Source organism: Pungitius pungitius, chromosome 18 (assembly GCF_949316345.1).
Source record: "Pungitius pungitius chromosome 18, fPunPun2.1, whole genome shotgun sequence".
NCBI classification, from domain to species: Eukaryota; Metazoa; Chordata; class Actinopteri; order Perciformes; family Gasterosteidae; genus Pungitius; species Pungitius pungitius.
The window spans coordinates 13,229,730-13,373,908 of NC_084917.1; the positions used below are offsets into that span (position 1 = coordinate 13,229,730).

General features: G+C 42.2%; 1 protein-coding gene across 1 annotated transcript; it reads left to right on the forward strand.

Annotated features, from left to right (window-relative positions):
• The first annotated feature begins 14,069 nt into the window (after window positions 1-14,069).
• LOC119226801 (leucine-rich repeat transmembrane neuronal protein 4) lies at window positions 14,070-100,021 on the forward strand. Its single transcript, XM_037485093.2, has 3 exons — window positions 14,070-14,900; window positions 22,675-24,236; window positions 99,056-100,021. The coding sequence occupies exons 1-3, from the start codon at window positions 14,897-14,899 to the stop codon at window positions 99,371-99,373; spliced, it is 1,884 nt and encodes a 627-aa protein (XP_037340990.2). The 5' UTR covers window positions 14,070-14,896; the 3' UTR covers window positions 99,374-100,021.
• The last annotated feature ends 44,158 nt before the right edge of the window (window positions 100,022-144,179 follow it).

Consider the following 144,179-nt stretch of genomic DNA (forward strand, 5'->3'; position numbering starts at 1 on the left):
CTTTGTACACATATTACACTTTTGATCATGGGTCAGAGGCCAAAAAACAGGCTAGTCAAGCCGTGTCCTGACTTTCTACCTTAGACTATTACGGTGTCACGGTGAGGTGGCGGAAGAAAGACCCAATCGCAGACTCAAGCAAAATATAAAGACTTTATTTAAATATTTATAAAACACTAAGGGAAAAACGTGGACCAGGAACACAAGCAAACAAAGACTTAGAACAGACAAGAGAAGGCAGTGTCTACGCTCTCTCCTCACTGTTAAAAATGTCTTTTGGCCTGTTTCTGTGGGGACAGGGTGCCGTCTCTCAAACTAACTGATGGAACACCAATAATTGTGAGGACTGTCCTTCTCCCAACTGATGCTTGCTCTTTCCAACTTTCCTGCAGCAGGCTACTTTTAATGTGCTTCCACCACGAGCCTCAGTGACGCTTCACTGCAGGTGTTTCCCCTCATGTCAAGGGAACTTGGGCGTCTGATGTCCTCCCGGCTCGCCACTGGATTTGGCTGGCGCACCCGTGTCCGAAGGCAAGGGGCCAGAAGATGATGTTTCCGGGCCAGCCGTTGGTTATTCCTTCCAGCAGTTGATTGGCTACTAGGCATCGGAAATACACATGAGCAATGGGCCAAATTGCCCCCGAGAAAAATCCTTTTGCCCCCGAGGAGAGGGGCAAAAAACGTCCCCATAATTTCCTCCAACAATAATTACAACTTGGTTAACTGGTCAAAAACTATTGTTAATTAGTTTAGTATAAACTCTTTCGTAGCGTTAAATGCTAATCGTGGCTAGTAATTAATGCTAATCATGATTAGCATTCCCCCTTCAATGTCAATTTTTAGAATTAGCTTAGACGCTAGCGTATCGGTCAAGATATTTGGCCAGTTTTTGCAAATTCACTAAAGACCCTAAAATTCATCGGATTGCTGTTTTTGTTTCCGTGGATCTGCTGTTAGCTATCTGCTAAGCTAACTTCCCAAAGCAAGAGCAGAATAACTATACTATATCAAGTTTGACAATCCAACAGTAGGGAGCCACAGACTGGTGTCCCTCTTCCTAAAAAATTGCGCTAAGCAATTGGGTCCTCTAAATACCCCAAAAGACGTACCCTTGGTACTTGTCTCATTTCTAAAACCTGACACAGGTGAAGCCAAGATGGCTATTGGCCAAAATTGTATTTTTCTCCTTGCCATAACATTAGAATATTTTAGCCAAATTCTCATATGATGTTAATAAAAAAGAGAGCCTCCACCCATCTAATGGATTTAATCTCAAACAATATATTTGATAGAAATGCTTGCATAATTCTACTGATAATCCCAGATCCCTGCTGTGGTGTGAAATGTAGGGAATAATGCTCTTATCCATACGATTAAGGTCAGCCTTTAGGCATTAACATGTTGCCAATGTGCAAAAGTGGGTATTTTAGAAGTTACACATTAAACATAATACCCGTTAAGTGGCTCATAAATCCCTATATTTTTCTGATAAGGAAACTTTCAACCTAAACATGAGTTAACTGGAAAGTTGGGCAATATCTTTGGTCCCCCTCTGTCATGGAGGTAGTTTACCCCCTGGTCTTATTGATGTAAAATGCTTCATTACCGAATGCTCACCGTGTTCTGCACCATGTGTGTTGTTGGTACATCTAAGGTGGGCTGTTTCTGTTAACCCTTACCTAAGCCCTAAACGGGTCACCACCATTGGGAGGTGATTATTCTCTAGCCTGGTTAATGGTCCTTTCTGACAGCACTTAATGGAAATTAATGACCAGCTGTAGCATGGCAAGCACACAAATAGGGCAGCTACTGCTTTTGCTGGAAGATCTATCCGCAAAGCAGCCGCAGTATGAATTTAGATAAATGGACACATAGATATATGCAGATAGATAGACGATCTTTGCAGTCTTTGCAGTCAGTGCAAATATGTCCCTACGCATGCCACATGTGATGAGATAGCAATACCTGCTAGAAGGATCAGCCTCCACCCCAAGTCTGTGAGAATCCCATTAATGTGCATTATTGTTGATTATTGATGTGTTGGAATGCTGTGATCCCTGCAACACGCATTGGCTCTACAGCTTCTTTACATGTCTCTAGTCTCAAAGACTATGACTTGCAGGTGGATACATCTTACTTACTAAGTCCATTGTCTGGAACCGTGAGTATACTGCGTGGTGTTGGAGGATTGGGTTGATTGCCTTATGATGAATTAACTAACTTTTTTTATTTGGATTGCGTCCGAATTTAAACAATTTCAAAATAGCTTAAAAAAATCGCAGTTTAGGCAAAGCAATGAAATGTGTCATTTTAGAAAATCTATCCACAACAGTTAAGACCGTGGTGTTACCTCTTGAAGCCGGGAGCCCTGTGACGAAGTCCATTGAAATGTCCGACCACAGTCTGGAAAGAATGGGTAGAGGTTGCAGCAGTCCCATGCGTGACCCGGAGGCTGTGTTGTTCCGAGCACAAATCGAACATGCCTCGATGTTCTCCCGGACCCCCGATTCCATGGATGGCTACCAGAACCGCTGAGAGATGGCAAACATGCTTCTTGTCTCCCGGATGGCAGGTGAGCAGCGGGGTGTGGGCCCACCGAATCACCTTTGGGCGCAATTCACACCCACACCCACGAGGAGGAGGTGCCCCACCATTTGCATGCTTCACCTCTTGTTTGGTCAGGAAAACCACTCCAACCACACAGTTCAGTGGAAGGATGGTTTCTGGTTCCTTGGCCACAGGTTTGGGGTCGTAGATACGCGACAGGGCATCTGGTTTGACATTCCGGGACCTCCTTGAGATGGTGGTAGCAGGTAGGAACGGAGGTCAGATCCGGGTACTGAGGCTTTGTGACCGTGTGAGCGGAAACAGTGTTTATTACAGTCGCGATGGGTCTATGTGGTTTCTCCCTCAAACACTTCCCTTCACAGTCTTAACCCCAACCCCGTGATTTTGCCCCTAGGCCAGTCTATGTGGGGGTTGTGGCAGACCAGCCATGGAAGTCCCAGTACTAGTGTGCTTGCCGGTGAATGAAACAGAAAACAGTTCCGTGTGATTGTTTATGGAGACTATGGAGAGAACTTGAAGCTGTGGGTCGGTTGTCTGACCGTGCATGCGGCTACTAGGTGGCCGAGCTCCCCACAGTAGAAGCACCTTCCCTCCCTTAAACGGTGCTGTCGTTCCTCCTGGGTAAGCCGAGTACCACCCAACTGCATAGGTTTATCTCCGCCAGGAGGAGAAAAAGGGCGCTGATCTGGTGGCAACCGGCCGGGAGCTCACCTGGGGAAGGCGAAGAAGTGCTGTGGGTGATCTGCAGACTGCTGGCGTCCTTCCTGGAGAGCCCTAATTCCCGAAGGCGGTTATCTGTTCGGAAAGTGAGGGCAAGGAGAGAGTCCAGGTCCGGAGGCAGATCCAGGGGCAGCAGTCGCTCTTGGATGGAGGCAGCCAACCCTTTCAGAAAGACTTCCTAAAGCGCCATGGAATTCCATCGGTCTGTAGGGAAGTGTCGAGATGAGAGTTCAAAATGCATGTCAGAGTCTATAAGGAATGCCTTACATTGTCCTAAATCTCCCGAATATCTCTTGGGGGATGCCAACTGGACCGGTGTGTGTTCTTGCTTTATTTGAATAGCTGCTTAGTGACATAATTTCATTCAAATATTTGTCAGTTTTCAAGTTATACTTTAGAAGTAGTAGCCAGTTATTTAAACAGGTTGACCAAAAGATGGGGGTTAAACAGTGTGGGGGATGATTAGGGGTATTTGCAAAACGGGTTTTCTTACTCGTCATGCAGTGAGATTTTTATTGATGTCTCACTATTTCGGTATACATTTATTTGACTAATAATCATGCCTCCCTTGGTTTCCTTTCATGACACATTCTCCATAGCACAGTTTGTCAACACTTTTGTTGCTTTTTTTCTCTTGGGTGCATTTACCTTGCCTTAGCAGTGTAAGGGTTATAGCGAACATGCGATTGATGAAGCATTCCCAAAGGTTTTACTTTTTTGCAGAGTAAGGAGAGGCCTAGTCAATGTGTAGAATTTGTGAATATTTTCTTTCCCATTTAGCGAGCGGTATGCTTACATTTGGAGCATGTTTTGTATGTTCGGTGTAATGGTATGCATGCTGGTGGGCATTAAAGTCAATATATGTTTAGTGTGTTCACACACGTCTGCTTTTAGAATTAAGGTTTTTTTCTGAGATAACAGCAGGTTCTTTATGTGTGCGTTTGTTGTGCTATTCCACAGAGGCTCAGCCATATTAGCAGTCGATACTCGAATGAAGCATCTGAAACCAATGCAATTTAGAGGCCTTGTATTTGCTGATGCAGCCCGGCTGTCAAAATCATCAGCATGGGCACACAAAAAGCATTGGTCTTTCTGCAAGGCACGTAAACACACACTGAGCACACGCACCACTGAAAGAAGGGTAAGAATTGAAAACCCTCTCTGTGTCAATTTCTCTCCCTTTTCTTTCCTTCTCTCTCTCTCTCTCTCTCTTTGGTTGTTTATTTTCTCCTGCCACTACCACCCCTCAATACTACACGCCACTCAGAGATGATCTTGTTTTCCTACACTTCCACGGCAGCACACCCAGTCAAGCTAGAATTTGTGAGGAAATCTGTCAGTTCAAAACCGCTCAGCTATGTTTTTGCAAATATTCTATTGCATTTGAGGGAAATAGCTGGGGTCGCTAAGCGCAACGCGACACGGCAGTAGCAAAGCGTGAAGGAAAAAACACGCTTTACTTCCAGCAAAACAATTGAATGTCAAGATATTATTCAAACCATGGCAGCATGTGAGTTCAAAGCATTTTTTGTTGGACCAGCCTTTATTAATGTACATGCCATTTTTCTTTTAATAGAAACATTTTTTAAATTAAAATGTATTTTGTTTTCCCATTGTTGTACCACAATGTGCCCCATGATCACCTGCACTCTGTGTTTTTTGGCCTACATTTCCCAAAACAGATTTGGATTACTTGATTTTAAAGCTATGAAGGAGTGATTAGTCGAACTCCATATAGTGGTTCCACCGGTGGGCTGATCCAAACTACCTGTTTGTATCAAGCCACACTGTCAATACCACACAGTGATTTGATCTCTGCCTCTGGGTCCTTTGATAATTACCCCGCGAGAGCATCAATAAGGATTTATTGGTCTTTGCCCTGTAGTGCACGAAACAGCCTGCCTTTAATCTTTGTGGGGCTGAGAGCCTTCGACTTCTTAGCAAAATCTGAAAAGGCCCATCGTTTTTTTATTCTTTACTAATCATTAAGGGAAATTAGCTTGAATGAGGGATGGGATAAGGGAGGATGCTGAAGGAAAGAATGTGAACAGTCCTCACAAAAGAGATGGTCGTTCTCCATAACAAATGAGACACACCTGATCACTAGAGGCCATGGACAAGACAGCCCTATCTGGATTGAGGTGAAAGTTTCTATAATGCTGAGTGGACATTTGAAGAGAAAAACAACAAATGTATTTGAATTGTGCAAATTTAAAATCAAATACTCTCTCGCCAAGCCACAAGTAATGAAACCTTATATTTGTGTGTTTTCAAAATGATTCTGTGCATTGGTGTTTAACCACGGTCACCCGTATGAAATAGCCCGAGACCATCTGCGATTTATGATTCGCTCTCTGCCTCTGGCAAGCCAGGCTGAATAATTTACATTGTGCTGAGGCTGACGTGCCCAGAATGAATGATTCTAAAAATAGAGAAATGAGGGGCTGCAAGCGGGACAAGGGGACGGAGTCAGACGAGCCACCACCCCTGTTGGTAAGTGATACGAGGTGGGTGTGTCAGGGGGAAAGTGAGTGGGTAGCACGCTGAGTAATTGCCAAAACATGCTGAGTCACATGGAAGTGCTCTTCAGAGCCTTTGTTAATCTGTGTGCCTCCAATGTGTCACCATGACACCATAAACCCAATGTGCCGGCATCCCTTTCCATTTCCTTTCCGGCATTAAGATTAGAGCTGCTCTGTGATCCACAAGTCAACTATAAATTAGGGGGAAAATTCAGATATTGTTTCTGGTAGTCAAAAGTCAAATAGTACTGTTCATTTACCTCAGATGAAAAAAGAAATGGTTTACATTTCATGTAAAATATCAAATGGATGGAGGGTTTGAATCAAGGCAAATGTGTGTCACTATTCTGGAGGACGATAACCTGCTCTTTAAAAAACAGAACCCCCGAAAAGCAGCCGGTCCAGACTCAGTCTCGCCCCACACCCTGAAGCATTGTACTGATCGGCTGTCTCCAGTGTTCACTGCCATCTTCAACACCTCCTTGGAGACATGCCATGTTCCAGCCTGCTTCAAGGCCTCCACCATCATCCCTGTTGCCAAGAAGCCCAGGATCACAGGACTGAATGACTACAGGCCCGTCGCCCTGACCTCTGTAGTCATGAAGTCTTTTGAACAGCTAGTCCTGTCCCACCTAAAGACCCTCATCGACCCCCTCCTGGACCCCCTGCAGTTCGCCTACAGAGCCAACAGGTCGGTAGACAATGCTGTCAACATGGCCCTCCACTTCAACCTCCAGCATCTGGAATCCTTAGGAACCTACGCCAGGATCCTGTTTGTGGACTTCCGCTCTGCCTTCAACACCATCATTCCGGTCTCTCCCATCTGTACGTGCCCGAATCCACCTGACAGTGGATCCCTGACTTCCTGTCCGACAGGAAGCAGCATGTGAAGCTGGTGAAACATGTCTGCCTCTCGGACCATCAGCACCTTGTCCGCTCAAGGCTGCATTCTTTCCCCTCTGCTTTTCTCCCTGTACACCACATGTGTCAAACTCATGGCCCGCGGGCTACATCCGGCCTGTGAATGAATTATCTTTGGCCCGCATGATCAAATCTATTTACTATTAGAGCTGGCCCGCCGATATATTTCACGCATCACCATAATACTACAAATCCCACAATGCACTCTCCGTGTGTCGTTGCGCATTCTCGGTCCCGCGAAAGCCTCACAGTCTGTATTACATACCACTTGTGTCAACTTTCAACTACCGCTCTCCTCAAAAAATGGCTAAACGAAAGGTGAAATTTTAACACATTAGTTTTCAAGACAGGTGGGAGGCAGGTCAGTCCGTGTACCTTTTGATCGTCCCTTTTACCGTAAAAACGGAAGTGGGCGGCCGTTTTCTCCTTATTCGTTTTTAACCAATAACGACATAACGGTGGTGGGCGGTTGTTTTCTCGTTCTTCGTTTAGAGCCAAAAAACAAGACAGACTGACGACTTTTTACTGCGTCAATCCCTTTTGGGGTTTTTCCCATAAAACGAAAATACGAAGCGTAGCCGCTAAACCGGAAGTACGTAGATTTTCACAGTAAGAATCGACGCAACCGTCTGCAATGACAGCGGTTGCCAGGGTAACATGAGGAGAAAAGGTCACTAACGGATATAAATAAATAATCCTGGTCCGACGGGATCTGTGAGCAGCAGTTGTTGACTACACTCGCTGCTCTTGGCTTTGATATTTATTGTCCACACATTGCTTTGCTTCAGTGAGCAGAGCTGAGATCGCAGAGTATCGTAACGTGTTCGCATCTCCACCAGTATGTGGCAGAATACGTGTATTAAAACCATAGATTTTATTATATTGAACTGTCCATGTTATTTGTCTAGGTTAGATATGTCGAACTCGCGGCCCACCGCCCGTGTCCAGCTGCCCGTCCAGTGCGGTCCACCACCGGAGTGCGTACGTCCCGCCGTCAGCAAACCGTTGGTGGGACCGCCAGCGCCCCCCACCCCCGTCAGCCGTTCGCGCCGATCCTCAGTGGCCCGCGTTCGGTTGAACTCGGCAGCATCCGGCCCGAACCTGAAATGAGTTTGACACCCCTGCTGTACACCAACAGCTGCATCTCCAGTCACCAGTTCATCAAGCTCCTGAGGTTTGAGGATGACAGCACCCTCATTGGACTGATCTCTGGTGGGGATGAGTCCGTCTACAAGTCTGACCACCTGGTGACGTGGTTCAGCCAGAACAACCTGGAGCTCAACGTGCTGAAGACAGTGGAGATGGTTGTGGACTTTAGGAAGTACGCAGCCCCACCTTCCCCCCTCACCCTGTGTAACTCCCCCGTCAACACTGTGGATTCCTTCCGTTTCCTGGGCTCCATCATCACCCAGGACCTCAAGTGGGAGCTGAACATCAGCTCCATCACCAAGAAGGCCTGTTCTTCGTTAGGCAGCTGAACTTCTACGCGACCATCATCGAGTCCATCCTCGATCCTTGCCAAGGACAAGGGCAGGTTGCAGCGTGTCATACACTCTGCAGAGAAGGTGATTGGCTAATGGGCTGCAATCGCTTCCAGGACTCTGAAGCGAGCTAGAAAGATTGTAGCCGACCCCTCTCACCCCGGACATAAGCTGTTTGTGCCCCTTCCATCCGGCAAGAGGCTGAGGTCCATCAGGACTAAGACCTCCCGCCACACTTACAGTTTCTTCCCGTCGGCAGTCGGGCTCATCAACAGAGCCCGGGTCCCCCACTGACTGACTCTTTACTTTTTTCATGAACATACACTTTGTCACTTTCTGTTAGCTGGTGCACTTTATCTTAATTTTAATTTTTATTTCTTGACTTAACTAACCCATAGCTTTAGTGTACTAACCCATAGCATAGATTTCACTATATTTTACTATATTTTCATCTTATTCCTGCACTGCAATAAAGGTTTCCTGATTCCTTATTCGTGTGTGTCCCTGTTTGTAAAAAAAAATGTCTGTTCCACCCGCGCCTTCTGGCTATGTAATAACCTTGGATGGCTCACAGGTGAATGCACTTTAACAAAGGTGCAGCCTCACCTCTCACAGCCCCTCCCAAAGGCCTCAAACTGCATGATGGGAAGAAAGCTAAAATTGTAGCAATGACCCTTTTTTTCATTGAAGCAGCATGTGTTCATTTAGCGAAGGTCACAAGTAAGGGAGCCATTAACATTGCCGGAATTATAGAAAATAATGAGATACGTTGTGATAATAGCCCGATGATATTGCTTCCACAGAAACAAAATACTTTTTCACTAACCGCATTAGGTATGTCCTTGAGAATTCTTTTCTTGTGTCTTTGAACACAAAAGTAAGCAGGCAAACAGCGATTGCATTCAGTGATAATCTTCAACTTCTGCCAATCAGTCAGGCTAATCACATTGAGGATTTAATAAAAGCGGACGACCACAGGAAGCACAAAGTTAAACTGAAACAGATAAGAAACTCCAGTGGCCTGTAATTGGACCTCATTGATCTGCTGGGTTCATAGATACTTATCATCTTACATTATGTAAATTATTCTGTCTCACAAGAGGATCAACAGACATCCCTTAAGTCTCATATAGGTTTGTAAAAAAGTATTCTGTATAAAGGTAATGTGGTAAACAAAATTCACATTAAGTAAGACTGTTTTTACCTATTAAATATTGCCAACATGAGATCAAATCAGCTATAAAAGTTCACAATTCCACCAACAATGAACTTAAAGTGATTTAACTACATAACAGCTTTCTGTTGTCATGCATGTGATTACATGACATTAAATAAAAAAATTGGATTTGCACATTCCCTGAACTAAACTGGAAACTATCTCCCACCCCATGGTTCACCCATGTGAGCTTATGTCCACAGAGACCCCACGGGCAGTTGACAGATGGCAAGGCATTGCCATACACAGATGCCCACCTCTTATCTCTGACATCTTTGCCAAGACAAAACACATGAAGGAGGCATAGAATCAAGTTGTTGATGGAACAAGAAAATAGGGAGAAACACTGAGGGAAGAAAGGCATGCTCTTACAAAACACTATGGAGAGATGAGGTGGTCCAATCAGCAGAAAATGCTCTTTAGTCATGTCATGTCAAGCCCAAACACAGAAAGCTAAGAATTATTGTGTATTTAGAATAGTGTTATCCCGTCATAGCGGATATAATCTTTGAAATAATTCCAATCTAAGAAAATGAATTAGCGTTTTCAATTCATTCAAGTAATAAATGTGCATTTTACTTTTGGCTGGATTTAGGCAACACTTTTTAGGGGATTTGGGAAAAAAAGGCATGAGATAGAGGCTTGTGTACAGCACACGCCATCAATTCTAGTATTGCAAAGACCTTCCATTTAAAATACTATGCTACATAAAAAATAAATGCTACAGAAATATGAAAAAGAAATTTGAGCTAATATTTACATGACGAGAAATGCTAAAGATCAACAAATCAAGTATAAACAGATTAAACAGCAATCCAATGAGTTCTACTCTAGGAGGAGCAGAGAAACACAGGTATTGTGACAATTGCGACTGATGTAGACCACGACACATTCTCCTGCTAGAATAAGAAACTACTCATTAAATAAGCAAACTCCAAACTGGATCATGCACACGCTGTAATCAGCCAAATCTATCGTTGGTTCCTTTAGGCTGCTATGTATTTAGAATACACAAAGCGGAGCCCTATGACTGTCTACAAGATGTCCCACTATGTAAATTAAGGAATATGGGCTAAAACGTTCAAACATAACCATCGGTCAAGTCGTTTTAAACCACACCGTCATCCCACTCCTCCCCTCTGCCTTCTATACAGATAGTGTGCTTTACCCTGTTTGTTTAACATGTTCCAAGCGCTTTGCATACGTCTGGTTTCAAGCATGTCTGAACCCAAACACCTTGGCCACAACCTGAGCGGCAGTGTGTAGAACACAGCCCTCCAGATTGGAACCCAGCTTGAGGTAAAGGTTAATGGAAGCGACCTGCAGAACGGAAAATTACAACTACCGCATCTGCTGCGGCAACCTTGGCATCACAACAGTAAATGGACTAGAAACACCTTTCTTCATGACTCCAAAATAAAAAATAACCAAAGGGGAAGAAAAAAAAAGTTGATTTGTAAGATGTAGTGTTGGCTGTATAAACTATTCCTGGTTGTTTGCTCGATGATTCACATTCATAAGCGAACTCAAAAACTCGGTGTCGGGTTGAAAATTGCCTTGAGGCAGGTTAAGATGATTCTTCCAAGCTTAAGATCAGAGAAAATGGAAAAAGAAAAGAACACGAGCGAACACGTCCCAGTCTAATGTGAACACGAGAAGGACACAGCCGAGCTGTCTCTCACCCAGGAGAAAGTCTGCATACATCATCTGTTATCAGAGTCACTTGACAGAACACATGCACCACTGAGGGCCACACATTTACCCACACAGGTTAGTCTGTTTTTCCGTCCATATTCTATCCAAGCTATTTTGGGGTCAATAACTTGCTCTTTGTACTATACCTTCATTCTTTTTTTTTAATTGTCTAGACGGGCCGAATGTCATTTACCTAAATGTGTCTGTTTTTTGATAGTAGCTCACTTTTCTTTGACTGCGAAAAATATGTATAGACCCAGTAGATGGGGTCAAATATTTCTTTTCAGCACATTCTTCACATTATATGTTGCACATTTTCAACTATATTTTGTTTGAGAAAGACGCAGTTCCTTATGTCAGTAACCAGGTAGAGTCGGCTTTATATTGTCCAAACAAAAAAAACAAATTTTATATGAGAGGAGAATGAAAGAGAATTTGCTTTTGAAGACGTCTAAATTCTTCTTCTCCCCCGTTGAATACAACTTACCTGACAGACACTTAAACACCACAAAGATTAGGGTAAAAAAGAAAGGTGAGGTTAAACTACACAGTTCTATTTCTTCAGGATAGAAATCCCCGCTGTGGGCTGGCACTGTCTCTGTCTCCATAACTTTACAGGATATTAATTGTTTTTAGCACCGTCAGCGGAATGGCCTCTGCTTGTTGAACCACATCCAGGAGTAAAGTCATCAGCCAAATTGCATTGGAGCTGAGGCTGAGCCACGGAGCAGGAAGATTGAAGGAACTTGTCTGAGAATCGTCTCAGACGATCTTTGAGCGGTGCAGTGAAAACAGGTAACCGAGCAGATAAATGGGGGGAAAGATTTGGTATCATGGAAATTTGCCGATGCAACAAGACAGGATTACTGCAAAAAGATGTGTTAGAGCTTAGAGATGTCTTTGACATTCATGTGACATGTATTACTGACGCTGATCTACAATGCTGATTACTATGCCTAGATATAATATACCACAAGATGAAGTGGAGAGGGCCATTTGGTGGCAGTCACCTACCAAGTGATTAGCTGGGAATAAGTTCAAGAGGTGCTGCAGGGTATAAACCTCCGTGCTAGCTTAAAGACCTGCAAGATATTTTCATTTAAATAGTCCGACCTTCTACATTGAAAGACGTATGACACCAAAAATGTTCTATTCAGCGAGGGCTCCAAGAATGTAGGTGGTTAATGTGGTATTCAGATACTTTACTGAAGTAAAAGTGCTATGATGGAAAACTGCTCCATTTATATTCTGTTTCTGCATCCCATTATATATTTCAGTAAAAGTGCAGTTAGAGCTACATGCGATACTGGTTTAGCAAATAAATACATTTTATTTTTTATTATTGGTGCATCAAAAGTGTTAAATAATCTCTTCAGATAGTGGTATTTAATGTTGTCATAGATTGTCAATATGACCTTTTACTTTTCCCCATGAGGTCTCAACTAAGTACATATATCACCAATAATGTAACTTGTTGAATAGAGCACAAGCAGCACAGGCACAAGCGGACTTCACACGCTATCAAGTGAAAAAAAGGCCTGGCAATAAAAAAAACAAGACCAAAAACAAACACTAGGAACACTTGGTAGAGACATAACACTCGGGGTAGGACCAAAGATAACCTGACATGGATGAGTGGGTAATTGGGACTTAAATACAGGTTGGGGTGATTGTAAACTAAACTCAGCTGTGGGGGGGGGAAGGAAAAAGGGTGAGAAACTAAACAAAGACAGGAAGTACAGCGGTTAAAAGAATAAAAACAGGAAGTCATTCTTTTCAGTCTCTTAGAGTCATCACAATATATATATATATATATATATATATATATATATGCAAAGGACAGAGGTAAGTGCTACTTTCAGTCCCCTATTTTTAGCTTTAGTAAACAGGGAAATGAAAGTAAGCATTCTCCAGATACAGATTTACTTGGTCCAAAAAGACACAAAGAGACACAATGAGCATTCGTATACAAAGATAGAATATAATAAACATTAGATCAAGTTAAAATAATGCAAAAATGGACAAACCCACGTGAAGTACTAGCACCATAATAAGATAAGATATGTTATGATAATATTATATTTTCCTGCATGGATGCCCGTAGAAGGCCAGATGTATTCCAATCGAAAAAGGAGGCTAAACAGATCAGTAACCCAGTGCAGATGCAATTCACATAAAATAATGCAGCTGCTTATTCCTTCCTTAAATACACTCAAGCTCTGAAAAGGCAGTAAGGGGCGACGAAGAGGGAGGCCACTGGTATTTAAGTGCAGTTTGCATTTCCATTGTAGGTTAGTGTGGAATGTTAAGTCAATTTCTGTTCACGACTGCTGCTTCCTTTCGTTCCTTTGAAACTGTTAAAAACTGGGAATCAGAAAAGCCTGGGCAATTCCGAAGATGCTGTCATCAGTCGCACACCATTTCAGGACCATGGACAGGGTCCTGCAGCTCTAACGGTCTCCAGCGTGAACCCTTCCAACACAACATATTGCATTCCAATCATTCTAACCACAAACGTAGTCACACGAGCCGGCCATCCGTCACCCAACCTGAATCGAAACCTTATTCTAACCTTGGGGCTAAAATTGATTCTCAACCCTTAAACAACCGTCAATGTGAAGGTCTAACGCTACAAAAGGGTCCTCACCAGTATAGAAGAGCACATACACGCATGCCCCAAAGCACACTTTCATAGTTAATTAATTAGGCATTATAAACAAATGCATCCTTGCGCATACCATAAATCCTGGATACTGGAAACACATAGAATACAATAATGAGGCATTCATTAAATAATCAAGTCGCTTGTGATGTTTGGTTTTCAGTTCCACCGTGATGACGGGGAGAGAGGGAGGGAGGGGTGAAGATCCATTTCTGTGTGAATGTGTGAATGGAGCCCCCTCCTCTAAAGAAGCCCTGCCACCCATAACATCCGACTCTCGACGTACCCTCGGATGAGTTCACCGGATGCGCTCTCGCCAGAAGAGGGCATTCGGATTCTGCCTGAAAAAAGTTGCGTTGACACGCGGACGTGATTAACCACGGCGTCATGCGCGCATTCCGAAAGATAGTGGCGGCGGGATCGAAAGCGGATTTAGACTCCAAGAGAAAAGATGGATTTTGGGATGTTTGATTGTTCCGCTTGACTCGTTTCACAGCAGGTTCGCAGAGACTTATAGCCGGTCGTTACTTTTACCCTCTGTGCGCCTTGCGCCGATCCGTCTTGAGCATCCTCGAGGGTAGATTCCAAGGGGCTCCACTTGGCTGAGGAATCTACGGGCGGCTTGACTCTTGGTGGAAAATAACATCTTGTTGTGTATTTTGTGCACCATGCAAAGCAATGCGCGAAGTTTTTCGCGACAGGCGTTTTGTGGAGTCTTCGTTTAAGACGGACACGGATCAATTGCACGCGGCTCCGTTATTGTCTACGCCTACTGCAGTGCTCCTTTTGGCTGGAACTTATAAAGAAAAACTGCGAAGACGTGGATAGGGAGTTTTGGAAACAGGATATTTCTTTTAATCTGGAGTTGGAGGTAAATTACATTCGCCCCGTTTCGGGTGCACTACTGCAGATGCAGAATCAAACCGGATAGCAAAAGCAGGTCCGTGAGAATAAAAAGGGAAGGTGCGCTTTGGAAGTCGGCGTCTGCGCGGAGAAACCGGGCTAGTGGATTAGGACCATACCTGTCTGTGGAGAGCGCGTCATGCGGACTCGAATGTCGCGCACAAGAAGCCATTAAAACCTGTAGGCTGGAGCTGACAGAGACGCGGACATGGGTGAGTTCTGTTTCGTTTTACCATATTTTACAGTTGATTATATATATATATATATATATTTATATATATATATATTATCCTGCTCTCTTCCTTTATCACGATGCACCACCACGGCGCATATGTCTTTTCCGATTGGAACCTGTGTTGAAATTTGCGAATCAAAAACCGGTCTTCTCATTTTCTAAATGCACTCTTGATACCCGTTTTTGTGCCTTTCGTGAAGTGGTTCGGGGAGATTGAAGGATGTGGCTGAAGCCAGTTAGTCGCAGAGCTGCAATCTCAGTTTTTTTTCCCCATCCATTTCTTGGCGGTATGGCTGAGTAGAGTCTGTACTTATATTTCTATTTTCTTCCACTAAAAGCCGTGCGCTCGAATATTTGGTTCAACAATCTCTAACGTTAGATGAGAAAATAAACCTGTGTGTCTAAATGAGAATGAGATCGACACCCCCCCCCCCCCCACACACACACACACACACACACACACTAGTTAGAGTCGCTGGCTCATTGGCGTGGACTGAAATACTAATCGAGGCACACGCTGGATGCAAGTCAACTTTCTAAAGCTTGGCCCTGCATCATTGATTTGGTCTTAAAGTGTGCGTTGTCCAGCTTCAGCCCGATGCTGACCCCTTCCCCGGAACTCTTAGGGCTGAAGGAACGGGAACAGTGAAGGTTTTTCTTGTACTTGGCGGACTGATTCTCCCGAGAGGGACACGCCACAATCCAGCAGAAAACTGCATGTCGATCCATCAATATACTCTGCGTCTGTGCGTGCATGTGCGTGCGTGTACACTCCACTCTTACAGCAAGGCATCTGGTTGTTTCCCTCTTTGCAAGTGTGCACGATGTTTTCCCATTATATTTGCAATTCGTTATAATGGGAATTAATCATTGTTTGCAACGTCCTCTGTTATTTACGTACCCCCCCCCCCCCCCAACCCCTCTGTCTCCGTCTTGGTATTTTGGTCTCTGTCATAGTAATTCAATGCCTTTTCTCAAGAAAAAAACAACACCAAAATCAAATCAGTCAAGCTTCTTCTTCATCCTTTTTATTAGTTTTGGTCTGATCTCAGTGTCTGGGGTTGCCCTAACTGGTGTACAGATGGCCAAGTTCACTGGTGGTGCTCTGCCATTAATTGCCAGGCCGCATGATGTATTGACCTACGGAGGGTTACTGCACCACATCAATATAAGCTACAACAGCGCAGAAAAGCTATACAGTGAGGGCCGGTGGGAGCATAGCCTTAATTTATGTGTGCTGCAAAGCAACCATATATTCCTAATCATCGAGGACTAGTTCATGGGCCGGTTCTAGTTCTTTCATTCAATACTATGTCAGTATGTCAGAATTGCCGTGCAGAGGTTTTGACTCGGAACACCAGGTGCACAGACCAGCCCCGAAAAACACAACTTTTGTCGGCTGCGTGCCTTCATGTTGTTGCCCACAATTATATCATGATTATGCTTTGGCGTAATCTCTGTCATCCGCGAGTGTAGCTGACTGTTATGCTCTTCATTAGCAGCATGCAATGCACTTATGTTTCATGAGCCATGTCGTTAGAGATCTGCCTTGCAGGAGTACAGTATGGTAGAGAGTATATTAAAAAATAAAACAATAAAAAAACACCACAGCCAGTGCTGTGCAAAATTTCAGGAGAAAATCAAAGGCTTGAATAACGCCCCACATTACATTACATGTCATTTAGCTGACACTTTTATCCAAAGCGACTTACATAGCATAATACAAAATGAAACAGGTGCATTGGTGCATTCTTTGCATTGGTGCAACAGTGGATTGTCCCGCGAGTTCACTGTACTCCGTGTTAGGGGAAGCAGATGACCTTCGGCTGGCCCTCTAGCATTCAACAGGTAGCATTGTTTAAATGCCATGCTGGAGCAGGTGAGGGGGAGGAGGTCAACAGGCCTTTTGAGGGAGATATGGGGGATTTTGTTATATACATTTTCTTATTAAAAAACAAACAAATCAATTGCCTGTAAGGGATCAATAATTTATAACCTGCTTCATACATGCTTATCCTGTTCAGGTTAGTGGCAGATGAATGTATGAGCTACATGCTGACACACTCTGGATAGGTTGGCCCGCATGTGTAATCTAATGTAATGTAATCTAATTGTCAGCTGTGTCAGGCAATGGCAGAGAGATACCAAACATTTATAGGAGGAGGTATTTTACAATTGTTACCGTAACCATAAAACAGCCTTCCAAGATGTGTCGAGTTAACCTTCCAAATATCTAATCTGATCATTCCAAAGACAGTGGCACATGGAGGAGAGAAGGTCCTCTGGCAAATGTAATGTTGGTGGATCCTTAGAGGTGTCCCTCAACAAGACATCTAACACCTATTGCGCCTCACGGCACCCCGCTGCTCCCAAATGTGTGGGATGGATTGATTATTATTTAGATGAAAAACTTCACAAACGTAAATCCAGGGCAATGCCAATTAATCTACTCTGTTTGATGTTTTGATAGCTCTTTTTTTGCCGGGGCTGTGCAGCCCAGTTAAGAACACAATCCCATCACTGTGGATAAATAGGGTCCAGAAGCACAACTTTTGTACGGACGTACGTAGATTTATTTTAAGCCCTAAACAGGAGGAAATCATTCTGCCTGGTTATTATTTATTTACCTGCAGGCTTATTTATTAATGTTGAGTACCAATTCGATTTTCATATTTTCCAATTGAGTTTACTCAAGATTGCTAGTATGCAATTACAGACGGGCGGATTGGGAGCTGTTTTTGTGCTACAATAGGCCAGTGAAATGCCAACATGTAAAAAATTGTCCTTGTTTCAAATATTATGTTCCATTTTGTATGTGGCCAAAGGTGAACATATAAGAACTCAGTTCTGACCTAGGAGGCCGCAGTTTGTGTCGCATGTGAAAAGAGAAGTCAATGTTGAGTTATCTGTCTTCCACACTTAGGCAAAGCCACTTCCATTTTTTTTTTCAAATCCAAACAACAATCATTTCTAAAACCGAACTAAATAGTTTGAAACCAAGATGGCAAAAACCAGAGTGTTCGTGACTACTTGTCCACTTCTATGGAAGTCTATGGTTCCAACTAACACAGCCTGTATCCACCACTGGAGTCCATGCATCGTATTCTCCTCCAATCCCAAGCATGCATGCTGTCCAGTCCAAGGCCTAGTTTCTGTTTCTTGAACTAGAAACTTGAACTCCTAAACATTATTTGGATATACACTTATACATTAGTGTTAACAGTTCAATAAATACCTAAACATTGAAAAAATATACTTTTATTGTTATGCTTCCTTAAATAAAACAAAATACCTTTTAAAAGCCTGTGAATTTGGGAATAGAGTGCTGATATTGCAACCTATTTTTTCTCTTTAACATCATTATATTATTTGAATAGCTCCATCCAAATCACTTTACAACATCTTGGTGGGCAGGGATTTGATATTCATGGAAAAGTGATTACAAACATTTTTATTAAAGGAATGAGAAAAACTCTTGCTGATAAACTGAGCTCAGCTGGCGGACATGCCATTACACCTGAAACAGGAATAAACACACAATAGGGCTCAGATTATAGCCATTTAAATAATATAACATCTTAGATAAGGTGAGATGGTTCAATTTACTTTAATATCAGAGTGGGGGAAAAATCCTTGATATACGATGTGATCGCCAACCTCCAAAAGCAGAGATTGTACTAATAAAAATGTTTCAAAAAGTTTGGCAGGTATAGCATTGTGATGTGTTTTCAAAGTAACTGTAATTAAAGGGGCCTACTGCAGTGGACCCAAAGCAGAGTTCAGATTGGGCGAGTTGCTTTCTCCACTGCAGCACAGTGAAGGATGAAGGTTGATTGGTCATATGTGGGTAGTGCACAGTATTCATGACAGCACTCCCTGCAATGCTTTTCCATATTCTACCATAATCAGTGCTGCAAATACAAGGCAGACACACCAGGACACACCACTTCCCAAACACGGTTGAAATGGGCCTTACTTGGCAGCCTTGCTATCATCTCAAAGATAATTGGAGCCTAATAGGATGGCTTCGGCTGGTAAGGGGACGTCCTTCCCCGCGTGTTCGGCTCCTGTCCAGCTTCTATGTGTAGTCAAGGCTGAGGCTGGTAGCCGCTTTGTCAATGACAGGCAGCAGATAGCAAGAAGCCACTTGTGTGCACTCAAAGTGCACCAGTTAGCGAGTCTGTTTGCCAAGTTATTAAGCTACATTTGGTTTTATTTTAGGTCAGCAGTAAAGTGCACTTACTGTCTCCGTGTGTGTTTTGTTAGAGAGGCAGGAAGCAGCTTTCTTCCGTGCTGAGGGCAGAGGGCCGTTTGCTACATAACTAAGCATTATGCACATACCTTGACTTAAACTTAAGCTGAGACTCGTCCATTCGCATCGTACCTAGATAAACTACAGCAGGTGACGAGAAGAAATTGAGAATTATGGACCCAAGTGCTTGTCCAGGTGGGATCTGATCAAAACAAGAAATGAAGGTGTTTGAAGGGTAAAACGGAGATCAGCAAGGGAACTGAAAGTGCTGTGGAGATTCAAACATGACATTACAGCAACGGCCCAGATGCCTTCCTAGTTCAAGGACTTGAACACATTTTCAAAAAAGACAGAGAGCAGAACAAGGACAAAATGATTCATTCGACTAGGTCCTGCATAAAAAGTGTAGTGGGGAGTTGTGCATCAAGTTAGATGTAAGGGAGACACAAACCCCCGGAGTGACAGCTCAAAGGGTGACTTGTGCGCCTTTTTTAATAAGATTAGAAGAGTAGTAGGGATGGAGATGGCTTACAGTGGCATTAGCGCAGGGGGCACTCATTAAACTGTGAACATTGTCAGACAGGGGGAGGGGTGCACTTTTGAGGGAGGCTCAATCTGAAAGATTTGGCGGTGTCATTGGTAATAAAGCAAGCAAGCCTAATAATGCACATGGGAATTAAAAGCAACAGGGGTCCCTTTCCGAGCCTCCTGGGACTCACGGCAACATTTAGAAAAAATTCATTCATGTTTAAAAGACCACACATTCCCCAGTCATAGCTTCAAATGCATTATTACACGTGGGCATTGTTCTATTTTGGCATTTGTCTGCTGTTTCTACCTTTGTTTGCCTTTGTGGCACAGAGTTGTTGGAAAATAAGTTGAAACTACAATCACATACCTGTAAAAACACAAAGAAATTCAGTTGCACTCAGATATACTGATTCTTGTGATTGCTGTCTTCATCCCTGGAACGTTCATGCAGGCAAATACATTTACAGTTGTTGGAATCCAAGATGAAGAATAGCGATTGTTGTATCTGCTGGTTTAATCAATAGCCAGCACAAATGATCTGTATACTTCCATAGCTCCCTCCATTCGTAAGAAATGATGAAAGGTTCCTCTGAAAAACAAACAGTAAGTGTGTCTCTCCCCCTCAGTCACACTCTCAGTCAATATCCATATGGGATCAGCAGATGCTTGGCAAGACGCTGAATGGCTATGTTAGCTAGCATATGCTCCATGATGCCTCTCAGCCACTTTATGTCAGGGAATTATTTCTGACAAATCCTGCAAAGATTAGGGAAATCTCTAGACAAAACCAAACAACGCTTATTACCTCAACTGTTATTCCATGTTTTTAGCTCAACCTAAATGCACCATATTCACTTTTGTGATAAATTCATCATGCGGCATGCAAACACATCATACATTTGTAATTAAAGTGTGCACCTCTTCGATTGTATTCATCTTCTATCACTGTGATAGTGGTAATAAGGTCCACACTTGATGATATCGCCTTGGGAAACACACATAAGTAGTGAATTCCTCCATACCACTCCCTCAAGGGGAAATCAATGTATCTTAATGACACATCATTAGTGGCTCTATAAAGGGGAACGATTTTAATGGAAACAACTCTACCTCACCTGAGTGAGGAGTGATGTCATAGAGAGCTACTAGTACCACACACACAAAAATATACATACTGACCTGACAAGTTCTTCTTTCCATGACTTTTGTGGACATTACGTAATTATAAGCTTAAACAGCTACATTTTTTCCCATACCTAACAACACCATAACTTGCATCAGAAAATTATATTACCTACCTTACAGTAAAGCAATTCATCCCCAAACGCTGGATGAGTCCTGACAGTCTTATCAGATCAATATTACCACAAGAGAGGTTACACGTGCCTACATGCACACACGCAGTTAAGAAAACTAAGTTACATCATGAAGAAGTAGTAGTTCTCCACCAGACACATTTTAGCATTTTGTTCTGCAGCACAGATGAGTTGTGTAATTCCATAGGGTTTATAATGATTTTTTAGTCTGATCCACTGGGAAGGAGAATCGATGATTCATGCTGAACCTGTACTGCTTTTGTTTTGGTTGTAGATGAAATGGCTGGAGTTTTGAATTGAAAGCGCCTCCGGGACTATATGCACAACCACCAGCTCTTGAATGTTAATGTGCTTTTTACACACTGCCTTTCAGAACTTATCTGCCATGGCCATTGGTGCAATGATGATTTATGGGATGACTAAATACAAACACAGATAAAGATACAACTGAGCAAAATGCAAGTTATCTTTGATGTCAGTCGGTGACATGTCAGTCAAGCATGGTCAAATTGCTATGTCACATTTTAGGTAAGGCCTTCACACAATATTCTAAAATACTTTGTTGATCAATAGAACCAACATGAATTAGAATAAAACAGCTACTGCTTTTAAATAGAAAACCTACATTAATGCAAATTTAAAAATCACGTCTAAACAGTTTTAAGTCACACTACGATCCTGATAATGATCAGGGTCATAATTAGAAACATCTCAGAAACCCTCAGTGTCCAAACAAGTCATGCTGTAGGCCTTTGTCTTGTTAAAATGAATATTTCCACCGTCATGTGGAACAAATTGGAAACAGACAAGCTGCTGTCAATTCCGACTACCGCTAGTCTTCTGACCATAAGATTCACCACTAGAGCTGACCATAATAAAGATTCCATTCTAATTGATTGCTAAAAGTAAAATTCTGTCCTGAAAATATAAAAACAATTGTGAAAAATAAGCACAACGTGCAGAATCTTACTTCCTTTCACCTCCTCATGAATAAATTAAATTATTCAAATGGCATGGAAGCCTTTGGGGTGTGTAAGTCACATCATTGAGTCATAAGATTTTCCAGATTTTAATTTCACACCAAAAAATAAGCTCTTGAGATGCACCTTGGTTAATAAGGATTCCAATTCCATTTGTATATACTGAAGCTAAGTGTTCGTCTTAATTAAATACAACTTCCTTTGCCCCAATCCTTATTGAAGTTGCACTGTGAAGTGTTGTAAAAATATCTATAGCAGGTAGATGGAAGGCATCATGATTCATGAATCACAAAAAAAAGACATTCTACTCCAGTTTTTCCCCTACCGTGTATTGGAGGGGGGGACCGGACGAACCAACATCCCCCCCAAGAAAGTCTGTTTTCACTGACGCGTGCACAAACACACAGGTGAACACACTCCCAACAGCGAACAGAGAGAAAAATGCCACTGTCTGTCCGAACCCCTGAGTCGACTTGACAAAACTGGTGTATTACCAAAAAAAAACAAATGCATTATTAGTAAGACATATTCAACAAAAGCTAATCGTCATCATAGTTTTCAGATGTATGTGCATAGTGTGAAAAGGTCTTTAAGTGTTACTGCAATCTGCTCATCTGCTTAACTTTTTTTCTCCTCTGCCCCATTTTCCTCTCCCTCTTCCCCTACCTATAGGCTCTGCTTTGCGGCGGCGCTGGCTAGTAGTCCAACTCCTAATGCAGGTGTGGCTGGCGGCAAATCCATCTGTGAGCGAGCGCCCATGCCCCAAGAGCTGTCGGTGTGATGGAAAAATTGTCTATTGTGAGTCTAGCGCCTTTCGCGATGTCCCCAAGAACCTCTCAGGAGGCTGTGAAGGCCTATCTTTACGGTACAACAGCCTCGCTAGTCTTCATGTAGGGCAGTTCCAAGGCCTCAGCCACCTCATCTGGCTCTACTTGGACCATAATTACATTGCCTCTGTGGATGGAATGGCCTTTCAAGGGGTTCGCAGGCTCAAAGAGCTGATATTGAGTTCCAACAAAATCACGTACCTACACAACACCACATTCCACCCTGTCCCCAATTTGCGTAACCTGGACCTGTCGTACAACAAGCTGCAAGCCTTGCAGCCTGGTCAGTTCCAAGGCCTACGGAAGCTTCTCAGCCTTCACATACGCTCAAATTCTCTAAAAACCATCCCAGTGCGTCTGTTCCAAGATTGCAGAAATCTTGAGTTCCTGGATTTTGGTTACAACCGCTTGCGCAGCATCTCTCGGAATGCATTTTCCGGCCTAGTCAAGTTGACTGAGCTGCATTTAGAGCATAACCAGTTCTCAAAGATCAATTTCTCCCACTTCCCTCGCCTCTACAATCTGCGGGCACTTTACTTGCAGTGGAATCGAATTCGCTCAATGAACCAGGGTCTAACCTGGATCTGGGCCTCCATCCAGAAACTGGATCTTTCTGGAAATGACCTGATGGAAGTTGATGCAGTTGTTTACCAATGCTTACCTAACCTTCAGACCCTCAATCTAGACTCCAACAAGCTGACCAATGTTTCCCAGGAGGTGGTTGATGCGTGGACCTCTTTGACTACAATAAGCTTCGCTGGGAATGTATGGGACTGTGGCCCTGCCATCTGTCCTCTGGTGGCCTGGCTGAGAAACTTCAGAGGGGCAAAGGAGACCACAATGATCTGCGCCTCCCCAAAGAAAGCCCAGGGCGAAAAAGTAATGGATGCTGTTGAAGCTTTTGGTGTCTGTCACTCAAATCAAGCGACAACGCTCACTGTGAGTATCCCTCCAACCCTCGCCAGAGTCCCCGTGCAGACTGAACGCCGGCCAGCCATCCTGGCTCTACCTACTGGTTCTGGAAAAAGAGGTGAGGGATCTATAAGGGGTCCCACATCTTCAGCTGTTACCCCACCTGCGGCCCTTCCCCCAGACCAAGACCTGGAGCCTGTGACGTTCCACAAGATTGTGGCTGGAAGCGTTGCCCTTTTTCTATCAGTTGCGATGATCCTGTTGGTAATCTACGTGTCTTGGAAGCGCTATCCTAGCAGCGTCAAGCAGCTGCAGGAGCATTCGACTGCAGCTCGCAAACGCCGCAAGAAAGCGAGAGAGACGGAGCGCACTCTGAGCTCTCCACTTCAGGAGTACTATGTGGACTACAAGCCCACCAACTCTGAGGCCATGGATGTCCTTGTGAATGGGACCGGACCGTGCACCTATACCATCTCAGGCTCCCGAGAATGCGAGGTATGACCCACACCACCGCCACTCCTCCTAAACAAAACTCTGTCCACAGCGCTGCGACCAGAGGTAATTATTTACACTGCTCCGAAAGATGATTAATCTGCCACTCGATTACTTAGCCTTACCGAGCAGGTTAGGTAAACCTTTCCGAAGCGGTTTAGCATCACTTTGCGTGTAATAAGAAATCAGATCTTTTTGCGGGGTTGTTTGTATATTTGCTTGAAACCTAATCTCTGCTGAGTTGATTGTGCTGCAAAACAAAAATGTAGACATACAGATAAACAAGTCCAATAGCATTTCCTATTATGCATCATTTTGGGCCATTGCAATGCTGTTTGTGATTACACATTCTTGCTTGTTGAGGTTGGTTTTGTTTTTGCTTTGGTATCAAAGGCTTTGTGTGTTTGCTCTATTACTGTTTAATCTTTGATGAGCAGTAGTTTGGAGGGACAATAGCTAAAAGTTGTTAGATTCACCTCTGTACTAGACGTGAAGGAAAACGGCAATTCTTGTCACTGAACAGAGCTTCCAACAGCTAATGACATAACATTTTTCTGAACATAGCTATGGCTTAAGACAGTTGGAAAATACATAACACCCATAGTCCCCCAACAGGACATTATTTTTCTAAGATGTTCTTCATTTTCACTCTGACTTCCTGGAAATGCCTTAATTGATTAGTCACTCAAGCTGAAATGCACACTATCGCTGGCCCTCCAGACTTTAGTTTACACAGGGGTAGAAAAAAAATACACACATACACACACACACACAACAAGTAGTGTTTCATAGTCCCAAAAGGAGTGGGATTCCTTTGAAATGTTTTGTACCCTAGCAAGTGAACTTCTTCAAAACATGAAGAACTGTGGAAATACTATTTTTCTCCTTTTGCTTTTAGCTGCTACACTCTTGTGTACCTGACATACTGTACTATTCTTGGTTAAACATTTTATTCTTCTGCTGAGATTATCCAGGTTTTCGAAACTATATTCATCCAAATATCCCAGAGGAATTTATTCATCATACATTTTATAACCAGAACACTAGCATCAGAAAGCAAAGGAAGGTGCCCACCCACATAATTAGGTAGCCCACCATCAGAAGTTGCAACCCAAGTGAAATAAGACATATTTTGGTTAGGCTTTCTACATTTTTACACATTACCTGCCCACTCATACTAAATCTAGTTCCAAGATCCTCTCAGCATTTCCATCGCATGGATTTCTGGCAGGCTGTCTCTAGAGGAATGGCTATGAATGCAAAGGTTTAAACAGCAATCGGCGGAGGAGGAATCTATCCCTTAAATTACTTTCTACAAATACAGATACTGTTACTGAGAGTATGGCTTCCCTGGAGGCAGTTGGCCTGGTAACATGTTATACTTGCAGTACTGTGAAGAGGAACCACCAATCACAGTTGCCATTTTGTTTCTATTTGCTGTGCCCTCTCCTATGTATGCTGTATTTTAGTGCATCATTTCAGCTTATGGTGCTGCTTTTGGTTTGATTTCCTTCTCATTTTAAATGGAACACTGATGTTAGATGGATGGAAGAGGGGAAAAAACAATGCTGCACTTAATTATCTTTGGCTTTGGTCAATGCTGTACAAGAAACCATTGATTTGAATTATGCGCTTATGACACACCTTCGGTGACTTCAACTCACTCAGCAGGATGCTGCCATGGAAATAAAATGTGTGTAAGGTTTCCAGATCAAAACATACACAGTACAATCTCACAATGTTGAATGAATAGAGGCTATGTGTAGAAAATAGCATAATTAATCATGAGAACATCACAAATGTCTCAAAACTAAGTATTCACTTTCTTAAAAATGAAGGTTCACAGAAAGTATATTTTTAAATATAATTATTACTAATTATTAATTAATTAATTACTAATCAAAAATTGTAGGATTAAGATTTAATTTTGATATTTGTTAGATGAATATAGTCGTAATTAATACATACTGTATATCAAAACTGTAATCAATATCGACCCTTTGTTTTTCACTATTATCCCCACAATGTATTACCAGTGTTTGGTACCTGGTCCTGCCACCATTCATGTTACAATTGACGGTTGAACGATGCCTTTGGGATCTGAAGGAACCAGCTGCAATGGGAAGGAGGAAATAGTGTCATCCTAGGTGAAGGCAAACAAAAGAAGTAAATTGGTAGCCTTCATCTCTGTCACAAGGGATAAAATGGCTGATTGTCATTCCCAACATTCATTTTCATTCCCGATGCCCCAATGGATTGGAATATTTTCACACTTATTTTGCTTATAAAGTTTAGTAAGTTGGTGCAAAACAGTAGCGATAAAGTAATTAAATGGAAATCATTAAGAGGAGAGTGAGTGAAGGTCTACACAAGTACAGTAAAAAATGAATTTTAATATACAGTATATTTGCTAACAAATCAGTTTCACATGTTATAAACCACACTTGAATCAAATAATCTCCACTGGTTTATTTAATTCTGATTTACTACATCCCTTGGCTTTGCCTCAGGATGGAATACGGCGCACACAAGTGATGTAAATCATTAACTGAACTATTTTCTTTTTACTCTATGAATATAGACACAAATAAAAAAAACTAATACAAGCATATATAAAGGAAAATTGAAGTACAATAGTAGCATGAGTTGCAATTGTGTGTGTGGCCCTTCCCCGCCTACTTTTCTACAAATTCTAATTAATTCAATACACGTGTAGGGGTTTTGTTACCGTCCATACTGTGCCATGTTGCCTTCTGGTCTTTTACAGCTACAGCCGCTATGCAAACGTTTAGAATCTTTGTGCAAACTGAAGCGAGGCAAGTGAAGACCCAGCTTCCTTTTCTCTCCCCGTGCTCTCCTCCATTTTGTGTCTTGAGATATATACTCGAGAATGCATTGCCCCTAGCCTTATCTGTCGCTCTGCCCCTAAAACGTTGTGGAGAGGGGACGGGACCTATCAGTCAGCGGACCCAAGTTCATCTCAGAATGTGCTCCGATCTTGTTCCTACATTGTGTTGCTCTTGTGTGGACATAAATCACTGTGTGAGAAGGGCCAGCACCTCACATCTCCGGCTGCGGCACGGGGCTTGTTCATCTCCTCTGAATGGGAATTGTTTTGTGTGTCACTCAAACCTTTTTTATGATTTGTATTTCGTGCTATCACTGTAACTCATCATAATTGTCCTTTATCAGTGACCAGGTCCTACCCTGACACGGATGCTTGGTCAGTAGCCTTTCTTGTGAATTGCCAATACTCATTTTCCTACCTCGTTCCAACCTTCCCAGAGTGTGGATTATTTGTATCACTTCATCCCCATCTTGGTTTGATCTTTTTCCTTTCTAGCGGTGCCCTTGTGGCCCGTGTATTTGAGCTGAACTTGAGGCTGTGCCACTCACGTCTCCTTTTCATGTATCAGAGCATCTCTTTTCCATTCAATGCATTTTTTCCTTTTTCCATCTTTGGATCCCACTGCAAGTTAACACTTGCCGCCCTTTTTGTAAAATTAGTCCTTTCTTCTTGCTCACGTTTTCTATTATCTCGCTCAACGTGTCTCGCAACTCATGTCATCATCTGTGGATCTCCACCAAGGTGAGGCAAGGCAAAAGTATTTGCACTCAAAGTGCTTCATGTAAAACCATCAAAACAATTAAAACCTTTTAAACATCAGGCAAAAACATTTAAATTAAAAAAATAAAGATATTAATACAAACTAGCTTCAAATAGAATACAAGTTGTGGTGCAGTTTATGAAATAGGGTTTAATGAATCCACTTCATCCTTCCATGCTCCAATTAAAAGCAGCAGCAAACAGAAGAGTTTTAAACCTTGACATTTGGAGCAGAATCACTGAGTGCAGCTTCTCCAAGTCTGGTTCTGACTCTGGGATCAGGAAGGAGACCCGTCCCAGACAACCTGAGGGGTTTGGATGGTTTGTACGGTAGCAGGTACCACTACCCAGCTGGATCTGCTCATTGGTTGAATCATGCCCCCTTTGGTGGTCTGATACTCGGTGACGGAGTGGCCAAAATCTTCCTTTTGGTAATTATGTTGGTGCTCAGCTGGTTCTGACTTCTACCCTAGAGTTCTATACCAAATTGACTCTGTAATGTATTGCTGACCTTTTCAAAAGTACAATCTCATCCACTTGGTATGATGTCAAACTGCATATAGCTGTCTTTGAATTAAATCACGTTGTGCAAATTTTTTCTAAAATTCTGACATCTGATGTAGAAATCAAGACCTTTTGCTACCTGCTCCTCCTAAATATATTGTCCTTTTTAGCAGTTTAGTCAAATCTTAAAATGCGGAGGCTTTTCTTCTTGAAGCAAATGTAACCTGCTAAAAGAAAGAATGAAATTACTCAAATCTTTTCACGTACCCGGTAACGTAACAAGTACTATCTGGAATTCATAGAACCCTAAAATAAATGCTAGATGAAACACTGGTATCTGTTGTGTTTAAACAAATTGTGGTTTGAAACAATTGGTTGACAGAAAATGTATTAACTACAAAACTACTTTTCACGAGCAAACACGCTGAATGATAAGCGTGATAATGCTTGGACACCTGCTGATTCCATGCTGGCAAAGCGTCTCGACAACGTTACCTTGCATGGCACTGGGTAACTAAACCATCTGCTGTAAGGTTGCACACAATGAAGGTGTTATGTAAAAAAACACTACTTGAAACCAAAAATATATTCCCTTTATGATTAAAACAAAGACTAAAATACATGTAAAGTGAAAATGAAAATGCGGCAAACCGCCCACCCCAAAACACCTTCAGATGACTTTTCTCATTCCTTGTACATTGAGATCACAGCAATTATTCCTAAGTACACCAAGGTTGCTTATCAGAAAAAAATAAACCGGTCATTGTGCATTGTTCACCCTGGAACCAACCTCAAATTGAGGCGTATACATATACTTATAAACTCTGATTGCTAACTCGATTTATATCCACTTTGAAGATTCTTTCCCCTCTGTATTTTCTGGCGGATTGGTTAAACAGTTATGATATGAGAAAGCATTGTGTGGGGTTTGTTGGATGCCTTCAATAGCATGCTTTCCTACTGGAATGTGGTGCTTCCGTGTCGGTCAAAAGCTGTGATGTAAGACTCTGAAATTAAAATATGCACACACAGTTATGCATGAATGTAAAAACGTTCACCATGCTGCTACTAACTCGACCTGTGTCGCTGCACAGTTGGAGCTGTTTCTGCAGGTATGAGGCATTTCCTTCTCCCTGCCGCTCTCCCTTCTTTCCACGGTGCAAGGTCATGGTGTCAGGTTGTTAATTGCTCCAACAAAAAAAAAAAAAAATCAACACAAACACCGGGAGGAGAGCCAAAGGCAAGCGAGCTATCTGTAATTCAGTGGGGAGGCTGAACTCCTGAATGCTAGTGTCTTCAGTCGACAATTAGCCGTGTGGGAGACTTCAAACATGCACTGCGCTTGAAAGAACATCTCTCTCATCCTTTTAATCCTGTCTGTTTCACACCCTGGTTCCACGCTGCTGCCTTCTGCACCGGCGTTTGATCCATCCTTAATGAGGGTGTTAGATCACCAATACGGCAATTACACTACCTTGGAAAAGAGGAATGACTCTTTTCTTTTTGCCCCAGTTTCCACCGTGCAACCATTAATGTCGAGCGTGGCGACGCGCTGCCTCTGTCTCGCTTTCACACAGGTGTTTGGCTGTTTTAACCGCCACAGAAGTTGTGCAGCACGGACACGGACATCTGGCTGCTGGTGGGAGCTTGCCCACCTGTATGATATGATAGAATGGTAAGGGAAACACTCTACTTGTTGTCAGCAAACATGAGAGATTAAAGCTGCAACTTAAAATGAGCTTTCTATATTATATTCTAACGTGAGAAGGATAATCACAAAAAATAAGTCAAGTCCCTCTGCGTCGTCTTCATATTAATTTCTGTGCAAGCAGGGATTGACAGCTACGTTATACAGTCTGTTTGCCTCTGATTGTTTTTCTTTTCCTTTGAGAGGAAAGACAGGAAAGTTGGAATCTGATAGATGATAAAGATGATGTTTTAGTAAAAAGCGCCTTTGCAGTTGCACTTGAGATTTTAGCATATTTCTATAAGAATAGGAATATTCATACTTGCATTTCACTTTGTAGGTTGCTTGTTTGTAATTTGAATTTCTGGGTAGCTGTGTTGAATCAAGGGAGACAAGGGTAGACATTGGTGTGGATCCAGGGCAATGGAGCACTCATTTTCCAGCATGCCTTATCATCACAACGTTCAAATATTGTGTATCAGTTGACCATAAGGAAGGATACGTCACTAGACATGCAACTTCAGCTAAGTACCTGCAGCAGAGCATCTGTTTCCAAGCCTGAAGTGACATCAAATAAAGACGTAAAGATCGACAAATTCGTGCCTGTGATTAGCTCCTTAATTTATATTTTTCATATTTCATTTTTTTAGAGCACTTCTGCTGAAGATGTGCAGCCTTGTTCAGTCTTACTAGATGATGTGCTATTTAATCATTTGACAAAGAGTCAAGTATAATTAGCCTGTCATCCTTGCATAACGGTGCTGTCAGATGAAATTAAAGCTTTCTAAAGTCATTTTTTTATATTTCTATTTAATACTTTACACCGAGGGCAGTAAGAAACTTACTTACAATTCAACACTGCATCTTTCAAGGAAATAAACTCTCAATTCCTTACTTCTTGGAAAAGACGTCCTAATTAAACAACTCCGGCAATTATGGGAAGAGTTTGAAGTGAGAGGGTTGAGGCCTTTTTCTCTGTGGGTGGAAAGTACAAAAAGACTTCGTGACCGTGTTTCCATAGCATTTCTGTTATCTAGTTTGCTTTTCCTATAACTGAAGAACAAAGAGGGTTATCCTTCCACTGACATGTATGTCTTTTTGCAATAGAATCTTTATATTTCATAAACCACTCAAAGAGGAGAGAAATAAATCATTGGAATCCTTTTGTGGAAAAATTCTTTCACTTACTCACCGGAAAATCCCCTCGGGTCACTGATACAATGTGTCCTCGGCACACCCTCTCAGCTTTTTCCACTTAACTGATTACACTTCTTCGGGATGTGAGAATGTGCGGATCGGTTCATGGACTTCCGTGGGACCGTAACTGTAGATGTCAGGGTCAACAGCCTTAAATACAATAAACCTGCTTTGAGAAAAGAGATCTAATCTTAATGGTTTGCATGGTGGCATCAATGTCATCTGTGACTGGCTTTTTCAGTATGATACAGTAATATACAAACAGAAATAACATGTGGTTAGAAATCGGACTTTTTGATAAAAAGGTAACAGGTAATAATCTAATAGTGTACAAGTTGAATAGAAAATCACCCTACTTTTTTTCATGATAATAAATGTCTTGTTCAGTATTTGGTTGTACTCTTGTGTCGCTTCTCGTCGCCAAAAACCAGATGTTGATGGACAACAAAGGAAAAATAGGGACTAATTCCGCTTTTTATACACTCTGTTGTTTTTGGCTCACCGTACAACGTCCCCGCATCACTTGGGCTGGACACCTGGAAAAATTTTTCAATAATTCAGCGTAATTCTTATGGATTGTATTAAAAAAATGCATTCTTAAGACTATCTGTAACTGTATAAGTCTTAGGACGGTGTCCCCATGTGTGCATATTGGTACTGACAGCAGTCACGTCACCCCGTTCAGCAGATTCAACAGGCGGAAGAGACAGACAGGCTCTGGGTTGAAGTGGAGTCAAACATGTAGGCGAGTGAACCTGGCAGAGAAGTACGTACATTGGAGTGGTGGACAGGTGGACAGGAGAAAACAGCTAGAAAGCCAGCACAAATCAGGCAGTCATCCAGACTCGACAGTTAGATTGGCAGGCGTCTGTCCACGAAGACACAGTCCTTTGTCCGCAGACAGCTGTCCGTCATCTGATCGTTGATGGCTCAAAGCTTCTTTTTTTTAAGTACGATAATAAGGCCCAGCAGATTGGCATGTTTTTCCCTCAGTGGTCACATCAAAACTACTATGCGCCAGCAATGCTGTGTGTGTGTTTCATAATTAAAGGGCACTTTTGATCAACGTTGTGTCAAACTGTGGGTTAATTATGCCACTTTGATTGGTAAACAATATAAAATGGAACAATTATAGTATAAATGCATTATCTGCGAGACTATTTCAACAACCCTGTGGAACAGACTCTTCAACACAAGCCCAGATGAGCACATCGTTTCCTGTCAACACTAGAGACATTTAAGTTGTTATTGTAAAGCTGAGTCAATTAGTAGATAATTGACTAGAGTTGATAGACAGAAATGTAATCAACAGCAATGAATGTGAAAGCAAAAGGCATATCATTAGGTTTTTAACTGTTGGGTGGGACCGTGCAACCATTTCTATGGTTTCAGTAATGTCTGACAATCATGTGTAGGCTTTATACATATTTATGTACACTATATATTTTGTTTTTCGTATAAGCGCCTGTATGCTGGCGAGGTGGCCGCTCCCTAACATTTCTACACGTTACACCAGTCCGACACGAGTCGTAGAGAGGCCAAGCAATCAGACGGCGTATTCCCCGACTGTGATGTGCTGCCAGCCTTTTATGCTTGGTGTGTAAAGAACTCACATGGAGCGGTGCGGGTGAGCGAAATATATTGATGTTGAAAATCGAAGCAACCTTTCGCGTGCCTTTCAAGTATGATCCTTCTCATGGCGCGTAGGTGTTGGACCTGCATGTGCACGCATCCTCTTCGCGCTCGCCTGCAAAAGCAAACTTCATCTCTCCCCGGCTAGGCTATTCTCGGTGTTCATTCCGACGTCTCCTATTGCTCTCAGCTATTTTTTTTTCTCGGCTGTGTGGAGCACATATTATTTTTAGTTAATTACCTGTCTCTGTCAACCTCCAGCGTCCCACGCTGTGGCCTCGCTGCATCGGCCCGGAGTTCAGGCTGTCTTCCACTGCGGGAAAATGCACACCTCCCATGATTGATGACTTCTATTCTCCCACAGCTTCACTTTAGTATTCCGGCCCCACATGTCCAAGCGGCGAGGAACATAATATAAACACTTGTCCTGCAGAATAAGTCCTAATGCATTTTTTTACACTTTTTTTTTGTTCTGACACAAACAGACACTTTTGGAAAGGAAAAGATAAGGGAGACAACCGTACTGTAGCTCTGGAATACACATGAGCAATATCTGCTATACCGTGCAACACCTTCTGTGTTACAAGTCATATATTTTGAAGGCCCTATTTCACTGTAAAATACAACAACCCCTCTTTTCTATTGAATTAGCCAGGTAATAAAAGCTTTGTATCGACAAAAGTGACAATGGATATGTTGGGGATGGATTGTGCCATGAAGCTAGAGAGACTACTTAGGCACCCGGACCCTCTCTGAATTCATCATTGGCTCTTGAAAATGTGAGGGAGAGGATCACATATAACGATGATCATAAAAAGAAGTGTAAAAATCCACCTGAGGCCTGTGTTTGTTATAAATTATGACATCCCTTCCAGGCTACGTCGTTGGCCATCTTTAAGAATACATAATCATAGTATTCAATTTTATTAACCACAGTCACATAATGACAGATTGTTTTCCAGGTCATTATTTTGATATTTCTCCTATGCGCCATAGTGGATACGGTTGAGATTCAAAGCAAAAGGCATATTTTTACGAAGTATCTTTTTGTAACACTTTACAAAACTAGTCTTTTGTAATTGACTGGTCTATCTAATTAAGACAATTAAAGCTCATACCATCAGTAAAAAAAATTGTCAGAAACGTTCTGACTCCTCAGGATGGAGCTGTCTGAAGGATTGAGGCTAGGGATATCGTCTCAGTTGTTTCAGTGTTGTATTTTTGGAGTTGGAAAGGAATACAAATTACTTGAACTTGCTTTCCTTATCGCTGCTTCGGTCTAGCATCTTGAGACCATATTAGCTGCTAATAGGCTGCTAAAGGAATAGTATTCTATTACAATCGCAGCATCTGTGAATGCCTACTATCCTCAGGCCACTGATCAAATTTTAGGTAATGTAGGTGCCAGGTTTTGAATAATTTGATATCCATTTTAGGGTGTCAAGCTGTTGTGTCGTGGTGTTTTACCCTGTTAGTGTTTGTTATGTGTTATTACTTGTTGTTATAAAGTTATAAGCATTATTCAATCTCAATACACGTGAGACAAGTAGCCCTGAGCTATAGGTGTAAAAATAAATTCTGCTAGCCTGAGCAATGGCAGTTGTGACTTATGCACCAGTGTGTGAAAAATTCATACTGTTAAAAAAATCTCATAATGGTATACAAGTTGAAACTGTACACCGTCCAGCCCTATGTGCTGTATAAAAAAAAGAAATGATCCATGAAGGATAATGAACGTCACATTGCCTCCTGTTACCCTCTTGATGACTCCTCCAGTGAATGATGGTTTGCTTTACAGGCTCTAAAATGGCATTTATTCTTTTTGACTCAAGACATTGCTTTTAAGCAAAAGAGCAAACTGAAAATCACTCGCAAAAGGAATCTCTTGCTTTCTGACTTTTGCTTATACGCTGTAGTATCGTAAAAATATATTCTGCCGCCTGCCCAAGAGAAACGCCATTGGTTACGGCATAACACTGGTGTAGACGATGCGTGAAAAATTCATACCGTAAGGAGACCGCTTCAACCGGTACAGCACCCAGGCCATTATCATCTATTTCAGCCACTATGCTATTCATACATTAACTGGTCTTGTTTGACATGTTTGTCCTGCACGACAAACCCATCAAGAGACAGCCACGTTCATATGTGAATGTTTCTGACATTCTGTCACTCATCTGCACTGACATGCAGCCTGTGAGGTATGATTCCTCGCTGCCGTTTTGCCACCGATTATAACCATTAACAAGCGGCCTGTTTGTGAATGGATGGGGTCACTACCCTCAGCGCTAAAAAAATCACCGGGGCGTATGATTTACTGGGTGCTCTCACCAAGCGGTAGAATTTTGCTTTTTGTAACGTGGAACAATTGAAACGAGACACATTGCAGAGTGCATCAGTCATTGGTTATAGAGCATTTAATCACCTCCACCAATCTCTCCTCCATTCTGATTAATTTAATTGCTCACCTCTGTGTGTCTGATTAGACAATGCTGCTTCATTGCTATGACATGAACATGTGCTTGTGTGTAAAGACCAGTAACATTTCAATATTTTTTTAAAACGTGAGCTCTCCACAAATTAGGCAAGGCAAGGCTTGAACAAGGCAATTCAGTGCTTCACATAAAACCATTAAAGCAGTTAAGAAATGAAAAGGATAAAACAAGACGTTAAAATATTTCAAATACCGTATTTTCGCGACTATAAAGGCGCACTGGATTATAAGGCGCACCTTCAATGAATCGGCTATTTTAGAACTATTTTCCTATATAGGGCGCATAGAATAGAAGATACTGCAGTAAAACGTTTGACTGGGGTTGCGTTATGGATCCACTAGATCGGGCTGTGCTATATAAAACTTTATTAAGCGTTCTGAAAACTCTTCACTCCCATGGTAACATTGTTCAAACGTTAATGTGGATATTAACAATATCTCTGAACCTCCAACTTTCGTTCTCGATTAATGAAAACATTCTTGACAAATGCTTTCGTCCATCAAATGCTTTCGTCCACCGAGAGGCAGCGGCTGGAACAGACCGCGGCCCCTCGCGGACCGCCAGCTCAATCCCGAGATCCAACTATGAGCTTTTTAACTACAGCAGCTGTAATATACGCTATTGGAGCTGAAATTACCACGGCTGCTGGCACCAGACTTTCCCTCCAATGGATCCTCGTTAACCAGTATGGATCAACCAATTCATCCATATATATGGCGCTCCGGATTATAAGGCGCAATGTCGTTTGAGAAAAAAATGATTTTAAGTGCGCCTTTTAGTCGCGAAAATAAGGTTGAATAACATCCAAGAATTCGGATTTGCAGAAACGGTCAATTAAAGGCAGCAGCAAAGAGAAAAAAAGTCTTTAATCTGGATTTAAAAGAGCCGTGGGACTCAGCAGACCTGCAGCTATGTGGAACTTGAGACAAGTAAAAACACTGTTACAGTAGTCAAGTCTACTGAAGATAAATAACCCAAACCAAAATAACCCACCTAGATTTCTAGCTCAGTTTATGGTTAACATCAGTGATTAAATCTCAGTGCTGACTTTCAATCCTTCATTACTTCTGTTTTATCTTAGTATAATTAAAAAAGAAAGTTTTGAAACATCCATCTGTCGATTTATTCAATGCATTTACCCAGCCGCTGTATTAGATTGTAGTCCCCTGGTGATATAGATTTGTGTGTCATCTGCATAACTATGATAACACTTGTTTTCCATAATCTGAGCCAATGGAAGCATCTAGCTGTTGAACAGAAGGGGTCCCAGTATTGAACCTTGGGGAACACCACATGTCATTTTCTTCAGCTCTTATGTGTAATTAGCTACAAAGCATTTTCGGTCTTTCAAGTATGATTCAAACCAGTTAATTTGTTTGCATAATTTTGACAGTGATTTGCCGCCATAACAGATCCTCTCAAGGTAGGATGAGAGAAGGGAGAGAGCAGAGCCTGTGACACCAAGTTCCTTAAGGGAGGAGATAAAGATCTACTGGTTCAGTGTGAGAGACTGGTCTGTTTCTTCAGGAGTGGGTTAACTCTTGCCTCCTTCAGATAATTGGGATAACAGCCACATAACAAAGCATTGTTAATGAGACAGGTGAGGAAAAGAAGGTCGGGAGCTAGATTGTAGAATATGTGATGGAATGAGGTTAAGAGGGCAGGTGGTCAGACGGGCAGAGGTTACTAGGGTAAGAATTTGGTTAGGAGACAAGGGGGGGGGGGGAGTGAATAAGGTGATGTCGGTGGGACACATTTAGTAGGAGGTGGGTTTAAGAAAGAAGAGCGAATATCAGCTATTTTATTTGTAAAATAGTTCAGTTTCCCAGAAGAAGGGTGGAGGGGGGAGAAGGACTGGGTGTTCCGAGGAGGTTGGAGAAGATAGAAGAGAGTTTTTTGGGGTTAGAAAATGAAGACTGAATTCTGGATTGGTAGAAAGAGCTTTTTCGCAGCAGAGATAGAGGCAGAGAGAGACAAAGAGAAGAGATTGAAACACATGCAGGTCATCAGGTTGTTTATATTTACGCCATTTCCTTTCTGATGCTCGCAGAGTGGCTCTCACGGCACGCACCAGAGGGGATTTGCCGGGCCTTTTTGTTCTAAGAGGACAGAGTTTTACAAGCAGTTGAGCTTTTTTTCCCTCATAAGGGTCAGTTCAGGGCAGTATTCAACATCGTGGCCAAGTGGAAATCGGTTAACAAATAAACGTTTTGGACCCACAACTGCACTGGTTTAACAGAGTGGTGGTTGTGTCTATTTGGTTATCCTTTCGAACTAAATCACCTGCAAAGAGGACCCATTACAGTGTAATACAGGGAATCAAAATAATCTTCAGAAAAGATTCCTCTGGTCCACTGACTTGGTCACCTTCATCGCCAACCGGTCTGACAACGCCTTCTCTTGGTTTAGAGCCTTGTATAGTACACAAGGTACTGAGGACAAACAATTGACACCTTTAACTGTATTTATCAAGTTGGCTTCAATGGAAACATGCTAGTTGAGCCAAGAAAAGGTTAGACAAAATGCAAGATAAGAGACATATGTGCAGGTGGACTGGAGTGATGAGGGATTTGAGGACAAAGAGAAATTGATAGTTGTAGTGGTGCAGAGCGCACACACTGTCTCTCTCAGCTCTCTTTGACCTGAGAGACACAGCCTGTTTGATTTAGTGCCAATCAGAGTTTTTAATGTCTGTGCGGCGCATCATAATTTATTAGGATTATCATAAACTTGCACTGGGAGTTGGAGAGGGGGCACTTGTTCCTCCCTCTCAGAATGAATTACTCGCTGTGAGCTGGAGTGTCAATCAGCCCAGAAATGGCGAGACCAGCCCCCCAGGCCTCACACATTTTCTTTTGTTTTTTTCCTATCCAACCTTTTCATGAGGCCCATCAAAGCCGGGACCCACAATGAATATTCATCCCATCATGTTCCACCTCAGATGGCAGCCAAGTATATAAGGTGAAGGAGAGCTAAAGGCAGGCTTGAATTGCATTCTGGACTGGAGTGTCTCTGTCATCAACAGCAAAGGTAGGGGCTTTTTTTAGGGACGGCTTTGAATTCATTATACTAGTGTAACACGTTTAGGGAGCTCATGTCTACCCTAAATGGATCGATTGGATTGCACCTGCCATCGCTATTTGAAAAAGTAGGGGTGCCTGTTCACAGCATGTCGCTGTAGCTTTTGGGAGCCTTTGGCCATTGTTGGCGAGGGCCCGGTTGGAAGCGCGTGCATTGTCAAAGAGGGGTCCTAACAAGTGCTCTTTGCGACATTGCCGAGGAACCAGCTCACCTCCAATTGACTCCAGCCAGGTAAGTTGCATTGTGGGTTGGGTAGGAGCCGTCGACTGAAGTCCATGAGTCAAGGCCTTTAAAGGCCAGCTGCTGACAACATGCAGAGCCTAGAAGCCCCGCCCCGTAATGGTGCACAGAGTTCTATCACTAATTTGTTCAACTATATTCATACTGAACCAAAACTGATACAAAATGTTACACTGCACGTCCTTGCAATACAGCAAGTGTAAAGAAGATCAAATGAATTGCTTTTGGAAACGCAAAAAACTATAGGCGAAATAAATATGTTCATCCTCCTTCCAAAATATATTAAAAGATGAATAAAAGAAATACACAGTTATGGACCAATTTAAAAAAATGTCAACTCTATCCCAGTATCTCCACTGCATATAATTCTAATATGGACTAAGTGAGCTTTCTGCTCCTTTTGGTGACAGCAGAGGTTTCGTCTTAATTTGCCCGCCGGGTGAAGAGGACACTTGTCTACTTGGCTGCGTCTGTCGAGATTGAAAAAGAAGCACATCTTCTGCTAAGCCTTGTCATTCCATTTTTATCACGGTAAAAGGTAAGAACCGTTGAAAGCAACGCTGATGTAATAGGGTGCTGAAAGTGTCATTGTGTCTCTTCAACATGATGGACTGATATTGAATTAATTTACTGTGGGCAAGAAATGAGTGAGTGGAAAGACAAACAAAAGGGAAGATGTAACTTCCTGAAAGATCCCTAGCTTTTTTCTGTTTTCCATTTTATTGTGTCAAAATATGAAGTGAATACTAGATAATCATTAATTTGGAGTTTTACCATAAGCACACTGCAAAAGTCTAAAATTGATTCAATTGTCACTCAAATGCAGACTGTCACAAAAAAGACTTAGTCAGAACAGTCAAAATCCCAAATGTCATGAAGGGAAGAAACAACGACACCATTCACCAACAGACTACAGGCTTCAAGCTGCAGGCTGCAGGCTGCACACTATGTACATGCAAATACCACAACATGCAATGATGAGACACAAAACTGACATGGCTTAAATGCACAGGGGAGGTGCAGGTGATTGGACACAGGTGGAAACAATCATCGACACTGCAGACAATCACAGGGGAAGACAGGACATGGCTGGAAGTGAACTTACCCCGGCGACACGAGAGACATGAAACTACAAAATAAAACAGGATCTATAAAGTTTTCTTTGGGGAAAATCTTTCAGTTGAGTCTAGAGATATGATATCAAGTATGTTCAAATGTTAGGTCCCCAAGAGAAAGCAAATATTTGCAAGAGTGCAATCTGAGTGGGTAGCATTGTGAAACCTTATTACAAGTAAAAAGGTCATCAACTATTTAAAAATTGACCTTTTATAAATAAAAGCATCTATATCCACATGGGGCTTACAATAAATTGAAAGCAACTGTCACCTAACATGTTGTGTTTCTTTTAATTTAATTTACAAAATGTACTGCGTGACGTTTGAATCCCATAGTGGTCTCCGTTGCTACAGACGAAACAGACATTCCAGTGAATGAATGGTAATTCTTTGGAACAATATATGTTCTGTCTTTTGGGATCTGGTTTAGAAGCTCAGTGGGAGTATAAGAGGCGGGCGGACTGGAAGCCTAATTAATCCCGCCTTCCTTAATTAGCCTCCCGCACCGTCCCTGACACACTCGCCATTCTTCAGAAGCTCCCCTTCCCTCATTCCTAAAATGTGCATTTTCTGTAGTTCTCCTGTTCAGTCCTATTCTGTCTGTTCCTTTGGAAGCATGACCGAACGGTGACAATATGGTACAAGGTGATAAACACGGCGCATGTTGCTGCAGAGGGCAGCTGAGGCAAAATTTACGGCAATCTGTACGGTGTTGCCCCGAGAGGCCACCAGACAAAAAAAGAAAGCCCAGCCGTAGGCGGCAGAGATTCCCTGCAGCCGCGTTGTGTTTTTTTTTTTTTTTTCAAGATACACGGGCCGTCTCACAATGCAGGTGGTCAGCCGCGTGCGACGGCCCCGAGCGCCCTCCTTTGCGTTCAGTAATCGCGGCAGTAATCTGCAAATGCCAGCGCGGGGCAAAGCTGCTGAATGCATCCCTCCAGATTGGCAGGGAAAACGGGCCAGGGCAGGAGCTACTGAGCACAAAGATGCTGACATTAACGGCATTCTGTGCCCGGAATAATGAGCCGGTTATTTCCACTTGTGGCCGTGGCCATTCAAAACAACTGCACTGTGTGAATACTGATCAAGACTAACTGTTGACATTTTCCCGTGCCACGCTGGCTCTTTAATGAGCTTCATGTTGAACTTATCAGGGTTGGCTTCATCTTTCTTGCGTGAATAGGGATATACTCCACTTCAAACGTAGAATTAATGTCGCAGAGAAGCACACTCTAATTTATAAGAAATTATTGTTATTAAAAAGTATGGGCCTGACTTATTTGCAGTGGAAATGAATATGTATATTATTTTAGTTCAGAACTTTCCCACTGTATTGCTGAATCTTTTTTTTTACTGCTATACATCTTAATTAACGGTGATCCCATTTTGCTGCTGTGTGGTGCCTTTAATGTGTAAAAAAAAAGCAGATATTTGCTTGTGCAAATTAATCAGGGGATACCATGTTATGTTATTTGTTTGTCTTCACATTAGTTTCCAAGATAATTGTGTTTTCCAGGTTCCAGATTTTCATTGTTAATGATATTTTCTTCCCCACAAGGGGTATCAAACAGCCCTGTTTGGCTCTGCTCTGAAAAAGACCAACTAAATGTGCAAAAAAATACTTACATTGAAGACACGCTCATTCTGCTAGGACTAATATATTTTTACATCTAGATAAAAATTGTGTTGAATGATAAATTACCAAAATATTTAAGCTGAAAAACAAATCCATTATCTTCATCCTAATGCGTTAAGTTGGATGGGGTTCGAGAGTGAACATGCATCTTTAGAGGCAGCCAGTAACCCACCTCTACTCCATCATGTATATAAAAAAATGATGAAAAATACGAGAGAACAGAAGGTGATAATTACCTGAGCCAAATCTGCCACACGGCCAATGGACCATAATTTGATAAATAACTGAAGGGATTTTCTTTTCTCCCCCACTTTTCAGCCAGGAAAAAAAAGAGTTATTCACATAACAAGGTCATCTTGCGTCCTTGCTGCATTTACGTACATGGAAGACTTGCTAGTTTTTTTTTTTTTTTTTACTTTTAACTCAACATCATAACAAATAGATTTTTTTTTTTAAACTTTCACATCTGACCTCTTGGTTCCACCGGGTTGAGGTGAAGCTGTCTTTTACACTCCAGGAGATGAAAAATCCCTTCTTTCCCTCTGTGCTCCCCTGTAATAATGTTTCAAATGTCAAGCCTTGCTCGTGATTGCCTTCCACCATATTAGATCAGGCTCTGGTGGCATTTTGCAGTGAACTCGATAAAAACACAAAAAAAAAGCCTCCTCGGGATTGTTTCAGATGGTATTTCTGAGGGGTTCCTTGAGGATACTTGTTTGGATTACGATAAAGACGTGAACACCTTCTCCTGTGTGCTGTAGCTTTGTGTAACTTCTTGTGCTCAGCTGCAGGGGAACCCTGGTGATCCCTTCTGAGAAGCTAACGTTTCCAGAAACACAAGATGGAGTTGTCGCCTTCCTGTAGACAACCAGTTGTGTGCAGCATCTTGGCGAGGTTCCTCTCCATATTCTTGCCCCTGGCCGTAATTTCAAGTTAATCCAAGGGTGTGGAGGTTCTAGACGTGGGTGCTTTCATGGTTCCGCGCTCTGAACTGGTGCACAGAGTGACTCATCGCTCAGACTTCAGTCCGCAGACATGACTGTCCCGGTCCCTAAGAGATCAGCATAAATCTGTTCAGTCTGTTCCCCTTTGACGTAAAAAAAAAATAATCTCCCCCACATTTATTGTATATTTGATGCCGTGATTACCCAGTCTTGCATCTACTCTAAGAGAATATGAGACTTTTCATGCTGAAAAAGGAAATATTTTGGCCTGTTAAGTGTGGCCCATTTCTTCAGTGTGTTTCCTTTTTTTTGGTTCTCCCAGCGTCTTTATTTCCATAACTCCCTCTCTCTCTTACCCAGGGCCTCCTCGGCATCATTTGCATGGCCTACTTTCCGTACGGGGTTTGGTTTAATACCCACAAGTAGACACTTGAGCAGTAAACACGTCCCTTGCCGTGACTACCAGCAGGCTTTCCTGAATGAACTTATCCACTTAGGGCTTTATCTGTATAATGCCCGCTATACCATGCTGGGACATGTTTAAGGATCTTCACTGAGCAATTGCAAACAGGGTCAAAAGAATTCACTTTCCTCTGAAAGACAGACACTTATTAAGATAATGAGATTAATTTAGTTCTTACCAGGGATATATAATCTGCACTAATCTCAGTTGTTTCCAGTCACGGTGTATAGTGAGAAGTCACAACAAGTCCTCTGTTGGATTGGAGTTACCTCATCCGAGATTAATGAAACCTTGCGTCAGAGAAGATTGTTTCAAAGAACAGGTTTACACTACATGACTGGAGCAGTATAACTAAATAGTGGAAGGCACATCCTGAAAATGGTGGTTATTGATGCTATTTACAGACCACAGTGACAGGAACACGCTGAAATTTGACTTGGAGTACTTGAAGGTGCCTGAACAGTCAGTGTGGCGCGATCACTTTCACCTGTCACGGTCCCTTTCAAATTGGGTTTCCGAGGTGCAACAGCTGAAAGTAGTAAAGAACTGACAGCTGTGCCTCTTTCACCTGAGAGGGAAGTCGTTCGTGCATGGCAATTACTTTCCTACTGTGCCCCTAACGAAGTTGAAATTCCTCAAAACAGATTTAAAAAAGTAGTGAGTTGAGTTGCAATGTTTTTTTTTTATGCCGCAACACCATCAAATGCATTCTAGATCAGTTGCTATGTATTCAGCATTTATTATCTGCCAGTGTGATTCTTTAGACATTTAAAATGTGGCTACAGACAAGGAATACTGGTGCATGCATAATAGGCCAGAAGTTTGCATTTTACAAAAGAGAGGGGTGTTGACTTATGTATTTTTACAGTTTTATAGAAGACCAAAATCTGATTATTCCTTCAGACTGAGTTGTGCATTGTTGAGCTATTGGATAAGGTATTATATATATATAATATATATATATATATATATAACATCAGTGACTGGCTTCACCTGTAACCTGAGCGATGTTCTCTGTCGGTTTTCTCCCAAAGGGTTCCCTACAGAGAAAGGAAAATAGTATCAAATGCATAAGTTCATTCCAAATATATCTCCACATTTCTATTTATTTCTTCTGTATTTGGGAGAGGAGGGGCGGAATATGTGGGCTCGGTGAGGATGGGGGATCTCGGAAAAGTGATCTCCCAATGCTTTTGCAACGCTTTCTGGGACACCAGAACCCCAGGAGGACGCTGTCTGCACACTATAAACAACTTCTCACAGTTTGAATGTTTTTTTCTTTTTCCTTCGGGAGGCAGACTGACACGGGGGTTTGTCTTCCCTAAGATGGGAGCGGTGAATTAAGAGGCGGGAACATGGACGAGAGCTCGAGAGTGGAGAAGCAGGGGTCATATATAATGGCTGACTGGTAGGGAATGAGAATTGTCTGTTTTTCATTGCGCCTGTCACAATCGGGGGCAAAGTCACCAGGATGGACAATGTTTCCATGACAACTGGGAATCTCCACCCCCTCTCCATTTCTGTTTTTTGCTAAACTGTTGGATGAGGTATTTAAGAAGCGCCGTTCCCCCTTGTTTTACACAGGTCGTTGATGAACACGTGTTACGTCTCTGTGGGTAAAGTCACACATCTTCTTCTATTTTCGTCGTCACATCGCTCTCCACATCTTTGTCTGCATGCTGCTGTTCAATCCCACTCGTATCAAGATGCGGCCTTTTGATCGCGACTCTGCTTGTTCTACATCAAACACCAGCGGTGAGAGTGAATTTAACAGTCTGTCGTGCTGTCGCTAATGCGTTTCATCTGTGTTTAACATCTCGGCAACAATCAGGTTGTCGTTGGCACTCTTGTTCTCTTTTGCTTGTGTTTTGGGAAGTGCTGAAAGACAAAAAAAAAAAAGGGAGAACGGAGCTCGCGGAGATAGCGCTTTGTCCAACAGAACGAAGAGTGCACAGGTTAAGTTCCCCAAGGCTGTCTGTCAAGATAACAAAAAAAAAAACCCACGGGTTTAGGACTGTTCCCGTGCTATCCGCGAAATCCCCGGGATGAAATGTATCAGCGCTGTGATCCAGGATAAGTCGTGCTGCATAGTGACAAACAGCAGGGACCCAGTTCATCCGAGTGGTTTAATAAGTGTCGCAAAAGCCAAAAAGGGAACATCCTAAACCCCATTCTCTGTTGTCATCACTGTTCATGAAAATAACAAATCCAGGCTGCGAGAAAACGCAGAAAGGATGAAATCGCTGTCGACGAATTGGTGTCTAAAGAATAGATAAACCACACAGCTGTCGTTTAGGGATTCAAAGATTCATCAAACTTCTTCCCTTCGCCTTGCTTTCAGTCTACTATTGAACACGACGACATAAGCAAATTACCGAGGCCGATATCCATCGGTTTTGGTTATCAAGCAGTAATGGATTACGCATGTCCTTGAAAACAATCAGCGCAGCGCTACGGACCTCATGTGTGTTTGGTGTTGGTAGCTTTGGACGAGTGGAGGGATGCGTGAAGGCATAGTGGAGGATTGTAAGTGTACTGTAGCTCTCAAATTTGAGAAAATATTCCTTAAATGGGTCAAAAAAAATACTTTAGCAGTTTCAAATCTAGACTTCTCTGCTTTAACAAAACACATATTTCTTTCAGTTGAATGGAGGTACAGAAACATTGTTCTAGTTTAGTGGAAAGCAGTTCGAAGCAGTTATTTCCCCACAAAAATGGAATTGTTCAATCTCAAGAAGGTTATATTAAAGGTTGCTTTAAGAATTTGTATCATTGAATTTGTGTTCTTCAGAAGTTTGAGGTAATACATTCTAAAATAACTTTCAAATAGCTCTGAAGTTTAAAAAACATTAAAAAAAAGTAACCAGGAATTTTAACAGCAGTGCATACCTACTGTCAATGATGTTCAAATAGAGATTTTTTTTAATTTATAATGATCTGATAATGATAAATGTAATGATTTGATTATCAATAGCAGCCTGTTTTTAGTAAACACTCATTGATGTTGAATAATTAATTATTTTTTTTTCAGTGTGCTGCTATCCCAAAAGATCAGATGGAACCAAATCTCACCTGCATTCGTAGGTACCACTGGAGGGAAGCAAGGAAATAGGTTTACTATTGTGATTTTGGTGAGCCAATACTGCAATTGTTTGACGAACTTCTACCCAGGTGGAGGTGGTTGGGTGTTAGAGATAGAACCACATATTAGGTGTTTTGTGGTTGGTATTGTTCCGGCATGGTTGGCTCACAATCAGACCTGTCGATGAAAGAAAAGGAGTTCAAGAAAAATGAGAGTCCACTGTTCGGTGTCATTCAGAGAGATGTGTACTGAGTGTCCATCTCTCATTTTGCTAGTTGTAGGTGAGATTTTTTGGGAAGTGTTTTATTCCCGGAGCAAATGCTGCATCTCCCGGTCCCATCCCGGCGTTGAGTAACACCCCATGGTACCGACAGACATACAGTAGCACTGTGTTGTTTTCATGATGTATTTACTGTGGTCAATGGGTAGAATCAAGGTCCAATTCACCTCCACTGAAATCATACTATTAGCTGTCTCAATAACACATTCTGGTAAATGGTAAATGAGCTTTTCTAGTCTTCTGACCACTCAAAGCGCTTTAACACTACATTCACCCATTCACACACTAATGACAGGACCTACCATACACAGTAGCACCTGCCCATCAGTAAACTAACATTCACACACCGTAGTCACAGCCAGAGGAGCAAAGTGTCTTGCTTGTGTGTATATACACACACTTTATATCGGTGCAAGGCATTGAGATGATCCTATATTCTACATATTGATTCCCATCCAAGCTGCAAATTCATAATCATCTGTGATCCAAATCTTGACCAAAGAGCCTCATTAAGATTCTGAGAAAGTACAGTTTTATAATTATGCAAATGTCATACTTTTAAGTCCATCTAAAAATGCAGTCCTGCAAATGTGATTTATTCATATTGAGTCAGAGGAAACACACAAAAGAAGACACTGTTTGTTTGACATTGGGGGACATGGTGCTGGTGAAACAGTGTTTTCAATTAAAGGCAGCTGTCTTTGCCAAGATATATCTTTTTCTTCTTTTTTTACTGTCACTATTTTGTTGGTTTCTTTTGTAATTCAAACAGATTCCTCCTCGAACAAATATTGTCTTATTGATTAAAACGATTTGTAACAGAACAGTCTAAATGTCATGACGAAAGTAAAAAAGTTTAAGCATTAACAAAAATCAATAAAAAGGTTCAGGGATGAATCACAAATAACTGTAAAAACATTGGATGAAGACAGATGTGTTTTCAGCAGCATTCACTATTGCTTGTACTCTGATTAAATCCACACAACCAATTCTTATTGGTTTCCCCATGGCGATGTGAAGAAAAACAACAAGGATGCAGTAATTGTGGTACTTTATTGGTATTCTCTCATTTGCTGGCAACATTTAAACTTGTTAAATAGTGAACACTTTGTATAAATTGAAGCTCTACTTTTTTGTAACGCTACACTGTCAAATCAATAAGACACAGTATCTGTGGCGACATCGGGAGACTAGTATCAACAAAGTTATAGACATGTCTGATAATTGCTTAGCAGTTTCAGACAATTGGGCAGCGTTGTGTGTAGTATATAGATCTTTGTGTTTGTGGATGCGGTACTGCCCAGAATACTGTTCTGGATTAAGATATTGGCACCATTTTGGCCTACTTGCTATATATTTAAACAAATCACTCTGACAATTCAAAATTCTTAAATCAGTTAGGCAATGGGTTCCTGGATTTTTTTAATAGCCATAAAATATTTGTTTTGTTATTAACCATACTATTTATTCCCAGATTTTTATATCCAAATATACTATTATATCAGGGCAGAAAGTTAGGAATTGTATCTATAATCAGACATTTGGCTCATTATTTTGTTCCTTCAAATGGCATACTATTTCCGGTCAACCTTTCATAGTTTTAATGCAACAACGTCATTAACTGAACTAATCTTCCTAAGCATAAATAGAGGCTTGAAGGGCCAGCAGCAGGTTTCCTGGGGCCTTCAGATATCTAGACGTCACATAACACATTTAAATATCATTCACGTCTCATGTAAACATGGTAAAAGTATTCCGTTCAAGTTCTGATCAAGTCGGTCTTTCAGGTGACTCCCGCGGTACCAGCCACGCTTGTTTTTCGTTTTTTAGCCGGGTTGTCAGTTCGAGGGGTCAGAGTTGAGAAAGAACTTTTAATCGGACGGTATCAAGGCCGTGGTCTCTCACTTCGGCCGTGATTCAAATACACTGGAAGTGTGCATTGATTTCCCCATCATGTAGGGACTATTCAGCAGCGCCAAATCCTCTCCTAGTCTCTCCCAATTAGCTTTCGGCCTGGGGAACACTGTCGATCCCCATCTGCCCACCTGCCTGTCAGTGGCTTCATTCCACCAGAAGGAGCGAGAGAGACAGGAAAAAGGAAGTAGGGTAGGAAATGAGCAAGAGAAGCAAGTAAGCAATGGATAATTCCTTGTTTGGCGGCCATTGGTGAGAAGGCTTGGCTGATCCGTCCACAGCCAAAGCCACAAGATGTGGTTTTGGAAGCGGAAGGACTCCCTGAGAGAGATACTGTTGTTCCGATGATAGACCGAGGCAAAACGCCCACTCACTCACTCCGCATCCATTTATCAATGAACGCGCACGACACGCTCTCTGTTCGGCCGAAACCAAAAGTAGGGATGTAGATTTCTTGTTTTCTACGTCTGCATTTGTGTCCATGGGGAAAACGCTATCACAGCGCCGCTCCAAAGGTCAGGGAAACTGGTTCAGAGAGTTGCCTGCCTGAGTCTCTCACTCCCTCAAAAGGCCTTGGCTTTTGAAGTTGGCAGAACCAGATGGACGCTCTGTATGATTGCCGCTGGTCATTCTCTTCTGCCTTCTTCTCCTCTTCCTTAAACCCCTTCCTGAAAAAGAAGATATTTCCCATGACCATATATCTTCACTGTATAACCTCCCCTCGTACCATTCCACAATTGCCAATTTGGTCTTCACTGCCTTGCCCACCTCCCATAGTCTGAATGGTGCTGAATTGTGTCTGGATGCTTCGGCTTCTGTATTACGAGGTTCCATTCTTGTTGGAAGCCTGTCCATGCACATTTGAATGAGAGTCCAAGCCGCTCTCCTCCCTCTCCTCACTCTCCTTGCTCATTGGTATTCCTCCCTACCCTTGTTTCCCCAGGGGTGTAATTACTGAAGTGGCTGGATTTGATATAGTTTTTGGTAAGCCTGCTGGGAGCTGCCCACTAGCGGGGATGAGGGGAAGCACTCGTTGCCCTTTCTTGAACTCATCGACCAGCCACTAAAACCACAAATTTGATGAGGAATAAAAGAAATGCATCCACACGTACATAGCTGTCGAGTCATTATTGGACGCCATCATCAACGCACACAAAAAGGCGCTTTAGAAAACACTAATATAAATGCATGCTCACACGGCGAGGCGTGTAGTCACACATTGTGGAATTGCAGCTGTCCGCCCCTGCGCGCAAACCGATAAAGTCGCCATTTGCCAGGCCGATAAATCCCCCCGCCCTCCCCCCAACTACATCCCATTATGGGTTGCGCTTTATTTTGCTGCTGGGGTTTTATCTGGGGGCAGCAGTAGCTGAATCCGCATATGCCAGGCCGTGGCACAGACAGTACTACCAGTGCATTAGTTCTCACATGAGGAATGTTTTTTTTTTCTCATGAAACTGCCCACCATTCTCCGGCCTGATGGAAAACCACTACGGGTGGAGCCACAGTGATCTAATCCGCAGCTGGGCCCGGAAAACGGCTGATATACTGGTGAGAGGGCAGGGAGACAGAGAGAGATTGAAGGAGCTGAATAGAAGAGATGTGGAATAAGAGCGGGGGGATTGAACCAGAATGAAAAGGATACACTCTGCAAAGGAGAAACAGCATGAGAGGATTCTCCATTAGAGAGTCCATATTTAGTGTGTGTGTGTGTGCATGCGTGGCTGTGTCTTGCCCGTCATCCTGGCAGGAAAACAACGCCTTGCGTGACCACGGGCGCGCCGGTGGGTCAACGCGGTTGGCTTGAGGGGGTAGATTGTGAGGAGCAAACATTGATAACAACAACTTAAGTAACAACGACGGCGGCAAAAACGGAGCTGCTCTCAGGAACGTGGGCATGACTCATCGGTGGGCTATAATGACCACAGATGGCCATTAGCAAGGTGTGAGGCGCACAGGCCCCCAGCGCTGCAGAGGTGCACGGTGTTCAGTTATGACAGGCTCTGACTTGATGCACTTCTAACGAACCCCCAGTTAAATGACACTTGTTGTGGGGGGATGCCAATCCCATTTGCAATAGTAATATTAAAATGATTGAAGACTAGACTTTACACCTATACTTTGGGTTTAAACTAATTACAATGAGCAATCGCTCATAGGTTCTTTTAACTCATGGATTTTGTATTTTCTTGTTGTTGGCATGCCATGATAATTATGCTAATTTCACACACGTTATTTTGTATTTCCTAACTGCCCTGTGGTTATAAAGAATCAGTTTCCATTGATAACACTAATTCATACAAACTGGGGAATATTGTGTTTTTTTTAAACGGATGCCATTTCTGTGGAATCTAGTTTTGGAGAAAGCAGAACCACGAACGTCTTTCCTTCCTGGCTCTGTGTGAATTTTGCATATGCCTTTGAACCTCATTCGCAAGCTTTCTTCTCCTTCCCCGCCCCCCCCATTTCACTTTGTGTGCTAGGAGGTTTCACTCAGCTCCCTCATGTTGTCATGGCGCCCTTGTTCCCTCTGTTCTTTCTGTGTCACCGTACGGAGGGGGAAGCTAAGTCTGCTGGGGAGTGGGTGCTCACACGCCCGGAGGAGTTTGGGTGGAGTGGGAGTTCGCCTCCTCCCTTATTGCCGGCAGTTTGTCCCATATCCCTCTCGCCCTCCGGCCATATCCTTCTTTATAAGCTCATTTAGATTTCCTGCCACGTTACATCGTGGCTAAGCTGAACAAATCCCTGTATTAGAGGCAGGGCTTGGAAATTTGGGTTTTATTATTAAAAAAGACAAGTCGTGAGGGAGTAGAGGGAAACTGATTGATAGATAGATCTAAAGCAGTATTGGCATTTTATTATTGGTTTTCTTCTACTCAAACACAAACCTAAAGAGCTGTGTATTTAACCAACTATACCATTGTAAGCTTAACCTTGAAATGCTTTTTTGAACTCATAACTAAAAAAGTGCCATCACCTTACAACCTGTTCTTTTGCCGCTCTGAACACCAATCCTCTGCCCGCCATTTACCGGTTATGTATTACTAATAGTGAGGGACCGCCAGAGCCCGCCTTTATATCAACTTATGGTATTGTTTATTTTTTGAAACTCATAAACCCTAAAGCTATCCAGCAATTGTGCATGCGCTTTCCCATGTTCAACTTGAAAAACGTAATCCAAACAGTTACATTCAAGTGTGCACATTGCATACATGAAGAAAATGGCTCAATTTAAGCAGTGGCAAGATGTGCTTTGATGTGTGGTCACATTTTAATAAATCTGCTAAATATGTAGATATTAAGCCAATTTAGAAAGCTGCCTATAGCACCATGTTCATTAAGTCACCAAACAATTGCAAAATAACTCTCATGTACCCTCCAGAATTGTTGAATCACTGTTTTGAAACGTTTTCCATTAGTGTCCAACAAGACAAACATTAGCTTGCACCTTTCAACAGGATCAATCACTTTTCATCTGCCACATCCTTTTTCTGAAGCTCAAAACGCCTTCGAGATAATCATTGCAAAGCAAGACAGTTTCCAACTTTGAATTTCTCTATCCTGTCCTCTCTCGTTTGTCAAAACAACAAAGCGAGATCCACGCGCCTTATAAGTTCTGGGCGTCCTTTGTGGTCCTTTGTGGTGCACGAGGCTGGCAGCTGAGCCGCTTTGCTTGACTCAGCAGGTATCCGTCTCCAACTCCTCCTCTCATTTGGGAGCTCGGACACGAAGCATGCATCCTCCTGTGGAGGGGCCAGTGTCATTTGTTCACATAAAAGCAAAGCAAGCTGACTGTAAATGAGCATGGGGGAGCAGACAGCGGGGGGGTGGGGGGGGGAGTTTAGGCAAACGCGTCTGCGTGAGGCAAGGAGCCAACAGCCTTCACACAGTCAGGGTATTATGGGATTCTCCGGATTTTTCATTTTCAACTTCGTGATTGACAGCTATCTACATTGATTGACAGGGAGGGAAGTAGTATCCCGCTGACGAGGGGCGGTGCACAGCTAATTGACTGTCTTCCAGATAGTTGATGGCTGGCTTCGTAAAAAAAGACGCGGCCCGCCATATTATATTTATCCTCTGCTGCTGGAATGATTTTAGATGAAATGCATGAACTCGGCCATATCTGAGAGTTTCTTTTCCCATACACATGTGCTTGCTGTGAGTCACCAGCGCCGCCACCCTGGGTGTGGGGATTTTTATTTTTTTTCCATTATGAACACTGTCTCCACGCTCCAAAGGCAGAAATTGGAATAAAATGGAGCCAAGGGGGTCTACTAAATAAAGCATTTTAGGAGTTTAATTATTGAACAAATAGAGATGTACTGTATACCTGCAAGCAAAACAGCGGGGCCTGATGGTCTTTTTGAAAACAGCAGCAGAATTATTCATGTATTAAATTATGTGTTTCAATTATTTGCTCCAGCGTACAGCGTAGGACTAGGAGTTTCATTTTTTTTTAACAAGATTATGATTGGTAAATAATAGATTTTGCACGCAGAACGTGTGCATGCACTGGAAGTAAAGACAGACGCTTATGAGAAGATGAGCAAAATGACAGTAAGTGAAAAGTGCCGTAGTTTGCAACGGAATAATTCACACACATGTGGATGATCTTTTACATTCAACAAATATAAAGGAGATCTTCATCTCAAACATTAATATATACACACTGAATTCCACGTTTCATAAGGGCATTCTGCAATTTTTCAAAATATTCCAAGGAGGAATGACACTTCAACAGTTCACAAGAATTTATATATATATATATATATAGATACATTATTTTGGTTTCTATATATACACACATGTGATCCACCTTGCAGGGAAATGTTTTGTGTGTTCCAGCACTATTTTTTTATAATGATGATCGATGATATATATTTTAAATGTCTTCTGCTTTGTTGTGTGTGGTATATTTCATTAATATATATATATATATATATATATATATATAGTCTAATTTTGCTAACAAATATTGCCTTTCACTTCTTCATGCAGAACTAAAAAATAAAGCTTTCCGAGTTAGATCTTGACTAAAACACAATTTCAATCCTCTTCAGCAATGCTGAGAAACAATATCTGATTTACAGCTAATATCCATTTTAATTTGCAGTAGATAGACACTGTCTGAGCTGAGGTCATCCTATTGATTTAATGTAAGCTGCCTCAATGTGGAAAATGCCTTTCATTGAATCCACACGAAGAGGCTCGCATTCAAAATTGATTTTGCGAGACGACACAGTCACTCTAATGTTTTTTCACCTCGACCATGGAATCTTAAGACAAATGAATGCATCTGATTTAACTGTTGCTGTTGAAGATGAATGGCTAAGGTGAAGACTAGATGAACCATAAAAAACGTCCTAATCAACTGTTATGCAAGCCACCTGTCATTGTAACTACCAGGCTGAGGGCCAGGAGGCTCTTTGCTAATGCACCAAACACACTCCTCTGCTGAAAAGGGAAAGTGGTTGGAAACACCATGCAATGTTCTCATCCAGGAGATGTCTGTGGAATTTATGTGTGCGCTTTGGTTGTACAGCTTGAAGTATGACAGAACTGAACTAGGTAGGTCGGTTGATAGAGGCCCTCACTGCAGGCCTGCCCCGTGGATGTGTGTGGGGCGTTGGTCCACAGCTGTGGCTCGTGCCTCGCCATTGACAAGCTGTCCACATTTCACTGTGATTTAGAGACCTTGCCCCAAAGAGCGGCTGTGAGTTATAACATTTCTCTCTACCCACCCTTCTGCACCCATCTTTCTTTTTGTTTTATAGGGGGTTCTTTGGTTTAGAGGATCATGCATGTAGACATATCTTGTTACCATATTCTTTAACTGTAGCACAAAGCCCAAAACTAATCAGCCATTAATGTATCTGTTGACACAACTATTAATCCATCCATTCAATTTTCAACCAACCAATCAATCCATCAATTTTACTTCAATGCTTTTTTTGTGTTCCATTTCAACCCCAATGCAACGAGGAACGGTTTAGGATTTGATTGAGATCCGTAAGTCTTTATTCTAGCTCTAATTTAAAACTACCAGCACTGTGTTCGTCCCACAGAGTAAAGGAAGAGAGAATCGGGCGTATGGTTGAGAGATGCTGTTTTTGTACAAAAATGATATCAAGTCAACATCATCGCATTTTATTGTTGCTTCAATCAATCTGGCCTTAAAAACTAATCCTACATTTTTGGAAGTTGTTCCAATCTGATGATGGGCAAACCTTTGAGAATTCTGTAATTAACAGTGTCTGGACTTCCTATTCTGTGTGCAACTGCTTGTTATCTGGAGTCATCTAGAGCCCGAAGTGTGAGTCAAGAGGCGATGTATTCAACGAAATAGGTGGTTTACATGCAAATTTTTAAACCAAATAAATCAATAAATCTTCATCAGAAGGCAGACATTGCTTCATTTGGCCCAAACAGCGGCGGGGGTTTGTTCCCACACTCTAAAAGAAAACACTAATCGGATAAATGTATTTTTCTACATAGGTTAAATGGACTTCTGAATTGAATTTTGCATCATCTTGACATTAGGGTGAACAGAAGTGTATCTCATTTTGACAAGTAGATTGGGATGGAAAGTTAATCGTTCCAATATACTGCAGAGATTAGTCATTGTAAAAGCTTTTCCCCCCATTTTCTTCACATCTAAGTCTATTCTCTGTGGTCTGAACCTACTTTATGAATGCACAGGTCTCCTATCAGCCAGAGTCCTTGATCAGATGTCCCACAAGACCAATTAGAAGTTGCTTTTCGTTACGCATGACTGAGACACAATTACATGAAATGAAAATGGACATCCCCTTGGACATAAAAGAAGCAGTTTATCAAAACTCTCAATTTGTACCAGCAAATTACCACGTAATTCTATCCCCCTGCTTCCAAAACAGATGCTCATGATGAATTCTGACAAACGCTTCGCTATTGAAAAGGGGGCAAAGCAAGAAGCCAGCTCAGAGTGCCTCATCGACGTGGACATCTCTGTCTGACAACAACAAATTAAGATCGGCCGCTCCGGATGCTAATTCAACAGTTTAGCACACAATTTCACATTCGAGGCAAAGCTTTACTCCCACCACAAAGCTGTCGCGCCGCTTTCCAGTGTCCCGCCTCTGCTTGCAAGTCGAGGTTCAGAGGTACACAGCAGTCGCCTCGCTGTGCCTCCCCCGCCGAGAGAAACGAAAAAACATTTAGTGTGTGTTACGTTTTAATCACCTACCCCGCGCTTTAAGACAGAGGTAAACAAATAAAAGCACATCTGAGAAAAGGAAGACTTCTATAATAGCTTGTAAATATTTCAGGGATTGTAATGAGCTCCTCTCTCCTCCGGGCTCGGCGGCGAGATGCGCCGACTCCCCCTCCAAATATGCACTGCTGGGATACTTGGAGGGAGGAGACGGGATGTGGGTTTGGGACGTTGCACTAATCCAAGTCTGTGCCACTTTACATCTTGATGAAAGCCGCCAGGAAACGGTGAAGCAAAGCAGCTTTTTGTAACATACGTGTCTGCTCTCTGTACCATCCAACTATTGTATTTGTGCTGTGAGAAAAAAGCATAATGTAAAGCATTAGATAACAAACAATGAGATGAGGTGCCCAATTATTTTTCCCCCTGTATCTAGGCAACAGAATAACCTCATAATATTTCCCTTCTAAAAATGATTATAATGATCTGTTAAGCTCCGGGGAACACCCCGTCGTACTTTAAAATGAAAATGCTCATGCAGATTTGCCCTTTTAAATGTGTGTCGATCCAGTCACACGTTTTGAAAGGCGAAGAAGTAAAGACTTGCTGGTGTGTTCCTGGTGCATCATCCGCTGAGCGCTGACTGTGTTTTATGGGTCTCCTTGAGGAGTGATGAAATGTTTACCAGTGGCTGAGAAGCAAACAGGGCAGAGGCAGTGGAGGGGGTGTGAGGGGGGGGTGATATGTGGGAGGACTGGCTCAACCACGGGATGGATGGGGAGGGAGAGGGGGAAGGTTTTGATGTCCCGACACAACCCCCGCAGAGATAAATCAAATGCATGTGCAAAGTTATAGAACGCTGACTTCTTCTTTATGTGTGCATCACGACCGCCTGTACCTTTCTGACACAGGAAGAGGCTTTCTTCTTTTGCTTTTTTGCAATTCATCCTGCTGTTGTTTTCTGCTCACCAGTTTTCAATTTGCAATGGTTTTCGGGCATCAGACTTACATAATCTTCTATTTCCCATGATGTCTGGCATTCAGCACTGATGCTTTGAAATCCAGTTGCCACAGAAACAGTGCTGGATTTTCACTGCTGGCAAAGAAATATATAATAACACAGCTTTGACTAACAATTGTTTTTAAAGGCACAAGAGGGCCATTAATTGTTTTGTGTTCTAATCATTCTGCAACTATTTTTTGATATGGTATGTCAGCTTTGTATACACATTTAATAAAATAGTAGAATTTTATTTACATTGGTCAGCTTGTTAGTCTTCTAATGAACCATATATGATGGGAAAGGGGTGCTGCCTCTTCCAGTAAACATTTTTTTTTCCTCACCTGGTCAATCATTAAAATGTCATCAGCCACCTCTTCCTTTCCCATCTTTTTTGACAAGTCATGGATCATAGAAAACTAAGGATGGCATACAAGCCCCTCTTGCATTATGTCGACTCTCTACTTTTACTCCACCATAGAGGCTTTTAAGTAGTTCAATTTGATGCATTGTGGAGTTGCTATGCAGAGAGATTTCAGCGTTCACTCCTCACTCGTTCATCTTTATTTATTTTTTGTCTCTCTCGCTACCGCAATCCCCTGGTGTGCATAGCATAATATTAACTGACAATACACCGTATCTGTTGCAATAAAAATGACAGCCCTGGCCAAGAGAGAGCTATTTGAGGTGCTGGGTGCTGTCGTAAACACGGCACTGCCCGTCTTACTTCCAACGTGTGCAGGAAAGAATATATATCTAAAATGATTTAATCAAGAGAATGTTGATTGACTGCATCTCTAAATCCCATCCCCCTGTCTGAAAGCCCATTCACCCTTTAAGTGATGGAGCATGAATAGTGTAAAGAAATGGTGCAGGTGCAGCTCCTGGTATGAGTAACGCTCATTTTTTAAATCATTGCTCTTGCAGTGAGATGAGTGTCCATGCTTATCTCATTTTTTTATAATATGTGACTACCAATTGCCTACATTTTGTAACGAGGCCTTTCATAGATAAGCATCAGGGAAATGATAGGCATTCATTTTGGAAGGCAACAAAAAGTTCATAATCTTAATTTTGGTCTTTCATAACAATATGTTGGAGATGCCATAGGATTAGAAAATGATGTAGGATCCAGATAAAAGTGACGTATGACCAGCCTACTAAGATATACAGTACTGTATTCCTGTCTTATAACTAGGAATCAACTATCTATGTATTCATCATTCATCCTTCATCCTGGTGGAGTTTTTTTCTTCTTCTCGTAGCCGGCCATTAGCTTCTGTACTTCACACTTGCTTTACGCTGACTAACTTTTTGAAGTACAGTATGTGCGCAAAATAAAACCAAAGACTAACAGAGCTTTAACAATGAGAATACTTTCTGTGAGATTTGTGCGTGCAGCCTGAAACCTAGATTTGCTCTTGATCCTCAGAAAGCAGTAAGTTGGCTACAGAGGGAGATGAGACACCGACTCTGGCTGATAGCTGCGCATGATGGATGTGGCTCACAGGTGACAATTCATGCTGTCAGCCCCAATGACAGTGCCATGCTTTATAGTGGCTGGTGAACTACTACCTGCAGCCCGGTATATCCTCTGCAGTTCGAAAATCACTTGTGCTCCAGTGATTCCGCAGAGTGATGCCTTTGAAAAGTGTTAACATAGAGGGGTAAAACAGGGTTTGAGGAGACTGTAACATCAGAGCCACACACTTACAGGCCTGCGCACACAATGTTGCTGGTGTTTAGGTTCATAATGTGACTGTAACACAGCTAACCCCTTTGCGACTTTGCCTGTTTTTTTGGCCTCTGTTCCGAAAATGGCACACCCTTGATAAAAAGTGTAATAACTGGGGCTACTTTGTGTATCTGCACAATGTATTTTCTGTGAGGATGAAGGTGATCCCCCGTGTTTTGATTTGTACAATTTAGTTTGCAAGAAATAAATCAATACAAAACACAAAAAATACATTTTGACAATCACCTGAAAAAAAACACTTACAGCCTATATTCAGACAAAACATGGAGATACAAGGCTAAAAATACATCACACAACAGTGTGTGGACAGTAATCATGGAACGTTTACTCTAGAGGAGGCTTGTAAAACCATTGGCACTGAAATTGCTTGTCATCTGCATAAAATGGCCACAGCACATATGTTGCCATAAAAAAAATGAATTCATTTCATAAATTTTGTTCAAAACCTCAAAGTTAAAGTTACCTGGAAATTGACTCTGGCTCAGTTCGGCTTCTATCTATTGATTTGTTTTTTCTCCTTCAAATGTTTTTTAACAAGTATTTAAATACAAGAACAATCACGTATTAATTATGGAAAAATCCACTTTAGACAAAAATAGAAAAAAAGTAGACAAAAATTCATAATCTGAAGGGTGACTTTCGATTGAAGAAGTCTTTTGAATTTCATAATTAAGGACCGGATGATGACATTCCTTCTAGGTGCTTCTCTTGTAGGAATCCAGGTATGTCGGGTGAGCACACTGCTTGTCGTGGGTTGCAGAAAACAAATTCTAGGCCAGTTGTTAATTTTAACCAAGGTGCATTCCAAAAGCCCATATGAGGGCACCTCTGAGTTCAAAGCATATTTGTGAGTGAAGGTGAGGGTGGAGTGTTTCTGTTTGTGTAGCCTGGAGACGTATTGCGTACATGTTTGCATGCGCACCTCTTGCACTGGGACACGTTTTAGCACCAGTGAGATATGGCTTGCAGAAGGATCCAGAAAGCAAACACACAAACACAGAAATCCCAGAGCCAACAGATATTGTTTTCCTATGGGAGTTAAAAGAAAGGGGGCACACATGTTCCTGTCAAATATCGCCGTTGGCCGATTTTTCCATGACCTTCCTTCACTATAACTTCCTTTTAAGACGAGAAAACATGTCAACACCTTCATTTCTACCTTTCTACTGTTTGACTATGAGCCTTATTAGAGGGCATGAAAATAACTCAGTGAGTAAGATAAGCTCTGACTCCCCTTTAAGTACCTCTCCATCCATTAAGATGGAGATTATAGGTTCAAACCTAATAGTTTTTTTTATTATTATTATTCTTTCAAGAAGAATGTGCAGGAAGTCAAGAAGTCTTTCTTTTCAATTTCCCTCTTAATAAATCCCCCCCGCTTTTATCCCTTGTCCTAATATGTAACGGCAAATTAAAATTCATTGGATTTCAACGTGTTCATTAGGCTCTGAAGGTGAGCTCTCTGCGAGAGGATGTGGTGCTCTGGAGCCACTTGTCTCCCGCTGCATAAGTGAATGACAAATAGAGATGGAGTGTCAGAAGTGAATGCAGAGTGAGAGGCGCCGCAGGCCCCCCCGATCGCTGAAGGAGCTTCATTTAAAGTGTGTTCCGCTATCTAGGTTAAAACCCTGCACTGCAGAGGCCGATGTCGTACGGATCCATGCCGCCCGCGCTGTGTGCCAATCACGAGAGGTTGAGGGCGGGTTGCTTATTATAGATGGAAATGTAGTCGTACGTTTTGGATGCTGACGCGACGATACAAAAAGGAGTCCTGGCAGCTGTCGGGGAGTCACGTGCAGAAGAGGCATTGGGTCAGTAACCCGGACTTTCTCACGGAGATGCAAGCAGACGGAAGAGTGGGGGGAGTGGGGGGGGGGCACAGCGAGGACATTAAATGGGTACAACGTTGATGTACAAGCTTTTCATCCATCTGTCCTTTTCGGGTTTTGAGTGTTTTTTTCAGCCTCAGACGGAGCCGAAATTCAGGTGTCTGCAAAGTTAATTAGGGTTGAGTCACCAGAGTGGTTTTATATCTGGGATTCTTTCGATGTCACTGCAGGACTATGGGGTCTGACTTAAATACCGGCATTAGTGTATGACTTAGTTTTTCTCGATTGTTTACACACATTTTCTTGGTCCTTGGCCTTTCTCGTCATCGTCCTCCTCCTCTTACACTCACTCCTCTCTGTTTCTAATGTTGGCATCCATTGCTCCAAAACAGAAGAGCTCACCTGTTGCCCTTTTATGCTAAAGCTCTGATTCCTAATTGTAACACTGTGTGACAGGTGTTTGCCCATGTGACGAGTCAGTCTGCATAACATAGCCATAGCAACATGGCAATTGACTTTAGAATTTTGAATGACAGTGTGTTTCTTGCAAAGCAAAGAAATGCAAAGAATTGTGTGTAGTGTTTTGAAAGTGTGTTTCTGCAATTTGAGTGTAAAGGAGGAATTGTGCTTATAGTTTGGCAGAATTGGTTCAGGGGGTTGGTGCATGAGTTACATGTTGTGGTCATTGTGTGTAAACAATTGAGAAAAACTGTAAGAGCTCTGTTTTTCCCCAAAGTGTTGTATTTTGAAAGTGTGATTATTATAAAGGATTGGATCCAGCAGCAGCAAAGTCAGCATCATCCCAAAATGTGTCCAAATTGACATTGTGCTTAGCTATAAGCACTTGGTAGCTAGGTAGCATGGAGAAAAGAAAATACAGATTTGGTTCCAAAACAAAAATGAGGGACACTACAGGATTTCTTTCATCGCGGTGAAGGCCTGCAGTGATTAATCGGTTGGGGAAATTCTTCACTCCGTTAAATAATAAAACCATCCGTTATTCTGGCAACAGGGTTAAAATAATGTGAGCTTAAACACTGTATTCCTTGAATTTCTGAAACATTTTTATATTGCCCAGTGCCTAAACTTCAGATTACTCATACATAGGCATAAGAAAGGAAACTGTTGAACATTCATTACCATTTAGATACAGCAACAAAAAAAAACTATTCTACGGACAGATAACATCACCCTAATGGACAAACATTCAAATGTAAAAGATATGAATTAAGCATGTACCAATCGCAGTGAATCAGAGGGTGCATTAAGTCCCTCCTGAAAGCTTTTGACCTTGCTCTTTTGTTTCAAGGGAGGGACAATGTCAAAGGGAGGGGAAGGGAGATAGTGAGGTGAAGGAGAGAGACAACAACACAGTGCCTGATGTCTTGGCCTACTGCGAAGTCAGTGTCTGTGTGTGTTTGTTTGAGAGGGAGGGAAGAGGGGGGGGGGGGGGCTCTGAGTGTATTGGGGTTTCAGGGTGATGAGAAGAACCAAGGACAGCCGCCTGTGCCTTCCCCAACTCTGTTAGGCCAGACTGGCATTTTAATAAGGCCCGCTGAATACCACTGCTTCATCCCCCGGGGAACACACACACACACACACGTACCCACAGGCACACAAAGTACACAGAGGGAGGTAGAGCGACTAATCATGCATAGGTATGCATGTGCGCTAGTGTACACACAACAATGCAATGAAAATATGTATTAAAAAGAAGCCTCCATGTCTGCATATTATGAAGATGTGAAGGCCAGAGGGTTCTAGAAACCAAACTACCTCACCAGCAAATCTTTAAATGATGACTTAGGTGGCTGGAAGAGGACAGGGGGAACCGTGCACACAATGTCATACGATTACTGTCCATTCTACAGCAGCAAAGGCGGGGAGAGCTTCAGACACGCTGAGAGCACAGAGCCTGCTGAGCGGGGGCGGGCGGTCGTGCGGGGGGGGGGGGGGGGGGCACAGGTCGCATTAGCGTAAGCGGGCCTCCAACCGTAGGAGGGGAGAACCGCTCCAGACGGATGGCCGCCTCCTCGTATTGACCATCGCTGATGGAGGCGCCCCCCCCACCCCTTAAACCAACTAACATCCCGTGTCACAATGATGAATCTCTGTGTGGAGACACGGCACACGTTTCACCTGCTTCAAACAATAGGCATCAGCTGGGAGATGCAGAGCATTTTGATGGTATTTTTGTTTGTGCTAAATGTGTAAACACAACGACTTTGGAGCGAGCAGCAGTCACAGTTGGGAACCAAACTAATATGTTGACCTTTTAAGCTGACAAGTGTGTAATGTGATTGCACGCACAAGGCTCCGTTTCCATTTTTCTCCGGCTTTGTTTTCGTGTCGCGGGGAGAGCTGCTTACGAAAGGAATCGGACCAGTTTGCGATTCCACTCTGACTCTTTTTTTTAGTTTTTTTTTAAAGAGATGAAACAGTCCAACGTCCCAGTTGAAGAAAAATCCACCCCAATTAGCTTTGCTCTGCTGCTTATGTTCATGTTGCTACTCAAATTTTCTTCCCATTACTTTCTTTTTTCACTTGCCAGTCCAGTCTGTCATAAAGTACTGAGAAGCTTGGATAACGATTCACTCTTTAAAAGCTCATTTTGCAGCTCTTATCTAAAATGTGCTCAAACCAATAAACAAAGAATAATTTCATGTGTGTCATGCATGCATGCAAATAGAGGCTCGCATGACTACATTATATAAATTATTATATGCATTACAATTTTTTCTTCGCCCTGAGTTGGAAGAACATATTGGTTCAGCATTCTAAATCTTCATTTTTAGCTTTTCATTATTTTTTCATTCCATGACAAACAGAAGGGTTCCTGACAATTTCTTTCATTTCATTTCATTTTCTCACATAGGTGCAATTATTGCTCCCATTAGGACCTTATATTTACTCACCTACGTATAACCCGACACACAGACTCCTGGTCGTTCCTTTACATTATTGAAATTGCCCATTGGGCATTGACAGTGGGGGTTTAATGAATTAAAGTGGACATAGCTGACTCAGTTCAATCGATACCTGGTCCCCTGTGGAGCCCTTCGTTCGTCAGGGACAGGGGAGATGGAGTGAAAAAGAGAGCAAGAAAAGGAAAAGCTAAATAGGGAGAGCGAGAGAGGAGGGAAAAATTGCATACATAACAGAGAAAAGGAGGGAGGGGCTAACCCTCAAGAGAGAGGAAAGGGAAGAGAACCAGGGTTTGAGCGGAATACAAAAACCAACGGAGCCGGTGAATGAAGTCCGGCTGATAAAAGGGTTAAGTGTTTTGCAGTTCCTCACCCTAATGGCTCCTGAGGCTTTTTGTCAAGAGGTCTAGTTTGTACTATGTGCCCCCCCCCCCCCTCCCCTTCCTCCTCCCGCCGCTCCAGAGATCCTGGGTGATGCACACTTGATTCCTGTTTTTTCATACCAACAGCGCCTGGTTTGTACTTTACAGCACCAACCAGCGGGGACTTTATAACACATGTGGCCTCATTCAGTCCGCTGCACACAGAAGCAACATTTGTCTTGCCCCCTGAACGCAGCACTGAAAATTGTGATCGTCGCAGGCCTTTTGAGCATTAAACACTTTTTACCGGTGTGCTTTGTTCCAACACGCGATGCGGCAGGGGAGACGAAATATTAAATAAAAAAAACTCCTCGCATTGAGTAGAATGCCAGGAGTTGAATAGAAAAAAAAATGCAAAGCAGACCCGCTTTGCTCTCTCTCTTTTTTTGTATCTCTTTCTCACTGTCTCAGTCTCTCCAGGGGTCATGCCAGGGAATCCAAACACCCACCAGTAAATGGATTGAGGCGGTTCTGCGAGTACTTTACATGTGAGTACAGATGCCCTGGTAGTATCCGATCGACTAAACGGTCTGATGCTGTTTAATGGGGCAGATCACGTTGAATGTTTCAGTGACATATCTAACCCAATAGCGTAAGCTAGACATCCTGCACGCATTGTGCAACATAAGCATTGGTAGAGGTTCTCAAACTTTTTTTGTCATGACCCCCTGTGACGGGAGGAACCTGTTCATGAACATGTTCATTTTTTGTGGCTGTAATTGACCTGTTTTGCACTGAAAGTCTTTTTAGGTTAATAATAATAATAATAATGTGCTAACAGAAAAACAAAATTAGTGCAGACATGCAATAAGTACAGTATGACCATCTCATTCTGATAAAACATGTAGCTGCAAAGGACATGCTTTCCACTGCAAATCTTTTCAGGGTTGCAGTCTTGATACTTTCAAGTCATCCTCAAAGTTGAGCCTGAATCTCCATTTACTTTTGAGAGAGACAACAGCAGTCTGTGTATGTGTCACTGGAAACCAGGTTTCTGGGTGTGATTGGACTGAACCGTACCGTCCATGGGCCATACAATTGACTTTTTCTTAGAAGCCTTCATTGGATAAAAAGAAAAACAAAACATGGACATGTCACCCGGAAGACAGACTTTTGTGCCCAAAAGGGACTTCGTTGGTATTAAGGAATTTTGTGTTTGTGTTTATGCCAGTTATTTAAAGGCCAGTGGTGTTTTTTATAGCGAGAGCTCAAAGTTAACCATGTGTATTATAGAAAGTTTTATCCAGCAACCAGAACCACAAAAGGCTTCAAATGTGCTTTGTTATGTTCACAGCCTTAAGAAGCAAGTTAAGTTGAATCACTGGAGCTTAAACCACACTGATGTCATAAAAGTAAAGTTTAGAATGAATGTTAGAGAATTTTAATAGCCCGCTTCAGAGTGGACAGAGTTGTATTGTTGTTTAGTTTTACACATATTCCTATTTTAAATTTTTTTTTTTTGCACCCCCAACCCCCTCCCGTGCTCTCCTTTTGCATTATTCTGACGGTCTTGCATGTCGTGGCAAACCTGTGACTGACTGCATGATGGATGGTATTCGCTCTGCTAAAGGCAAACGGTGGTGCTGAAGACCCCCCACCACCACCACCACCTACTCCCACCTGTCACGCACCGCACCCTGCTCACTCTTTGTCTCTGACTGAATCTCCTTTTCCAAATTATTTTTGTCAAACCAATCTTGCACTTTGTCTCCATTCATTTGTTGGCTTGTTGCCCCTTGCATGTGCGTCCTTCTGCCCTGTCTGCGACCCGCGACAGTTCATCCTCTCATACGGTACCATTTAACACACTTCCTCACTCAATGCAAGCAGAAAGTAGGTACAAGTATATGACTGCACTGTACTTTGCAGCCATTTATTTTCATGCCATCGTTTGAACAAATAGTATGTCACACACTGTCCCCTGACAAACCACTTTTTACATTCTTTTTTTTTTTACTTTTCAACAAAGGTCGTGTAATCCACTGGTAGATTTTTGTTCCCCTGCAGTAACCCATTCTCCAACGTGCCTGTGGAGAAAAAGTGTTAAAACTTAGTTATGCTAACAAGGAGCAGGACAAACTGCGTCATCTAACCGCCAATGCCCCGGTAATGGGTCCTCAACTGATTGACAGGCCTATTCTCTGCTCTGAGTGACAAGTCTGCAGTCACCGCTACATCGGAGGAAATGAGAGTGGAATTACAATACAAACCATGTCACCTTCTCAGGGGACAGGAGAAAGGAAAATACAATCACAGTCCCCATCAAACACGCACACACACACACGGATACACAAATTTGCACTCTCCATTTAGCTGCCGCATCGCACGCACACGCCTAGACTCCAGCAATGTTTTTACCTAAAGCTGCACGGGTGGGTACTACAGGGGGAATCCGCCACTCTTTTTTGTGGATGTCCAATCAGTGCTGGTGGCAAATGGAGTGGATTGAAGCAATACATTCCTCAGCGCGTGCTGGCAGTGCCTACATGTACCAGGATGCATTGCCACATCCTCTGGTATGTCTAATGCGTTAGATGCAAATTACACTGAGGAATTTATCGTTTCAACTGACCATCAACGCTGACTGGACGTCCACATAAAAAGGAGGCAAATTGAACCTTCAAAAGCTTCAAATTAAATGCAGTCAAAATGAGCGAAAGGCGTTCTTCATGTGGACGTGCATCTTTGGATGACGGTGTTTGTATTGTGTAAACCATGTCCATTTTTAAAATTGTTTTCTTGTGTTTGGAACCATTTGGGCTTCGGAGCAAGTGAAAATGTGAATAAAAGAGGAGGGCAATGCATTTCCTCCCTACTGCGGGGACGTTTGAGTGAGTGTGAAGTGTGGTTTTCTAAGAGAGGGACTGTGAAAACACCTTTAATATTTAAGGGTAACCCAGGGATTTCTTTAAAGAAACTGCGAAATAGACAATGAAGAGAAGTCTCTCGCTCTGCAAGTGTGTGTTTCTCCTCATGCATAAAACTGTAAAGTGAGAAGAAAAAAAAACACACAGAGAGCGGAGGTATATCTCTTTACACAACGGGAGGAAATTCCAAATCCGCAGATTTACTCGCTGTCAATCAAGTTTAAGTAACGTAATCCTCGTGAGCATGCAGGGGCTGGAAAGAAAGCGGAGTGGACTGAAGCGCTGACCACAGAGTGGACCCCACCAGAGGAGCTGTACGGCCCTTTTGGCCAGTTTGCGCTGCATATTTGCCCCTATGCATGTGACATCAATGGGGCTGGTTTGTAACACAATGTTTGGGGCGATTAAAGTCTCGTTCCTTTTCTATTGTTGATGCTTTTTACGTAAAGACAGCGACCGCCCGCGAGTGTGTTTTCGCTGCATTACCTGCGGTTTCCCCTATCGTTCTTTTTGTCACAGACGGCTGTGCGAGCAGCGGCGTACAAGAGTTATAAAATGATCCAGACAATTCACGCGTACCCCCCGCCCCCTGTTTCCTAACCACTCCCACTCCTCTAAACTCTAAGGAGGGGGATGAGGGTTTACACCGGCCGTATATGACTTCCAGACCCCAAGGTCTTTAGCGGTAGAGGGGTTGTTTTAATGCTGCGGGAAGTGGGCCTCGATGGGAGGGAGGGTGGGGGCGGTGGGGTGGGGTGGGGGACCTGGAGACGGAGGCAGGTTGGTTAGCGCTTGCAGACAACGCCGTGGCCTTTTTGTAGCCTTTTCGTGGCGTGACAGGTCGACAAGAGGAGAAGGGTTTTTCAGGAGCCGTAAGAGACCTGTGGGGTCGAGGGGGAGGGGGAGGGGGGGGGTGTTGTGTCTCGACGGGTGCACATCCGCAATAATGAACCCTATTGAAGGTGAGCCGGAGCCAGGTGGCCGGCTCTTTCAGGGATGGATAAAAAGGCAATCAGACACCCGCCCCCACCATAGCACCACATTGTTTGTGTGTGCACACACTCCTGCACAACAGGGAAAAAGGGCTCGCTCACGAGCGTTGAGGATTGCTTTCAGGGAAGTGCTGCTGTGGATGGAGTGTTTTTTATAGCCTCAGCTGAGCATCCTTTGAGAAATGTTTTTTTTTTTTTTAAGGATTTGTTGTGGTAAGAATAAAGTCCCGATGTCAAGCAGAGGAGCGTTCATTAATTCTCCTCTCTAAATTGAGAGTGTTGAAGATGTCATGGTCTTTTTAGAAGAGTTTTATTTTTTGAGCTCCTGCCGTTAATGAAACTTGGGTTTTATTTGCCCAGTTGCATCAATCTTTACTTTGGGGGATCAAACCGGCCGTACCTTTTTAAATGACTGATGGCCGGCACAATATACTGCCGTTAAGAAGCATCACATGGGAGGGGTACCAAAGAGGTTCTATCGAAGCCACAGCATGGCGCCCTCTCCACAAATAAACCACCAGATGTTTTGTCTCCTTGGATACACACTATGAGTCTTTAACTGCGTCTCCCCCCTCCACCGCACAAAATTACATAACAACTAATGGCCAATTCCCTGCTTGGGATCATCCCTGTCCAGCGTCCCTTTGACTCCACTCCTTCCTCACCTGTTTGCGAGCGGGTTCAGCTGCGCTGCTGACTAGCGCCGAGCCGTTCACTATCAGCGACCATGCAGCTTTGGTAAAACATCTGTTGCATTTGTCAATAAGCAGGGGGCCGTCTCAAATTCATCATTGGGTGCTTATCAAACAATGCTGCCCGGTCAGTGGCGGTGAACCCCATTACATCCAACACACAGCAATCACAGCCTCATCTTATTATTATTATTATTATTATAGTCTTTTTAGTGGGTGTGTTATGTTCTAAGGTCAGATCTCTCTCTTGCATGCAAAACCAGTTGATCAAAATACGCCTTTTGCATTGACCTTTTTGAATTTTGTTTTAGTTGTTAACAAGGGAACATACATATATATATATATATATATTTATATATATAAAAATAAATATCCATCAACTGTGGGCATTTTGAAACAGTTGTTACCCAAAGATGTATTTGGGGCACAGATAAACACGACACTGGCAGAAGGAGAAAGCTGAGGAGGGAACTTTATTAAACAATTTTTAATTATTATTTAAAAGTAGCAGCCGGAGCGGCAGACCATGAAAAGGGGCAGTCAATCTTAAGAGAAGTGTGAGGTGTCTTTTTCCAATACTGTTGGTCAGACAAAGGAACCTGTGACACATGAGTGACTTTAATGATAGATATGCTGGTCTGACTTCCAAGGCCAACCCAGTCCCCACAATTACCGTCACATATGACTAACTACACTCTCAATTGGGGTTAGTGGGAGCGTTTTTTTATCCTTGATGAAGGTCAAACACATTGCTAATGTTGTATATTGAAAGCAACCCAACAGCAGGGACTTTTTCTTGCACATGTAAAACACCATGACGTTTAGATAAATTGCACAGTGTAGTTGCAGTACTCATGAGGTTATGTATACCATGCATAGCTCTTTTCTTGAAGGGAACTATTGTTATATTTTCTATCATTAAAATAAGTATATAAACATCTATTCTTAGTTTCCTCTGTAGTTTTCTGTGTATTTTGAAAGGACTCTACATGTTACAGTGGGTGTAATGTATATGTGATGCTGTCTTTTGTGGGAAAATGAGGAGTAAGGACAGGTGTGGTTCTACATTCAGCACGAGGTGAGCCCTGTTGACTGAGCAGCAAGCAGTGCTTACATTTCATATATATTTATCATAATCTTTAATCGAAAGGGTTCAGCCTGAGGATGATCTAGAAGGCAGCTAAACGTACTTTGTTAAACCATAAAAACAACAACTAAGTGAGCCGCTTCAAGGTTAACAGACTGCATGAAGTTTACTGGCCTGGCGATGTTCTTTTTTATTAAGACTTAATGGATTTGGCCGGCGAGTGCAACTCTCCAAGGCTTTTGTGTTTCTAAAGATGCTCTTTTTTTAACTCGCCCCGTAGCTCTTTGGGTTTTGCCGTTGTCCCTGCCCAAATGGTTGCTCTCTGAATTACAGCATTTCTCTTTAGTCTTTTCTGTGCATTCCCTCTTTACGAGCAAGCTCTGTCGCTTGTCCCCGTATAATGTCTAAAAGCCAGTATTCCGGGTCCTATTGTGTAAAGCATTGATGTGCATTGCTGAACTAATGGCTTTTAAGATGTCAAAAGGAAAATGCAGCACGCAGAAAAAGAAAACTCCCTGCCCTGTGTGGGGTTTTCATCTAAAATTGGTTCCTGTGCACTGTGCACTCGGGCGGCTTCCATCCACTCTGCGAGAAGCCTCTCTCTGAAGAAGAATGGTTAACAGCTGCCGACAGCCGTGGCAATTCAAGTGGATGCATATTAAATCATTTGAATGTTCACACCGCCTTTTGAACATAAAAGCACGGCGTTCTGAAGTTGCTCAGGCATCTAGTTGACCGTGTTTTTTTTTTTTTTTGTTGCAGCCGCCAATCTCAGGTTGCCGTATCTAAACAACGTATTTCCACTCCCGGCTTGTGAGGGAAAACTCGGCGTCCTGTCCTCTCTCAGGGGAGCAAAGGAAATCTCCCGGACGCTTCTTTGCTCTCGCGATCCTTTTTAAATAAAGTGGAGCTTGTGTGAGTTTTGTCGGCAGCAGTGCGCTCCCTCTGAAGGCTTCCTCCCAGGAAATGGAGGAGGAAGTCAGGGGTTGTGCACCGTCAGTTATCAGATATACAGTAGTTGCTCCGGGATATTACTTGCTGATAGATTCTGAGTAAGACATCTGCCCGAGTGCTAAGAGAGCCACTCCGGGCGTAGGTGCTCTTCACAGGAGAGCGGGCGCTGTTTCATTCCCGAGATTGGAAGCCCAAGGTAGTTGCAATTGTTTCCGGTTCTTATTGTTGCAACGCGGCAACCTACCTGCACGCTCCCTAATTTGCCAAGCCATGTGGGTTAAGAGGATATGTAGCCGACACAACACTTGTGCAGACACATCTAGACAGGTGTTACAACCAGACATAAGGGCCTGGAGGACGTCCGAGAGGAGACATTGAGGAGCTGCCATGTCAGGCCCCAGCAGCATCACCACGTGCCATTAGTCTTCACTGATGTGACACTCTTTAATTATTTCCAGGGGAGGCTAAATGATTTGTATTTTTGTCGATGGGCTACAGGCCTCTTTTTCTTCATCTCGTGTTAATGATTTAACTAAGTGTCTCTCATGTGCTTTATTATCTGCCTATGAATTCAGTTTCCAGTATTTTTTTCTGCACCAAGCATATTCGCACTGATAGCTGTAGGCTCCAGTTTAATTATCATTATCATTGGAATTGAAGTTAACTGTATCATTGCTATACCATAATTAACTCTTCTATGTATGTGTGTTTATTATTTTTTTATTGTTTAAAGACATGTCCTTCAATCAACATGAATATCTTCTTGAGAATCGACTGGCCTCTACTTGCTCTAGTTCTTTGTTTTGGTTTGTTTACCTTGTACATTGGAAAAAATCTATCTCAAACAGCTAGACCCCCCCCCCATTTATTTTTTCTCTACCGTTCTCATTTCCCAAGACATTGCCACTGTAAATAGATGTACCTTTTCCCAAAGCAAAGTCCTCTATGCATATGTTTTCCCTCCCCGATCAAATCTTTCATCCTCACTATCTGCCTCTTCCCTCTTTGGGACTGATTAATTCAAGGTGTCATGTTAATAACAGCCCCCCCCCCCCCCCCCCAGCCACATCTACCATCTCAATTATGCCATTAAGTTGTGTTCCATTTTTTATTCTCACATCATCAAGCGCTAAGGCCTTCCTTGTGGTTTGATATGCGTCTGTGTATGTACATGTTTCCCTCTATTTCATTAGAAAGCAGCATAAACGGGATGCACAAGCCGCCATTATAAGAGCCTTACTAAGCTGACAGTGTTACCTCTCTGTTCACAACATTTAAATCGGGTCTGCCACACGGCGGCAAACAATGGAGGAGTGTCTTCCAAAATCCCCAGTAATCCATCTTCCCGACGATTACCGCAATAGGACTGGGCTCGTAACTGCTTGTGACAGCCAACACGACACGCCAAGACAGATGTCATAAGTTATTGTCGTTGGCAGCCAAGAGGCATTATGCAACTTTAATGATGACTTTGGTGGAGCCTCACAAAAGCACCCAGCTTGGATGCTGTGTGCCGTGCCACGTCTCTCCAGGCCCCAGAATTCGGCACTCTGAAAGAGCCGCGAGCGTGCCACTAGAGGAGGCATCGCTCCCACGATAGGCTCTCTGGAGCGCGCCGCCAGCCGCATTGCTGCTCGTCAAATAACGCGCATGGAGGTCATCGTGCAGAGGGAAGTTGCTGTGGGCTCAGTGGATGCGCTCAGTCCGCAGCGAACGCCCCAAAGGGGAAAGCGAGAACACTAATGAGGCCCGGGAAATCACGACTCAATCCCTCCCTCTTTCCCCCCCTCTCTGTCATCCAGACGCACATTCACCACATGCTACAACCCGACTCAGAAGATTTCACAGCAACGGTGGTAAAAATCGCTCTATTCCTCGCTAATGTTCATATGGCGTAGCTCCTGTTCCCAGCTCACACCTCACGCCGCCATCCTCCATCCGCTAGGTCAACCTGTCCCACCGTGGCTCATTACCCTCCTTTGGCCCGGCCCATTTTGCCGCTCTTCTCCAAGTGTTTTATTTTACTTTACGCATGCTCAACAGCCAACCACGGATGCATAATCCTCCTCCCAAATCATCGGGGCTGCTGACAGCGGCTGACACTCCTGCCAAAGCCATCCAGGAGGGGAGGAAATGAGAGAAGGAGCACAGCGGCTGAGGTTTGGGTCTGCGCGCTGGGAGGAGACAACGGGTTGGGGAAGCGAATCCTCCCGAGGATGATTGGGCTTCTGGATTTAGCAGAAAAAGTAATAATTTGCCAAAGACCACCAAAGTGTAATTTGCAGCCCTAATGAATGGGAATAGCAAATGAGGAACTGGCTTATACAAACACAAGCTGTCTGAATAATTCCATTAGAAAACAGTCAATGTTCATTTGGGCCGTAATTAGGCCCCTTCTCCCAGAGACATGCTGGCCTGATTGATAGGCAAATTGCAGGAGATTGTGTTTACTTTTTCAACCCATCTAGTTAGGAATTCTCCCTGTGTCGCATGTCTCATGTTCTGCCTTTCATCCTGACCAGCCCACCCCGCCCCTAACGATCCATCTCATGAATAAACCAACGGAATGGCCGCAGGTTTATTCTCGGAAACAGGAAACACAATTATTGTAAACTGCAGGTACACCTCTCTAAAGGGAGGATGAGGAGGAGGTGCGGCTAAAGCAGATTCATCTTTTTTCATCACCCTGGAAGTGCGTTAGTGTGTGTGTGTGCGCGTTTGCTTTTAAACCTCGTTAAAAAATATACAATTCGTCCGTCAATGCTCACAATAGGTGGTTTTCAAATCATTTTAATATTCTGATATCTAAAAGCATTATTTTTCTATTGTCCCTGTAGTGGAAAATGTTTGCTTTCTGCATGGCTCACAGCAGGGTGTTTAATCTGCGAAAGCACAGGTATGGCATCACAGTGTCATCATGCTCCTTGAAATCTTCCCCTACCCGCTGTGATACACTGTTGAGCAGGATCGGCCTTCCAGTGTGATTTCCTGCACGGTTAACGTACAGCACATTTCTTGAGAGCGAGGAATTTATGGGTTTTTTTGTACCATTTATGTCACTGTGTAGGCGGAATTCGCTGCAATGTTGGCGTGATGCTCTCGTGGCTCACTGAATTGATTTCTTGAACGGATGTCCGTTGGACCTTGATTGCGTCCAGTCGTAAGCTTGCCCAGTCGGTCTGACTCAAGTGATTGAAAGGAGCTGCTGGCATTTTTCCCCAAAACGCTGCTTAAATGTATAAAAATACATCATCAGTGTCTCTATTCATGTAAAAAAAAGGAAGCAGAATTTGAAATCCTACAATTTCTTTTACCTTTTTCCTTTTACCAAGGGGAACGATGCCTTTCGTAAAGTGCTCCCAAGCACCAGTTTGATTTTCTTTATTCTCCGCTCAGGATTCTGATGGGAAAAACAAACGATAAAACGACAACGACGCCCGCATGATCCAAAAGCAGCACACTGGCCCCACGTGCGTGATCAGAGTGTGCTCGCACCGCCTACAGTAATGACTTAATATCAGTCCTCCCACGGAGGAGCAGATGAGCGCACAGGTGTGCAGATTGTCCATCCCTGTCGCATGGCACTGCAGGGGCCCACACACGCCATTCTCTATTACTTATCACCACCAAAGGACAATAACGGCACACACCTCCATCAACATTATATATTTATATACGCTGTGGTAGTTCTTCTTGTCCATTGGTGGACCCTCAGTCGAGGATGTGCATCCCATCGCCCTGTTTTCTATTCCTCCCTCTGTATTTCTCTATCTCACACCCCCAGAAACACACCGCACACTCACATGTGCCAACATGACTACATTGTCTTGCACAAAAGCCCAGCAGGACAGAGAGTTGACGAGAGAGGGGAATGGCAAGAACTAGTGATTGGAATGCGTTTCAGCTTGAATCTCATTCAAAGGCATCCCAGCCCCCCCCCCCCCCCCCCTCCTCCCCCTCCACCAAGGGAGGACGGACCCAGCTGCCATCAGGCCAGCACACACGGCCCTGTTAACAGGTCAGGTCGGCTTGTTTTTTCATTTCCTCTAAATGCCTGCAGCCGGCCCAAAATAGAGACAAGACCACTGTACGCATATCAAAGACACACAGGCAACATTCATTTCATTCACAACAACTCTGATCCTATTTCTGTCATTTTGTTTTCATTCACGCCATGCAGGTTTCCATTGGAAACAGCAGTGGCACTCTGAAGTACCTGAAGTGAAGAAACAGATTTTTAAAATGATCAAGAGAATATTTTCTTCTGAATTACAGTGGCAAGTTGGTTTTACTGTAGCGGACAAAAAGGTAAAAGGACAATTGCACTCAAAGAGTGACAAATAAACAAACCCTGATTTGAGTAGTTCTGCAGCTGAGAGCGTCACCCGTTGGGAATTGAAATGCAGGCGGTGTGTATTTGGTGCATGTGCCGTGGAAGCAGCTGCAGCATGTCGAGTTCAGCTCACAGTTCATAAGAAAGCACATCGAGGCATTTGGGCTCGCTGCTGGACACCAAAATATTTGCTACTTTTGAAATGAGAAGAAAAACAATAAAGGCTGTTGTAGCGTGCCCATATATGGATGAGCTACAGCGGGATGAGATGACCATGAGATGTCAACTGTGATGTTTATTTTCCTGGAACATGAATGCTTAATCTCGGTCTTTGGTTTTCCTTTTGACATATTGTTTAAAGATTCATGCAGAATTAATTGGCACTGACAAGATTTTCCAGGCAGCCTATTATGCTCACAGGCGGTAGCTTCCCTCCAAGCCTGTGTATTCAAAGCAGTGCATATACATATCTGATAAACGTTTGTTTCATGGTTGATGAGTTTGTCATTTGTTACACAAACACACATCCGATAGATGATATGCTAACAGCACAGACTGAATTGCCTTGGCAACTAATATAAATGGCTTCTGTAAAGTGTCAGACAAGGCCGTTCGAAACGATGAAATATAAACGAGAGAGAAGTATGCACAGAGTCAGTGGATCAATAATGAGGAGGCTTTATCTTGGTGCAAATAGCACTGAATATTTTCAAAGTGTGTATTTCTTTCGCCCCAAAATCTTTGTCAGAAATCTCGCGAGGAGCATCTGGTCGAAACAAAGTTATGGTGAAATGATTGTCTTTCCACTTCCATATTATGGCCCCAACAATGCTCACTGGAACATTCAAAAGCTTAGAAATGCCCCTATAACCAATGCCAACATTGTGTTTTGCAACAATTAGGTTACAAAGGTCTTGAGACAGCTCTTCGCTTTTACCCATCATGGGACGTGTCTTGTGTGACACCTTGGCAATGAGACCTTTTTGTAGGCCATCAGTTGGGACTGAACCAGCTGATATTAATTTGCACTGAAGAGGGTCTGGATTGCTTTTTAATTACTGATAGTTTTCAGCTGTTGTCTTGGCTTTCCAGACCTTTTTGCACCTCCCTTTCTTCATGTGTTCAATACTTTTTTCCTATGTCATTTCACACTATTTCACATAACTTTATTTCTGAAATTCTTTGTTTTGGTTTCTTTTCTATGTATGTATTACTTGGGTTGTTACCAACATCTGGTGAAAATATGTCAATAGCTCCTTTGGAAATATATTTACTGAGAAAAATGGTGACGTGTTCAATACTTATTTCACCCGCTGTATCCGTTTTTCCCCTAACTGTATGTGGGGGCGGGGCGGGGGGGCTTTTAACTGTTACAATCATCCACTGATCATCACCATTGACTTTCCTAAAAGCGCCTTGTATTAAGCCTATTTTGACATTTAAACTATTTTTGTTAACGTCACTGGAAAGAGTCTGAATTACTTTCACCACATCCACACAAGTAATATTTAAACATTAGCTGTTGATTTGGGTAACCTCATGACACGTGCTGTACCCCACAGCTTCACGAATGCATGATTCATATCATTCGTGGCAAAGCTAAGTGGCTTGTGGGCGTCAAACTTGAGATGAGCTTGAAATATGAAAGGCTGTGCGCAGAGTTCATTATTTGGCAAGTTACACATTCAGAAACAGTGCTGGAAGATCAACATGACCAAGGCTCTTTTTGAAAAGTGTAAGAAAAGGTTCAGAAGTGGAGTGCAATTAGTAGACGGGATTTGGATAGCTGCATCCACTTGAACTAAATAATCCTGAAAATACAAGCTGTGTTTCTAATGAGGCAGATATCCTCTGAAAGTGCAGAGCAATGCATGTGCAATCATGTCGTATAAATTGATTAAGATCCCAGGAAAGTGACATCAGTCTAATCCTCGGAAGAGCTCGGAAAAGATGAGGCTGTACAGATGTTGGTTGCTAATATTGGAATGTAAACAGAAGAAACGGGAGCTCTCAGGCAGGTTAATTGTGTTTTACACAAACAGGTTTGATTCCTTTCTACAGAAGCCAGAAACAACGATTAAAGAGTCCATAGTACTTACACATAAATTAAATAGAAATGAAGTCTGCAACGTTTCCATGAAAGCATTTTGTATTTACTATCATTCTTTTTTTCCACATAACTGGAGGGTTCAAATCACCCTTTCCAATTAGAGCCGTTAGTCTGGATGGAAAAGCTTATTTTCAGAGCCACCCTCTTGGGCCACCCTTTTGTGATAGCTGCTTAACTTGCCTCCACAAGGATGACTTTTAACATAAAAACCCTCAAAACAGTAAGAAGAACATTTAAGTTCCCTGAAAGCAATATAAACCTGATACCTTTGCAATTAAGGTTCCTGCCAGAAAGGTTTGAATTTATTGGTAATTCCAGTGGATTTATTTTCATGGTGACTTGAACTGGAGCCACCGAGTGGTTAAATATATTAACAAATGTGCAATTCAAACCGTTTTGCACAACTTCACTGGTTGATGCGTGTTATCGCAGCATGAAAGATCAGAAAAATCAAACATATCCTGTAAACAAATCATGTTGCTTTGTCAGAGCGGTGTAAAACATAACATTAAAAATGAAGACCTTTTTGGAATACTTAAAAGATTTTTTGTTGACGTCAGTGAAGCGTTGGATCTTATACTGAGGAATTATATTAAATATATATATATACAGATAATATATATTGATAATGAGTGCCACCTTGATAGCATTTGCCTTGAAGCTGTGGTAGAACAAGTCGAAGCTTCCTCTTTTTGCTCTATGCATTCTTCGATCCAAAGAGACCCTTTTTCTAATTCTTTCTACTTCTACTTTTAGAACTCAATTTGTAAAGTAGCACTCCAGAGCCAATAATCGCATTTTGGAGCAAAACCTTGCTCTGAAGCGCACTGCTTCTATGCAGCAGAGCAACGTTTTAGGTATTGTATCATACCAACAGTTTTTAATAAACTTTTAGTTTTCGAAATGTTTGAATAATCGGGGCCGCTGATTAATAAAATACTTCATGAGCCATCTTTTACTTTTAGAGGACTTTCTGCTTTTTATCACCTTATGTTTGAAAACGTCCCTTCAAACCACAGTGTGCCTTTTTTCCCCCTTACATCATGTGGAACACATTCCCCTGACTTTGAAATAACTCAAAAATCTCTCTTTAAAGGAAAGTGATTGAGACAGTGTTTTCTTAGAGTATGACAAGATTTACACAGATGACACACCCGCCACATCACCGATAATTGCCCTTCCTCGCAACTACACCACGGAGGGATTTGTACGAACCCGCGGGACGTCAAAGAAAAGCATCCGTCTGATGTTCCCTATATCCCCCGTCTCTTTAACATCCTCTCTTGTAAAAAAAAAAAAAAAATACAGTATTCTGGTTTAATTGACTCGGCCCCTTCCGCAGCAGCTCTTCCATAATACTGAAACCTAAGCTGCTTGGAAGTGTCCTGAACCAAGCCAGCAATGGCGCAGGAAGGGGAAGGGGGGGTGGGTGGGGGGGTCGTTCTGCGACAGCTCCCTCTCTCCCCCGAGCCCTTATTGTTCTTCCTCCAGCGCCATTGGCTGAGAATGGAACATTTCGATGATTAAAGGGGATTTGGTGGTGCGCTATGTCATGTTCCTGTAATCTCCCAGATGACGGATTAGGGGGTCTGCCATGTCATACTCCCCTAATCTTGTCCCCGGACCTCTCCCCACCCGATTGACGTCTGCGAGCACGTCTCGGTTGCCTTGACACCCACGTCGCCCTCCCAGATGCCTCGGATGGCCTGTAGGAGCAATTTGACCCAGTCAGCCAGATTCCTGAATGCAATTGCGTCGCATGAGCAGCTTATAGTGGGCGAATGACTAGCACTTATCTCTCCGCGGTCCTAAAATATAACCATAGCGAGTTTGGTGAATTTATTTCTATTCATATTTCTTCCATATATCCCTTTTCTTTGAGATCAGAAAGGGTAGTAGAGCGTGATAATTACTTTTCAGAGTATTTTTAAACCCAAGGGAGCGTCCGACTTGCCATCTGTCATGATGCATGTTCTTACCTGACAACGATGATTCGGCCGGATGGGCTCTTAGGATTTTGCATTTGATGAAGCAGGAAGATATTGAAATTAATAGGTAAAATAGACAGGCATGAGCCTTGGCGTTTGCCTTTTAAGTGGCTGACACTTGTCGCCCTCAGAGAGGCTCCATAAGGAAAGTGTGACGAGAGTGAGAGAGAAATAGAAAAGGGACAGAGTGGGACAAGGCGAGGGAATAGCTTTCCACTGCCGCCGCCCCCAACAATAGCCCTGTCATCTCCCTCCAAAGAGCAGATGCCCAGGTTTCCCGGTGGCATCTCCAGAGAGAATGTCAGGGGAGAAATAAATCTCCGAGCCAATTTATGTGAGGAAGGTGGACTTTCTTTCAATTCTTGCTAGAGGCGAGTAGGGAAAATCACTGACAGCTCTGAGTGGAGATTTTCTTTCTTCTTTCCTCGTTGACATGGCATTTTTATTCATTGGACCTCCCGAATGCACTCTTGTGCAACGTGGGGGTGAAAGGGAGTCAAAACCACTCCATGTGAAACCCCCCAGACAGCTGAATAGTAAAAAAAAAGTTGTTACAAGAGAGCTTGAAACCCACCACTGCGCTGGCTTTTTTTTGTTTTTCTCACAAGATTCCGTACTGTTAATACCCTTTCTTGGAGCAAATTGTGTCACTTGCATCCATTTGCTGAGCAAACAACAACCCCATTATACCTTTCTTTTACAAACTTCTGTTTGTGCTGGTTTACCTCAAGCATCAAACTATTACAGGCATTTCATATTGCCTGTAATAGTTGGTTGGTGCATCTCTCAATGACCCTGAAAAAGGAGGACATGTAACCATGATGCCAACTGGTTTGGTGGAAGAAATATGGTTGCTGCGGGTCTATGTAGTTTCTGGCCTAAATAAGTCTGAACTTAAAACACACTGGGGAAACGTACTTTGGATTCAGCGCACGTGCAACACACTGATGTATCATTTCATGCCAAACAAAGCAGTTAATAGGCTCGAAAATAGGAGCGGGAGGGGGACACGTGAAGAATCCTGCAATTTACAACATAGCAGAGGAGATAAAGAGGTTAGAGAAATGTAATATTAATTTGGTTACAATGCCACCTTGGAAATGCCACTCAGTAGAGAATACCCCACATCGCTGCCAAATGTATCGGAAACAAGATCATAATGTTTGCATGGTGACATTTGCTTCCACCTCTCAGTACAGGAGAGGCTGAAGGGATTCTCAATAGTTTTGAGGGTGTTTGTTATTTTGACTCCAGGTATTATATGCAAACATACACTTATTCGCTCATGTGCAAATGCCGTGCAAGAAAAATTAAATATATATGATTTTTTCTTTTTTTAATCTCAGACTTTTTCCAGGGTGGAGCGGGCGCCCGCCTGTTCCAAAGCACATTTTGACGCCTTGGGAATGTTTGCTCATCGGGTAAAAGAACCCGGACTGATATTAACTGAGGCCGTCAGCTGAATTAATGAACGCAGTAAGAGCTTGGCAGCAAGAAAAAACTGAGGCTAATAAAAGTTTAACGAAATTTCCAAACTTTTGCAAACATTTCCTATCCCCTTTCTTAAGAATGACAGACGTGTGTGTGTTGGTATGTCTGTGTTTCTGTGGTGTTAGCCAAGAAAGAACCTTGTAGGGCACTAGAGAGTTTCACACCACGCAGTTTAGCGGCCACTTTGATTTGGTCAGCGCTGATGAGGTTCTGCACTTAAGAATATAACACTCTGGTCACGCCAGGCAGCGCAGCAAATATATCGACAATCCACTACATGACTATGTGGAAAGCGAGAGCTGTTAATTAGAAGGAGACAAAAATGCCTCCCGATCTCCCTGGGAAATGACTCAGTGGCACTCAAAGCAATGAATATTATTTTTAAAAGCCCTTGTTCCCAATTTCTGAACAGGAAACAGCAAAAAAGTAAAAATATTTTTAAGATCAAACAAAGTGTGTCTTCCTGGCATTATTGCACAAGAGAAAACTCAAGAATAATTTAGAAAGGAAATATTTAATCTTTGTGACACATTCAGAGTTCAAGTGGAAAGCTGGTGCGGAGGAGGTCTTATTCGCATCCGCCCTGTTCCGTCTGTCCCGTTCAGCGAAACCTCCTGCCCCCGAGGGGGTCTGCCCGCTAACGTGGCGCTGGCATTCACATTGCCAGCTGGTTGCCGGGCAGAGGTCACATTTCTATTTCTGCCTGTTGCAGTGTATTTCATTTTCTGTCAGGGTAGGTCCTCCCTGGCAGGAATGTTAACACGAGCAGCTATTAAGGCACTACAAGGGAAGCTGCTCTCTCCCAGCCAATGAACCCGGCCCCATGAGCAGGCGCGTCACCTGCACCGACTGAGCATGAGAAGCTCATTGGCATGTGCATAAAATACATGGTGTTTAGGCATTATGTGCATATCCTTCCCTCCCTGGCTGATGTATTCGATGTGTATGATGCAAATGTGTGTACAACTACTTGCTCACCTTATGCGACTGTCAACGAAAAACTGGTCTATATGTAGACCATTACAGTGGCATATTTAGAGTGAGCAAGAGGCTTTTTTGGATTCCCCAATACAGATTATGCTGTATGTCTGGACAACAGGTTTTTTTGCTCTTTTCTCTTTTGTATTGCCACACTGCTGCGACTATGTAATTCCCTGTCATTATCTATTGAACACCAGAGGAACAGTATTGGCCGAGATAATTTGACGTTGTTTCCGCGGCAATTTTGCTGCCGATTTCATTTTAAGTGCTGTCGTTCTCCAACGCTAAATAGGTTGTTTAGATTGGAGTGATGGATTTGGTCAATTTTAGTCAATGGTTCATGAAGGTACGTGGTCATGGTCAAAGGAAACTAGTACTGACTGTTCTCAGGAATTTTGAGGCAGACCCATCTCTGGGTCAAATTTGGACATACTGAGGACCTCAGGGATCCCTCTTGTCCTCTCTAAAGACAACTATCTGTCTGCCATGGAATCCCAGACAAATCCTCGACAAGTAGACAGCCAAGTATCGCCGACCTCTGGGCGATCTTTGATAAAAAAATAACTTCTGCCGCCTGCCAAAGAGCAACGTCAGTTGTTATGGCGTAACAACTTGTAGTTTGAATTTCTGTACTGTAATTGTTTGATGTAGCAGGATTTCCATTGAACAAAGGGAGCTTGAATACCAAAAACAAGTATGATGACACAGACATTACATCACATTTACATTACATCACAAAAAGACAAGTATGTAGATGTTTGTTTTGTCATTTAGGCTAACCAATCCTTTATTTCTTAGGTCCAATTCACAGGCTTATTCTTGCTCACTTGTCCTTTTTTTTACACTCCTCTAACCACATAATTCATAGTCAATATCCATTGAACATTACAGAGTAAGCACATTAAATGCAGAAAATTTGATGTGGGCCGCATGTCCACATCTGCTTTAATCCAGCCCACAGTTTTAATAACGGCATCATCGCCATGTCCCATCCCACATTACACTGCAATTTGTCCTGAATCCTGATGAAGTATCTTGTCAGGTTGGCGGCCCCGATAGGACGCTGATGATGCTGTTGGAGGGCATTGCTTTTCAGCCAGTCTATATTTGTGTATTTGGGAATGAATGTCTACGTGATTTTCCCTTTTCATTTATTGTTGTTGCCGCTCCGCTCGTGTGTGTATACATGTGTAGCGTGCACGTCCGCTGTGGGACTGAGCTCTGCTCTGGATATGCCAAAGGGGTGCTAGGGTGATGGGATACACTGCCGCTGTCGACCATCCTTCTGAGATAATGTCATAATGGGGGGGACAGCTGGCAGCTTCGTTTCCTGTCGCCGCACATTTTCTACTACATCAATAATGAGTGCCACAGCCCAGCCATGAGCGCCACGGCTCACTAGGCGCATGACTGTATTCTCATGTGTCCTCTCGTCTCAGCCCCCCCCCCCCCCCCCGTCTGCATCTCCTACCTCGCTCCTCTTTTTTTTCTTTTGCCTTTACCAATATTCCTGTCTCCTACCTCCTTCACCCTCTTTCCACCTCACCATCACCAGCCTCAACTGTGTCTTATAACAATTGTTTCCTCCAACACAAATCTGCTTGTCCGCATTGCTATTTGCATTTCGAGGTACCCTTTCAAATGGGACATAAAAGCAAGACAATTGTACTGTGTTTACTAAAAACAGGGACAGTGTTGGACATCACAAAGGGTATTCAGCAACACTCCTGTATGTTTAAGGTAAATATTGCCTTATTTCAGGGCATACACAATGAAGCTCCCATTAACTGAGGTATAGCATGGCCTCTGTGTACGTGCAGGACCACAGGACTTCTCCAGCTGTCATGCAAATGGGATCACTTCAATCCAATTACGATAAAGACTAGAAAGCCATTCACTAAATGATCTACTTCAAATTGACTTCATTGCTTGTGTCTGTCTTTGTCTCGTAGAATTCGGCTGGACTTTCTAAGTTGTTGTGAAATATATGCTGTGTCATAAAATCCAGATTGAAAAAGACATATTTAAAAAGTAACCTCTTGACAGTTTTACCCTCAACATGTTTTGCTAAGGAAGTGGGCAAAAATGACTGCTGTTTTTCATTAGAGACCAATCAGGATGACCATCTGCACAAAGCTGAGTTGTTTTGTAATATACTGTATTTTGGTTTTGTTGTTGATTTCTTTTTTAAATATGGTTAATGAACCAAATTTAAATAAAGCAGCATCACACAGTTGGTCATTTATCAGGTTGCTAAGCAGCATTCCAAGAACATCATACCGTTTAGTTATCATAGTCAAATTATCTATGGTTCTACGGTGGGATGTAAGCACATACTTTAGTGTTGTCATTGGCCTCCAAAAGTTTCACTACATTTTTTGGTGTTCGGCAAAAGTGTTGAAGTGCAGAGTTTAAATCACACTGAAAAAGGTGATTCAACTCTTAACGAGTCAATTGTACGAAAGAGCTGGACTTATTATCCAGTGTGAAGATCAGATTCATTTGCAACACTTAGTAGTGTTAAATGACCTCTTTGATAGGTTTGAAATGTAACTATACAGTGTCACACCTCTTGGTATCAGGCTTAACTCCACGTAATATAGCGCAAGGATCGGTGAGGGTGCGCCACGAACCACAGGGTTAATGGTTCGAACCCTGGCTTACCCATGTTCTATGTCAAACTGTCCCTGAGCAATACACCTAACCCTGAATTGATCCCAGGGCTAAATTTAAACTCTGTGTGTTAAAAATGCAACATAAGTTGCGTTTGATAAAAGCATCAGCCAAATTTGTTGTATTTATCACTGAGCAGATTTAATTTGACACTTATTCCGAGATAAATTGTTAACACTTTGAGCGTTGAGTTCTGATTTAACACTGACAATATTGGGACAATACAAACACCAGCTTAGAGTTAAAATTGAATCTCACAGAGTCAATTTAACTCACTAACCACTCTGTGTTGAGAAACGCTTGAGTATATAAAAGAATTTAAATTAACTCTAACAGTGTTAAAATGGCAACACTTTAAAGTGTTACATTGACACCGTGGAGTGTGGACCCCATGGGACACTTTAAAAGTGTTAAAATTAACTCCAATAGTGTTAATTTGAGTCCGTCCATTTTGTTGTGTAACATTTTTTTATGTCTCTTCCTTACAATTGGTTTGTTTTGCTGTTTTACATTTCCTTCAAGTTTTAATCATGATATGTGTCAAATCATTTAAAAAGTCATTTAATTTCACAACTAGTCAGCCCATTATGACGGTTTTTATTGTACCAAAAATGTATGTACAGTGATAACCTGGAAGAACCATCTAAAAAAAAAAGCCACTCACTACTCATTCCTTCCAAACATGACAGTCTTTGAAGGAAATAAAACAATCAAGCAAATCACCATTTTACTGCTACAACGGTCTGAACAACGTAGGATGCAGGTGGCAGATCAAACCTTCCAATCCAGTTCTCTTATCTGACTGCTAGATGGTAGCTGGAAGGGGGCAATGAACATGTTAACGTAGAGAAAAAAGGAGGTGCAGACAGACATAACCTGCTGGAACCAATGGAAGCATTATCTAGAGTCAAACATCTGTTGAGTTAGACTATTGTTAGGCTGCCAATATGTTTCACTGGTTGTCTGGTGTGTATATTGGATACAGGGGCAGTCATGTGGTTGACTGCTGATATGATGGAGGCGCAACCAAGACCACAGCTATGACAAAACGTTTGAAAACCTCTGGTAACATTTAATGGTTTTGCATATCTTGTCTACTTTTACTTTTGTAAATAACTTCATTTATTCGAATTTGGAGCTCCGCCACATGAAAACCCAACAAATAGCTTTACTATGGAGTTTGCTCATTATCCATGTCCCTCATTTACTACGAAGAGTCATGTTGAGTGTTGTTTCATCATGATCAAACAGCTGCTACAATTATTTCAAGTTTCGTTTAGTTAACAATCTGATTTCTCACACTAAAAGAAACAAAACGAAATAAAATCAATTTGAGCATGTACACGACTTGCTTTGCCTGAATAGTGTAGTAATGACAGCCACTCTCCGCTAGCACATTCTGTGATATTAAACGGCATTTCACAAACGCAACAAATATTCACACTAAAATGGAAGTGAAAACCATCTTAACAATCTTGTGTACTAACATATTTTGAAAAAACATGCAGTTCGCAGCCTTGCCGGCACTGAAAAAAAAAGAAAAGCCAATCTGTGGCAGTTAATATTAAGTGAACAAGACACGTGTGACACCAAATACTCAATCGTTCCCAAAATACAGAAGCTCATTTGAGACACTTGTGGGAGCATTTTGATGCCTGTCTGGAGGTGTCGCCGTGGAAACGGCATTCTTAAGGCCAGGACATGACCGAGCAATCAGACCACTTAGTCTGAGGAAGGTGCTTCTTTGGCTCCCTCTCCTCTCTGTAATTCGGTTACGACTAGGCTGTCATTTAGCCCCGGCAGACTGACAGGGCTTTAAAAGTAAGGAAGAAACTGCAATTACCCTGGTAGGGGTGCAATAAAAAGGAGCGCAGCCATCAGGCCGCTTTCATGTCTACTCCGACACACAAGAAGTGAAGGAACGGCTCCGCGCTCCGCATCCCTGAGACTGAAGAAAGTGGGCTCAACCTTTTGATTCCGTTCTCCTTCTTTTCTTTTTTTGTTCTCCGTATGGAACAATGCTCTGCATTTTTGGGCCATTAGATGTGATAAGACTCTCGCAGCGTTGTCGGTTGGACCGCATGTCATCTATATCAGTGTGCTACACATCAAATGCAGCCAGTATCTGGCATTTGATAAGGAGCTGATTCAAATACAGAGATATGTCTCCCCCCCAGGCGGTTTCTGACACATCCTGTCCAGTTGATGATATTTTCTGTAGCAGATATGTTCTTTTGGAGTCTTCACATCACAGACTGGACCTTTCTAACTTTTCTCCGTGAAGCTGTGCCTCACATTGGTATGAGGCCTTTCCATACCAGCGTTAAATCCGTGGTGGCAAGCCTTGTCAGGAAGATGCAGTTGGCAACCGATTAATGCGAAACAACAAACTTGTGTGTCAGTACTCATTAAAACTGGAGCATACAAACATCATACACATCCTGTTCAAAACTCACCCTTTATAGGGCTGGATGTGTTTGATTTTCGATGAAGACGATTATTTAATCAAGTTGAATTTAATAAAAAAAAAAAAACACTCTTTATTATTCATGGTATTGCATTTTCTTCAGTAACATTTATTGTCAGGTTTAACATTTGTTTCTGAAATATTGAAGGTAAATCAAAAAATACTACACTCACATTTCATGTTTGTTTCTAGTCAAACTGCTGTCATATGTACACCTAATCATGTGTAGTAACTACAAAGGTAGTGAAGACTGAGGAAAACAAACAAGAGCATTTAATATGACTGTCTTTGTCAGACTTTCAGAAATACTCTTATAATTATCCAAAACGTAGAGTTAACCCGCTGAAGGAGCCTAAAACACAATTATCTTGCCTCAATAACACAAAAAGTGAAAGGAATATATATTCTTTCTATCATTGTGAGGGACACAGAATTGTTCTGACAAGGACATCCAACTACGCTTAATGAAACGTGTGTTGATGTTTCAGTAGGGTTTGAAGGTTGACAGTTTTAGCATTACAGATGGGTATCAAGTAGGTCTGGCCGGTTCTAACAGTATACCGGTATAACATTTCCGTACAGTATGAATGTTTCACGTACACAACAACTGAGGTTGTTCTTCTGTCTGTCTACTTGTTGAGGATTTGTCTGGGATCCCATTGCAGACGGATAGTCGTCTTTATAGAGGACAAGAGCGATCCCTGAGGTCCTCTGTCCTTGCTAGTCCATTGAGAGCGACGTTCCCACGGTTGGGGGATGTCTGATCTTTGCAGTCCGGTTAGAACGTGCAAGTTGTCTTTCCATTTTATTGGAGAACGTGCAAGAATACAAGTGTGGCTCTCCTGCGTGACTCGTCCCTCCATGAACGTTTGTTAGGTTGTAGCAACGTGGTTACTTAGTTGTAATGACATCTTGAGCGATTGTTTTATTAAACCTTTATGTTGTTGTAAGGGTTGAAGTTTTTGGAGGGTTTGGAAAAGCTTCAAACCCCCCCCCCTAAACAGAATGGATGAAGGGAACACATTTCCTCACACTTCTTAGTTTCAAGTTGACAACACTGCGGATGTTTCATCTGGAGGTAAATCAGCGTCACAATGTAATTCTCCCTGCTCAAATAAACAGAGACGAGCCCGGCAGGCCTGTCCTCCAGTGACCAGCTGACTAATGAGCTGGCAGACTGCAGAACGCAGCAGACATATTGGTAAGAATCATCAGATAGGGTATTTACTCAAGTATATAAACGCATATTTTATCTTTTACTCTACCAAAAGAGATTCAGACACAGTGCCTTGTCTTTCTCTTTTAGTTGTACAAAAATGTTCCAGGAAAATGTTTGAGTTCAAACTGTTTGAATATCCATTTGTACACAACATGTCCTGGCCGCCTTGTTCTTCTGGATGTGAACAACGCTGAGGAATTTGTGTTGGAGGCCCTGTTTGTATCTCTTCCCTTTCTCTCGCTTTGGAAGCACCATGATGGACGTGGAGCGGCTGATTGGAGAAGTTGAAATGAGATATTATGTATGTCATAACTGCTTATTTTTATCATCAAGATGAAAAAGCTAAAAAATGGCTGTTTCATACTTGCTGTTGTGGGCTAAATTGTAATTTATTGGCTTTAAGTATCACAACACATGATGTGCGTGTTTAAAAGAAGAAAAAAAAAAGCAATAGAATTTTTTTACCATATCTCTAAATCCTTAAATTTGTGTCCTAAGCGAAGCAACAAAACAACAAAAGGATGATGTAAAGATGAGGGAAACAGTTGAAAAAACAAGATAAAAGAACAGTTGGTAGGCGAGAAATAGTGACAAGGAGCCTGGCGATGCATGGAAACACAGCGTGGGACCGGACCAACTGCTGTTCAAAGTACAGCCAATCCTAGTTCTGTGACCTTGTGTGTCCACAGGAGTGCTTTGAAATCCTGCAGTGCCAACATTTTCATATTTAAAAAAATGTTTGCAGGTCCTAGCAAATCATCCCTCAAAACGCGTTTCTATAAATCTGTCAGTCGCTGACAACTGAGGAGCAGTTTTTTATTCCCATTTCCCTATTGTACATTGGTTTGACAGCCCTATATCCATTCATCTGTTATACACACTTTATTATCTGTTCATGGAATTATCCCAACATGCAGCCATGGGTGAAAGGCAGGGAGTAAATGATGTTCATGTTTTCACAATAAATGCGTTTGAACAGGGAAAGTCATTTTTTATTATTTGGTATTATGTAAAAAGCTGACTGTTGTTGTGCAGATGTTGTTCCAGATCTATGCCGTGTTTTTGTTCCTGGGAGCGTTTACACGTTGAATTGAGAAAATTGTAACATTGATTCCGATTAGCAAATAGCACAATGCGTGATTGTCTGTGAGACTGATGTGACCTGCCGTTACTCAGTGTCCGTGTGTGTATTTGTATGCAAGTGTGTGTGCCCTACTTGTATACATATTCAACTTTGAGTTCCTGGTGCCACCTGTGAGACAAAGAGTGAGTGGGAGATTTTGGGGAGTTGCGGCTGTAATATTACTGAAGGCAATTTGAATACTGTTGCTCAATTACAACAGCAATCACTGAGAGCCACCTGATGAAATATTTATCAGGGATTTGAGGATTCAGGCGGTTTTAATTAGCACTTGCTAAACAGGCATCTCACAAGGTTTACTGCGGTGCCATCGGCCCTGTCACTCATTGTTTGCTCGTCTCTGCTGCTCGCGGCAACATGTTTTGCTCTGTGTGTGTTACAAGATGAACTACATGGTAAAGTTGTTTTGTTCTCATCGGTCTACTTTTATTGACAAACCTTTGGTTTCCCTTAGATTACAGTAGTTTATAATACAACACACATATGTAAACATAAGATGCACATCCAAATTCATCTGTTTATTCTTTATCTTCACAAAGCTGTATGCTACAATTTCTGACTTTCAACGGTGATAAAAAATAGAATTTATTGCCTCCACAAAGCTCTCAACATGGAACCGGCAGCTTGCAACTATGCGTAGAAACCTCTGGGTCACGCTGGAGATTGATGGGGATTAGAAAATATTGGTGAGATACAATAAAGAGCATGTAATTCAATTATTTTAAAATTACTCAGCTGGTAGTGTTTCCAATGCTCTTAACTTGAAAATGAAATCTCTTGTGCCTAACTAAATGAAGAGAGGGGAAACGAGCACCGGACCGCACTTCCTTCAAACAATAGAAAGATGATCAAATGAGCTTTTTGCCACAGGGACTGCAATGCCTGGCCGCTGGTCTGGTTTAGTTCCATTTGCATGACTTCTAATTGAAATTCAGCCTAGGGATGTTCTGCCCCCTTAGGAAACGGTCTGGTCAAGGTTCCTCAGTGACCAGGTGCTGTCTCGGGGGGATTTGCTACGCCTCGAGCGTATGCAAAACTGTCCCCTTAGGGACTGCCTGTAGCGACCTGGATTTTCCCTCGATTACTTCAGCCCAATGGCTAATTACTTTTTCCAGATGAAAACATACGCCTCCTCATTAATTCAACACTCCGCAATCTATCATAATTACCGTCAAATAAGCTGTTGTTATCGCTTTAATTTAAATTAGTGGCTGCTCCATGCATATGTGTGTGCGTAGTAAAGTAAAAGAAACCACACCAACTGCAACCTTTTTACTACTTCAAAGTGTGGGCTTTTTTTTAAAGCAGGGTGATCCTTTTTCTTTTAGTGTGTTATGGGATTGGATTTTTAAAAGGTCACTGATAAAAAACCTTTCACTGTACCAGGCAGGACTTGGGACACAACCCAGAAGCAGTCCCAAGGCTCCAAAGCACTGTGTAACAAGTGGAAATATTGGTACCCGTTGGTATGATGACTTGTTTTGAAAGCTTGAGTTGGACGATTTGACCGTCGCCATGTTGGAGCATGTTGGCTTTTTGCAACTGGTAAACGGAAGTGACCTTCAACGGTCGAGGAGTAATGTAGGGATGCAGTATACAACTCTAGTTAGCTTGAAGCAATCTGCTTTATTTTCTGACTCTAAAATGGAAACATAATTTACCAAAAAAACATCAATGTTTTATTGAAGAAGACTTGAAACCGGGGAATGAGGTCACAATGGAAAGTAGGAAGATTTGCCCATTTATATACGATCAAACTATTCGCAAGCAGAGGAGCTGCCCCCTCCTGGAAAGTAGAGAAAATACAGGTTTGAAGAGAATTCGCATTTGCTTCACACTGCAGAACCGTAGGTCGCTGCCTGCTTCTGCCCACACGGCAGGCTGTGATGACATCATATCATCACTAAATTGTCAAGGGAAGATTCTGGTGGACATAACCTCTATTCATATTTAAAGATCCTTACAGACACATCCTTTAAGTTATCGTTAAATTCAAGCCTTTGATTAAATAGTTTACTGGAGCTTCTTTACAGACATTCTAATCAAAAACATGTCAATAATCTTTCAAAGGATGTTTTAAAGGAGTATTATATGCGTTACGCAACAGAACAGTATGAGGCGTCCATGCAATGCGTCTCCCTGTACCTCCCTGTCTCCCCTGCTTTTGTTCCATCTTCCTCCCCAATCAAATAAGGTACAAACTGCTCAATCACTGCCTCAGTGCTGTGTGCCAGAGGCTGACGAGTGGGTGAGGAGAAGCGCCTTGCCAAGGCATGATTAAAACAAACAGATATTTCACACATGTGATTCCAAATCAGAAACGTGTTTATTCAGGGAGCCAAGCCTTCTTTGAACCATGGCCGCTCCTGATCCTCGCCTCGACTTTGAATACGGTGCCGCAACGGCTCAAAAATTCGCAACGAGCCACCGGGAGTGATAGGAAATCGTCGAGCACGTGAAGGGCTTTTTCTGTTTGTTTTGAATTGTTAAATATTCAGCTTTGTTCCCAAAAAGAAAAAGGGCCATCTGCGACCGAATGTTGAGGGGGTCCGCGTTGAGTCAGGATGGTAAGCAGATAGGGAGAAGGTCTGTGTGTCGGCTCTGGCTGCTGCCCAACTCCCTGTGACTTGTCTTATTAGTCAGGTCTTTAAAAGCCTTCCCAGGCACACTCCTGCCCAATATCCCTGATTAAAGTGAGACTGACGCTCCCGCTATTGAGCCAAGTTGGCTCTACAGCGTTTTCGTTGGGTCATGCTCATTACTCAGAGCACACTACCAGGGCCGCTGCGACTGAAAGCCGGGTATAAGGCGATACACGACCAGCAAAGACATTTAGGGACTTTTAATTAATTCAACTGGAACTACAAATTGTTCTCCTTTGACACAACCGTCATTGCACCTTGATAATCTGCCATTGGTCCTCAGGGCCAATTCATTTTACAAGTGGAGCTGTAGGCAATTCAGAACCAGAATCACCTGCATTGGCCCACTATGCTTACTATACATGGATTTTTTTTTTCTGCTTTACTTTTCGCATACTGTACACACAGTTTAATACAAAAAAGGGCAACAACAGGTAAAAAGATGTGAGGGTATAAATATTTAACAAATTATAGAACATGGTTATGAAGGAGGAGTTAGAAAACTGTTGTGTACAAGGTGTGAAGGTTCTGTAGTGATCTTGACTCTGGGGCTGTACAAGTCCAGACAGGCTGGAGCAAAATATTCTCTGTGCAGACCCGTTGCAGTTTACTCATTTGCATATATATGGATCCCATAAAAATCAAAGGACGGCTGGTTTTAGCTCAACACGGTATCTGCTATTGGGATAATTTTCTCTATGCCACCCAGATTTAATGGGCGTGATGGTAACTAATGAACCCAAAAATATAAAATATTGTAACTCTTGTGGTTATCAACTGCTGTTACAAAAAGTGTGTGTATTTCTTTGTGCATGCAGAGAAGGTGAATTACTTTTGTTTTTAACTATTTAGCGCCTTGAGGTAGGAACACCCAAGGCAGCTTGTATGTAGCCTGAGAGGTGGACCCAGGGCGACATAAGACAGGAAATCACTTGCTTCCGCTTGTTTCAACCGGAAATATTAAATTATGATAATCAATTCATGACCACGTTATTAAAAGTGCAAAATATTTATACAATCACATATTGTGTGAAAAAAATCCTGACAGTTTTACATAGTAAACCAATAAAAAATTAAAAAAAACGGTATAATGCTAAAAATCATCAGTTGTGGCCTTAGTTTGTTCTGACCAAAGTGAGTACTTCAGCCTCTCCCGTTGTTTCACACATTGTCCGCCCCCACGTTGATTAGGTGAGGTAATTGTGTGTTGCGCTTCATCCGTGCTTTTGTAACAGTGTGTGTGTGTCATTGCAAACCGGGCTCAGGAAAGTGTCAAGCGTTGACTAACATTTCACGGCCCATTTGCTGAGGTTGGCGGAAGCTCCTCTACTGTATGTACCACACAGTGGGAGGAGGCAGTGATGAGCCGAAGCTGAGCACCCATCGGCGCGTGAAGGGGGAGGGTTCAGTCCTTGCTCTCTACTTTTATGTCTTTCCCCAGTTTCTCTCCCTTTAAAGCGGCTTCCTAAGTGGAGTTCTGCATGCATTTACTAGTGTTTCCATGTGTGTGTTATTTGTGTGTGTGTGTGGTACAGGGGCCTGTAATCAAGAGTCACGGCACATAAAGGGACCTCCAGTCATTAAAGGAATTAGCGGGAGGCTAACGGCTTGTTTAGAGAATCAATTAGTTTAAAATGTGGACATGTGGGCTCATTCTCACACAGCTCTACGAGGGGAATGTCAAGGTTGTATATTCTGCCTATCAAGTTAACTGACCCTTTATGGCTCTGTGGCTGGCGATGTCCTGGGAGGCCTCTGGAATCCAGCGGAAACTTGTCTTGAGAGACAATAGAGCAGTAGTTAGAGCATCTTTGGCCTCCGCCATGCGATCAATTTCTGGGTGAATTGGAGCAGGTTATGATTTTAGGATGGATTAGATGGGATCACTTGGGGGCGCTTGATTCGATCATTTGAAAGTGGGCGTTAATTATTGATCCCAGGGTCTCTGTAGAACCCGCAGTGACTCCCTAGCTTGCCTTTGTCGGACGTTCGGGGAGGAGGAAGAGTGAATCAAATGCAGCCAGACTGTCGGCGACGGCAGCACTCTTTAGAAATGTGACGTGCTCGCCTGCACACGCAGCTGGGAAGTCTTCCTCTCGGGATGTGCTGTCTAAAAACAAACGGATGGTGTTTAGCTTCACACCCCCTCAGACACGTCCGTGCCCACTGCTCTGCTGAAAACCTGACTGGTGGGCTCTGTGTCAATGATGCACGCCTGGCAACATCTGTGCCGACTACCCCGCAACTTACCTTTGGAAGTCTCATGCACGCACACATACAGGGCAGCGGGACGTGTGATAAAGTTGCTTGAATTATGAGAGTGGGTTTATGATTTCACGAAGCATAATTAACCATTTGGTGTGGAAGAGACATCGGTGTATACATATTTACACACACATGGCACATTGCAAGCTGCAGCTGTTCAGGATCACTCTGTCACCTGTTTCACTGATCTATGGTCTGCTGACGCAGCTACTGAACAACCACCACAAGCAGTGCTTCTATTAATACCCCTACTGCCACCTCATCCACCTCTTCCATTTCTACCACAACCGTTATTACTGCTACCACCACCACTAGAATTTCTGTTACCTCCACCACCACAACTACTGTACTATTACCATCACCATCACCACCCCTAACATTACTTTGAGTACTAAAACCATCACTATCATAACCAATACACCCACCACTACTGCTAAAACGCCTATACCTATACCACCATCACTATTACTACCACCAAATCCACTCCCAGCAGTTCTACAACCCCTTACAGTATTTCCGCCAAACACACCCACCATCTACTTACACCATTGCTACTACCAATTCTATCTATGGTATTAAAACATGTAGCATTGCTTTCTGATATTACGTTCAAATTATGTTTACTGTACAGCAATGTAATACCAAATAATTATTCATCAAGCAATATGAAAGTAAAGGGAAAGACCTGAGTAGTGTTGGAAGAGGGAATCATTTTGTTCCGTTTGGAAAAGGCCTGTTGACAAACTAAACCCAGAGCTCAGTGGGAGCCGAGATGTGACCCCAGTGGCAGCAAGTACAACAGCACAGCACTGTGGGATATGGTGATATTAAAACAGTTTGAACAATATGATGCTGGACACATCAAACATGCATCGCAGCCTACTTTAAATATAGATAGGCAAAAGTTATTCGTAATAGGTCGCTATACGTTTTACAAAGCAAACGAGAGGGAGAAAAATGAGACAAAGGAATGCGTAATTAGACGGTTGTTTTCAGTAACTTTGTTTCACATGATTCCTCAAGGTGATTAGTTGGCATTGAAATATAGATAAATATATGCATGCTGAAAAGCATGTTGCATATGTAAAACTGTCTTTAAAAACAATTATTTTTAATAATGTATGACAAAATACATTTTTGGGAATAGTGTGTGACATCCTTAGAGACAGACATAAACTCAAGATTGCTTCAATAACAAGAAACTTGATTCACAGGCGTATCGACATAAAAGACTCACAATCAAAGGAAATTAGCATTTTACTGGGAGTCTGTGGCACTTCCTCTCCCCTCCGTCATCCTGCTGCGTGCCACAATGCGGTGACTCGAGAGGATCAAGAGCGGCAGACTTTTGAACCGTAATGCTCCTGAAGCCCCGGGAGGCGTCGACGTGGTCTGCCTGTGGCACAGTTAGAGTCTCCGTCGTTGCTCATAAAAGCTTGAGGGCAAGAAAGACACACAACTCCGGAGGGGCGCTGGAGGGCTGTGAAGGAAATCATTTATGGGGTGTGGGTCTCTTTTTTTTAAGAGACTACCCTCGCAAATGACAGCTGCGTAACGTGGAAACATCCACAGATGGAGGAATTCTCTAACAAGGTTTTTTTTTTTTAACAGACTTCAGGTTAATCAGGCGCCGCGTTTGGTATTTAAGGATACAATAATCAAAAGAAACATAAGCATTTCAGATGAAAGGCAGTTTAAGAAAAAGATTCAGCGTAAAACACTGATCTTGGTCGTTAATCTCCTTGAGCAGGCTGCTTCAATGCTTGGGGGACAAAATGGCTCTAAGGTCACTCTAGTGTGTTCAGGCATTCGGAGATAAAGAGGCAGGATGCCAGTCATTGTCAGCCGCAGCACAACCAGGTACACGTGGCACAGATCCAAGGCAGCAAAAAAAGAGAAATCCTCAAGTGGTGCAGCATTTGGAGTGGAGTTCCTATCTGTCTTTCTGACATTTAAAGGCTGCAGTAAACAATGCAGCACATAGGATGATGCACTTGCACCTACTAAGGCGCCCACACACATGATACGCATGATCACCAACGGAATTGCTTTGTGAGTAAAGCATTTTCGTCCCATGGAGATCCGAGAAACCTCGATGTGGAGCTAAATTCAGCATTGCTCCCTCGCACAGATTGGGTCCAAAGGTCAATCCATCTTAACTTTGACCTTTTATTGTTGGTGACCTTTCAATGCATACACACAATGACAACTGCACTGCGCATAGAATACCTTAAATGTGCCCAGCGGTGAGAGAAACAAACCTGGGAAAGATTTTGGGCAACCGTATTGATATCAATCTCCTCACATATCTTATAACTGCTTGTGGGTGTAGCATTCAGGTTGATGTTTTTGCAGAAATGAAATACTATAAAATATATTATCTTTAGTGTTAAATAACTTGAAATAAACATTGTTTTTTTTTGTTACCTTGGAATGAGCTGCTTATCTAACGCACAATGGCTGCAGATGGGAATGCTGGGGTTTCGCATGGAGTTCTGTCCCATGTCCATCGTAGTTCCGTTGCATACTTGGTGTAAGTGAGAGGCTCCCTATCTGCCTCCACACTGGTGCTTCAGACACAAATTCATGATTGAAAATCACCATGTATATACACTACACTCTGTGCTCCACCTTGCACAGCTCTTCACGCTGACATTAAGTAAAGTTGGATATTCCAAAGAGAGGACGCTAGCATTTAAAGCAATCCTTCCCCAAAGACATAACAACCTAGTTGGAGATGAACCAATTTGTCAAGCACCAGTAAAAGCGACGTCAGACCTACTTTTATTTTCACAGAGTGGAAATATAAACCGGTGCCCATTCCAGGCTGAATATGTAAATTATGTGCTCAGTGCTAAACAGGCCTGAAAGCCACAGATTTAGTGAGGGAGCGAGTCTGCATCGGTGTCGTTTACGCTCGCATGGAAGCAGCGTTTAGACCTTGTGACTGCCAGCAGGTTCTGCCGAAGGGTCTCAGGTTGCACTCGCGGGGGTTAAAAAATATATAATTTGAGGTGTTTGCACAAAGGCAGGTGTGAGTGGAGATCATTGAAATGTTCAATTCAGTTTCGATTTGAGGTTAAGTCAGGTAGAACTACTGGAAACACAAATTACACAAGCTTTTGCAGGACATTTCTCTCCTCAAATCAATGGAAAACTCCACTCTGAATGCATTAAGCCCAAATGTAAACAGACATTTTTTTTTCTTTTTGCCATCTAATGTTAAAAGAGATCAGAAATGATCGATGCAGTAGTACAGTTTAGATTAACCTTTTCCTATTCATATAGTATAGATACTTAACCTTTTTCTGGCAGGAAGAAGATGCTGTTGGTGGAAGGGGAAGGATAGACATGATTCATATCTGAGTAAACAGTAATGGATGGTTCACACATTGAAAGGAAACCTACATTAATGAGTGCTTTGCCTCATTCGACAAGCCAAGTCAGATATCCATGCCACATCCGATGCGAGTTTCAATGTGGCGACTGGTACATACAGCTCTTGCACTTCATGTTTTTTCAGTCGCACACGTACAAATGCCCAACACAGACTTAATCACGCTCTCCACCATGAGCCAGATTTCTACCCCAACAATACGGTAGAACCCGCTAAAACGGTTGGGACTTGATATTGTTCAAATAACCAGTTGGACCTGTGAGCAGAGCTGTGGTTGTGGAGTGGTGGTGAAGGGTATAAACTAAAAGGGGAATTATCCACTGAGTGCCTGTAATGTAATGAGTCTGCAGAGTTTAACCAGAGTCCATTTGAGCGGGATTGAGGGATGAAAAGAAGGAAAGCCGTGGCTCTGGAGCTGAAAAAAGGAGGCTTGGATAGAGGACTGACAGACGAACATTTGACTTGAATATCATCTCCAGACCAGACAAGAATGCTCTGAGCAGTGGTTTAAAAAATAGAACACACTACTGCAACTTTGCTGAATTGTAATGCAGCACTGCATCATTTAAGCATGTTTCAGTAAAAGCTTGAGGCAACAAATAATTTGTTTGTTTCATCTAAAACAGTACTGTTCTTAATGCATACAAATTGGCTTTGTCTCAGCCCAGCGGTCCACCAAATTTCAAATGACATTTTCTTGCCGTTGGTAGCTAGATGGAAGGCATCCTCCACGATGATTTTTGTTATTTAACATATGGATATGTTACTTTAAGGTTATCGAATGTTGATTTGGAATGGTTTGGAAAAGTACTATTGTGATTCAGTGATAGCCGTACGCAGTAAATGAATGGTGGAGGTGGTCACCGTCACATCATGAGTTCACTTTCTGTTTTTTTGACTATTACGAGCCAGAACTGGGACAAGATAGTTCATTGGAAGTAAATTCTAAAGAAGGCACGTTCAGGGGATCGAAACGTTACAAATGTTAGCACCCTATCAATCACAAGGTGACCACCCCCTAAAGCAGGGGTACCCAACCTTTTTGCCTCATGGACCATTTAGAGTAGACAAGTAGAAAAAAATGCAGTTAGAGGAACCTCTGCATTGACTTTCAGAACGAGGAATCTTTGGCGCTTTGAAACAAACTCTACACGGCTAGATACCAATAGGGATGAGTAGAAAAATATGTACATTTGGGAAATTGGGTGATCTAATTTGAAGTACCAGTCTAAACCAGTCAAAAGTTTAGATCCACTTTCACATGTTTTTTTTCTACTCAAAATCTAGTTACCATCAATAGTTGCGGTGCAACAAGAAACCTCAAAGATGCGCAGGGTAGACAGTGCAGCTTTGATTGACTCCAACAACTCCGCAAGTGTCAGGCGTTGTGTTATTCATGTTTTCCTTTTTGGTGTCGTATCTGCAGCTCCAACTGTAGTCGTGCGTTTGTTGTCGCCTGCGTGTACAGCCGTGATGATCTGTCACTCTGTCAGGCTGCGGCGTTTAATCCAGGTCAGCTGCCATCTTACCCTGCTGTTATCACAGCCAGTTAGAAATCTCTTAATTGGCCTCCTCTCTTTTTTTTTTTTTTTCTACGCAAATAAGTTTGAGATTCTGTCGGGCAGACAGGGCGTCACGAGAGTCTCATCTGTTTTTGTTTGGCACGGTGTTACGGTTTTTTGGGAGGGAACACACGACCAGACACACAGCCAGATGTGACGAGTGCTCCTGGCAGAGACACAAGTGACACGGCACCGGAGAAAGAGCTGCGGGCTTATTCGCTCCAGCTCTTCTATCAACCGCTTCAACCCATAAGAGGTCGCCGAGGCCGTAATGCAGCAAAGTCTGTGTGTCATTCACGCACACGTCTTGACATGCAAATCGTCCTTTTTCGGTCAGCGTGCAGGAGTGTAACGGTTCTCACATGTTGTCGCAGATGTTTCGCAGCCCACGTTTTTTAAGGGAATTTGCAGGAAGCTGCGGGCTCAGGTGGTCACCATGCGAGGATGATTACAGAGGGCCAACAGTTAACTGCCAAACTCACTGTGCTGTAGGCTTGGAGTCACACAGGCACAATGAAATGTTGTGTGACGAATTAACTGCATCGGAAACGCCGTTTTAAAGTGTGTAATATGTATTTGAAAAGGAAAACAGCTGTGGCTGTTGTAGCATCAGTTCAATCAGAGCTGGCTGTTTTTTATATTTATAGTTTGTTTCGGATGGTTGGTTCAACATGATCATGATAAAATGCCCCTAAAGGAATCTGTATGCAAAAAATGAATGAATATTATGTTAAAAACTATGCTGAAATCATCAAATAAAAAATTCGCTACGTATCAAAAAGGTATTATTTGGTTTTCCCTAGCTGACGTATTTCTTTCTCCCCCTGTCCTCCTTTGTCTCCTCACTCCATCACTCTTTTACGATCCTACTCATGTACCCTCTACCAACGTTCTCCTGTCCATCGCATCCCACCTCTGTCCCGCCTCCCCCCTCTGCTCTCTGTCCCGTCTTAAACAGGTCCCCCACCAGCTGGGTGCGCTGACCTTCTACCGCTACGAGCAGCCCATCGTGGACTACTGCCAGGCCCATCAACCCCTGCGGCTCAACATGGGCTACGAGGGACCCCCACAGGGCCTGGAGGACCTGGGGCCGTGTGATAGGGGCACCATACAGACAGTGGCGCTGCCGGCCGTGCCCTCCGCTGCCAGCATGGGTGCCCCCATGCCAGGGCCTCGCTCTCCTCCCCCGCCCACCCTCAGACCGCCGACTGAGGGTCCCAGCAGCGGTCCTTTCCCCCCCGCCGAACGCACCGGCACGCTCAAATTCGGACGCTAGCAGGCCGGGGTCCGGTTGCTGGAAGCGGGCCAAGGGCCTTTCGATTTGATGTGACTTTGTTTGGAGGTGGCAGGCGAGCTGGTTATTCAGTGGGGCCTTGTTTTCAGAACATGAGTATGTGAACTGGAGGACAAAACATTTTTCTAATTCTGCCTGGAGGGAGTCTGCATCTGAAACACGCAGTCTCACTAATATACAGCAGAGGGTGAGACATCTTTGCAGATGATTTTGATTTATTTTTTCAAAACTCTCCATCAAGGGAGGTCACACGAGATTAGGACAGAAAAAAAGCATTTCCTTGTTTCCTCATCCGGTCTTGGAGAACCCGTTGACAGCAGTCCACATGCACCGAGTCAGGAGTCTAAGGGGCAGTGCAATAAACACTGGGTCTTAATCACGAGAGGGCACTAAAGTTAAACATTAAAAAAGAGATGGAGTAGGACATTTGAAGGGGCTTCTTACTGTGATTAATATTAAAATATCGAGTCATTATTTCATAAAGATGAGTTGTTCTCTTGAAACATGTCTTACTTTTCTTGTGGCACTTCATGCTCAATTCCATTAATGTGCATGTCAAACCAAAGAGTTTACTTGTATGTTAACATGTTTTTTTTTTTATGCATATAAGCTACTTTTGCCGGGGCCATTCACAAACAAACCCCCCCGTTGGTTTCAGATGGACCGGGCTCTTCTTAACAATTAGGCAGAGTCACCAGACAACAAATGTTTATATATATTATGATGATTGCCCCGTCCTCCCAACATCAATTTGAACAGCAACACAACACTTGAGATGTTATGCAATGGTGTGATTCATGAATTCCTTCAACATGGAGGGGGTCCCTTCTCTCAGCAGAGAGGGAGGTCTTTGTGTACTATTATATCCCAGCTGAATGACTCACTATGCTTTAAAGAAGGTCAACCTTGGGAGGAGGGGAGGGGGGGGGCAAAATAAGTACATTTGAATGCAAAGTATTGTACATATTCTTACAAAAAAAGTTCACGTTACTGAAAGTCAAACCACTCTCACTGCCCCAAACATTTGAAACATCGTAAACGTCAATGTCTGACTTTTATCACATTGGACCATTTGGCGAGCACCGTCTTGCTGTGTTGGCAAGGCTCTGGACATGTGCTCCCACCGCGCGCCCCCCCCCCCCCCCCCCCCCCTCGCTCCACAGCAGAAAACAACCGTGCCTAGTGGGGGCATGTTGAACTGGCACGTTGACTTCTCTTTAACCCGCGTACGGACCCATGGACCACAAGGGGAATATTGCCTGACATCAACTTTTTTTTTTTTACAGAAAGCGCGCCTGCAGTGCTGGACTCTGTTGCACTCGGTAACCCTTTGTCCACTGCTACTGTTGACTTGTGGAGCTAATGAGGACATGAGACACGGCCACGATGGCCTGTCAAATGTCATCTGCAACTTTAGCCCAGCCGCACGCCAACTCCTTTCTCACATGTCAGCAGCCGCACTCTCTGGAGATGTGGGAACTGTGCTTGGTCCTCCTATGACGCAACCGATTGATCCACAGATGATATTGCGAGGGGCCAAAATGTCCTGCCCGAAAGCAGAGGTATCCACAAGAGAAAAAAAAAAAATAGGGATATTTTTTATTTGTTCTGTTATTTTGTCTTTGTGTCTTGGAACAAAAAAAGACATGTTTTTTTTGAGGTGTTCAAAGATGATGTCAAGAAATTCTATGAGACTAATCAAAGGACAAAATCAAATAGAACTTATTTATCGTGTAAATAGTGAGTCTTTAAAAACGAAGGAAAAAAAATATGAATTTTAATTCTTCTTAAACACAAAACTGCTTGTGAAATGAAGATGAGCCTTATTCACTTTCCAGTGGGAATCTGTTACCAAGACAACGCGGTGAAGAGGTTCTGCACTCTAACGTTCTTTTTGTTTCAATGATGAATATTTTTCTACCTGCTCCCTCCACTCTTCTACCATCAAAAAACAATTATGTTACTGAAGTTGTTTCTCAAATCTAATTGTTTTAAGTGCTCACAGGAAGGAGGTAAATATTTGGGAACCCTGATTTTTAAGATGTACTTCAACCTCACAGAGATCCAGATTTTCTGTTCTGACATGTTTTATATGGCAGAGGGCGGCCATACCGTTCCCATCCCGACCCACGTTTGAGACTCCATCACTTTCTGTCTTTTCAAGGTCTACTCAGTGAGAGGAAGTGTGCTATTCTTTGTACCAAGAGGTGAACTTAGAAAGCCCTTTTTGATGTGCCACTATTGTGTTTTTATCAACAAAGAACAGGTGACCCAACAAGTATTCATGTTTTCACAACCAATAAGGGGTCAAGTCCCCTCCGTGTACAGGATAAATGCATAAAGAAGCAGTTGATTTGCTCAGTACGGTTGCTTAATAGTGCTGGTGGAGTTTACTTTGTAATAGCAACTGTGCCGATGTCTTTATAATGGGAGCGCTCTCAATTCTATCCATGTATTGTCTTGCCTTGCTCTATATCACCCCTGCTAACTCCTTGGCCTGAATTTGATGTCTGCCTCCGGGTGACTCGGGTGAACCTGTTTAATGATGTTCTATTTCTGTCTGCATGCTGATATTTTGGGAAAGTATGTCCAGTTAGGGAGGAGCGCTGAACGGGAGACCAACAGCACGGGAGACGTTTCCTGTCTGCAGCGCCCTAGAACCAGCAGCACGTGTCATGGACAACTTCACGGTTTATTATTTTTTTTTCTCCCTTTTTTTAAAGCAACTTGTTTGCTGACCCTACCCTGACCCTGTCTCGCCTAAAGTACAACTCCCTGGCATTGCACAGGCTGTTAAACACATAAATTGACCTGCTCTGGGCACTCACTCCGGGGAAGGACTCTCCGTTTAATAGTCTCCAGCAAAAAAGCCCACTACCGCATACATAGTAATTACTTCATCTTTTTTTTTCCAACTATAATTGTTCAATTGGGTCTAAACACAATAATCAAAGCTACTTCACCCTGTGTAATTAGAAGAACGTATTCAAATCTTTGTGTTTTCACAATTAAATCAACTACTAATACGCGATTGATTAATCATGACTACCTCCCTGATAGGATCGGATATGTTCGCCGGGATGCCTGAATCCTGCTGCCACTAATTATTTGTCCGTTTCTTTTTTTTTTTTTTGCTGTCGTAGAGCTGGAAGCACAGGCCCAGCATGGTAATGATTGCATGTTTGAGCTAAACGTCTGCAGCCCACCCAGGCTTCATTTTCCTCCTCGGGTTTGTTTCTTTATAGTTTTGAACAAACCAAGCGCCCCCCCCCCCCCCCCCCCCTACAACCCCTGCCCCTTTCCTCTTTTACTTCAGGATCTAAAGGATCTTTAGGAGTCTTTTTTTGGTTGGGGGCTTTTGGAAGGTTGAATAAAGGAAAATTGCAGCAAGACTTTCCATATTTCAGTGTTAACGCACAAACAAAAAGGCAAAGTGCAAATCTCGGAAAGGGAAAGCCAGGGAGACAAGAGGAAGGCGCAGACACTGCTTACAAAACCGGATGATATGGGGCGAACAAATGTGTAAGTATGAAAGAGAACTTCTGTTTGAATCACAGCCTCGTGATGTATCGGCACACACGCGAGTATTCTCACAGAGTTACATGTAGCACACGCAAACAAAAAGAAAATGCATTCCCAAATCAACTGGCATTTTCTCAACAATTATGCATGCTCGCATACACAGATAGAACAGAGACTCACACGTTTTGAAGGCTTTATTTAAGGAACCTGTTTTATTTTGGTCAACCTTTAAATGAAGAACAATCAGGCTTATAAAATATATAAATCAAAAATTTGACTGCAGAAGTCACACATTCCTCGATGAATGATAATAAATGGCTGCAGGTTTTTGAAGCTGCCATCCATTTCAGCCCACCCAAGGCCGTATGCGACGGTTCAGCAAGTTCTAATCCATTACCTGATCAAAATTAATTCTGAGCCAGACGTGGAGTCGCAGGCACTTCCCCCCCCTCTATCATACATCTGTGTCTAACCCACAGGCAGCGTTGGGACATACCCACATGGTACACTGTCACGAGTCCAGAGAGTCAGCACTTATACACAGAACAGGGGGTTAAGCAGAAAAAAATAAGTTAATGCTCCCCATCTGCCACTTGGACTCCTAATTTGAGTTTCTATTTTTGTTGGTGTCATTAGTGTGTGCGCAGTCTGCCAAGTGGTAAGAATGAATAACGATTTCATGCTAAAAGGCAAAGACTGGGAGGATCGCTAGTGAGTTAGCATCCCTGCATGTTCCCAGATGGCCACAGTTTGTGTGTGTGTGTCTACCAGCACGTCCTCTACCTCCTCCAAATCAACGTCCCCAATACCGCCATGCAGGCCATTCTACTGATGGTTATTGTAATTATGATTACCATGAGCCGTCTTTCACCTCTGACCCGCATTGTCCTGACTTTATTATTGTGCCATTGCTTGTCTGAGAGGGAACTAGAAAGGGGAAGGCAAGATCGTTAACCTCTGTCAGGGAAACACTTTTTTATTATTTTTTATTTTCTTTCAAAAAAGCCCAGTTACGCCCCTAATAGAATTTGTTTTAAGCACCGAAGAAAGAAAGGATTTTTTTCAAATGGGCTGCGTTCTACTGCGGCTTTTGGCTTGCGATTGCAGGAGGACAGACAGCAGAGGAAGGCAGATAGAAAGCAAAATTAGAATTAGTCTTTGCATCCTTGCAGGTTCAAAGACCTCTATTTCCTTTTGGGTTGTTTTTGCTGATACTTTAATGCTTTTCACATGAAACCAGGGGAGGCCTGCAGTCTCCTTTTCGTCCATCTCCTGCAGAATGCATTGCTTTCTCTAGATGTAAATATGCGCTGCATTGTTTTCTTTGGTAGTTGTTTTTGTTGTTCAATTTTTATTTTTTTTGTTAATCCTATTTGGATTTTTATTCTTTTTACTGTATTCAGACCTAAAGCATTTTTGTGGAGACCTGGTCCAAGCGAAAAATATGGCTCTTCTTTGAGTATATTATTGTCAGAAAATGTTTTGTAAAAATTTTGATGATGATATCAGAAATAAACATCTAAAGATGGGAGCTACTATGTCTTGTCTACTTTACAGGAATGTGCAATAAAAGATAACTCGATGATGTGTAAACGGTGTTAGAGTCAAAACAACAATATGAGACCCATATTGTAATCCTGCATGTTACAACAATGTCACCAGATAGAATTGTCGGAAGTTTATGATCCAATGCTTTTTGGTCCTAAATTTGACGATCTTGATCAAATTGTATATTTTTGTTGACTTAATGCAGGTAATAGATCAAATGTCTGAATGCTCTTTCAACACCTAGGACCTCATAGACCGCAGAGAATTGGTGGTGTTCATGAGCACATCAATAATGCATTTGTTTGATGAAGTTAGTAGAGATGATTTCATTATTACATTACCTAAATACAGATCATGTGACGTCCACATTTGCAATGTTAATATTGTGGTGTGCATTGATTAATCTTCTGCTGCAGCACGTCCTCTGTCCAAACAGCTTAATTTGCTTTGCAATACTAACATACAATCAGCTGATATATAACTTGATGACTACTATAGTTCAGGTCCACGTGTTTCGTGTCTGACATACTTAATGAATCTGATATGTTGCATCCAAGAGATTGACTTTCAGCAGAGAAGCTAACCATTGTGCGATTTTGATGAATGGTTTTCACCACATTGTATACCACGGCAACATGAGCGTGAATGACCAAAATGCTCAGGCTTCAGTCAACATTAAAGATACATCATTTGAATAAGATGCTGTTTGAAAAGGTTTGTATCTTGTAGCTTAGCAACCAACTAAAGATGTAACCATGACAAAGTTGAAGCGTTGGAACAAGTATCTACCCAACAAACAACGTGAGAATCCAGCCAGTGTTGCATTTCATCCGGAGCATTTTTGTAGACTTACTGTACAGTGAGTCACGCCAACATCTACCTCTCCCTTCATTTATTAATCAGCTAACCTATCACAGTTAGTGGAACCTTGTAAGGAAAGTGAGGTTTGCTTTTTCACCATAAGAATTATGTGGACAAAAACAAAGCAAGCATTAGAATCAGCTGAGTAAAAATGATTTAATAGCATTTTTCTTGTGGACCTCTTTAATAAATCATGCTGGGTTTATGCACAGAGCAACAAAGAGTAGTTATTTCCTGTCAAAGACTGCAGCAGTATTTCACTAAAAGAAGAAAACAAGGAAAAATAGAAAATAAATTTGAGAAAAATTCTCCCTGGACCTGCTCAGTTTTTATCTTCTAAGTAGTTTAACCCTAGAACATTAAGTAAGTAGTAACATCAATAATGTTGGATGTAATACAACCAATAGAAATACATTCACTCCAAAATATCAAAGTGTTAAATTGAAATGTATTTTCCCCGATACAATGTCTCATATAACAGAATACAAAAGGTATTACGGGGGGACCTTATGAAAAGAATAAATGTAGCGAAGGATTTAAGATTCATGAAAGAATAATGAATGGAGCCGGAAACTTGTTCTCTGGTCAATGTCAGCCTTGTCCGGTGAAGAAACTGTCAGCTGCATGGAAAGATGCTTCCACCTCTGTCACTAACGTTGGGTGAAATCAGCCGAGCAGGGACGGGAACAGGGACACCTGCCCACCTTCAGTGACGTCTGCCTTGGTTTTCCGTGCCCTTCGCAGGCTATTTGCAAAGAATGTGACTGGTTGATGGAGACCTTTGCTTTAAATGTCTAATGTGGCTGATCTAAATATTAAGCGAAGGATTTACTTGGCAAATGAAGTAACACATGTGCATGGGAAAAGGTATTCCAAGCATGGCTAGCAAAAATATATAAAAGCAACTGCTAGGTTAGACTAACAAACTCATTGAAACATCTAAACAAATTCTCGGTAATGAGTGTAATCTCGACCGTTCACCACCTGCGGGACTGCAATCATAGAGTTCAATGAGAGGGAGGAAAATAACAAGCAGCCGGACTCTGACAGCCTGTGGAGAGCCTGATGGGGGAACAAAACCTTCAAATAGCGACAAAGCTCCACAGAGAGCAGCATAAGAACAACAAACAGACTGCGGTAAGAGATATACATGGTTCTCTCTAGAAGCTCTAATATTGTCCTCCCCCTCTGCTGATTTCCACAAAAGAGACAAAACTGTCTTTTGAAACTTGTCCATCATTCTGTAAATTGCGCTACAGCCACATGAATGGATTTAATACCAAAACATAGTCTGAGCTGTAGTGTCTGTGTTGTTAAGCTGCTTTCCATGTGGGCGTGTGTGACTCTGATTACGATTCAGTTGTCAGCAACTGGTTATAGTCATGATGTAGAGAGGTGACCTGAGACACAAATCATAGCTAAAAAAACAGAGTGTATCCAATATAGGTCTGGAAATAAATAAATAAAATGTCACAACCTGGCTGTTAGGTAATGACAAGTACGGCACAGACACCACTGTTAATGATGGATAAGTTTGTTTGCATGTAAACAAAGAAATGGTTACCCTTGTAGAGTGTGGAAGTCACTAACATTGGTAATGTCAGAAGTCCTGACTCATGGGTATGGGAGAACGGTCAGATCTGCAATTGGAACAGCAGCTAACTTGATGACATCACCGCGTCAGCTGGTCTTGCAAATACATTTTAATACAGCTCTTGACTGTTAAGTATTTACTATAAAACTTTTGATATTTTACTGGATAGTAACACATTCCACTTACACACACACACCGACCGTTTGTCTTCTGGTTACTCAAGAGGCCGATAATCGCTAAGGTAGTCCTCATACAGTTAAATGCACGTCACTAAATTAAATTGAAGATGTACTTGTACTGTACTCCTGTGTCTCTACATTAAGTGATTAACGTTATAGTATTTCATGTATATAATATAGAGATCAATGAGGCTACATACCGTAAGATAGGTGACCTCATTAGTGTTTAAAATTATTTCTTATCTATTAAAATGTGATCAAAGAGGCTGCAGTTAAGATAGGTGAACTCCTACATTTTAACACAATGAAATAAATAGAAACCTATTCAATCAGCTGACCAGACATTAAACATCTTAGAGATGTACACAATAATATGTGGAAATATTGATTTATTATTATTACAGTTCATAGCACACGATGATATACAATAACAAGCCTGCACACTGGGGACAGACAAGAAAGACACAAGTAGAATTTAAACTCAAACAGACGTAACGTTACCATTGAACAAACATCAGTCTCTCACAACATATTAAAATGTATGAACACTGAAGCCTAGTTATACAATTATCTCTCTCACAGAAGGCTTGCCGAGAAACGACTGCTCTCTCACACCACCCGTTGTGGAGAGGTCTCAGGGTCCCATTAACTGCACCTCGCATTAAAAAAATGGGTGGGGCGACATATTGAGAAAGGACCGGTGTGTTGTCAGTCAAACCAAAACTAACCTAACCAGCAGCAGCATTCACGCCAGAGAGAAACCCCACCTCGAGCCATGCTGCAGCAGGGCTTCTATGCCCTTCCCGTTTCCTCGGACAATCTGCTGTCTAGGAACAAAAAGGACAAAAGCATACCGGCTGCGATTAGAGACCGGTGTCGTCGCAGCAATTTTTTAAAAGCATCTTAAAAGCAGCCTCATACTTGCCAAAGACATTGCTTCTGGTCACCAGGAATGTATGTATTCATATTTTGTAGAGTGAGAAGTCTAGTTTCAGGGTATGTGTCTCTTCTAACAACACTAAAACCAAACATAGGGTGTAGCCAGAGGTGCAACAGCCTCTAAGCTTTAAAAATCAATGAAACCATACCTTTCAGTTTGCTGAAGTATTAGAAATTCTGCAGCAGAACCAGAGATATTTTATATTTTCCAGCCCCCACCACCACCAAATAACCAACCCAAGGCAAAGCTTCAGAGACTAGTGACAGGCTACAGCTGCCTGGCCTTTCTACTGATGAGGAATCAGTTGATGCAGCTGCAGCATAATCATACGCATCAACACCTGTGAAAATACTATGATGAAACCTGTTCTTTGGGCTCTGCTGCCAAGATGGCATAGCGTTATTAAAAAGTGTAAAAACTCTAACTACTTATTATTTCTGATGTGTAATAATTGATTTCTTCACCAGTACAAAACCTATCAATATAACATAAAAAAACTTGAGTTTTGTGATTGGCCTCATATAAAATCACAGCCTTTTCGGATTGTCTGATCCAATTGGATTTGACTAAATCCAACTGTAAATAATTGACTTCCTTAGCCACTCCTAAACCAAAATGCGTAGAGTATACAATGTCGGAAAGGACATCTCTCGCTCAAAAGAACATTGCCCAGTGCACATTTTCTGGACTAATTTGTATGTCAGATTGTAAAACTTTGCAGTTGATTGGAGACATTTTAGAAATGGATTGGTGCATGTTGTAGTCCTGTTTGGAAGTTGGTTCTGCTCTGTTCCAAACCCAAATGGGTGACCCTCGATTGTAACGGGTTTGAAAATTGGTGGTGGTCAAACAGGGTTTTTAATCCAAAGAGAAAGATGTTAATGGCCCCAAACTAATTTAGCCTGTCCATATCAATGACGCTCCTGCAAAAAACTAAATTGTAGCTTCTGTATCAATGGAGCTCCCCCCACCATGCCACGCCTCCAGCTGAGGTGTGGTGCGAGTCCACTTGATGCTGACGCTACGAAAATGCCACTACAGAAAAGAAAAAAGAAGCATACATTTGGGGGGTTTGTGTTTATTTTGGAAACCATGAGGAGACGCCGCTGTCATACAAGCCCTTGGGATGTAGACTTGATGAATGTGGACCAAATACCCTCATCGAAAGGAGCTCCGTCAGTCTGTAAGAAGACAGGAGATCTGTTTGCTCCAGCCCGTTGTCACTTTGGATGACACCTCGGTGAGGAACACGACAGGCAGTGTTGGGAAAGTTCACTTTCTACATGAACTAGTTCAAAGTTTAGTTCACAAATATTAAAATGAACTAGTTCAGTTCAAACTTCAACATTTTTGAACTAAGTTCACACTTCCAAAAAATTAACTAGTTCAGTTCTTTTCAGTTTTTTCCATATGTTGCTGCGAGCTATTATTTTTCAAAATTATCGCCACAGCCCAGAACCACAGACAGCAATTATATATATAATATATTTAACACTGAAGCTGTGCATCAGATTTAATCTTTATATCCAATTTTGAATCCTTATCCAACCAGGGTTTACATTAGCATTGAGGGGACAGCATTTCCCTATTGTTGCTGTCCATTCACTCCACACTAGCAGCAGCTGCAGCGTTCTTTCTTTTTTTATGACGCATGCGCGGTGCGAAACTGGAGGCTGGTGTTGCCAGATTAGGTGTTTTCTATTGAAATCTGGCACCCTATTGAACGATGTTAACCTGAAAGAACGCGCCGTTCACAGACACCAGAATGAACGAGTTCACAGTAACGTTCATCGGGCATTAATACAGTACGTTCAGTTAACGTTCGCCCAAAATATGAACGAGTTCATGAACTATCGTTCAATGAACGCGTTCAGGCACAACACTGTCGACAGGCCCGCTGACACCCCGACTCACAGCGGTTCCCAGGACATGATGGCTTCTCTATCTTGTACTGTTCTCATCCTGATGGCCACACACCATCTGGAGAAACGTCATGACAAGACAAAAAAGCATGTTCTTCATTTTCTGACCTGTAGGTAATCTTTCGAGCGTTTATGACCTTTTTCCAAATACCAAATTATTATTATTATAATAATTACGTTCATTAAAGCTCTACAACAGACCTTCATTAGTGAAAAGAAAAACTTTCTGAATAGATATTTCCATTACAAGTGAACCACAAAACATTTACCTATTTCAACTCAAAATCTCTCTTTTTGAATATTCACTGAAATGCTATGAGCTGAATCATGTCAATTTATTCCAAGTCGCTTTGCTTTGGAAGAGATCCAGTTTTTCCCTGCATAGACCCCTTAATGGAAAGGTTAAAAAAGGTCTGACTTGGCTGAGGGGTCAGCCTCTTTCAGCTGATTGCACACAGCACCCCTCATCTCATTTAGTGCAAAAATAAAGAGGAAGCTTTTGGCTGGCGGTTGATTGGCTTGGTAAGTTTGCTGGTTCTGATTCGCAGTGACCTTTTAAAAGCATTGTGGTGGTGACGTGTTAAGTGATGGTGGCAACACTCGACATGTCACACGTTTGATACACTGTTGTTTCTAACGTTTCACAACAGCAACTCACTTTTCCCCTTTTTTCCCCAACCAGGCAAATATTTCTATGGCGCTTTTGGCCTTGCATCTAGTGGAAGTAATGGAGCTCCTCGGGCATGTTAAATATGTCTTGTCCTCATACAGCCTACACTGGCTTTCAACAGTCTGAAGCAAGCTTGAGTAAATTTCATCCGCAATTGTTGCACTCTATAGAAAGCCAGAGAGGGCCCTTTTCTTGTTCCTTTTGGAACTTCCCTTTTACACTTTTATATTTTTATTTTCATGTTTGTAGCCTCTCTTTTACAGCATTTAACAGTATGTATGACTTGTCTTAAGGATGCTTGAGGAAATTGGCTGATTTGTAAAACAATTTGGGTTAACTGTCCACAAAATATTAGAAAACGTCTACAGCCACGCAGGAAAAAAGGGACGATACAGAAAAGTTAAATGTCGCAGCTAACCAATTAAATTGAAATTACGTTTACGTATGTTTTCTTTTTTTTCAAATTAATAAAATGAGCTATTAAAATGTGTAATTCAGGTGTAACGATATCCTTTATTGTAAATTTTCTGTGTCCACTCCACATAAAAAAATTCCCATTAAATATATTTGATATTAATGCTAGACCTGGCTAGCCCCGTTCTGAGGAAAAGATTTAACATCAGTGCATTTCAGCTAGATTCCTGTCTTCACTGACTCCCAGGTGCTGGGCGATCCGACGGCATTTATTGTCCATTATTTTGTTATTTACGTTCTCCTACCTGTAGTTGTTTTCAAATCCGTTACCCTAATTAGTTTTACCATGGAAATAATTCAAACAGTTAAATATACACAGGGATTTTGTACTATTATTTTTTGTATCAGACCCATGTTTTAGTGTTGAGTTTTTGTGGAATTTACAAGGCGAAATCTTTCAAAAACCGAAGTTTATCTTGTTTTGATGTCTAAACCAGAGTTTATGTTCCTATTTTAAGTCCAGCCACAATGTTTTTCCTATACCTCGACTGAGAGGTTCTGCTGCCTAAATAGACACTGAATATATTCAGTGGTGCTTTTGAGTAAAGGTGTTAAGGTTACTCTGTGGGAACTCGTTTGGAATATGTATTTTCTTCCTCCAAAAAATCCATGTTTGCCCTGGAAAGAGTTTACATTTGTTGACATTGCATCTTTGGACTTTGTTGTGACTCGATGCTTTTCACACAGAAGTGGGCAACAGCCTGACTGTTGGATGCCAGCAGCAAAAGCTTTAAGCCAGGGTTTTTTTGTCCAAACAAACCACTGATGCAGTAGAGGGAAAGTCGACCCCCCCTGTGGCAGAGCAGAACAAAGCTTGTTTGCAGACGTTCCAAGATCTGCAGATGCACAATCAAGGTCAGAAATGTTTCCCCGACAAAATTGGAAAGCATTATCAAGACAGATTTGTACTTCCAGTGGAAAGCATCAGGGTGTAATGGAGGGAAAGCAGGGTGCTGAAGGAAAGGTGATGCGTTAAACTGCTGCTTTCGCCTTCGCTGCGGTGTCACGTGATGATGGGGAAGACCAATGCGGATGCATTTTAAAGATGGTGTTAGTATTGAACACATTTTTGCATATGAATGAAGTTTCCCAGAGGGCCAGGACTGGTAGACTGTAAAAAAGTGCAAAGTTTCCTTAACAATTTTACAGAAAAACACATTCATTTTAATAGATTTTCTCTGTATTATTACGATCAAATACCTTCAATAAAGTGATATCACCTAAGATTTTCCAATAAAACACTATTATTTTACAGATGTGTCCCAACAAAAAACCATTCACACACCTGCAGGCAATTTGGAAACATCAATTAACCTACTTGGACTGTGGGACGAAGCCAGAGTACCTAGAGAGACCCAGACAGACACAGGGAGAACATGTAAGTCTCTTTGGATAAAAGCGTCAGCTAAATGACACGCAATATAACATGCACTGGGCAGTCGTACCCAGGACCTTTTTGCTGTAAGGAAACAGTGCTAATCACACCACCAACATATATAAATCTCTCTGTTAAATTGATGTGGAAATTTGAGTAAATGTAGGGTTCTCGCACTTTATTTGAAGTTATTTTACCTTAATTTTATGGTTTTTGACCATTATTTCACATGATTCAAATGTAATTTAAGAAAACAGTTAAATACTCTAGAATTACAATATTTTTTCCGTAAAAAAATTAGAAAAACAAATTTACAGTAGAACTGTTGATTTACAGATGCTTTATTTTTGAGTTTTGCACATAGTTAACAAAAAAAAAGAAAAATTTAAAGTTCGTAATCTTTGTTTTATATATATATATATCCATCCGCGTGCTGCAGTTAGTTTGATTGGAGAAAAAAAGAGCAAATTACTGGCATTAGAAGCAAAAATAAAGTTTTTAAGTAAAAATATATAAACTGAGAATTAATTATTTGTTAGTTTTGCTTATGAAACTATTGTTTTTGCTCTCATAACAAAAACGTTTGGTCTCGAAAAAAACAACTTTGTTTCTATTGGTGGATCGACTGGGCACTCGGCGTCTGTTCCGCTTTTAAACTCTGACGGGAGGCGACTGTGAGGAGCGACACGGAGGTAAGCAGACTTTGTACTGTAATCATTTAAAATGAAGCAGCACGTTACGTTGTTTTCATGTTGTTAGTGTTGCGGAGTGTTTTATTAAGAACAACATGGAGGGCTGCTGTGTTGACATGAAGCCCCGCTTTCATGTGGGCTTTTGTTGTTTGTTGATGCAAATTAATGCGCCCCATTTATTAACAAAAACCAACATACAATGTACTTTCATTGTAATAATCCAAAATATAAAGTCTATGGGTATTTTTCCCTGTAGGCCACTGACTGGATGATAAAACATTTTTTGAAAGTGATGATTGAGGTTTTGACACTGACATAAGCTCAACCAACTCTTCACTGAGTTGAAATCAATCACAAACGTTCCAAATCTAATTTAATGCTGGTCATTTTGATCTTTCATCTTTTCAACTTATAATACAAACTAGTTTAGGTATTATCACAGTAATCCATTCTTTGATAATTTTTCCCCCTGTAGAATCTTCTAGATTTGCAATGTTTCGAATGCAATATTTTCAAAAAAGTTTTACAGCTAGCATAAAAATATATTTCCTGGGCTTGCAAAGCACAACTGTTGATTTGACTGTTGTGTATTTTGCCTGGGGTTTCAAACTGTCTTGCTTTTACAAGCCTACAAACTACAAACCATATCGAACTCCCTTGTGCAGAGGTTTCAGTCCCTCTCATTGGGGGGCCTTCACTACAGATCTGGACCTCTCCTTTCAATAGTTGCTTTTTTTTCTGATGCAGTCTCTTCAGGAAAAAGACACACATACATAACTTGTGCATTATTTGAAAGTCTTGTGAAGGCTGGACTACATTCTACTGGGTGGGGCCTTCAGTATTGAAAGCAAGGAACAGGTTATCACAGCATAACTTGCAAGTGCTTTAAAGTGGTTCTATAATCCAGCATGGATTTCATTTAAAAAATGAAAAACTGAGGGAAGTTGAGGATGAGCTTAGTGTGCCTTTCGGATAAATGTTTTTTAGAATGCGCTAAAATATTGTCTAAAACAAATTTTAAACATTTTACTTCCGGTGTACGTTAAACACGAAAACCATCGCGGTGAATTAAATTGGAGAGACAGTAGTTGAAGATGGAGAGAGCTTTTTGCATTGGAAGTAAAACTTCCTAGTTTACCCACATCTACCCAGAGGACCACCACTATGTCTCTCAAAGAAAAAAAGTGATTGACTTGGAGTTATAATACATAAACCAAACTGCAAATGATCAAATTAGAGCTAGTAACAGCTAACAGGTATAATACTGTCCATATTCATTCCATATAGTTTCAGTTTTTCCATAATTGTCAGTGTCATAGTTTCTTGCTATGTATCTGTTTAACCTTTTGGAAGACTAGAAGCAGCTGCGATAGGAAGAGTATGGTTGAGGGGAGAGGGGTAAACATCTACGAACACTTAAATCTGCAAATGAGAGTAACGTTGGGTCCCCAGCGGGATTTAAAATAGAATCCTATGTAGTGTTTGTATTAAGATTATTCCAGTTAAATCCTAGACATTAAGTGCCTCTTGTACTACATATGCGGCTTGGCTCTTTCCCTGAGCTACAGTGAACAATGATCCTATAGAGACCTGAAGGAGTCTTGCAAAGTGCTATTTTGGCTTTCAAAGTATGTCTCCTTAATTAGAATCCCTCCCACATCTACATACCTCTCCCAATTGCGCTCATTTGCCTCTGGATTCATATGTCAGCCCAGTTCCATCGTTCCTTGCCAAAGAGCTACCATTAGCATTGAACGTGATCGCCTAACCTTTTTCAACTTACTTGCCTGTATAGAATTGTACATCGGAAATAAAACATTAATCTGGTCCTGCTCCATCACCTTCGACTTAATTTGCGTCCTGTTCTTTTGGCAAGGCTTATTATCAGCCTACAGGCAATGTTTTGTTAAAGAATGTATTAGCAAACTCTGAAAGCGAAACTGACCGCTCAGTGAAAAATAAAAATGCAATAATTAAAACAAAGTCCTGGCCATTCATTGCGTAGAAGATTGACATCACATCTTGTCTTTTTAATTTGTACTTTAGATCCTTCTGACTTGCTTCCAAGGAAACATGGTCTTATGGTCAAATAATAATGTATAGCCCATGCTGGTTTTTGAGTACTGCATTGGAGTTTAGACTATAGCTAACACTGTCATATTTTTGGGTTGGTCCTCGTTTCATTTTGTATTTCCCATTTTCTCCTTTGAATGGGTTGAATTCACTTCCTCCCCTGGTGTGTTTGCACCCCTCCATTGTCCCTGATTCTTCCCACCTGTGTGCAATCACCTGCACCTCCTCAGTGTATTTAAAGAAGCCTCATCCGGTTTAGAAATTGGTCTGTTTTAGAATGATTGCACAAGCCCACATAGTTTTCTTGCTGGGACATGGTCTTCATATGAAATGAGTCCATTTCTTTCATGTACCTTCTAATGCTGTAGAGAATTGTGCAGCTGACTACAGTGCATTTTGAGGGTTGAGTGCTTCAATGTTGAAATCGTGATTAAATATGTCAGACAGCCCTATTAATGGGTAGAAGTACGGTCAAAGTGGAAAGTATGTCCCCTTTAAATCCTGTGTGTCGTTGTTTTCCCCTGTGACCCTAACCACTGTGCTCTGAGGTTTCCTTTTACCTTGTTTCCTGTTTGCTCCCAGGCATGTTTTTGAGTTATTAAAAGTCATTTTGTTGAATCCTGACAAACCAGCCTAGAGGGTTTTAGAGAGCAATTGTAGTTTTGTCTGAAAATAGAAATTAATCAAATATTGAAGGAATCCTATTTTTGTACTACAGCTTTTCATCACTGCCAGATGTGATCCATTAAAAATGTTATTGATTGTGGACAGAAGAATAAGAAGAGTGTGCTTATTTATTTATTTTGATTCCCAAAAGTACGCAATTCAATGCCAACTCTGGATGGATGTGGCGTTATATTACAAATCCTGGATGACTTCTGCTTGTAGGGCTACCCACCGAAAAACACTGCTCCATTCTCGTTATGTGCAATTTTATGCCAAAACTATTACCAGAACTCCAGCTGCGACTCTCCGCCCTCCCACGCACAAGAATACTCATTTGTAGCCCAAAAATTAACAAAAGTGAGTGGAGAAAAAAAATGGTGCCGTTCAACGGGAGTTGAGCATGTTTCATTTGTTGATAGTTTTCTTGTTCCTGCAGGGACAATATCTGCTAGAATAATATATACCATAGCCCTGAGCGAGCAATTGCGAGGCATAATGTGATAAATACTGAATATTGAATAGCAGAACAGCCCATTAAAAAAAAAAGAGGAAATCCTTATTTATGCTCTATTTACTGAACGTTTTCCTTCTAGCTCAGACGTTTCTACACAATCTTATTTTTCCTCAAAGGGGTAATAAAGTCAGACACGTTTGGTAGAAGCCGAGTGGGAAGATGAATGAATGAATCTCACAAACAGCTCAGCAGTCTTGAATAGTAATCAAGCTGAAACGCTGCAGCTTGGGCACCATGAGCACATCCAATAATGAACAGAGCATGCCTCCAAACTCTTTCTTCTACATGCAATCCTGAAGGTGAATATTATTTTTCTTGTAGCTTTTCCTTTTCCCTCCCCAACTCTAGAGAAGAAGAAATTAAACTTAATAACAGACATATTGCCCCCCTCCAGCCCTCGGCCAAAATAGTGCAGTGCAGAGACTAATCTATCTGAATAATGGGCAGAATTTATCAAAGGCACATTGGTCTCTGCAGGGCAGTGACGGGGCTGGCGGGAGTCTAATGGCCGGATGGGAGGAAATTATCAAAAGGACCTGTGAGGAAGCTGCTGTATCGCCTCTGACCTCTGGAGCGGAGCGGAGCCCTCCTATGCGCTCTCATTGTAGGAACTCACCCAATCCGGAAAATCCAGCAATCGGATTGTCTCCAGGAAGGGAGGAAGTGGTGCATTTAGATGTGTCCTCAATGATGTGCTTCACAGCCCCCTTTGATATACTTACAATGTGTCGGGTTTTCATCTCCCTCTGGTATAAGCACTTTTCTCAAATTGAAATTGATCACACTCGCAACAATGGACGCTAAGGACATGAAGTTAAAAACAATGTAGAGAGTTGAAAGGAATCATTTCTACCTGACCTTTCTGTCCAGGCTCCAGACAGCAGGGCTTTACTCATTTGTGGTCATCTTCAAAGTGACTCCAATCCTCAATCGCCCTGAATCTGTCTTCATCTCATCTCCAACCATCTATTTTTCTTTCTCGCCATCAAATAAACCTTGGTGATCTAAAAATAAATGAGCTAAACTCAAGACATAGATAATAACTTCAATAAAAAATACACACACCAGAAAAAGTTTTCAGTAGAGTACTCGTTTGCATCAAGGTGGCTCACTTCTAAAGAAATGAATCACGCCTCCGGAGAGTTGCTCAAGTAAAATGTAGCTCTCATCACTTTCACTGTTTGAGCATTTGCAAAGCTCAAACTGGAAGGGCTGACTTGCAAAGAGCTCTCGATCGGTGATGTCTTTCAAAAAGAAATGCATGAAAGTTTTTTTTTTTTTTTTACAAGTTTAGCCTCCAGAAGTCAAAGCAAATAACATCTCAATAGATCACACTGCCGAGAGAGTGGCTAGAGTGATTAATAAGCCTTTAGTTGTGGTTGCAGTGTGCCGCGCAGATTTCAAAATGCATCAGCTTTTCAATTTACTGTAACGGGCTCAGAGGCTACACCTCGACCGCCTTTCATGCCACAGAATGCCGCTTCATGAGCACCACTTGAAACGGGTAGCACGGTGCGCCTGGATCCATAACACGCCCAACCGGAGGCCACCGCAGCATACCCCCCTCGACACACACACACACACACGATCAAATGCTCTGCTAGTGCAATAATCCACTGTTCCTTATTTATCTTTTTTTTTTTTTTACATTACAAAAATCCCCTGGTGTCTCCAAGTTATTGGTTTGAAGTTATCTCCTCATTAACAATACAAAGATGCTTCTTCACTACTGTTTCACAATTCCCGCGGCAGGCTCCTACTTCATTCCATTAAATAAACAATATGAACAATCGGCTTACAATAGTTCAAGTTGAGTTTACTCATCACAGTGAGTAGTGTTACGGGACTAATCTAATGCCCCCACCAGCCCAAGCGTAACTCTAATCAAAGATCACAGGGAGGGAGGTTTGAAGTTTAGCCACATGTGCCACCAGCTGATACTCTGAGGGAAGGTCAAGATTTGTTTTTGTTTTGTTCATTGGCAGCAGCGCCACCTACTGGAAGAGCAAGTCTGTTTACTTTCTAATAAGTGACTTTCTAGGCCTAAATACAAATAATCAGGAAGACATGACCTGGACATTTTTCAATTTTTGTTGGCCACCCCACCAGGAGGACAGCGTGCTTTAAGATCGAGTTCTAACTATTGATTGTCTCAAAACACGTGCCACTGTGTCTAACAGCGTCACCTTCTCTTCTCCCACTGAGCTCCAGGCCCTGCAGTGCCGGCAAATCTGTTGGCATATTTGACGGGGGGGGAATTTAGCGCTACGCTAAAATAGAGGGATGAACTTAAAGAAGAGCCTCAGCGAAGAAAAGGGAGGATTAGTGAGGAAATGACTAACGAGATGGAGATACAGATGAAATCCACCGACGCCAAGAGTGACTCAGCTACAAAATGTATAATCTGGCCACAGCTCTGGGGGGAGGACAATCGTTTTCCAACATGATAACCTGCGGGAAAGCGCCTCGCTCCAATATTGGTGCAAGATTCCCCCTTGTGAGGATTGAGGAATAAAGAGGGACAAAACAAACTGCCAAGAAGAATAGATTATGTATTCTGAGCACCTGATACCTGCCGCCGCTTAATTACAGGATCAGTGTCTTAATTAGCGCCTGTAATCAGCACAGCAGAATGACTGTCCTCTCAGCGTCAGCTCTGCTTTGGACTCTTCACAGCGTCTGCCTCTATCGTGGATTTCCATCAGCGAGGCAAACATGGGCTCTTGCATTTATTTGAAGAGTCTTTGCGAGGGGAAAGGAACTGTCAACGAGTTAAGCCAAGAATAATGTGCTGGGTTTAATACATTTTTGATGCAGGCTGTTTCTTCTTAGGATGAACAAACTGCTATCGTGGGTTTACTTCTTTTTTTTTTTTAACCATCCTTTAGTAGGACAGGGCAATAGATCAAATCTAGTAGTTCCAATGCAATTTATCTCTCTATGTTGAATAATAAATGATTTTATTTTATTTTTTCAAGTGCTTGTTGGCGGTATAATCATTTTTCAGAGGTGATCAACCTCAAAATGTATCAGTGCCAGCAGAGAGCACCCAGCTAGGATATATCATTTAATATAATTACTGCTTTCTTGTTGCCAAGGCAGCCAAGCTGAGATGCTTTCATTGCAGTCTTCTGTTCGCTGAAACAGCCTTGAGGCCTTTTTTTTTGTCAGACTGCGAAGGATTATCAGTGCTAACTCCATAGTAGGTAAATTCATTTTGAATGACAATGTGTGAAAAGAAACTCTCTGTTTTCATGCAATGACAACGAACCTGCAACTCTGGAACTCGTGAAGATGTTCCTATTGGCTGCACTTGTTTGTCGAGGCTCAACGTGGGAGTGCGTTTTGATGGAGTTATTGTTCACGTTAGGCGATGATGGAACGGATGCCAATTAATTTTTTGACATGAACTGTCGCGCATATCACAGCCTGAACAAAACCCCGCTGGGATCACTTAAGAGGCTATCAATGCAAAGCAGCAGCCACCATCCGGTCCTCTCTGCGGTAGCACAGAGGGAGGGGAACACCTGTTCCTCCATTAGCTCCTTTAGACAGGTACAGGCTCCAGGGACATGAGGTCCAACGTCAGGTTGTAAAGCTTCAACTTTTCTTGTTTTCTTCTTTCTGGGTGCTTTTTCACGGATTGCCAGTAGATTTAGCTAATTAGTCTGAGCCAGGTGTTAATTAGCCGAGCCAAGGGTGTGAGGGAGGGGGGGGGTTAGGTTCCAATCTATACTGGATGTCTCACGGAGCTCAAACTCTTTGATCTCCCCTGTAGGGCTGAACGCGCCACTGTGCTTGTCATTTCCAATTAGGATGTTAACAGATAATCCAAAGATATCCCCCCCCCCTTTCAAAGCTCCCTTTCCTTGTCCAGCATCACTGGAAAAAGGAGGGTGAGAAAATAAGCAGAGTAAATAGTTTTTTATGTCCAGAATTCTTTCTTCAGCTGTCCGATTGGAGGCTGCAGCTCCGATGCTGAGAATCCGGATGGGGAACATAACCCGAAGAAACATTTTCGGGGGTTTATCGGTGTGGTTTCGGCTCGGCTGCAGAGGGGGAGAGAGGGGGAGTGGCTCGGGGAATGGTGACAGCTGGAGCTGGAGGTAATGAACCTCCAGCTGAGGACAATTGACACAATGACTCCCCAATCTATTTAGGAGTGAGACGGGAGCGAGTGGAAAGAAGGACGGAGAAACCTGTGAGAATAAACTTAACCTCAAACGATGAATACGTGTCCGGCTGTCATTTCGATCCCCCACGAACCCAGCGGTTACAATCGGTTTGGGTGAAATCCCAATAAAACGCATGAACATTCTGATTCATACCATACACACATGTCGACGTGAAATCTAAATGTGTCACCAGCAGAAATGGTTACGAAAGAGAGGTTATTTAGGCCATCCCACCACCACGAAATGCTAATCCAGTGTGTCGGTTGGCACGGCCCTTCAGAGGCTTAAAGAAGAGCACACGATTCTCACAGATGGAATACAGCCAACTGTGTGAGGGACTCGAGGTGTAGGTAACAACGTGTATATCGAAGCCAGGGTTAGTAATCTTGTAAATGCCTTTGAGATATTTGTTTTTTTTTATTAATAAATCTTCTAAATAATATCACTCTTCTGTTAAATAGTTTCTAGATTAACAGAAATTGCAAAAGGTAAGTCCCTTGAGTTTCAGCACCAACTAAAAAGGACATGTTGCTCCACAGTGCCAATATCGGTCAAACTAAATCTTTTTAATGTGCAAAAAGATTCCAAATGTTTTTGTGAACATAAACAGCAAAAGCTGTCTTTACATGTTTTGCAAGCATTCCTAACCTACATAATATTGAAAAATTGCTTGCTTACGCAAGTAAATAGAAAATATAAATGACTTGTGTGTTCGGCCATGTTCTGGCCCGTCATACTTGCTAATTTAATGGCTTGATGTTCTTTTCATGGACATTTATTGTGCTTAAAACGAATTTGTGTTTAAAGCAATCATACGAATTTTGTCCAGGGCCTTATCACGTGTTGACATTCTATTCTGATTCATGAAAGCGATGGCAGAGTGTGAATATGCATAGAAGATGGATTAGTGGCTGCAGAATTTTCACTAGTGTCTAATTTGCATCTTCTGTAGTGCCTCAAATCTAGCAGCAGTTTCTGTACTGACTCTTGTAAACACCTTTGTTTTGTATGATGAAAGGCATGGGGGGGGTTAGGGTTGGAGAACGGATATGAAATAATAAAGAGTCAGCAGGGGTGTATTTGCATATGAAAAACGGTCCTTATGGGGAAGGCTTGATTCCTACAGTCTTGTCCAGGAATAGCACCAGGGTTCTTCCCCTCCAGTAAGGTCCAATTGATGGGCTTACAAGGAATTAGCCTGGCTCTTGAACTACGGCATTCTCTTGCATAGCCACAACATGACGGTTCATTTAACATGTTTCTGTACTGCATTGAGTTAGGTTGTAATGCAACTCAAATTATTGAATGGGTGGCACACGTGTTGTGTGTTTATACAGTAAATGGGATGGATGGGTAACAGCTTGGAGGGATTTCTGCAGGAAGATGTTCAAATGCAGCCTTAAGGGAAGAGAACCTGTGTGTGTTTGCGGGAAGGACCGAAGCAAAAAAACGGGACAGAGGGCAAATTAGAGATTGAAAGGCATGTCACTCAACTGAGAAAGTCAGGCAGGTCTTTGCAGAGACAGACGAGGGCACAACAGGGGAGAGGAGCAGAGAGGAAGGGAGTGTGAGAATGAAGCTAGAGGGGAGGGAAAAAAAGCAATTGAGTGATATTCTGCTCACACTTGATTTGGGAGTAAAGCAGCTTCAAGGGGTTAGAATGGAGAGTTAAAAACTGAAGAAGCTGAGCGAATGGAAAAGGAGAAGAGGGAGCTGGAGGGTGTAGTGGTGACAGAACAAGTCTGTGGTTGCCAAGACTACAGCGCAAGCAGTATAGGAACAAAATAGGAAAATTGTTAATTAACCTATTTTAACACTTAAAGTTGGTAACACACTTTGAACCTGCGTGTTGCAATTGAGTAGTTTTTTTTCTAGATTCATTGCTGCATGAGTTATAACTAAAGTAATTTTTTTTTTGTTGGAACATTCTAAACTTTAGTTTAGTTTCATACAACTTGCATCCATTATCGTCAGCTTCATGCAGGTCCCTGTGGCAGGGGCATCACGCTAAGCCTTCTCCTAGTTGGGGACCAGGAGGAGTTGCCGGTCCAGAATAGATAAATAAGTGTCCAGAACATGCCGGAGAGTTTATCTGTAAAGCTGAGCCTAGCGACCCAACAATGGAAGCTCATTCCTGCCGCCTGTATCCGCAGATTCATTATTTTGGCCGCTACCCAAAGCTCATGACCAAAGGCAAGGTTGAAAATCACAAAAATAATTGGTGACAATGGACAACCCTTAGGACACGCCAACACCCTCGGGACATGTGACGGGCACGCAAACGATTTTCTTTTACATTGACCCTGTGGCGCGCAGCAGCAACCCCTTTGCCCAGTATTCCTGCAGCACATGCCTCCGGTTTCCCTGAGGGACACTATGGTAAGCCTTTTCTAATTCTAGAAAGCACATTACTTAGATTCGATCAGCCAATCCCATGACCCCCTCCAACAGCCCTGTGAGAGTAAAGAGGCGTCTTGCTGCACCACAGCGAGGACTGAACCCACATTGCTCCTCCTGAATCTGAGGTCCCTTTTGTCCAATAGCAAAGCACTAGTTGTACCACTTTTCTGCCCAATGATTCCCTTCTAGGTTTATCCATATGCTTGATGGTAATTACGTCCCAGAGCAGATCCCTGGAAGGCTCCAATTAGGCAGCATTTCCGTAATGTCACACAGAGACTCGAATGAGGTCCTATTTGTTGCAGGAGCACAAACAACCGTCAGCAGCTATGTTCCAATCCAGCGGCTGCCCATCACTCGTCAACCATCACTTTGGATGCAACTTAGCTGTCCCATTCCGTCGACTTCTTCAAATGCAGCCTTCCAGTCCCTGATTCGGAAGACACATCTAACGTACCCTTTGCCGATGAAGATTTTATGTTATTCAAGACAGGTGATCCGGCAGAAGGGAAAGTAGGAGTTTACTTTTATTAAACAAATACTGGAATTCACTTCAATATCTACACATATAAATGTTATATATAACCATAAAATTCACATTTCTGAAGCATCCCTATGCGTGGGGAGCCCAAATATGTTTAGTTTTTTCTGGTCGCTACCACCAGAGTGGTGGGCACACAGAGGGGCCTTCGCCAGCCCACAATACAGAATCACAAAGGCACAGAAAAAAATGAAATCATCAAGACCATGTGTATTAACCTTGTAGTATGAGATTGTACGACACATCATTTAAAAGAAAAATCCAAAATATAAGACTAAATAATAAAAGCTTGACAAAATACCTAGTTGCTTGAAGTATAAAATATAAAACCTTGTCTCTAACTGCATTTCAAATTGTTATGAGGGCCGATCAAAAGAAAATGGGAGAAGTCGTGTGATCTTGACCCCACAACGAGCACAACTAATTACTGTCAAAGCTTGAATTCATCAGATGATTAGATATATGCAAACTCCACACGGATGATGAACAACCAGCAAATAAGTGCACCGCCAAAAGGCTGCCATGCCTTACTTAAAGTAAGCAAAAAAAATAAATGCAATATATAACAAGAACTGATGTGCTCCCATAGCCACCATGTCCCTGTCTTTTGTTCAGCCTGTCATTCATGTCGCATGGAGACCCTGAAGGCTTTTATTGACCAATGTCTCTGCACAGGCAATTATAAGGAGAGACACTTCTGCTGTAATCTCAAATCATCCTCGTGCATCTCCCCCCAGTAAATGTTAAGTGGCACTGGCAAGGCAGCAATAGGTGGAAATTGAAAAGCACTACACAGTTAAGCTTCAAGGACTTGAAAACAGTTAGTTATTTTGCCCCCAATCCCCCAAAAGAGCCTTGATGCTAATTGAAACCGCATGAATCACTGCACTCGTGCTCACAGAGATGTCTGAACCCAAGCCATGCCGTGTTTTAAAGGAGGATGTCATGAACACAGATGTTCTCTAAATTCCCAGACTTAATCCATGTCTTCAGTCTCTCCTGCTCTCTCTCTCTCTCTCTGTCGGTGGTGAGATGGAGTGACCTATAGAGATATAAATGACATGAGTTCCTATCCATCATTCCTCCAACCTTCCTCCTCCCTGGCGCTGTGGAAATCAAAGACTGCTGAGCCAAGGAAAAAAAAAAAGATTCCATCAATCTTTGCCTGTCCCTAACAGTCACGTTTACCTGACAAAGTTGCACAGCACTCTGTGAAATGCAGTTCCTTCCTGTCAAAGCCTTGGCTTGTGCCCCTGAAATAGTGTTTCCTTCTTTATATTAAATTCTACCTAGGGGGGGCTGCCTTGGTGTGCGGGCAGGCGCATACTGTAGGTGCATAATCATGGAATCTGTCTCATGACCTTCGTCACATGTCTTCCTAGCTCTATTTTAAGCTTCATTTATTCAGGGAGGGTTTGCTGAGCATGCAGGTTTGCTTACAATGATGCCTTGCTTAAAATGTATACCGACGCACACATTGCGTGGCAGTTGTGCCGGGCGACTGTGGGTGAGTGGGGAGCGCGGCCGTCCTCCAGAGGGTTGGCGGTTCAATCCCAGGCAATGTGTCCAGTGATGTGTCCTTGGGCAAGAGACTTATTCATTGCATTGCTCCTCTAGCTGTGACTACAGTGTGTGATTGTTAGTTACTGATGGGCAGGTGCCACTGTGTATGATAGGTCCTGTCTTTAGTGTATGAATGGGTGAGATGGTTGATGTCAGGCGTTGTGGTGCAGATGAGGGTCCCTCAGCAGTAGTTGTTGGGTTTAATGCACGCAGTACTTCAAAGTTGTTTGTTTCAGTGAATAAGATGAATTAAGGTCAAACACGCTGATCTCCTCCACCTTTGTGCTACTGGCAGTCCTTTCAATGGTGGGCCGATGCAATACTGGTGATTTTATTTACATGTATCTTCACATTGAACTCACAACTCAGAAATTGTGATACGCTCAGAGAACGCAAAATCCAAAAAAATCCATGAAAATGTTTATAAATAAAACCATGTAACCAGGTTCAATTATCTATTTGGCCTTGAAAAAAAACAATTGGCACTGCTCTTCTTCTGCTCAGCACATTCCTTGTTTAATGGCGAAAAGACATGTTGCTCACTATTCTCAGATCCCTGCATCATTACCTTTCATAAATATATACAAAGAATTGCAATCAGTACTTTGTCCCCTTAAATTTCTTCATATATTTGGGGCTGCTTGAGCTTTTTAAAGGGTGAAATACAGTTTTAGTCCTATCTTTCAAATTGTTGCTATCGCTTTCCACCAAATGCCAAGATTGTAAAGTAATCTGTTCAAAGTTTTGTTCAAACGCTGTGATTCTACCTCGGTTATTAGAGTGGCTTTACGTCAAGTAGTTGGTCATTATATAACGGTCTTGTATGCTCACTGTACATGAGTAATTCCTCTCCGCCACCCCATGATATGGAGATATGGAATTGTCCTGCTAGCTGCTGAATGAATTACATATTAATGTGGACAAAGATTGCTTTGCACAGTCTCCAAAGCTGGAGTATATCCGTCCTCATTATTCTGATAGGACATTGCCTTAAGACAGATTAGACAGCAGATGCTAACTACTCTACTAAGCTTGGATAACCCCTAGAATCTTTGCCCGGCCTTATTTTTCATTTCTGCCTTGATGATGCTATTGCAGATATGCTTATGATGGTCTTTCTAAGTATAGGAAGATCCCCCCCCCCCCCCCCCCCCCCCCCCCCCCCTCGGGTTTGGATGTGAGCCGAGAGGATCAACATATCATTGCGGGCCGCAGCAGCGCTGCCCAGGAGCTTGTCCCCGGCGGCTGCTTAATGAGAAGACAGAGAACAGCGAGCACCTGGAAGCCAGCTCCTCCCAGAGACCTGTAATGCCTGTAGTGAATCATTTGACAATGGCCGAGGGGCCTCTCCGGACCATGTCGCAACCCCCGCTCTGCCTCCCGGCAGGCTGGCAACGCCGTTTATCCAACGCCGCAGCCTCGTAGCAGTTGTTAGGCTGACTTAACGTGAGATGACTTCTCCCCCCCCCCCCCGCTGAAGCCGAGTTACCGAGGATACACGGCTCATCTGTGAGAACGCTGCCTCCACCCTCCCCCCGTTTATTGTTTCGTTAACACAAAGAGACACATGGCCACCTCTGGAACACACCGTGACAGATGTGTGACGTTATTGCTCAGTGCGCTCTCTGCGTGGAGCATCATCATTTTGCAACAGTGTCCTTCAGGGTGTTGGGATGGAGAAATACTCGGCCCTCTGAAAGCCGCGAGCTGCTCTGGAGTCAACAGCCAGGTGCATATGTGGTGCTTAACCTCAATTTCTACTGTAGAGCGGCTACGAGTCAAAACATGATGTCGCAAAGGATTCAAAATAAAAGACTGGCATATGAAAGAACAGCTTTGTCTCCAAGCGAATGCACAAGGCATGAAAGTGGCATGACAACCACAGGGAATATGTCGTTTTCAACTGTATTTCCCTGACAGCCCTGTTCTTTGAACTGTACGGGACCAAAGACGACAGTTGGTGTGCAGAAAGGCTTCGCGCTTTTGCTGAAAACCTCATCAGCGGTGTCCCTCTGTGAAGCATCGGCCGCTCCTCGATGTCAGCTGTGTGACAAGGCTGTGTTTGCTTCATATTGACACGAGAGAGCATTGAAAAGGAAACAAAAGGAGAAGCGTGTCATTTTTGGGAGGATTTCTTAGCCTTGGCCTTTTGTAACTTCTGCAGGAAATTATAATGCAATAACAGAAGCGCCATCCTTTTCCAAATGGGAATACAAACAAATGATGGATAGCAATAATCGGAGCAGTCGCCGAAATGTTCGCAAAGGAAATATAAACGGGGAGAAGACTGAAATTAACAATAAAAAAAGCTCCACTTCCATAAATAACTATAATTAAAGGGGGGGTAGAATTGGGGGCTGGTAAAGGGAAGATAAAAAAAAGAAATAGCAAGCAGTTTGGACCCCAGTGAATAGCAGCATCCGCTGCTGTTTGCTGTCTATTTATGCTGCTCTGTGTGTGTGTGTGTGTCTCAGATGCTGCTCCAATGCAATGTTTGTACCAAGCAGAGGGTGCAGGTGCATTGGAAGCCCGGAAGGTCCATCTCACTGCTGCACCATCTTTCTTCTGTATTTTTCTATATTTCATGTATTGCACAGAAATAAATCACATTGTTGAAATATGAAACCAGCTGAACTGAGTTATAGCCATTGACAAAACCATCCTACCTGACATAAGTCCTTATCCCGTGTATCAGGATAATATTCCAAACCACTGAACCCAGAACCAATACTGATCGAGGCTTTCTTCCAATTATCATTTTATTTTCTATTGATTGATTCTCTTGAGGTCAAGGACATTGTACGCAACTTCCGAAGCTGATAAATTGCTGTGTAGATGAACTGAGAACACTGCTGAATGGACTGGAAGGAGGAAGGTGTGAGAAGGCCAGCGGCATCTTCTCCTCCGAGCACTTTCACGCTGGCCCGAAGCGGCCGCGCTCACCTTGGAATGACATGGGTACCGCTGTGTGCTGTTTGGAAGGAGACTGTTTGAGCCATGTCAGCCGGCCTAAATAATACTGTCACCTGAACAAGCAGGATGGAGGTTTGTGGGGAGAGGAGAGGGATTAGCGAGTTTATTGTCTCGCCTGCTGAAGGGCAGATGGAAATGAAAACAATTATTTTATCAAACAATGTCAATATTAATATCAATCACCCGGGGAGCAATTCTGTGAGTGAAATTCCGAAAAAACCAAAATGGCAAACATACATTCATAGACAAACAAAGTTCACACACGGAAACCTTGTGCACCGGCTAACAGACACAATGAGGGTGGAGATGAAGGTCGCTCAGGGACCAACCGGCTGCGAGCAGTCCAACCCCACATTTGTGCCATTTCTAAATGGCCAATAGAAAAATGTTCCGGCTTGGCTTTCAATGACACGCAAGCATTGGCATTGCCAGTGTCAGACAGACTGAATTCTTATTGAAAACAGTTTGGTTTTTTTGCAGTCTCTCGTTCCAACGACCTCCGTCAATGGACTACCGCTGATTGGCTGTGGCATTTGTCACCACTGTTTCAAACTTTTCAAAAACCTTTTGTCCAAAAGTTTAAAAAAAAAACATTTATACACAATATAAATATGTAATGATATTTTTGGTTAACGTTTAGCAATTCAGGCAGAGTATAATTAGTTTACACACAATGAAAAGTGCACTTTGATTTATTTTCATGCATCAGGGTTACTTAAAAAGCAGCTTCACCGCCATTCGTTAGAGGTATTGGTTAATATACGTTACATGTGCAAGCTGATTGGTCCGTAGCATTGTTTAAATTACATGAGCTATAACCTTCTGACTTCAGCAGTTATTAAAAAAAATCTAACCACAGAAATAAGCCACTTGTCTAAATAACGACTGTAATGTGTCTGTGTTCAAACAAATAACTTCATATGTAAAAAAAAAAAAAGGGCATCTAATTAACCTTTTTATTGCAGAGGCAATACAACATCCATGGCCCCCCAGTTGTACAGTATAATTAAATCTCTCCGGTCAAGCTTTTGTGGTACTTTGCATTGGATTGCTTTCATTCATCTGGTGTACAGTAAGGCTGTACATATTGCAAATTTTAAATAACAAGCATTTGTTTTTCCTTTTCCCATCATTTATTTGCAATATCCCAAGACGATTTCCAACAAAACGATGATCATTCGCCGTCAATCCTGGGTCCGCAACACCGCATGTCGCGTGAAATATATGATTGGTGGAGAATGAACAGGGTGCAATATGAAGTTTCATCTCCATTTTACTATCGAGTGTTTGCCAAGAAGGTATATATTTAATTAAAGATTATTCAGCAATGTGTCTCAATTTATTTGAACGGTCGTTAATTCAAGTATAGTTGTTTTCACCGCAAGGAACCGAATATCAAGTATCTGACATTAATCATCAGATTAAATTCAATTCACTTTTAGTATACTATGTATGTGGGAGTTTCCAGACGAACCCTCGATCCCCCGCCCTCCCCCCCATAGTCCACTTTCTTCTAATGATGATTTATTAAAAACATTTAGAAACTGCAGTACATTTTCTGAGGAATCACCTTTCTGAAGAAGTTCAATATACAAACTGCAATGTAACATGACATTTCATTTATTTCAGATTTAACCCAAGTTTATCATTCATTCGTGCACAGTACAGATTTTTTTCAATCAACCTAACGGTTTTCTTGCATTTCCATGCCAAGAAAAAGTGCCCAAACTATGGAGGGATAGCAAAGTGCTTTCCTTGTCAGGTGTGCATTTGCTTGGCTGATTGAGACCAGATTCCAACAAAAAGTCTGAGCTGAATCTGTTTTGTAGTGATTAACGTCCTGCGCCAGCGAAATCCCCCCAGCTCCTCCACGCTGCTTTGCGCTCAGATCTCGGAATGAGACTTGAGCGCGAGGAGCGAGAAAACAAAGATGCTGCAGAAACATTGTTTTGGCATGTCAGGCTGATCCTTCCAAGAGCTGAGAGGGGAGAAGAGGGATGCAGAGTACAACTACTGGGAAATATATCTTGGATATCTGGCAGCGGGGAAATATATTTAATCCCTTCCTGCTATTATCTTCGGCTGGGCTCGTGCATACTTGAGATAATGTCGGCTTGGAGGAGTGGAGCAAAAGCGTACTCTCTCCAAAAACTGCATGCATTTCACTAGCCGTTGGCTGTTGTTCTGGACAGTGAGGGCGCATTATCTCTTGGTCCTCTGGGCAGATGGAAAACATACAAAGAAAGGGAATTGAGGAAGATGAGTTTTAAACATGATTATGCATTCCTCTCATCTTATTCATGCGTTTTTTAAAAAGACCCTCCCGCGCATGTCTGCCTTCCATAAGCTAAAATCAATTCAATGTTGCTGTCCAATTCCATCCATTCAAGCTCAACCACAGGGGCTTTTGATGTGGACACAGGGTCATGCCTGCATTCTGACTCAGGGAGGAGAGAGCCTCTTTTCTAAACTAACGTGCATCCTGCGGGAACATGGAAATGAATTGCCTTGTGATTTGCAATCTTTCCTCCACACAGGCAACCGCATGCGCTTTGATGTTTTTTTCATAAAATTATATGAACTTTGAATTCAAAGCTTGTGAAATAGAGATTATGTATGTTATTTTACTGTCTGTTAATAGCTGGTATTGTCGTGCCAGAACTGCTTCCTGCACATACTATGAGTGTCCTATAAAGCGCCAAATTCAATAATTATTATTTTTTTTACTTCATTATTCCTTTTGGAATCCTTATCAAAGTGAATACTGTGACTGTGATTTTCTTTTCTGGTTCATCACACCAAATAGATGAGCCTGAGATTCATGCTTAATTCTTTTAGCCATTCCGGCTCTCGAGTGGGAGACGTGGTATGATTAGGAGGAGCGGAGGAACCGCTTCCCCCTGTGGGTACTGGCACTAACTCCTCTTTTTCTCTGGAGTCTCGGTGGTTTTTTTGCCTGTCTCTATAATTCCCACAGATGTAGACAGAAGAACGGAGCTCCCTCCTTAACATTGTTAAAAGAGGTTATGGAGTGATTCCGATGGGCCGACGCGTCCTCCCGCCTCTCGAATTTGTTGCCGCTGTTGTTGTTGTTGTTATTAGTTCAACATCGTCCTCTCTTCCTTCTCCTTGACATCTGTCGGCTGCCGCTGTGCCTGCAGGAAACCGGAGGAGACGACTGGCATCCCCAATGAGGGGAGTAGAAAGTGGCGCTCGCCTTCACGCTCCAACGCCCGCGCGCCCGCAGGGATGATGGGGAGAGGGGAGAGGTGTAGGTTGACGGGTCTGAAACAACTTTGGCATTCACTCAAACACATGAGCACATTATCACAAGTGCATATGAACGCTGTAGATTTAGGGATGGACGGGGGGACATAGGAAAGGAAATTGTGCACAATGTAATGCTATTTTATACAATTCCTTTGCCTCCCATTGGGTTAAGAAGACAACCCTTAAGACCAATATGCCAATGGAATATACCCCTGCCAAAACATATTTTACAAGATAATTAGGTGATAAATGTAAAAGTTCTTTACATTTCTTAAATCATTATGTTTTTTGGGCTGCGGAAATAGTCAGTGCTCAACAGATATAGGACTGAATGGTTCAAATGGATTCTTCCTAATGGGCTAAGATTCTACCGGCACTTTTAAAAAGGCGGATGGTTCCATTAGGAAACCCTTTGATGCCTTGAAACACTTTCGGAAGAAAGACGTCTTTGTAAACATGACATGTCAAAAGATGTCTTAGCCCACACATCCCAAATGTGTGACTGTGAACCAGGATTGTTGTGAGTTGCACGGCGCCACAGGTCCTTCAGAATCCCCATGAGGTCCGAGGCCACAGAACGTGCTTGCCACACCCTAACATGCTAAATTAAAACCATGGTTGGAGGGAAGAAATATCTAAAGGAATGTATGGGTTATTTTGTAAAAGCACCCTTTGACGGTCTAGATTTGTTGATATAAGTTCAAAATATCTAAATACCACATGGGAGATAGTGGACAATGCACATTCAAACCCACAGGGCCAATTACATTTCCTTTAAAAAAGGCAAAGAAAGAATTACACTAGCAGAATCTCAGGAAACCTTGAATGCCGACAAAGGAAACTTTAAAAACAGCCCCAATTGTGACGTGCTACCACCCAATGAAATGAAAAAGGTGGATATCTCAGTGTGTGTGTGTGTGTGTGTGTGTGTTCATGAATATATCAAACAAGATTCAAGGTTGTACAAAAAGTCACTAAATGCTGTCTGCAATAAAATGAATTCATAATATCACATGAATACTTGTATTAAACCTCTTGCTATTCGGTGTATTTTTGTATTCATTGTGTGGGTTGCCCCCTTGATCACTCTGGTGCAACCTCTCCAGTCTGCATGGTTGGTCCTAATCACCCTGATTTTTATCACTGGTGATAATCTTTTCATTCAACTAAATTTAAATGGTTTGATGTTGAACTAATACATTTTCTGATTGAGAGGATTGGAGAGCCCTCCGCTCCGAGTGTGGCTCAGCTAGTTGAATAAAATATAAAGATTAAGAGCCGAAATTAAAAGAGGAAAAGTAAATCAATAGAAGACAAAATGATTTCAATCTTTTCGGCTTTCTTGGATTACTGAGCTGTCATTACCAGTGTCCTGTATATCCTTGTATAACCATGAAAAAAGCAGCGGATTTTTGACTGAACAGATTGCTCACACCTGATCCGGCATGAGGAGCTTCTGAGCTCGTGAGTGAATCTGACTCTGATGTGGAAAACCAGCGGAGAAATTGTCAACAACAATGTTCATTGCAGTCAGGTGCAATTATATAACCTTCGACAGGCCACTACCAGCACTCACTAAGTGCAACATCATCATTCCATTTGGTACCTTTTTAAAAAATGAGCATCATGACCCAAGCGTGAATGAATATAAGAGAAAGCATAACGTGACTAATTACAACCCTTAAGACTTCCACTTTGGTCAGTGTTATTACTGACATACACTATCAGGAACATAGCAATTGGAACTGCAAGCAAAATGCAATTTAAAGGTAGCGTGGCGTGACTGTTTTAATGAAATTTCCCTCGCTTTAAGCACACAACACTTGAAAAGAAGCCTGAATAATATAACAAGCAATTGGTTTTTCATGATTCCGTAGCACATACAAGTTTTAAGGACTTCATGGATGGCAGTGACGTTAGGTTGGTCCACCAGCTAATTTCCTCATCGACTTAAATACTTCAACTTGGCAGGACATTTGACAGACATTTGTGGTCCTCAGAATATACTTTTATTTCATTTGAGAATTCTGCTAGTTTAAGGAGCAGCGGATTCCTTGGCATGTAGTACTGCAGCGGGCAATACAAATCTGGTGTCTGGTTTGTCCCTTCTGGGCCACTGTAGGAAATTTGTTGGCTCCGTAAAGAGGACCCGCTTAATAGCTATGAAGGGCTTATTCTGAGCCAACACAAACATAACGACTCTTAGTTCCAGGAATATACAACCCAAGTGAAAACATAATGACTATTTAATTCCATAACTGCTATTATTTCCTGAATTCTAAACACTTGACCTTTTCACATGTGCCATTTGAGAGTAAAAATCGTCTCTTATCCAGTTAACTGTCTGTAAGTGGACATCATTGATTGGTCTTTCCTTGAAAGTCTGATTTTTCCGCTAACATCTCGGCATGACACTACACCACAAGCTGTCATCATGTTTTACTAGCAAGCTAGTAAATGGTATTGCTGATTGCTGTGCGTTTTGGTCGGACTGAGTGAATCACAAAAAAAAAAAAAAGTTTACCCACTACCATTGTGATTATTTCTTTTACTTGGCTGTTGTGCAATTCAATTTTTACCTTCCATTTTCATTCATTTCATGTGCAACCACGACGATTATTGCATATAGTTTAGTTGTCTTGCTGATTGCTCCAGGGGATTAAAGCTCATGGCTTCATATATCCAGAGTAAAAAGCAGCCATATACTCTCTGAATAGTAATGTACAGGTTGTCATGAATTGGATCCAGGCTGATGAAGTTGACATGCTCTCACATTATTTCCTCTTTCTTTGTGACATGAAACTTTTTCCATTAAATCTATTATCATAATTCATAACCCAGTGAAGGATTAGTTTCCCAGATCACACCATGCAGGATTGTGATATAATAATATGAATGACACATTTTATTTACAACACGTATTTATGCCCTTTACGAAACAACAAAATTGCCTTTCAAACAGAGGAAAAAAACACTTAATAATTAACTTAGCTCTTTTTCATATGTCACTGATAAGCCCATTTTAATGTTAAAAGTAATCAAAGCCCTAATCCCCTCAGGCAAGTCATTCAAAAGTTCTAACTGCAAAAGTTCCTTAACCTTTGCGTCTCAGTTCAGATTTTGTAACAATGACAGCAGAAATGTCTCTGGCAGTGAGGGGGAACATATCCTCTGACAAGCTACCTTCGGGCTTTGATGGTAATGAGTCAAATCAACAGGTAGCTAGTGCAGAGATCTGAGGATCAGTGGGATATGAAAATGTTTCTTAGCTGGCAGCCACATTTTTAATGAGGTGAAAAAAATTAGATTTCCTTATTTTTGTTCATATAATTGAAATCCATTAGTCCAGCCAGAAGGTAAGGAAGGCATTCAAAAAAATAAAGTGAAAAATTGCAAGAAACATGAACAGTGCATTTTCCATTGCCGCAAGAGCATAGTTAGATCCCACGGATGTTGGGGCAAAGTGTCGCATTTCAGGGCTCTGGGTCCTTTTAAGTTCTTCTGCAGCAGACTAGGAAAGCCGCCTCATTGTTTGGATTAGTAGACTGTCATTCTGAAAGAGGATAGGGCTCTACCCAAACACCTTACCTCCTCAAATATCCGTGTATGATATGATTCAAAGTGTTTTTGATGTGGAACTTGATTAACTTACACCAAACCCATCGAAAATGGCTCACAGGTCTGTAATCACTGCCCAATAACCAAGGGTTCTTTGTTGATCGAAAACTGAAATCTCTTCCCAATCCAGACCCTTTTGACCCAACCCAACTGAGTACCGCTATAATGATTTTATATATGTATATGATGTCTTAAGTGGGCTCGGCTTTTGAGGCGCGAGTGCACAAATATATACAACACACTGTTTCCAGTGTGCGTTAACCCATGACACGAAAACCACCGCTAGCCGCAGTAGGTCAGAAAGACTGAGACGGTAGTTTTTAAACACAAAAGAATTGAGGGTTTCTAAAGTACAGACATTTTCTTATTATACTATATACTATATTTCTTATTTCAAAGACAAAAACATTTGAGCTTACAGAAACCAACAAATTTGAGAATGGCGACAGATCGAGGGAGGCACGTGGGCCGAAAACAACGTATAAATCCAATAAACCGCTGGATGCCAGGGAATACACACATTGAACCCAAGTACCCACATGCTGCATCACATCATACGCATTGATGCAGAAGTTTGGTAGAGTCAAAGAGAGAAAGAGAGATACAGCAAAGCAACCTCTCAATAAGTTTTCATTGTGAAGCAAAGAGCAGCGTGAAGGTGGGACCCATTGTGTTTGGGTCAGGTTGCTAAACTGTAATATAGCCATAAGGTGCATCGAGTTCCATAGAAATATATGTCATTCTGGTGCTTAAAGTGTTCAGGGATGAGGGGATGTCACTGTCAATGTCCACAGAAGTAAGAAATGGATACAGTCCAACAGAGACAGGTGGTGTTAAAGAAGATATCTGTGAGTGACAGTCAGTTAGTTTGGATAGTGGGGGAAAAAGGGAAGATGACCTTTATGTGAGGAAAGGTGTCAGCTCCAGGAGGAGCAGGAAAGGGAACGGTGTCCTCTTCGTTTCAGTGACTTCCTCTCTACTCTGCAAGAAAGCTGTCGGCCATCTTCCAAGAGGAGTCTCATTCATTCTTTCGCTCAATCTCCTTTTATCTCTCTGCCTATCTGCCACCACTCTCTACCCTTCACTCTTTTTTTATGTACAGTGTCTCTCCCGACTCACTTATTCCAAGCCCTCCCTTTCCTCTCTCTCTCTGTCAGCCAGCTTTAAATCAAACAGATTGCAGGTACGTTTCCACTGCAAAGGAGGATTCACTGCAGCTCAACGCCTGCAACCTCTCACCAAGACATACTTCCTCTCCCGATTTACTGTGCCGCAATTTATCCACGGACCCTAAACATTCTTAAACAGCATCTTTGCATGCAGGCCTCGCGGTTAACCTATTTATCATAAACCTATACGGTTGCATTAATTCTGAAGCGTGATTGACTGTGAATGCCGTCGGTGAGCATATAAAGTCTAGCAATAAACTGCCCAACTCCATCCACTGACCATTCAAGAAAGGGTATATATTATTCAAGCGGCCAATCTGTGATTATTCTGGATTCATTTACCATGGGCGTTTTAGCGTCCGGATAGATATATCAACGCTGAACACGACCTCCTGTCTCACCAACTATGTATGCAGGATTTTTTTTCTCCGTGTGTCCCCAAACTGGCAGCCACTATCTGTAAATGGCCCCAACCTTTCTCGGGGGGCAAAAATACCTTGTAAGCTATGCACCAGCCGCTGCCCTCTCCCGAGATGATAGTTAAAAAAAACGGTGCTGACCTATGCGCGGCCTCAGGACTGTATATCTCAGCCAGAACAGCACGCAGGAAATAATCCCCCCACTTTTGAATTATTATGTGTCCCAAGGTCCCAAAATGGATTTTCTGAAGAGCAATGCACACTGTAGACTCTTTTGCTTTGTTGTTGTTTTTTTCCTCCCTCTTTTATTGATTTCAATATTACCTAGACTTCTATAATCCCACTTATAGAATTAGATTTATCCTCACTCTTCCAGCGGTGCACAACAGCACTGATTAATTCAATCTCTATTGACAGGCCTCAATTAATTGGACCAGATTCCGTACAAAATGTATTCAATAGCCTGCTATTTTACACTGATGGATGGCTGAGGTCTGGCCTTTTAAGATCACAACAGTAAACAATGTGGTTGCGACATATCATGACATTTCCAAATGTTTTTTTTTCCATTCAGTGTCTCTCTTTGGGTGCAGGGTTCTATATAAAAGCTATCCTGGCTCTGTCCTCACAAGCTTTCAAAGGTCAGCCTGGACAGAACCAAGTGCTGTAATTATATTTTCTGACATAGATTGTGGAGGGAGCACATAGTACACGTAAGTGATTGTCTGCATTAAGGTTAGGGTTCAATCTGAAGTTACCTCACATTCATCGGGATCTCTGGTTTTTAACCCTCCCAATAATGGCAATGCTTAAGAGCTGCTAATTATTTTCTATCATTTTTTTGTCCTCTTTGCATGCTTTCACTTTTATACTTATGAAAATGGGAAGTAGTTTTTTTCAAATCAAAAGTACCCATCGTCTATCAACCTTGATGTTTCTTTTTCTTCATATTTCCTTTGGCCTTCAGGTGAATTTGGCTAAACCATGCCTAAAATATATTATTTTTTAAAGCTAGGAACAAAGAGGCAAACAACAGAAAATGAGAAATCAATACAACATGTTTCTCCAAGGACACCAAGGATGAAACATTCTGATTAAATCAAAAAGTGACTTCCCATAATCCTTTTGCTGCAGTTTTTTTTAGAGTATTGGAAGCAGTTGCTAAAAACAGTTTGATATCCTGAAATAATAAACTGCACACTGCTTTGTCCTTGCCACAATGTAACTATGTTATTGACAGATTAATACCAAGTTCACAGTCGTATGAAAAGTAGAACCTCTATGATAGCTGAAGCGACGACACTTTTCATATACAGGAAACTTTGGAAGAAAATATTGGGAATGATTTATTTATCTGAAAAGTTTGAAAGGTTTCTGACAGCATTCATTCTTTACAGTGAGGCGGATTTTCAAAGGTGACCCCTGGAGAGCAAGTATCTTATTCTCAACCACTTCCCTGTAACTCTTCCTTGCCACGGGGCCCATCTGAAAGCCAGGCTCAATCCACTTTTCTAAATTGCTACCATGTAATGGAACACCTTGACCCGACTTTCTTCAATGCCAAAACTAAATGAAGGAGTTGTTGGTTAAAATGAGGCCCTTATCCAACTAAGGTGATGCCTGTGGAAAACAGGACACATCAAACACCACTTTCTTCTGAATTGATTGACCTTTTGAGGGCTGAATATGGGAAACACTTGGAGCGACTTGCTGCTATTTCACAGACTGCACGTTTCCTTTTCCATTTTCCCAAGTGATAGTGGTTATCCAATATTATGAAAGGAAACCGTTTATTGATTGTCTTTTGGTTCTCAGGGGTTGTGAGACCTTAGGGGACTCTAACATGCGTAGCATTTGGAGCTAATTGATGCATGACCAGCAGATACTAGTGGAGGGGTAAGGAGTTCAAACAAGAAGGGTGTACAAATCTGCGCAAGAATGTAAAAATATTCATTTTTTCCAAGATAGCGTCCTTGTTTCCATAGCAATTATTACACTCAATTATTACACTGTGAACTACCAGCCAGAAGGTGACTTCACTTTTTTAAAATCTTGAGCCCAGTTTGAGTCCTTTGTAACCAGGGCTTAATTTATTCAGGTTGATTGTCATCCTCAGATCCAGGATCTTGCTAAATCAGTCTGTAAAATGTTTTACTCTTAAAATATTTTAGTTTAGACTTTGTTTCTCTGCAGATTTGACACCTCTGATGAGAATTTAAATGTAGATGTCTATAAACATTTAACATATTTTATCAAGCCTGTGACATTCTAATTAGCTGTGACTACGGACTTGAGTGACAAGTGGTTTATGCAATAAATAAAAGAGTGATTTGCCAAAACCGAAGGGATAAAACTATGGAGCCAAACTCAGCCCAAAAGTTTTAATCAGGTAAAAAAGAAAGCGAGCCAGTACCAAATTACATCAGGAAAATACAGTGGACTCATCACAGACAACAAATTAATGCTTCCCACCTTCAGAAACATTACAGTCTCGGCTACAATCTCCACTCATGGGTTTAAAAATGCTCCAAACACAACTCAAACACAAATTAGTCCAGATATTTAGCACACTGAAGTGCTTATACATGGATTTTTCTCATGAAAGCTAGAAGCTAACAAAGACGTGACACTGAATTGCTGGCCGAGGCGACGGCGAAGACGCTGATATCGGTATCCTATCTCTCAGACAAACCTTGCCAAAGCCTAAGGCCAAGGCAGTGGTGTGTTCCGTGTGGTGTTAGTCGGCTCCAATAGGATCAGACGATGAAAGAAAGTGGTTGAAACCACAGCCGGAAATCCAGATTTTTTTTACATTACAACACTATTTCAACAGAAAATTGTTTGGATGGACAAAATAGTTCCAGAGTTATTACACTTTTTATCATCGTATGCCATTTTCGGGGCAGAGGCCAAAAAACAGGCTAGGTCGCAAAGGAGTTAAACCTTTTGACGAATCAAGACAGAGTTTTGTTTTTGACAGAGGCTTCATGGATTTCTTTCACATTTTCAGTTTAGGAGCTATTGCCTTTCATAAAATCTTAATAATTTGGTATGACTCATATAAACTGAAAAATAGATCAGGTAATCATGTTTTGTAAATATGTTTTTCAAAAGATACCAGACAGATGAGCTTAAACAAGTAACCAAGCCCACAAGAAGCCCTCTGAAACGAAGCGTACCACAATCAATAGCTGCACTCCTTGTCCTCCATTATTATCTTTCCTGGTCTCATCCACCAATGCCGATCCTGTTCTCACCATATCATCTGTTTCAGGATGGAACCTCAACTGAATCCAACTTACCAGAGTTACAGATTACCTGCTTTCATCAAAGAGAGGACAGGAACCGGCTTCATCCACTGTTGAAAAACCGGAGGAGCGCGCTATCGTGTTGAGACACTCAATAAGCTCAAGCCAGCACTCTCCTGGAATATACTGAGGTTAGTGTAATATTATACACAGGACCAGTCAAAAGTTTGCGCGCATTTTCTCATTCAATTCAACAAGACAGTATGTCCAGACTAGTAGAATATTTTAATTAAAATTTTCAAATGATCACTTCTTGAAATCACCTCTGATGACTATGTGGAAGATAATGAACAGTTAGGAGATAACACACAGAGGTTAACTCTATTCAGGGGATCATTGCGTAATGATTATTTGGCAGATGATGATGATGTCAGTGAACATAATATGATTCATCATACTAAAACACTACAAGCCAGCCCCAAAGACTGCACACTGGAAGTGGACTTAGTCACTGTGCAGTCGTCCTTTTGGCTTCGGTCCGCTGTTTTGTCCCACACTGATCCACTCATTACATCCGCAGGGATATCTCACCATGGAAATATGTGCAAAAACGTACACACATGTTTTAACGTACTTATCTGTTTATGTTAAACATTTCTTGTTGTATATTTTTACCTTATTTCACTGTAACATATTTAATTTTTATGCCGCAACAATCACCGAGACAAATTCCTGTGTAACATATTTGGCAATAAATGGAGTCCACGATATAGTATTTGGCCATTGCCCTGGTTGGTTTTTTATTGCGACTACTATTCACACAAGAATGAGGCGCCACATGGATAGAACGCTGAATAATACGTTATTTAGGTGATACCTAAAAATTAACACTCTCACTGAACTGAAAACTGTGAAAGGGTTAAAATTTAAAAGAAAATATGGACTGAATTAAAAATTGTTTTCTTTTCACCATCAGCGCCCTAGCTCATGCTGTCCTGTGTGTTGTCATGCAGAAGTACCACAATGGTTAATTTGCCACGTGTGCTCATGTGTTTGACAATCGTGGAACTGATTTCAACCAAAATGTGCTGTATTAAGCTTCATTTCTGTTTATATTTGTTAAAAAAAATGTAGTTTTTTTGCTTTGCAATGGTAATGCAATCACCAAGAGGGCACTTATAATTATCCACTACAGCGTCTGTTGTTCCAATTTAATCAAGAGCTACTTCTTACTCATCAATTATCCAATATAAAGTCTCACACTTCTCCTTCGTCATAACTCCCAAAGAAGTGTTTTTATGTTGTAAAGAGAAAGCACCCTCTCAAACCCCTGCTGCCACTCGGCTTCCGAGAATTAACTTTGCGGCGCTAACATCATGGAGAAAATAATATTTGGGAAACTCATCGCTGTGATGATCCAGAAGCAACACTTTTGAACCAGAAATGATAGTAATATCAACATGTCCAACATGAGGGTTGAGTTTTGTAAAATGCTGCATGCATGCTATTGTTTTAACGACTCCTGAATGAAGATCGTGATTTATAGAAAAAAAAGCTTAGCATGTAAGAATTACAGCATGAGGAATAAAAAAAGATGGTTCTTTCTGACCCTTTTGCAACCTCAGTATGTAGGCGTACCGAAGATAATTGATGCACACAAAAACATCCCAATTTGCAAATCTCTCTTTGTGACTAAATCTGATGAATTAGCATGAAAATGAGTCACACGTATTGCTTATGAATGAATGCGTTTATTCAAAAGGACTTTAAAGTTGCTTGGATGTTGCTGCATTACTTTTGTCCTAAAAATAACAAATACTGATCTTAAGCACAAAATAATGTTTTAATGTTCATGTTTTAATTATAAAATTATTTTACACTGATACAGTTGGTTGTGAAAACTATTTTAAGTTATTCTATAGTTTTAAAACTGACTAAAGTGTTTGTTCAACTTGTTTTCCAAACCTTTATTTCAATGCACGACTTACTTCATTTTCACCATAAAACTTACCGTTTCCCAGGCTTGTTTTTTAGGGGGGTGGATTGATGAAGCGTGATTCACTGGCGCGTCGAGATGGATGTTAAAGGAAATGAATCACTTGCTTTGATTAAAAGCAACGCGCTTGGCTGGCTTTGCACATCATAAGCTAAGAACGGATTGCACCGCAGTGATGTGGGTCACGATATTTAGAAACAGTGAAGGTGCAGCATCTGCAATGTATGAGCTACAGAGGCTCCTTGGGAAGATTACAATGAGATGTGGCGTGATTAAATCTTGGACTGTACACAGAATCTCAGCGCTGCCCATTAAGAGGTAATTTTCCAGCTCCAACCATCCGTAATGCTCCTTCGCTTCCACGTCGGAATGCTAGGGTGGCATAGATGATTTGTGTGTATGAGTGTGTGCATACCGACATGCCCGAGCATGTGATTGAGTGTGCCGAGTTATTGACCTCTGGCGAGGGAGGAGCGTGGATGTCCAGTGTGCCGTGAAACCGGCCCACTCCCCGTGACCAAGGTGACTGGCACTGCCCCGTCCCATGGCACACTTCAGCCTCTGATGGATTGACTGGGCCTTGGACCTTTTGTTGAATATATGATTAGTGCGCGAGAGGAATACAAATAACTTTTAATTGTCCGCAGTTATTTTTCTGCTACGTCCCTCCGTCACGTGCAAAGCCCGGTGTTCTTTTGAGCATTCATCAGGCCAAGACTCATGCTTAGAAATCCCTGTTCACTTTTTTCCCTCTAAAGATCCTTGAGGAATGGTCCCGTCTTGTCTCCTTCTCTCATCACTATCACTCATACTCCTTCCATGTATCTAATACACCTCTTTTTTTCAGGTAATGTAGGAATGAAATTTTCCTGGAACATTTTTCGCCCATCACGGTCTCCTTATGTCTGATCCTAGATGTCTTCTCTGTAAACCTCTGCTGATTGAATGAACAAACAAAAGCCTCTGGAGGATGGGGCTGAATTCCTACATGATGCCTTCTACATCAGTGGTTCTCAACTGGTCTGGCCCTGGGACCCACCATCACCCCTTGATGACAAGCCGCGACCCAAATCGAGAAACATTCTCAACATCTCAAATTTATTCAAAATCAAGTTCCTAAGCTGAATTTTATATTCAGGATGTTTAATTATCCTAAAAACCCAATGGTTTGACCCAACCTGGCACACGCTGCTGAAAATATGGACAGACAAGCCGGCAAAGAAAACGACACTCCGCTGCATTAAAAAAGTCTCTTCAAAATAAAATCACAGGATGATTTTTTTTTAGTGGGTCGCGACCCACCAGTGGAGAATCACTGTTCTACATGATAGTTCCATTCATGTAATGGGGGATAGATTTCCACCGTAAAAATACTATAGGTTGCCACATTTTTACAAAGAGGCTCCTTATCAATAACAATATTTGGTTGTCAGCACTGGTTGACTGTGGAAGGAAGAGTGATGACATCTTAATTTCATGTTAACACAACCGATGTACCTTCAATTTGTAAATACAGTATGTGTGGTTATGGAAGCACTAATTCATGATCATAATATTTGAAGCTCAATTTAATGGCAGTAAAATCCAAATGAGTCTACTAAATAGTTACCCATTTAGCTATTTTGCAGAGAAGTTCAATGCTGCAAATACTCTGTACACTACATACTGTCAATACAGGATTGGATTGTATGGTCTACACTACAAAATCTCTTTCAGCCGTGTAGGAAATGCAGTTTTTATCAGCTGAGTTCCATTTGATGAGCAACAATCTTAACTTGCCATTCAAGCTCACTCATGTACATGTTTTCATGAGCTTCTCTAAACCTCTTCATCTATTCTTCACTGTATAGTTTTCTATCAGTGATGACTGATAAGCTGCATTGACCCTGTGTGTCTACATGTCTCTGCAGTCGATGGAGATGATGATTGATGTTTCAAGTGGCATTCCTCAGCTAATAACCTCTTATCCTATTGATTCACTGCCCAGATTTCCTGCTCTGATCTTTTTCAACAAATGGATTTTTTTCTTCTCCACACCTATCTTCTTTGCTCATGTTTCTGTATTTCATAGGATATATAACAAGGGCATTGTTCTTCTCTGTTTTTCATACTACATATAGCTCCCCGCATAGTTGCCCACAGCAGCTATATCACATCTGAACCAGCGGGAAAAAGGGAAAGAATTGAAAAAGAGCCTTGTCAAAAATCAAGTCACTCGTTAGTCTTGGGTCTGAGAGGAGCTTCTCAAAGGAAAGGATGTTTCTGCACCCCCATATCACAAAGGCCATCACCACACACTCACATCTTAATTAAAAGCTGTGGGCATACAGTGACTTCCTGGCTGTGCTTTTACATTCATGTTGAAGAAATTCACAGCTTCTTTATA

Coding starts and splice junctions, on each gene's coding strand:
- LOC119226801 (XM_037485093.2), top strand. Junction 24,237..99,055: donor CAGGCTCCCGAGAATGCGAG/GTATGACCCACA, acceptor CGTCTTAAACAG/GTCCCCCACCAGCTGGGTGC.